The sequence below is a fragment of the Dipodomys merriami genome, unplaced genomic scaffold (assembly GCF_024711535.1).
Source record: "Dipodomys merriami isolate MVZ:Mamm:240054 unplaced genomic scaffold, mDipMer1.0.p SCAF_128, whole genome shotgun sequence".
In the NCBI taxonomy this organism is placed as follows: domain Eukaryota; kingdom Metazoa; phylum Chordata; class Mammalia; order Rodentia; family Heteromyidae; genus Dipodomys; species Dipodomys merriami.
This window is the reverse complement of record NW_027202582.1, coordinates 1,270,862-1,399,142: the sequence shown is the minus strand read 5'-3', so window position 1 is coordinate 1,399,142 and position 128,281 is coordinate 1,270,862. Positions and strand designations below refer to the sequence as shown.

Sequence of the window (128,281 nt, the reverse complement as noted above, 5' to 3'; positions counted from 1 at the left end):
TCCCCAGATCCTCTGAGGCAGCACGGCCTGTCTTCACCCTTCAGATGCACAAGACCCCCGCCCCCCAGGGGCCCCCTTCACTTCCAAAGTCTTCCCTCCCTAGGCACCCCCAACCTCCCACAAGTGCACACCTGCCCAACCCTATCCCCACACATGGGTGCTTATCTGGGTTTTCAGCCTCCTGCCTTAGACCTTTGTATGTGTACATGTGTATTTGCACGCCAGCCTGCACATGCATGCCAACACACCTGTGATGCCTTGGTTTACCCCCTAAGCCTCTCTCCCAAGATCATGCTGTCATTTTACTCTTTTCTCTTCACATGCTTAGGGCATATTCCTCCCTCTCCCTCCCCGCAGGCCCTATCTCCGCCCTCCCCTTCCCCTCCTGACCCTGGACCACAGTCACTCCTACCTAGCCCAGCACTCAGCCTCTACCTGGCTTCCTATTGAACCTTGATGCCCAGCCTAGCACCCACCCTGGAGACACACTGTCCATTCATCCCTAGCTCCTGCCCAGCCCCCGCGGGGACACCCGGTATGTGTGGATGTGTGTCCTCACACACCACCCACCCGAGGCTCCATCTGTTGGTGTGACTCTGCAGTCCCATTCCCTTCCGCACTGACAGGCCTGTGGGCTTGGCGAGACTCATTCAACAGAAAACCCAGTGCATACCTTCTGGCGTGGGCATAGCACCTCATGGTCCTTCCTTACAAAGCTGTTCTTCCGCTCCCACCAACCTTTCATGTGGCGGGTGAAGGCGAGGCCTTCAGTCAGCCTCAGTTTCCTCCTCTGTAAAATGGGCCTTCTCATACCTCCCTCACGGGGATGTTACGGGGACTAGATGAGATGATTAGCATGGCAACAGTAATAGTAGCAATGACTATATTTACTGTGCATCTACTTCGTGCCTGGCACTGGGAACATTATTTCATCCAACGTCTGTCAGGCCCACAGAAGGCCCCCAGTAAGCAGATATTTTTGTCATCATCAAAATCATTCACACACACACACACACACACACACACACACACACACACACACACACACACATACACACACACACACACACACACACACCTGCCATGGATACCTTTAAGGCTCCCAGGTACCTTGGGCTTACTCACAAGGCCGCCCCTGGAAACCATCTGTCCCCTTCCCACTGGGGCATACCTGCAGGTCGGCGTGCCCTGGCTGTGCACGACACAGGGACTCTCTGTGTGCTCATCCCTCCCACTGCCTACCCCCGAGCTTCCACCCACCCGTGCTGCGGCCCCCACACCACCGAGTCATCCCGTCGCACCTCGGTGCCCAGCCCACCCATTCCCTCAGTCCCACACTCTTGGCAGCAGCATCATCACGCACAACTCCAGCTGCCACCCTGGTCCCCCAGCCCCTTTCTGCCTGTCTCCACGCACATGGGGACCTGCTCAGGGGACCTGCATGTACCCTACTGCTCTCAGCCCCTGCTGCATAGGCTCCCTGGTCTTCAAACCTCCCACCACTCCAGGACCAGAAGAGACCCAAACCTGAGTCCTGACTCTGCGTCTCCCAGAGGTGTGACCTGTGGGACCCTACTCCCCTAAGGGCAGCGATGATGGCAGCCCTTTTTACTCCTATCATAAGGCCCTGGTGAGAATCAAGATCTACGCTAGACACATGTAGTTTTGCAAGCTGTAAAAGACAGCGCTGAGTTGTGTTACAAGCCATCATTAGCACAACACACTCTTTCACACTTTTGTCTCTGCTAGGCTCTGCACTAAGTACTTTACCCAGATGAATGCTAATTCTGACAGCACACCTATTATCCCTGGTTTATACATTAAAAAGTGCAGTACAGAGAGACTAAGCAACTTGCCAAAGGCCCCACAGGTGTAGATGGAGGGAGAGCTGGCACTGGGACTGAGCCACAGAGCCAGGTTCTCTGACCATGGTGCTACTTTGTTCAGCCCACTGCTGAGGTTCTGATGGGCTGTGGATGTGCCCAGTCTTCCCTTGTGTCTAGGTCCTCAGGGCTGGGAGAGAGGAGGGAGGTGGAGAAGGAGCTGCTGTCTGCCAGTCCCACTTGGGCAGTTCAGCAGAGGAGAAGGCATCCTTCCCCAGACCATTCTGTGTGTGTATGTTGGACTGGGGCTCAAACTCAGATCCTTGTGCTTGCTTAGCTCTTTTTGTTCAAGACTGACATTCTACCACTTGAGCCACACCTCCCCTGCTGGCTTTTTTGCTGGTTAACTGGAGATAAGTGTCCACCTGGGCTGGCTTCAAACCTTGATCCCCAGATCTTAGTATCCTGAATAACTAGGATTACAGGATTGAGCCACTAGGCCCCTAGCTCCAAAACCATTCTGAACCTGAGGGACAGGTTCAGGGCCGAACAATCCAATGTCTCTATGGTGATTCAAGAGTCCCCCTCCTGGAGGTCTCTGAGCAGCAGTCACCCGCCTCAACTCGCACACCGCTACAGATGGGGAGACACCCCCCCCCCCGCAGTCTGCTCCACTGTTGCATGGTGTAGATTGCCAGCAAGTTTCTCTTTTACTCGAGCCAAAAAACCTCTCCCCACCCCCATAACACGCACTTTTTCCACCTGTCCGTGGCTGCCTTCTGGGGCCAGCAGAATGTGTGTAAACCCGTTCTTCCTCCTCGGTGCTTGGGGAGGCCCCTGCTGTCTCCCTCCCAGCTGGTGTGCGAGGAGAGCCAGAGAAAGGCTGGCATATTCCCACGCTTGGAGGTGTGTGTGGGGGGGTGGGGGGGATGTGAGCCTGGCCAGAGAGGAGGCTGAACCGATGCTAGAGGAGGAGCCCCTGGCCAGGGCCTCTGCCAGGGTGGCCAGTGGTGGAATTTGCATCTATTTGCTTAATTTGCACTGGTGGTGCATGGCTGAGGCCTAGGGCCAGGCTCGAGGGGCCAGGCCTGGAGCAGTGGGTACATTGGGGGGCGTGTTAGAATGGAAGGCTGGTGACCTTGGTGCTAGCCGTGTTCTTCTGTGTGAATTCTGGTTAATCTGTGTTCTTCTCTGGGACTCTGTTTTTATCTTAGTAAAAAAGAAAAGAAAAGAAAAAAACCCAAGAGGGACAAAGTCAGGGGTTTTTGTCTTTAGTTCTCAGGAAGCTCAAAGTCTGAGGCACCTCTAAGGGCAACGTCCCCTGTGAAGGCCAGGCCAGTGGGTGGGCTCTGAGCCGTGGACACTGTCCTGCAGTCTGCGGGCAGGGTAGAGGGACGCCGTGGAGTTTGGGCCAGACACTCCCTGACCTCCCGTGCTAGTGAATGTATCCCTTAGCTCAGTTGCTTTGTCTGGAACACTGCTGCTTAGGATCGGAAGGATAAACAAGATGGCACCTGATGGGCCTGAGGAGGAACAAGGTTCCTGCCCTTGTGCCACCATGGCTCTGGTCTGGCTGTGGGGAGACGAGGCAGCTCTGCAGCTCAGGAGACCCAGGGCGAGTCTTCAGGGGGAGGGAAGAGTGGGAGTGAGCAGAGTGAGGCCCATCGGGCTGCCTGGCCGCCCCACCCCTGCCGATCCTGTGGTACCACTTGCCTGGGCAGGGGGTATGACTGGGCACAGAATCCTGGGATGCCGTGGGAGAGGTCAGCTCCCTGGAGAAGCAATGGCCTGGGGCCAGCAGGGGCTGGCATTGTGTAGCACAGTGATGTCTGTGGGCAGACAGGGTACCCTGGGGGCCACTCTGGATGGTGGCCCTGCTCTGACAGTAGATCCTAGAGAAGAAGAATTGGTCTTGGGGGACAGTGCCTGGACATCCTGGGTGCAAAGCCAGGGAAGAGGGGCCTCTCCTCACACAAATTCCCAGAACACCCTTCGCTTGATGTAGTTGTGCAGTGGCCCTGGGCCCCCAGGGAGTAGCTTTCTGGTCATCAGGCTGCTGCTGAGGCCTGAAGAACATTCTAAGCCAGCAGGAATCCTGGTATGCTGGAACAGAGTGGGTTGGAAGCTAGGCCCTGGGGTGGGGGCAGCTGGGGGGAGCGAAGTAGCCAAGAGCAGCGGGTATCCTGGGCACTTCGGGGTGTTGCAGATGTGAACCCAGCTGTCTGCTTCGCTCACGCTCCTCTGGAGGCTGTTCCTCCTCCTCACACACCTGAAGCCGTCCCCAGGGTCTTTGGGTCTCTAGAGAAAGGACGTGGAGAGGGCTGGTCAGCTTTGCTAAGCCAGGCCAGCCTGTGCTGCAGAGCTGTGGGCTGTGGAGAGAATGAGCAATGAGTTTGGAGGGGCTGCAGGCCCAGACCCTGCCTTCGCCCTTCCCTAGAGGCACCTCATAAGCCAAGCCTCTGCGCCCACAGCTGCCCACACACACGCGCCTGCCTGCGGCATCCCTCCACACCCACACCAGCGGACTCACGCCCTCCTGGACTCCAACCCACTTTGCACTCTGCCTCTCAACTAGGTAACCTGGCTCTGGACCAGGTGCTGCTTTCCCAGCGTCTTGACCACCCTCCGCTCCATTTGTGCTCCTCCAACTTCCTGAGAAGAAGGAGACCCCGTTCTGAGGCTTTCTTACATGTTCCTGAGCGTGGGGTGTGTGAGCATGACCAGGGATTGGGGGGGGCGGGGCAGGAGAAAGTCCCTCCTCCCTCCCCGCAAGCTAGCGGGGTGAGTGGACAGCAGGCAGCACACAATCCTATTCCCTCCACCAGCAGAAATCGATAGCTAATTAATTCCCTCCCCAAAATAGGGTCCAGAGGTTGGGCTGGGGGAGGGGAGAGAGGCGAGGCGAGGCTAGGCCAGACTGAGACTGAGACAGACCAGGCAGAGAAGCAAGGCAGGAGGAAGGGAGGGTGATCACTCTTTGGACAACAGGGCTTGGTGCTGTACTGAGGGGCGGGGGGCTTGCCCTTAATGGAGAAGAGGGGTATTTTTGGTTTTCACTTCACCAAGCTTCAGGGACCCCTCCTCTGCCCTGGGCTGGGGTGTATACATGTGTGTGTTGGGGGGGGGGATAAGGGCGTCAATCAGGCTGGGAGCAGGTGCTGCATTTAATTTGATTGGCTAATTAGCCCGAGCATGTTAATTATCTCCATTACCCAATGAGGAGAGGCAGTGGCAAGCTATATATAACCCAACAGTGTTTGTGGGGAATGGGGGGCTGCAGGCTTGGATTTCCTCACCTCACTTGGGAAGGGGCAGTCCTTGGAGGGGTGCTGGGATAAGGCGCCCACCTACAGGATTGGGAGGGCGGCAATCAGGAGCTGCTGAAGGAGCTGAGAAGGGGCCGATGAGGCTTTGCGGGTCTCTTGGAGTCATTTTAGACACTGCTGATGGTTCTGAACCTTCTCTGTCCTTCTTCCTTGCACATGTGTGTCAGTTGAGCACTCCTGCTCTCCTGTGACTCTGCTTGTCCCTTTTTTTTGGGGGGGGGAGGCTTAATTTCTTTTCCTACCTCAGCTTCCTCCGGTGTAGCTCTTAATTTCTCACTCTACCCTCTGCCTTCCCCCCTTTCCAAGCCAGCCTTCTCCTGTGCTGTTGGTCCCCTTTCTGAGCTGTACCTGGGGCTGTCCTATCCTTTGTCTCCTTTATGGGCATAAAGGTGTTGGGCAGCCTTGGATGTGAGGCCCATGGGCTGTGTGTGCCCTTGGGCAAATCCCCAGACTCTTTGACTTGGGTTTTCCCAAGGCTTAATAGAAATAGAACTTCTCTGAGTGATTAAGTAAAATGACATTTGTAAAAATGTCCAGGATCCAGGGCGTTGACAAATGATGTTTGAATTTGGAATTTAATTTTCTCAATCTTCTATTTCTTTTCTTCCCCATCAAGCCCCTTTTCTCTTCCATTACTCTTCCATCTCGACCACTTTTCATGGACGCCTCCCCCCCTTTCCTCATCTCCTAAACTCGGGCCCCTCCTTCCTTCTCTGCCAGGCTTCTCTCCACCCCCTTCCCTCCCCAAAATAAAATCAATGCAATATTCAGGAGGGTTGTTGGATATAAATAATTACGACTTGGAGTTTAACGAGATGCAAATTCCCCTCCCCGTCGTGGGGTATAAATTGCTCTCTGACAGCCCGTTACAAGGGTAATCATTTCAGAAAGGCAATTTTATGCAAATGAGTCTGACTGCCTCCTGGTAGCTCCCCTAGACCTAGGTAGTGGGCCTGGAGGAACTGAGGGATGAAGAGAACCAGGTCCTGAGGCTGAGGACTGGGAGCTGGACTTGGAGGGTGACACACATAGGACTTGGGCTGGTTAGCAGGTAGAGGCAAGTGTGGTTGGGGACGGAGGAGAAGATCAGAGGCCCGGGAATGGGATGCTGATGTTCTTGCAGGGGTGGGGAGGTCTTCGGATGTGGATACCTGGGTCCTGCTGGCTTTCCTCCCTTGCTCCTTTCCCGGCTTGGTTACCCTGTGATACCATTGACGAATTGGCATTTAATTAATCCCAATGAATTATTTAGCAACTTCATTATCCAGCATCAAGAGCTGATGAGAGAGAGAGAGAGAGAAAGAGAGAGAAAGAGTGTTCAAGGGGGATTTGTGGCTGGAGTTGGGAGCTACTTGCAGATTGGGTGGCTCAGAGAGGAAGGGGCTGAGTCACCAACTGGAAGAGTTCTTAAGCCAGGCCACGCCCCTAGAAGCTGGCCTTGGTCCTGACACCAGGGTTCTTTAAGAGGATTCAGGTGAGGGCAGCTGAGTTGCATTCCCACTGGACTCTAGGTCTCACCTCCCCAACTGTCCATATCTCGAACCAATAATGCCCCTAGTGAGTGCCATCTCTCCCCAGGTGATGGGCCACCAGCACTTCCGTCTGCGATGGTGTCTTCCTTTTTTTGGTGCTTGAACTCAGCTGTCCTTTAGCTTTTTGCTCAAGGCTGGCATTCTACCACTCGAATCACACTTCCACCTCCAGTGTTGTGCTCATTAATTGGAGATTAAGGGTCTCACAGACTTTCCTGCCTGAGCTGGCTTCCAACCACGACCCTCAGGTCTCACTCTTTGAGCAGCTAGGATTATAGGTGTGAGCCACGGGCGCCTAGCATTGAGGGTGTCTTTTCCTTGCGAACCTCTGCAGGTCAGGGTCGGCTCCTGAAAGTCCTAAAGGGAAACAGGTGGTCATCTGCTAGTTTGAGGGGAGAACCTGACCCCATGTCAACCTTTCCTCTCTCTTTCACCCTGCAGGCGTCCCTCCCCAGTCTGCTTCCGAGCCCGCCGCGGGGGAGGGGCTGCTCCGCGCCGCCGCCGCCGCCGCCGCCGCCCGGGGGCACCTGGGCCTGGGCGCGCCCCGTCCTGCGGCCGGGCCCATGGCACTGTGAGCCGGCGAGGGAGCCGCGCTCGGCGCGAGGGGCGCCCGGCCCCCTCCCCGCCTCGCCCCATGCACCCGCGGCTCTGAAGCCCGAGCGGGGCCGGGGGCCGGGCGGCGCCGGGGCCGCCAGAGGCATGGCACCCGGAAGCCGGTGGCGGCCGCCACCCCACCTGCTGCTGCTGCTGCTGCTGGCGCTGGCGGCGGGCGCGCGCGGCCTGGAGTTCGGCGGCGGCCCCGGGCAGTGGGCTCGCTACGCGCGCTGGGCGGGCGCGGCGAGCAGCGGCGAGCTCAGCTTCAGCCTGCGCACCAACGCCACGCGCGCGCTGCTGCTCTACCTGGACGACGGCGGCGACTGCGACTTTCTGGAGCTGCTGCTGGTGGACGGCCGTCTGCGGCTGCGCTTCACGCTCTCGTGCGCCGAGCCGGCCACGCTGCAGCTGGACACGCCGGTGGCCGACGACCGCTGGCACATGGTGCTGCTCACCCGCGACGCGCGCCGCACGGCGCTGGCGGTGGACGGCGAGGCCCGCGCGGCGGAGGTGCGCTCCAAGCGACGCGAGATGCAGGTGGCCAGCGACCTGTTCGTGGGCGGCATCCCGCCCGACGTGCGCCTCTCGGCGCTCACGCTCAGCACCGTCAAGTACGAGCCGCCCTTCCGCGGCCTCCTGGCCAACCTGAAGCTGGGCGAGCGCCCCCCCCGCGCTGCTGGGCAGCCAGGGCCTGCGCGGCGCCGCGGCCGATCCGCTGTGCGCGCCCGCGCGCAACCCCTGCGCCAACGGCGGCCTCTGCACCGTGCTGGCCCCCGGCGAGGTGGGCTGCGACTGCAGCCACACGGGCTTCGGCGGCAAGTTCTGCAGTGAAGGTGAGCCCTGGCTGGGGGAGCCGACGCCCTGCGCCTGGGGCTGGGGGCCCGGAGGGCGGAGGTCCCGGGGTGCGGGACCTGGGCGTGCAAGGATAAATCCCAGGGAGGCGCCCTGGAGCGCGCGAGTCTGAGGGAGAGCACGGTCCCTAAGCAGCCGGCCGGAAGGCGGGCGAGGCACGCAGCCGTGGGCGTGGCCAGTGAGTCCTGGAGTTCAGTGGGTACCGGTCCTGAGGGGCTGGTGGGGGCGGGGCCTGCGGGAGACAGCGTGGGGAGCGGGCGTCGCGGGCGGGGCCATCATTGGCGGGTTCAGAGTGGGCGGGTCTAGAGTGGGCGTGGCCTCCGAGGGACTGGGCGAGGTGCTGCTGCTGAAGGGCCGGTTGAGCACCGCGTTTGAGTTCTGGACGGAGCCCGCATGGGGGTGGGGACGGCAAAAGTGGTCCCATTGGCCACGAGGCCCAGAGGGCCGGAGCTGAGCGTTTGTTTTTCACTACCGAATCACCAGAGAGAGACCTGAGTAGGAGCTGACTAGTTTGGGTGAGGGGCCAAGATGGCAGGTCGTCTCTCTCGGTGAAAGAAGGGAAGTGTCTGTGTCAGAAATCGGAAGCCTTAGGAGCATGGCGTTCTGGCGAGGATCACTGCTCTGGATAAGGGTTGCTAGAACTCTAGAACATGGGATTGAATATGTATTTGGGAGATGAGAGGGAGGTGTTGGAGGCCGTGTCCCATCAGCACCCCAGGTTTTAGGGGGGTGTGTCTGGCCGAGACCAGTGGAGAGCCTTGGGTGAGCTAGGCTTGGTTGTGACTTTTGCTGGGGATGATGGGAGGAGGGACTTTTAGGCGCCTCTTTCAATTTGGTCTGTCTGGGCAGGTAGGGTGAGGCCCTACCTCATCAGTTTGAGACTAGTAGCTTTTCCCCCAGCAGATATGTGTAGTCAGACTTCCCTGATCCCAGTACTCCTAGAAGGTCTGGGTCACTCTGTATGTATGTGTGTGTCTTTGGGGGAGTGTGTATGTGCAAGTGTGTATCTACAGGCCAGGGTGGCTGTGGTGATGGGTGTCCCCATGGTTGCAGGCCCTGAGAGGAGCCTAGTCTGCAGGTGTGGCTCTAGGTATGAGAACTCTGTTGTTTGGATAGTGCTTTGATGAATACCTGGGAGGGATTTGGGATTGTTTTTGTAGGATTGTTTGCACAAGGTTGTGGGCTACATCTTCAGGAAATGTGTGTATTAAGGAATCTGACACCTTCTCTCCTTTTCTCCAAGGAACTCAGGTGCTCCCTAAACTGTGAAACCACGTGTTTTGCAGAGGCCCACGAGTCTGGCAGTGTGTTTAGGTGTGAATGGTAGTTTGAATAGTAGTGCTTGTTGGCAGAGGTCTGGTCTTAGTTTAGTGAGCAGTATGCATGAATTCACATGTGTGCTTAAATGTGTAGGTAGGCACCAAGGTGCATGTGTTTGCATGTGAGTCCTCAGTAAGATACCTGGAATTTGTAAAGAATCTTTTCAGGTCTTTAGCTTTGTTCTCTAATTCCTTTAACCCCTCCCCACTAAGCTTCTTAAGAAAATTTGATGGAGCGGATTGTTGAACTATGGAGAGATTACAGAAACAGGTCTGTGTTGTCACTGTGGCTGAATTGGGCCTAGTCATATGAAAATGCACTCAGAGGCACCCTGGTCATTGTGAAAATACCCATTGGCCAGAGGCTCCAGTAAGCCAGTAAACCAGTAACCACACACTTGTATGGTTGTGTCTTAAGATGTGTTTGAGCCGGGCGCTGGTGGCTCATGCCTGTAATCCTAGCTACTCAGGAGGTTGAGATCTGAGATCACGGTTCAAAGTCAGCCCGGGCAGGAAGGTCCGTGAGACCCTTATCTCCAATAAGAAAACTGGAAGAGGCGCTGTGGCTGAAGTGGTAGAGTGCTCTCCTTGAACTGAGGAGCTCAGGGACAGCGCCCAAGCTGTATTTGAGTTGTTGTGTGTGAGGGGGATGGTTGTGTCTATGAAGGGGATGTGCATCAGGTGAATAGTTTTCAGCTGTGTTGTGACCCATTTTGTGTGTATGTGAATGAGAGAGAGAGATTCGGTGGATGTCAGACAGCTCTCAGGGACATGGGTGTCTGGGTATGGTGTGTGTGTGTGTGTGTGTGTGTGTGTGTGTGTGTGTGTGTGTGTGTGTGTATCTTGGTGTGTGATCTGTTGAGGTGCTGCTTTGTCTATGACAAAAGGGCAGGATGTGTTTTTATTCATCTTTGTATTCTCTCCACCTAATATAGTACCAGGCACTTAGTGGGTGTTTGATAAAGATTTGTGGAATGAATGGAGAGATATTAATAAGCATTTGGGAGAATAAAGGTGAGGCCATATATGTACATGAAAATAGGCATGTGTATATTTTCAGGTATATATTATGGGTGGCTGTGGGGGTGCAGACACTGAGTGTATCTGGAGATGACAGGTCCGCTCCTCCATTCTTATTTCCTAGGCAGCTTTTGTAATACCCTGTGTTCATTCACTTCTAGTACATTCTCTGTGTGTGTGTGTGTGTGTGTGTGTGTGTGTGCGCGCGCGCGTGTGTGCACGCGTGCTGGTCTTGGAGCTTGAACTTGGGGCCCACACGCTGTCCCTGAGCTTTTTTACTTGTCTAGTGCTCTACTGCTTGAGCCACAGTGCTTTTTCTAGGTTTTTTTTTTTTTTTTTTTTTTTGTAGTTAATTGGAGATCAGAGGGCTGGGAAGGTGGCTCAGTGGTAGAAAGCTTGCCTTGCATGCCTGAGGCCCTGGGTTTGATTCCTCAGCACCACATAAGCAAAAAGAAAAAAAAGCCAGAAGTGGCGCCGTGGCTCAAGTGGTAGAGCTGAGGGACAGTGCCCAGGCCCAGAGTTCAGGCCCCATGACTGGACCCAAAAAAAAAAAAAAATTGGAGATCAGAGTCTCACGGCCTTTCTGCCTGGAATGGTTTTGAACTGTGATCCTCAGATCTCCTGCCTAGGCTGGTCTGAATTGCCATCCTCAGGTCTCAGCCTCCTGAATAGCTAGGTTTACAGATAGATGTAAGCCAGTTGTGCCCAGCGTTTAGTAGTACATTCTTATCTAGTCAAGATGGAAGGGCATGGTCTCACTGCTGGTTACTAGGGTGAGGGCAGAATGACTTGGAGGGGAACAGGTTTGGTTTCTGGGGCTAGAGTCCGCAGACTCCTCTGGAAGTTAGAGTCACATTATTTTCTGCTTTGAGTTGTTTCCAACCTTATTTTGAAATTGAGGACATTTTAAAAAGTCAGTAATTCACAGTCTCTCTTCCAAGTAGTAGTTATTCTTTTTATATCTATTTATTGGGGAAAATAAATGACTCAAAGCTCCTATGAATTCAGAAAAGCTTTTAGATGATGTTGATGTTAGGTTCTCTATTGTAGTTGATAAAATATACATTAGAAAAATAGTTTTAGTTTTGTATGCAAGATGTACCCATCTGCCTTCAGATATTTGGTGTGCATATGGATTTGTGGATTTTTTTGGAATCTCCTCTGCCTTCCCAGGGTCTGGGTTTACCCACTGACTGAGAACCTCCATGCCAGGAAATTTGTTTTCTTTCTCTTGGGTGTGTGTGTGTGGGGGGTGGAGATTTGGCCACATGTAACTGTAGACAGATCTCAGTTTAAGTGGTTGCTTCGGTGTGTCTGCCAAAGCTGGGAGAGAGTAGGCTGGGATTCTGCAGCGGGTTGTGTGTCTGCTTCCTCATGTCACCTTGGTATGTGAAGAAGTGGTCAGGGAAGGATGTGCAGGTGTGTGCGAGACCTGGGTTGGATTCATGTGCTACAGGGAGGCAGAACACATGTTTCATGTGCATCTTGGAGGTTTGTTAGTGGCAGTCAGGGTGGACTCTGCTGCAGGACTTCACTGTTTAATTGAGGAAGTAGATAAAAGACAGACCAGTGAATGGTTAAGAAGAAGAAACTGAGTCAGGTGCCAGTGGTTCATGTCTATAATCCTAAATACTCAGGAGGCTGAAATCAGAGGACTGTGTTGTGAAGCCAGCGTAGGCAGACAAATCTAAGAAATTCTCCTGTTGACTGGCAAAAAGCTGGAAATAGAAGCGTGGCTTAAATGGTAGAGTGCCATCCTTGAGCCAAAAGTCAAGCGAGAGGCCTGAGTTCAAGTCCCAGTATTGGCACAAAAAAAGAAAGAAAGAAAAAAGAAAGAAAGAAAGAAAAAAAGAAGGAAAGAGGGATAAAGAAGGAAAGAAAGAAGGAAGGAAAGAGGGATATACTGCATCTGGATGCCAGTGTCTCACACCTGTAATCCTAGCTACTCAGAAGGCTGAGATCTGAGGATTGCGGTTCTAAGCCAGCCTGGGCAGGAAAGTCTGTGAGACTCTTAACTCCAATAAACCACCAGAAAACCGAAAGTGGAGCTGTGGCTCAAGTGGTAGGGCGCTAACCTTGAGCTGAAGAGCTGAGGGACAGCGTCCAGGCCAGAGTTCAAGCCCCATGACTGACAAAAAAAATAAAAGCTCAGGGACAGCTCCCAGGCCCAGACTTCAAGCTACAGGATTGGTGCGCGCGCGCACACACACACACACACACACACACACACACACAAATAGTTTGCCTGGGCAGTGGATTTCAACTTGAGCTTCCTTATTGAAAAAATGTGATAATAATGATACTAATCTCATAGAGTTATTATGAGAATTAACTTAGCTAATTCATGTAAAGTACACTGAACAGTACTGGGCAAATACTGGTTGATCATCTTCAGTCCAAAAATCTGAAATTCAAAATGCTCCAAAATCTGTTTTGTCACAGCTGACACTTGACTATTTGAGCCACACCTTCAGCCTAACATTTTGCTGGCTCATTGGAGATGGAGTCTCTCAGTCTTTTCTACCCAGGCTGGCAGATCTCTGTGTCTCACAGCCTCTTGAGTAGCTAGGATGACAACTGTGAGCCAGTGACACCTAACTGCTATTTTCTGAGGGCTCACATGAGGTTACAAGTGAAAAATTCCACCACTGACGTCATATGAAGTGTTGTGGGTCAAAATGCAGACACAGGGAAGATACTGTATAAAATTACCTTCAGATTGTAAGCATATGGTGCAAATCATGGCTGTAATTCTAGCACATGGGAAGTGGAGGCAGGAGGATTGCAAGTTTGAAGCTGGCCAGGATTACACAGGGAGACGCTATCTAAAGAAAGGGTAGGGGAATGAATATCTTGTTTAGACTTGGGTCTTATTCCCAGAGCTGTCTACCTATCTAAAAAGAGATATTTGCCTGTATCTAAAGATAGATCTAAAGACAGATACATAGAGATATATGCAAATATTCCCAAATCCTCCCCAAATCAGAGACTTTGCTAGTCCTCAGCATTTCAGGTAAAGCTACTCAACCATACTAGCAATAAACAAACAAAATTCACAGTAACAACACAACAGAGTGTGGTATATGCCCTGAGATGTCTTAGGAGATCATGCAGCTTAATGATTAAATTACATGCTCTGTAGCTCAGATCTGGATGAGAGTCTTATCCAAGCCCACCCTCCTATTTACAATTTCTATGTGGATGACCAGTGCTTGCCACTTGCTTACCTTATCAGTTGAGATACAGTGTCATGAACTTTTGCCTGGGATGGCTTTGAACCAAGATCTTCCCGATCTCTGCCTCCTGAGTTAGCCTGAGCCACTAGAATAAATGTTTTTTTTGGTCGGTCATGAACTCTGGGCCTCTTGAACTCTGGGCCTGGGAGCTGTCCCTCAGCTCTTCAGCTCAAGGTGAGCACTCTACCACTTGAGCCACAGTGCCACTTCTGGTTTTCTGAGTGGTTTATTGGAGAGAAGAGTCTCATGGACTTTTCTGCCTGGGCTAGCTTTCAACCATGACCCTCAGATCTCAGCCTCCTGAGTAGCTAGGATTACAGGCGTGAGCCACAGGTGCCCCACTAGATTAATTTTTCTTTATCTGTAAAATGGGGATAAATAAGGATGCTTATTGCATAGGGTTGTTGTGATAACTGAGTGTCTAGGACATAATTAGTGATGATTAAATGATAGTTATTATAAGCTAAGTACTATTGGAGTCTCCAGGAAGGAGGGTTTACAAGCCGAGGGGACTGGTAATGAATGGGTTTATGAAAGGCATGCTATTTAGGACTGTCCTTAAGCACTGACTAGCAAGCGTGGCTTGGGGAGATGACTCCAAGCAGGGGAATCAACAATAGCAGGGTGGGGGGTGGGGGGTGGCAGTAGAGGGAAGAGAATGAGATCTACAGCAGGGCTGCAGGTTGAGGCCAGGTTGTAGCAAATTGTTGAATCAACATTTAGTGAATTCTCATTGGCACAGGCACTGGTATATGCAACCGCAAGAGGTGTGTGTGTGTGTGTGTGTGTGTGTGTGTGTGTGTGTGTGTGTGTGTGTGTGTGTGTGTGTGTGTGTGTGTGTGTGTGTGTGTGTGTGTGTGTGTGTGTGTGTGTGTGTGTGTTTTAAAATCTCCATGCCAGGGCTGGGAAGTGGCTCAGTGGTAGAGTGCTTGCCTTGCATGCCTGACGCCCTGGGTTCGATTCCTCAGCACCACATAAGCAAAAAGCAAAAAGCCGTAAGTGGCACTGTGGCTCAAGTGGTAGAGTGCTAGCCTTGAGCTGAAGAGCTGAGGGACAGCGTCCAGGCCCAGAGTTCAGGCCCCATGACCAGACCCCCCCCAAAAAAAATAAAATAAAATCTCCATGCCAGTCCAGGGGGCTTGAAGACCTGGGCGTTGTCCCAAAGCTTTGTGGCTCAAAGCTAGGACTCCAGCTCTCGATTCATGCCTCCACTTACAGCTTTTTACTGGTTCATTGACAATAAGCATCTCATAGAAATTCCTGCTGGCTTTGAGCTGTGATCCTCAGATCTCACCCTCCTGTGCAGTTCGGATTACAGACGTGTGTCGCTGGTGGCTGGCTCACGAGAGTTTTGATCAGGTGTAAGACAAGGTAGTTAGGAGCTATGTTAGGAAGCTGGGAGTGAGGTATGGAGGGATTTGCAGAGGGCAGACGTAGATGGCATTTAGGAGATCGTTTGGGTAAGAGATTTCTGAGGCCCTAAAGCTTGGTTGGCTTGGAGAGTGGCCAAGAAGGGTAATGGCAGCTGTGGTGCCATCCTGGCAGCTGCAGTGGTGGGGAGCCATTGCTGAGATGGACGCTGCTCGGGAGGGGCTCTGCCTTTTGTCTGTGGGGAGGGAGGGGAGAACGCAGAGAACAGGAGACCTCAGTGTGCCTGCCTAGATGGATGGTGGAGGGGTGAGAGAGAAGGGGGAGGAGGGGTGAGACAGAAGGGGGTGGAGGAGTGAGAGGGAAGGGGCTGAGGAGGGGTGAGAGGGAAGGGGGAAGTCAGGAAGGGGATTAAAGTAGGGATGAGATAGTGCATGTGTCTGACAAAGATGTGGTGGTGGGAACTGTAAGACCAGAGCTTTGAGTTGAAAGTGGGCCTGCGGATGTAGCTCTGGGAACTACATGTGCAGAAAGAAAGTATCTGAAGCTCTGGGGTTGCGTGGAATGGCCAAGGAGAAGATGAGAATTGTGTACAAGATCCCAAAGGAGAGAGAGGCAGGGGAGAGGAACAGCTGCAGAAACAGTAAAAGATCCAGGTACCACGGCTCATTCCTATAATCCTACTTACTTGGGATGTAGAGACTGTAGGATCCTTGCGTGAGGCCAGCCTGACCAAACAAATATTTTCTTTTCTTGTGGTTGCTTGTGGGACTTGAACTTAGGGCCTGGGTGCTGTCCCTGAGCTCTTTTGCTTAAGGCTAGCACTCTGCCATTTTGAGCCACAGCTCCACTTCTGATTTTCTGGTGGTTAGTTGGAGGTAAGAGTCTCAAAGACTTTCCTGTCCAGCCTGACTTTGAACCACGGTCCTCAGATCTCAGCCTCCTAAGTACCTAGGATTACAGGCATGAGCCACTGGCACCTGGCAACAAACCGTTTTTAAGACTCTATCTCAACCAATAGCCAGTGTCACATGCCTGTCATCTCAGCAATGCAGGGAAGCACCAGTGAAGATAGTCACCTGGACTGACCCAGGCACAAAATGGGACCCTATCTCAAAAAAAAAACGGTTGTACTGGGTGCCAGTGGCTCACTCATAATCTTAGGTACTCAGGAGTCTTAGAGCTGGAGGACTGAGGTTCAAGGTGAGCCACAGAAAAAGTGTTGGAGAGATTCTGTATCTAAAAGTAACCAGCAAAAAGCCACACTGGAGGTGTGTCTCAAGTGGTGGAGTGCCAGCAGAACAAGCAAGTGTGAAGCCCTGAGTTCAAACCTGAGTGTCATCAAAAGGTACAAGAAATAGCAAAGGTGGAGTTAGAACCCAGAAAGAACTGGAGAACCGGATGGAGGGTTAAAGGAGGAGCGAAGAGCCTTGTAGCTAGTAACTTTGCTAAGTGCCCTGGGTGTTTTATCTTTAGTCTTCACGATCCCTTCCTGAGGGAGACTCCATTCTACAGATGTTTAGAGGGAGGCTCAGAAATACTGGAGTTGATTTCTGAGCCTAGAGCTCACCCCAGGGCCTTTGCTTCCTACCTGACTTCCTGCTGCCTCCAAAAAACAGTGTGGCCTAGCGCCAATGGCTACTCAGGAGGCAGAGGTCTGAGGGTCGAGTTCATAGCCAGCCTGGTCAGGAAAGTGGATGAGACTTTTATCTGTAATTAAAAAAACAAAACAAACAAAAAGAAGCAGAGCGGTGGCTCAAGTGGTAGAGAGCTAGATTGAACACAAAAGCTCAGAGACACCACCCAGCCCCTGAGTTCAAGCCTCAGGACTGGCACCAAAAGGAAACAACCAAAAAAAAAAAATCAGTTCATCTGTTGAACAGCTGAGTTTGGTTTCGGGGGGATAGTGAGGGGTAGGGTTTCATTAGAAACCAGTTACCACCCTAACTCCCCTGGACCTGCAGGTGTCAGGCCAGAGAGCAGCAGGGGCGCTAGAGCAGGAGAAGCGGAGTCCTCTGTCTTTGGGGAGGAACTCGCTCAGGAGAGCAGGGCTGGAGGGGAGAACATTGTAAAGGGAATCTTTCAAAATATGTCTCACACCTTTCTGCCTCCCTTAAGCACGATACCTGGCGTGTGATTTAACTTCTCCCAGCTACTTGGGGAGGTCAAGTGTCCCCTCAGGTATTATACTAGACTTACCGAGTGCTTGCGTCCTTCACTGAGGGTTTTTCCTGGCTCGAAATGGTGCTTGACTGTTGTGCTTTTTCTTTCTTTTCTTTTTTTCTTTCTTTTTGTTGTTGCAAGACTGGGATTTGAACTCAGTACCTGATGTTTTGCTCATTCATTGCTGGTGCTCTATCAACTGAGACATGCCTTCAAACCCAGCTTTTGAGTTCTGATTTTTTTTATTTTTTATTTATTTATTTTTGCCGGCTGTGGGGCCTGAACTCTGGGCCTGGGTGCTGTCCCTCAGCTCTTCAGCTCAAGGCTAGGGCTCTACCACTTGAGCCACAGTGCCACTTCTGGCTTTTTCTGTTTATGTGGTGCTGAGGAATTGAACCCAGGGCGTTATGTATGTAAGGCAAGCGCTCTACCACTGAACCACCTTCCCAGACCAGCTTTTGAGTTCTTACACCAGCTTTTTCTAATTTTTCCATCTTTGCTTTTAGAAGAGTTATCCTAAGGGCAGTAGCAACTGACTTTTTTTTTTTTCCTACTCCTGGGGCTTGGGCTCAGGGCCTGAACATGGTCCCTGAGCTTCTTTTGCTCAAGGCTAGCGCTCTACCACTTGAGCCATAGCGCCACTTCTGGCTTTTTCTATTTATGAGGTACTGAGGAATCAAACCTAGGGCTTCATGCATGGTAGGCAAGCACTCTACCACTAAGCCACATTCCCAGCCTGACTCTTTTTCTTTCTCTCTCTCTCTCTCTCTGGCTAATTTGAAAATTAGCCTTCCCAAATTAGAATTGTGTGGCACTAGCTAGTTGCCAGTGGCTAATGCCTGTCATCTTAGCTACTCCAAAGGCTGAGATCTGGAGGATCGATGTTTGAGACCAGACTGGGTAGAGAAGTCTGTGAGACTCTCTCTCCAAAGTTACCAGCAAAAAAACTGGGCTGGTGGTCTGTTCAAAGGTTCCATGACAGCTTAGCAAGCAAGGCAAGTGAGCATGAAGCCCTGAGTTCAAACCCTGGAACTTGGCCCCCAACATTATGGTCACAGTAGATGGACCTGATAGAACCGTGTTTTGGCAGCTTGGAACTTGTTCCTTTGCTCTGTCATCATCACTGTACTTGATCATGAGTCTGCTGGGACCCTGAGTTCATTCCAGGTGAGACAAGGCGTCTTGATACCATCTCTGCTGGCAGAGAAACTATGATCCCTGTGTATAAAAGCCGAGTAAATGAAGCCAGGTGCCAGTGGCTCATGCTTGTAATCCTGGCTGCTCAGGAGGCCAACATCTGAGGATAATGGTTCGAAACCAGCCCAGGCAGGAAAGTCTGTGAGACTCATCTCCAGTTAACCACAAAAAGCCAAAAGTGGAGCTGTGGCTGGAGTGGTAGAGTACCAGCCTTGAGCAAAAAAGCTCAGGCCCAGAATTCAAGCCTCAGGAGTGACACCAAAACAGAAACAACAATAACAACAACAAAATCCTAAGTAAATGCGGTCATGTCCCATGGAGTTTCCTGTCAGTGCTGACACAGCACCCGTGGCCCTGACTGCCCGTGTGTGGAAAGGGCTCCAGACAGAATGGGACTTCCTGTGGGCTGTTCCCAGGTGCTTCCAAGGAAAGGTGACAGAACCGTTAAGAGCATGGGCTGCTAGCTTTGAGTCCTGGCTTTGCTACTTACCTGCTCACTGTGTGAACTTGGAAAATATACCAACGCCTGGTGCTCTTCAGTCTCCCTCTGTAAAATGAAAGTAATAATGTATAAGGACTGCAGGACGAGTATGCAGAGTTCCTTTAGCATGTACTGGGCATTATTCTAAGTGCTCAATAAGGACTACTTGGGCTTACTATGTCTAGTGGTCAGGAGAGGCTTGAAGGAGGAGGGTGGGCAAGGCTAGCCTCAAAGGATGACAGAGAGTTTCAGGGGTAGAAAGGGAAAGGCAGGGTTTTCCTGGTAGGAATACAGGGGTGTGTGAGCTGAGTGGTCTACAGGGCTTAGTGAGGAGACCAGGTTGGCTATAAAACTATAGATTAGGCTTCTAAGAAACTTCTAGAAGGCTTGACTTTCTGACCAAGAATGTATCCCACCAGAGGTTTTAAAGTTAGACAGATTTGGATTCAAACTTTGCTTCTCACCATCAGTGTGGCCTTTGACATGTTACTTCTGCTTTTTGAATCTTGGTTTTTTCCTTTTTCCTCCTCCTCTTCCTCCTCCTCCTCTTCCTCCTCCTCCTCTTCCTTCACTTCCTCCTCCTCCTCCTCCTCCTTCTCCTCTTCTTCTTCTTCTTCTTCTTCTTCTTCTTCTTCTTCTTCTTCTTCTTCTTCTTCTTCTTCTTCCTCCTCCTCCTCCTCCTCTCCCCTCTCCCCTCTCTCCTCCTCCTCCTCCTCCTCCTCCTCCTCCTCCTCCTCCTCTTCCTCCTCCTCCTCTTTCTCCTCCTTCTGGTTGGTGTCAGTACTGGGGCTTGAACTCAAGGCCTCAGTGATGTCCCTTAGCTTTTTTTTTTTTTTTTCTTTTCCGTTGGTCGTGGGGCTTGAACTCCAGGCTTGGGCGCTGTCTCTGCCCTCTTCAGTGCTCTACCGCTTGAGCCATAGCTCCACTAGTGGTTTATTGGAGAAAAGAGTCTCAAGGACTTTCCTGCCGGGCTGGCTTTGAATCGTGATCCTCAGATGTCAGCCTCCTGAGTAGCTAGGATTACAGGCATGAGCCATTGGGGCCCAGCTCCCTTATTTTTTTAAGTCTAGTGAGCTCCATTTCCAGCTTTTTGCTTGTTAAAGATAAGAGTCTCACAGACTTTCTGGCCCAGGCTGGCTTTGAACCACAATCCTTATATCTCAGTCTCCTGAGTAGCTGCGATTGCAGGCGTGAACCACAAGCTGGTTTCCTCATCTTAAAGAGTAATTGTAATTTGTATCCATGTATTAGTAACAGTGGGTGGAAGAAACTGCATGTTAAGATAATCCGGGTGCTGGTGGCTCACACCTGTAATCCTAGCTACTCAGGAGGCTGAGATCTGAGGATCACAGTTCAAAGCCAGCCCAGGCAGTTAAGTCCTTGAGACCCTTTTTTTTTTTGGGTCCGGTCATGGGGCCTGACTTCTGGGCCTGGGCGCTGTCCCTCAGTTCTTCAGCTCAAGGCTAGTGCTCCACCACTTGAGCCACAGCGCCACTTCCGGCTTTTTTCTTTTTGCTTATGTGGTGCTGAGGAATCAAACCCAGGGCATCAGGCACGCAAGGCAAGCGCTCTACCACTGAGCCACCTTCCCAGGCCTTCCTTGAGCCTCTTATCTCCAATGAACCACCAGAAAACTGGAAGTGGTGCTGTGGCTCAAGTGGTGGAGCACTCGCCTTGAGCTGAAGAGGTCAGGGACAGTGCCCAGGCCCAGAGTTCAAGCCCCACGATGGACAAAAAAAAAGACCCAGGCATACTTTAGTGATTAATATGTGAAGTATTGTTTTATTTTTCACCTAACAAACATAGGAATGCCATTGTCTTTTTTTTTGGTTGGTTGTGGGGCCTGAACTCTGGGTCTGGGCGCTGTCTCTCAGCTCAAGGCTAGCACTCTACCACTTGAGCCACAGCGCCACTTCCAACTTTTTCTGCTTACATGGTGCTGAGGAATCAAACCCAGGGCCTCATGCATGCAAGGCAAGCACTCTACCACTGAGCCACCTTCCCAGCCCAGGAATGCCATTGTCTTAATCAGAAATTCTGTAAGTAGCTGGAGATAGAGACAAACAAGACATTATTTTTGCTCCTGGATATTTTCATGGTTCAGTCAGGAAGCAGGCATGAAAACACAATTGCAATATAGCTTCAATAAGCACAAAGTAATAGAGCGTACATGTCTACAGCTGACGTGGAAGAGGCTAGCTACTCTTGTGTATGTTCTTGACACCTAGATGTGTATTGTCTTGAATCTTAAAGGAAGCATCAATCTTAGACTGCTGTGTGTGTGTGTCCAAGCCTAGGGAATAGCAGGTGCAGAAACATGGCCTACTAGGGATGCAGCCAGAAACTGGGTGTGGCTGTTGGAGGAAAGAGATGGGAGGGAGGCACTGTCTGATTTCAAAAGGATTTTCTTGAGAAGCCTGGACCTTTCTGGGTAAAACCCAGCGAGAAGTCATGGATCATTACCACCAGGGCGGTGCCACGGTTGCAGCAATTTGGTGGAGTGTGGAGGTCCTCTAAGAAGTTCATTCATGCTCCCAGGAGAAGAGCAGGTGAGGGACAGGCCTGGGGGGGGGGGGGCTTTAGGACCCATAATCCCTAGTAACTGGTCAGAGTACATGAGCCGGGAGGGAGCTTGGGGCAAGCCTCTGAGGCCTGTCTTGGAGCGCGGGTAAGCACGCCTGCTTGGGGCTGCTGGAGGCAGCTAGGTGTATGGGGGGGAGATGAGAAGGGGGGGTGGGGCTGCGAACACACAGCGAGATTTGAGGCACGCTCACTAAACATTTTGGAGCTTTGTGTGTGGATCACATGGGTGTGTCCGGGCAGGGCACCAACCCGCAGGAGGCTGGGAAAACCAAGCATGTAGGGTAAGCTTGTAGTTGTGCTGACCCAGGTTGGCAGTGAAAGGAGAGGTGATGGGACCCCCCTCCCCAGGGCGTGTCTCCCCTACTGTGTGGGAGAGAGAGAGAGAGAGACGAGACCCCACTGAGCTCATTAGAGTGTGATGCGGCTGATGGACGATGCACGTGAGGATCTGCGGGGTGCCTGGCACATGGTTAAGTGGAGCCCCTGGCGCCTGGTAGCGTAGGGCATGTAGTGAAAGCTCAGAGAATATCGGCCGTGGCTTTATGAAACTCAGGGAATGGGCACTTGGTTTCAGGAGCGGGATGTCGAACATGGCCTCAGCGGTAGAGCTGAGGTGTTAGACCTGTCTAGGCAATGACGGAGCAGTCAGGCGGGGATGCAAGACTGTCACTCAGGGAAGAGACCAGAGCTGTAAACACGGGGTTGGGAGTCCCTAAGCCACCAAAGTGAGCTATCACCAAGGAGAGCAGAGAGAAAGAAAACAGAAGTGTGAGGGCAGGGGAGCAAGCCTAGCGGGGCCTGGGATGGCAGGTGAGGGGCGCAGGCCGGGCCAGCAGACCACAAGGAACAGCCAGGAAAAGAGGTCCCTGGGTCTCCCACGTGCTGTCCCTCAGAAGGCAGCAGCTCACCTAGCTTGCTGACTGAGCATCGCACAATGCATGCTCCTGCCAGCTAGGAAGATTTCTTTTGAAGTGTCTGCCGTGTTGGATTATGTGGAAATGTCTGTGACTCCTTGTTTGCACAGGTGCTAGTGAGCAGGTTGTGCTGACGTTGGTCTTAGCACCAAAGAGTCCCAACGCAGCAGTCCTTGGAAAGCCCCCTTAACTAGCCTGGCCTGCCCCTTCCACAATGGGTTATGACTCTGTGCATTTGAGAAAAGCATTGTATAAATAGCTTTGGGGGCTTTAGTTGTCAGATTGAAAAACCACCACAACAAACAACAACTCTGTGTTCACTGTGCACCAGTGCTCACACCTGTAATCCTAGCTACTCTGGAAGGAAAGTCCATGGTGAGACCCTTAGCTTCAATTAAACAGCAAAAAGCTGAAAGTGGAGGTGTGGCTCAAGTGGTAGAGCACTAGCCTTAAGCAATAAAGCTAAGGGAGAGCACCCTGGCCCTGAGTTCAAGCCCTAGTACAAACACAAAATAAGAATAAAAAGCTCTGTGTTGTAAAGGTGTTTGTAATACAAGGAAATGTGTATGTATGCATGATGGAAATGGAGGACAGACAGAAAGGGGAACTTGGCTCATGGCGGGGCGGTGTGTGTGTGTGTATGTCTTCATCTCTCACAGGGACAACGGGATGGGAATGTATCTAATATTATGTATTCGATTGCTATGCAGCTATTGATGTTTGCTTTCAGCCATGTTGTATATGGGGGTGGTATGAGGTATGATAACAGTATTTGTTCTCGCAGTGTAGTTATTCCTCTCCCAGGAGAGATGAACAAATAACACAAAATGGGCCTGTGGGGGGGAGTGTGGGGGAGGCCATGTGCGCTGGCATGGGGAGAGTGCATCCACCTGTGATCTCCGGGCCTGCACACATGTAAGAGCCTTTCCCCATGGGTGGGATATTTGTTATTTCTCTCTTCTGCCTTTTCCTTCATCTGCTAGCTCCCAGTAGGCGGGGATGTGACGTGTTGGGAGCCAGACACCTTGGTCCTCTTATAAAGCAGGCTGGGATGCAGCCTACTTGAGGAGTTGTAGCTTAGTTGCAGAAGTGGCTCCCATCCTCCTTCCCTCCTACCTTCTCTCTTTACCCATTTGGTGCTCCCCAAGGCCAGGCTCAGAAAGCCCTAATAGCTAAGGCTGACGCCAGGGGGTGTGGCATGGTTCCTTTTACAGCTGAAGTGGCCATCCAGCCCCAGGACCCTTTGCCTCACTTGGTGGTTAAGAATCAGAATCCTAATCATAGAAGCAGAGCCCAGAGTGGCTTCAGAAACTATCTCCCACCCTCTCAGCTTTGGGGAAGGGATTCAGAGACATTAAGTGACTTGGATGGGCATCATACAGCAGTTTGGGGCAGTGTGTTTTCTTGCTTTTTTTCTTTTCTTTTCTTTTCTTTTTTTTGTTGGTCATGGGGCTTGAACTCCCCGGGTCTGGGTGCTGTCACTCAGCTCTTCAGCTCAAGGCGAGTGCTCTACCGCTTGAGCCACAGTGCCACTTCTGGTTTTCTGGTGGTTTATTGGAGATAAAAGTCTTAAGGACTTTCCGCCCAGGCTGGCTTTGAACCGTGATCCTCGGATCTCAGCTTCTGAGTAGTTAGGATTACAGGCGTGAGCCACCAGTGCCCAGCTGCCTTTTTCTTTTATTTGGCACTGGTAGCGGGACTTGAATTCAGGGACAGGACACTCTCCCTTAGCTCTCTTTGTTCAAGGCTGGCACTCTGTCATGTGAGCCACACCTCCACTTCTGGCTTTTTACTGGTTAATTGGAGATAAGAGTCTCGGAGACTTTTCTGCCCAGGCTGCCTTCAAACCTCAATCCTCAGATCTTCACCTTCTGAGTAACTAGAATTACAGGCAGGAGCCATTGGTGCCCAGCGTTTTCTTTTTCTGTGGTGTTGAGGTGGGATCTCAAAGCTTTGCCTGTGCTAGAGATCTGTGTGTGTGTGGAGCCCTTTCTCTCCTGGTGGGTGTGGCAAGTTGGATCCTGGTGTGCCCAGGCTTCCAGGGCGAATTGTGTGAGAACGGCACGAATCACTGATTGCTCAACGCCTATGTGTGTCAGTGTGTCACTGAGCGTGAGTGTGTCTCAGGAGATGGTTTGTGGTGTGAGTGTGTCCCCATCTGTCTCTGAGATGCCGCTGTGGAATGCAAGGGGGAAGGAGCCTCCTCTGGGGACTCCGGGAGCCTGGCTGCGGCTCCTGAGCCCTCCTCTGTTGTCTGCTTGATTTTGTCTGGTCACTTCCCTTGCCCTGAGAGGCGAGGGGTGACATGTATGGAGGGGATGACCATGTGTGGTGCCCCCATCCCGGGGAGCAGCAGTGTCACCTCTCTGTCCCCAGCAGAGCTGTTCCCACCAGGGCCTGGGTGGGCTCGGGGCCCCTCCCTCTCTTTGGAGCACTTATTGGTGAGGCGCTTGCTAACAGCCTTCCTTTTCTTTTTCTCTCCTTACCTCTCCTTTCTCTGAACCTCGCTGGCTATAGAGGAGCACCCCATAGAAGGTGAGTGGAGCTTCTGTGGCACTGGGGTGGTGCACTTGTCACCATGGGGGGGGGGTCCATGAGTGGGGGTATCATCCACCGCCCAACAGCAACTCCCTTGCTCATGTTTGGGGCCCCGCAGGGGAAGGCTTTCTGGGGTCCTCCCAGCTTCCTCTTGGTTGGCTTGGTGGGGGGAGCTGCCCCCAGGGGGCATGCCCTTCCCCTTGCCCACACTCCTCTCCCCAGCCCTCTGCCCTTGCCTTTTCCTTGCTGGGAAGGTCATAGCTGACAACTCGGAAGTGTCCCAGAGTGAGTGGGTAGACACCATTTTGCCCAGCCCGGCTTAGGAAGGAGAGAAGGGCCACGTTGCTGGGGGTGGGGTTGGCAGGGCTGACTGCTGTCCTGAAAGCCATGCTTCTGCGGTGGGGCTGAGGTGGGCCAAGGCGGGGCACAGAGCGCGGGCAGTGTGGAGCCCTGGACAGGGCAGGCGGGTGGGCGGGGTGGGGGCAGCTCCTCTGCTCTGCCAGCGCTGCCCATGGCTGGGAGGGCACAGCAGGCAGCTTCTTCCTTCGGCCCAGCCCCAGAGCAAGGGTGGGCGCCTGCCTTTCTCCGGGGTCTATGTTCATTCTCTCCCCACCTGCTCTGGTTGCCCTCTCTCTCTGGTGTTTGTCCTCCCCTCTCTCCCTTCAGGGCTCTTTCCCTGGACCTCTCTCTCTAGGTCTGCGGGCTCTTGACATTCTCTCTGCCTTTCCTTCTAGCTTTAGGTTTTCCCTCTGTTGCTTTTCCTTCTCTGCAGTAGTCTAACATCAGGGGCGGGAAGCCTGCGTGAGTTCTTACAGGAAGGCTGGGCTGCAGGGATCTCACAGAGAAAGGAGCAGAGTGGGCGTGACGTGAGCCCACCAACCAGTCACCATCTGGCCCAACCTGGGAGGGCAGGACTTGTGGGATGCTCAGCTCCCTGGGCCCAGCCCTGCCCCAAGGGGCAGAGGGGAGTCCTACAGTCACAGGGAAGGGCAGAGGGGAGCCCCACGGTCACAGAGAGGGGCAGAGGGGAGCCCCATGGCCCCAGGAGAAGCCAGCGTTCTTTGCTTGTGTGGTAGTGGAACTCATTTTTTCCCCGAAGTGCCAATGGCTTGTCTTGTTTCTCCCCCTAGAGGTGTCATCTTCTTGGGGTTCCTTAAGTCTCCTGATCCCAGCAGGCAGTTGTGTATGTATGTGTGTGCGTGCGTGTGCACATGCCCGTGTATTTGTGTAAGCACATGTTCATGCCTCTCTGCTGATCTGATGTAGCTCTGGGTGCCACACACATTTGTGGCTCAACACCTGTGTGTACATAGCATGGCTTTGTATCTGTGTGTGTGTTGCACATTCACGTATTGTGTCTTCTGTGGTGTGCCTCTAGGAGCTGCTGAGCCTTCATGTGTCCACATCTATGTTTGCATCTCTGTGTCAGTGTTTGTGTGTGTGTGTGTGTGTGTGTGTGTGTGTGTGTGAGAGAGAGAGAGAGAGAGAGAGAGAGAGAGAGAGAGAGAGAGAGAGAGACTCTGTCTGGCTGGACGCAGCCTTCTGAGGGCTGGCGATAAGATTTAGTGCTGATGTGACTTTTACTTGCTCTTGATGTCATGTCTCCTTGGAACAAAGAAGAGGTGGAGGGAGGAAGAGGGAGAGAGAAAGAGGGGGGAGCAGAGTGGCTGAGGAGGAAGGAAGGAGCAGAGAGCCGGGAGAGGGGTAAAGGGCTAAGTGAAGAGGTGGGGCCAGAAGGACTGGAGAGGGAGAGGCAGACCGCAAAAGCTCAGGGAGGGTATGGCCGGGGCAAGACAGGAGAAAAAGGCAGGAGGGCTTCAGAGGAAGGGAGTATAGACAGGGACTAGAAGGGAGGCTGGGTTTTGGGGACAATAGGCCTGAGACCTTATGGGTGACACCTACCATTTCTTTGGGGGGCATCTTGCTGATCTAGTTTAGATGGGCACTGCCTGGAGCTGCATGTCCGTGGCTGGGCAGGGTGTATTTGGAAGGCTCTGTGTGTGTGTGTGTGTGTGTGTGTGTGTGTGTGTGTGTGTGTGTGTGTGTGTGTGTGTGTGTGTGTGTGTGTGTTCAGATCTGTGCTCCCTCTGTTTGTCTCTGTGCCATGTCTGTGTGTCTGCACATATAAGTCCTAATCTTGGCCCGTAGCGGTCTTTCTCCTTCCCATGGCCTTCTCTCTAGGGCTCGGTAGGAGAGTCAGGGGTAAGACTAGAAGTGGAGAAGTGGGCTTGGTGGTGGTTTCCCAGGATGCCCTCCTTCCTGGCACCGCAGTCCCCCCTCCAATCTCTCAGGTCCATCCCTCTATGCCAGAGACACTGGGTTACTGTGCCTGAGGCCTAGCTTCTCTGGGAACTTGGGCATCCTACTTGGCACCCCCTGCCTGCCAGGCGCCTCCTCCCCCGCTCCCCCCCACCCCCCGTCTCTTGCAGCAAGGAGAGGAGACCCAGAAGCAGCCAGATAGAGTGCCCTAGGAAGGACCCTTGGCAGCGCCATCCATCACTGCCAGCCTCTTGGGCGGTGGGAGGAGGGGCCGATGCCACAGGTGGATGAGGGTTGCGAGCACCCCAGTGGGGCTGAGACCGGGAGAAGGCACAGACTATAGATGGGGTGAGGTGGGGGGAACAGGCTTTAGGGAGGGGCCCTCTGCCAGCTGGGGCTGAGCCAGGGGTAGACAGGAAGGGAACTGGCCTCCCCTCACCAAGATGGCTGGCGCTGTCATGCCTGAGGGAGCTGAGCAGCTGGTTGCCGTGGTGACAGAGGGAGAGCGCGGCATGCTAATGAGGCTGGCGGGGAGCTGGGCAGTGGAAGGGTCTTGGAGGGGAGAGATGCCACTCCCCCCAACAGTAGTCAGACTTGAGGGGGGACAGCCGGTGGGTTGGAGGGGCCTCTGGCTGCTAGGCTAGGGCAGCAGAAACCTGGATTTCCAAGACCTTGCTTCCAGGGCAAGGCTGCGGCTGACAGGGGGAGGAGGGTCAGAGCTGCACCTGGGTTTTTTGTTTAGGGTTTTGTTAGAAGGTGCTGGTAGCTTTCTTGGGAAGAGTCTGAGGTAGGGTGGGGGCCATTCAAAGCAAGGAGTCAGAAAGTAGTCCAGATTCAGGTGGCCCCACCTGTGCTGTGAGTGTAATCCCTCCCAGGAGCTCTTCTGTCTTGAGGCAGCCCCCAGCAGCTGTGGCCTCCTCCCCTCCTCTTCCTTTTCTTCCTCCTCTTCCTCCTCGGGACATATATATAGGTGGGGAAGAATGAATGCCATCTCAGAGAGATGAGGAGAAGAGGCGCCAGGATTCCGGAGTAGCTGTTTGCTCTTTGTCCTCCCACCCTGACCCTTCTCAATTCCTTGCTGTTTCTCTCCTTGGTCCCAGGCATCCTGGCTCTTGCTGTGCCCCAGAGACCCTTGTAGGTCTTTAGCCTTGCTTCCTTTCTGGCCCCGGGGCCCACATCTCATCACCACAGTGGCTGGGATGGTTTCCTAGCACAACAGAGGCCTGGTAGGGCTGTTCCTACTTAACTAGACCCCACAGCAGGGAGGCAGGGCTGGTCATCTCAGGGAGCCCAGGGGGCTCAGCCCAGCTGTGTGCCTGGCACCAGCAGCCTCTCTGGGGATTGGGACTCTGGTCCAGTGAGCTGGGCTCTCCCCACTCAGGTCTGGGAGGGATGGGTCAGGTCTGGGAGGGGTGGGTCAGGTCTGGGAGGGATGGGTTAGGTCTGGGAGGGCTGGGTCAGGTCTGGGAGGGGTGGGTCAGGTCTGGGAGGGGTGGGTCAGGTCTGGGAGGGATGGGTCAGGTCTGGGAGGGCTGGGTCAGGTCTGGGAGGGGTGGGTCAGGTCTGGGAGGGATGGGTCAGGTCTGGGAGGGAAGGGTTAGGTCTGGGAGAGGTGGGTTAGGTTAGGGCTGTCTAGGCAATCCTGGTGGGAGAGCCAAACAGATTTTGCTGTCGTCTATTTTCCATTTTCCAAATTCAGTTTTTGGATCCTCTCAGAGAGGTCCTGGCCAGAGAAAGGGGATCTGCAGGGCAACTCAGGATTGAGAGCAGAGCCTCCTGCCCTGGAGTCTTGGATGCTGTCTTTGGACCTTGCTGTCCATGACCTGTGCCCTTGCGCTCTCCCAGACCTCCTTGGGGAAGAATCCATGACTTAATTTTGCTCCAGACTTTCCCTCCACTCACTGTCCCCCTCCCTGCTTCCTCTCCAACTGTCCTTAGGAGCTCCAGTTTCCTTTTATAACCTAGGGGTACAGAGGTACAGGCTCGCCACATAGAGGGGCTTAGGAAAGGGTAGCTGGAAAGATAAGGACAATTTTGTGCAAGTTTCCTTTTAGGCCTAGGTCCCTCATATCCACTTCCCACCTTTCCTGGGGGCTGACGGGGGGGGGGGAAGTGGGGGTGTGTGTACGTGAGTGGGATTGGAGGTCCCTTTGCCCACTCAATCCCACGCTAACAGGACACTCTCTCTCTCTCCAGGTGGCTTTGATTTTTTTTGTGTCGTGTTTTATTTTCTCCTCCATCCGAATCGTTTTTCTCGTTGACCGTTTTTTTTTCTCTCCGCCTCCCGGAAGAAAAAAAAAAAAAGAAAAAAAGAAAAAGGAAAAAGCAACTCTCCTAGCCTCATGCTTCTCCTCCTTTTCCTTTTTTTTTTCCGGCAAGAAGAAAAAAAAAGAAACCAAAATTTCCTCTCCCCTTTTGCAGTGACTTCCTGTCCCATCTTCCTCTGGTCTCCCCCCTGCCCCACACCCCTTTATCTCTCTCTCTCTCTCTCTCTCTCTCTCTCTCTCTCTCTCTCTCTCTCTCTCTCTCTCTCTCTCTCTCTCTCTCTCTCTGTTCCCTTTTCCTGCCCTCTACCCTCTGTTTCTGCATCGGGCCCCTTCCCTCAGCTTTTAGGCTGGGGGCTCTCCCCCGATGTCTGTCACAAGTTAAAAAGGGTTTTTAAATTGTGGCAGCAAAAGCTTTTTTTTTTTTTCCTTCCTTCTCTCTGGCTGATTTTGATGACTCGTGTTTTCTTTGTTTCTTTCCCCTTCCTTTCTTTTTTTTTCTTCTTTTTTTTTTCTTTCTTCCTTTCTCTCCTTCCCTTTTCCAAGGTCCGGCTCACCTGACGTTAAACAGCGAAGGTATGGTTTGAAGTTTTGGTTTGGTTTGGATTGGATTGGATTGCTCCCAGCCTGCACCTGGATTTTCTGTTCTTTTCCCTCCCCTCTCCCTCTTCCACCTGTCCAGCTTCCTTCCTTCCTTTCCTCCCTCCTTCCTCTGCCATTTCTTTATTTTATTGAGGGGTGCCGGGTGGGGGTGGGGGGTTGGTCCTTGTCTGTGCGCTCCCTCCCCACCCACCCGATTCACTCCATCCACCCTCATCTCACCTTGGTTTCTGACATCAAGAGATGTTTGAACTCCTGCCGTTGTCTCCAGTCATTTTTTTTTTTTTTTTTGCGTTTTCCTGGTAGTGTATTTATTTCACTTGTTTTCTTTCTCACGGTGGTGTTTTATTTCCTTCCACTCATTCTCACCATTCTTTCCTTTCTATAAAACCAAGTAAAAAAGAGAAGGGCCTAGGCTGGAGAAGGGATTTCAGGCAGCCGTACCCCACCTCCCCTCCTGATGTTGGGAGACCCCTGTCCCCAGAATGGAGTGAAGAGGGAAAAAAGTGTGTGTGGGGGGGTTGGAGGTGTAGGACTTCTGCCTTTTCACAGTGTCCCACCATGTGTGTTCACCCTGTATTTTTTTTTAAATCAGTACTGGAGGTTTTGAACTCAGGACCTTGTGCTTGCTTGGCTTTGCTTGCTTGGCTGGCACTCTGCCCCTTGAGCCACACCCCAACCCTGCATTTTGCTGTTTATTTTAAAATATGATTTGTATTTTACTGATCTTTAAAAGTGTAGCCCTGGATTTTGATTTCACTCCAAGCCCAGTGTCTATTCTCTATGATTCTGTATTAAGGATCAGGAAGGAGGTCCTCCACTCTCCTGACGCTGGTGTCTCTGGGGTTGGAATAAGCAGCCCTCACTTAAGCAGGAGAAACATGTTTCTCCAAAGGACCCATCTGCTTGACTCAGAATATGATGAAACAGGCTTTTCTTTTTGTGTATGTGTGTGTGTGCCAGTATTGGAGCTTGAACTCAGGGCCTTGTCTTCATGCTTGGCTTTCCCCCTCAAAGATGGCACTCTACTACTTGAGCCATGCCTCTACTTCCAGCTTTCTGCTGGTTAGTTGGAGATGAGTGTCTTGCATTTGTCTGTTGAGGCTGGCTTTGAACTATGATGCTCAGATCTCAACCTCATGAGTCGCTAGGATGACAGGTGTGAGCTACCCGTGCCCAGCTCACTTTGTATCTTTTGAATGACTCTTATCCCTGCCTGACAGATGACAATGTTGAAAACCAGAGAGAAGTGACTTGCTAGTGATTGCCCAGGCCTAATAGATGGTATGATTAGGACTAGTCATTCTAATTTGAGCCTTCCTTTGGCCAAGTCCTCACCACCTTCAAAGCCCCGGGGCTTTGGCTCAGTGATAGAGTGTTTGCCTAAGAGTGCATGATGCCGACCTCAATTCTCAGCACTGAGGGGCAGCAAACCCAGAGGCAGAACCCAGGAGTCCTGACTGATCCCCTCCAGCTCTGCCCTCCACACTTTCCCTGTCCTCCATCTTGATGACCTTCCTGACTCTTGGGCGCTGCTGTGTCTGCCAGGTGTGGCCCTCAGCCAGGGTCGGTCCACAAAGGCACTGGTTGAGGTCCTTGACTGTAGGCAAGGAAACACAGAGGACCAAAGCAGGGCTGCAGAGAGTCTCAGAGATGTCTGAAATTTGGGATGGCATTAGATCTGGGGATGTAAGGGCCTGGGATTCTTGCAGGGATGTGAAATTACATTGAGAAGTGTAGGGAAGGAGGAAGCCCCAGGTAGCTCAGTCACCATAGACATCTATGAGGACCCCTGACTGGAGGATCCAGAAATCCTTCCCTTCCTCTTAAAAAAACTTCTGCAGCTCAGATGTTACTCTAGTGGTAGTTCTGGGGATCTGGGAATGGAGTTGGAGTAAGAGCCCACGTAGGAACTTTCCCCCTCATCCCTGAGTTCCCTTTGTCCTAAAGCCATCCTGTGGCTCTGGCAACAAGACACTTGTCTGAGGGAGTCCAGGCGCCAAGAGCACATGCTCCCTGGCAGGGTGAGTGAGGCTCAAACCAGCCTAGGACCTGGACGTGATAACTTGCACCTGTGGGGCTTGGCGCAGGGGCCTGGGTGATGACAAACAGGGTGAAGGCTTTCCCACAGCCCTGGTGAGCTCTACCCAGCTGGTATGTCTCTCGATGGGCGCAGGCCTTTCTGTGGGCACAGTGGAACCACAGAACCCCACAGTGAGGGACTGGAGCAGGTGCAGGGTAAGCAGAGGGAGGAGAGGCACAGAGCAGACGAGGGATCCTCTGCTGGGCAACTCCAAGGTGACTTCTGGAGTCAGGCTTTTTGAACAAGTTGATGAATGTGAATCCTGAGCCAGGGGAAGGTGTGAGCGAAGTGGGAGAGCCCAAGTCTCGGGGAGGCAGGGGCCAGGAGAGCATGCGGGAGTCTCCGGCGGCCCAGGGCTGGCCTGGATGCTGGCCCTTCTGTTCTTCCACCATCTCCCCCCAACTGTGGGCAAAAGGTGGGAGTTGGTGGTCAGGAATCTGATGGGGGTCTGTGGGTCCCTGAAGGCAAACGAGTCCCCAGGGCAGCCCCTCCCCGCGCCTGTGTCTGCAAGCAGCACTTGTGGCCTGGAGAGGGCCCTCCATCACCTCAAGGCTGGGATGGGACTGGCTGGGAAGCCCCTGTGCCTGACTCCCCAATTCTGCTTCTCCAGTAGGGTCCTTACTGTTCTCCGAGGGGGGGGCCGGGAGAGGAGGAGCCGGCGATGTGCACCAGCCAACCAAAGGTCAGTGACCCCACGGTCCCCAGAGAGCCCAGCCCTTTACCCTGCTGCAGGCTAACTGCACTGCACTATTTCTTGGGGGAAGCTGAGTGGACACAGGTGTCTCCAGTGTCGTCGTCCCCCCCCCCCCCCCCCGCCATCCAGTGCCACTTTCCTGCTGTAGTGTGAAGAGTCACAACTTCCATTTCTTTCTTGAAGCCTGGCCAGGCTGATGATGCCCTTCTAGCACACAGTTGTCAAGCCTGTCCCTAGAAAGTGTGTGTTTCTCGGTGGAGTGAATGGGTAGTGGGAAGTTCCCCATTTGACCTTTTGATTCTGGAAGGCTACTAGTGCACTATTCAGGGCATCTACGACCCACATGGAGTTTTTCCCACTCTTGTTAGTAGGGAATCATTGCTTTTCATTTTTCGGATGAGGAGACCCAATACTGGCCACAGTCCCCAAGGCTGTGTCTCAGGGTTCCTGAATTTCAGTTCCTTTTTCCACATCAAGACTGCCTTTCTGGGCTGGGAAGTTGGCTCAGTGGTAGAGCGCTGGCCTTGTATGCTTAACGCCCTGGGTTCGATTCCTCAGCACCACATAAACAGAAAAAAAGAAGCCGGAAGTGGCGCTGTGGCTCAAGTGGTAGAGTGCTAGCCTTGAGCTGAAGAGCTGAGGGACAGCGCCCAGGCCAAGAGTTCAGGCCCCACGACCGGACCCCCCCCAAAAAAAAAAAAAAAGACTGCCTTTCTTAGCAGAATCTCTGTAAAGAAGTTCACAGAAAGCCCAGTGCCAGTGGCTTACACCTGTAATCCTAGCTACTCAGGAAGCTGAGATCTGAGGATCGTGGTTCAAAGCCAGCACAGGCAGGAAAATCCATGAGACTCTTATCTCCAATTAACCACCAGAAAACTGGGAAGTGGCGCTGTGGCTCAAGTGGTAGAGTGCTAGCCTTGAGCTGAAGAGCTGAGAGACAGCGCCCAGGCCCAGAGTTCAGGCCGCACAGCTGACCAAAAAAAAGTTCACAGGCCAGTTTGGGAACCTCCAGAAACTGCATCTGGAGTCCCCATCTCCATCCTTTGGCCTTCTGAATTCCTGGGTGCTACTGCTGCCCCTGTTCTTCCAGTTCCTCTCCTTGCTGCCTCTTTCAGCCAGCTCTTGAAAAAGCAGCCAGGCTATCCACACTGGTGCTCCCTGAGCTCCCCAGGCCAGCCTGGCACTTCCCAGAGTTCCCTTTGTCTACACCTCCAGTAGAGTCAGCCACACTACACCCTGTCACTTTACCTGTCTGCCACTCCGCTACACTGAGCTCCCTGAGGACAGGGATTAGGTATTTTTATTTGTATCTCCCAGTGCTCTGCACAGCTCCTGCACATACGTAGGTGTGAGCTCAGCACATTCACTTTAAATGAGTGAATGGTGTCTGACCTAGAAGGATCATTGGCATTCCACACCTAACTACACTGAATTGTGGTCCATGCAAACTGTATGCAAACTGCAGACTTCGTTCAGAGGAGTTAATTGCACTCACTGAAGGAGAGAAGGGGGTGGGGGAGAGAAAGAGAGACAGGCTGAGATCAGAGGATTGCAGTTCAAAGCTAGCCTGGGCAGGAAAGCCCATGAGCCTTTTTATCTCCAATAAACTACCCCCCAAAAAACCAGAAGTAGAGCTCTGGCTCAAGTTGTAGAACACTAGCCTTGAGCAAAAGAGCTGAGGACTGGCACCAAAAAGTAAATAAAGAGTCATATCCCAGTGGAAGAGTAGTTTATGTGGAGACTGGTTTGTCCCTGGAAGCTGCCCCTGTCTGAGCTTTCTGGAGACGCAGAGCGACCTGTAAGGTAGGCTGAGGATGAGCTGCTTTTTCCAGGAAAGAGTTGGGTTTAGAGCTGTTGTGTCTCAGCCAAGGTCACAAAGCTGGTGGTGAGCCAGCCCTAGTGCCCAGGTCTTCTTTCTCACATCACACTTCCTCCCTGGGGAGCAGTACAAGATGTTACTAGGCAGTAAGTGCCAAATGCGCAGAGCAGACAGCTGTAGTGCTGGAAAGCAGGGAGGGGCGGAGGGGGCTGGAGACCTTCCCAGAGGAGGCCTTTGAGCTGGGCCTGGGAAGGAGGCAGATGCTGTGTCCCCTTCCTTTCATGGCCTTCAGAAACCCAGGACCACAACAACTCATCTCTGGTTACATTCAGCTTCACTTGGGAACACTTGTAGGGCCACAGAGAGAGCCCTAACTGAGAGAGACAAACAAGTATCTGCTATTACTTTTTCTTGCACCCGGAGCTCTCAGGATGTAATGATTCAGGGGCTGCTGGGAGATGTAGTTTCTGGTCTGGGCTGTGCGGGAGACAGAGCAGAGCGCCCCCTGGTGCTTTCCTCTGGATCCTAGATATGGTTTGTGCTCTGCTGAGCTCCGGCCACCATCCTGCTTCTTGACCCCAATAGTGAGCCTTCTTCCCTTCTCTCTATCCTCTAGTTTTCTTTTCTGCAGTTGTTCACCTCTCTTCAGAGGCTTTCAGGCTGCTCTGTGTCCCTTCCCATTTCTGGTGTTCCCTACCTGTTTTCTGGCGGCCAAAGAGATGAGAGCTCAGTAGGCATCGGCTGCGGTGCAGCTGACATTGCCCCTTCTCCCGAGAGACTGAGGTTGGGCTGCGGAATTGAGGTGTGAGGTTTCTTTGCCTTGTCTTGGCAGGTATGGTCCAGCCCCAAATCAACCTCTCTCCCTTTTTTTTTTTTTTTTTACTGGCTTCTTTTGTTCTGGCTCAGTCACTTTTTTTTTTTAAAACATGGCTGCCTTAGTCTTCCCTTCCGTCTGACTCTATGATGGTTTTTTTCTTTGCTGTAGTCGAGGTTTTGGTAGTAGGAGGCGAGGCCTGGCTTCTGGGTGGGACTAGCAGAACGGGTGGCAAACCCAAGGTCAAACACATTCCCTTTTTCACTTCCTTGAGCCCCCCTGGCTCTGCCAGTGTCTGAGCAGCAGGCCTGGTTGCTATGGCAACAATAAGGCCCTAGAAAGCCTTGGCTTTCTTTCCCTAGAGGTCCCTGTCCCCTTTCCTTGCTGGCCCTTTTCCCATCTTCCTTACCTGTCCCCTCTGGGCTTTCTCCTTTATCCTTATAGCTTCACATGACCTCTCTGTCCCTCACAGCCCAGTGCTGGCTCTGTTTTCTTCAGCCCTTTCAATGGTCCATTTTTCTCTTGATTGTACATTGCTCTTTTTTACCTCACCTGCTTCTCCCTTTTCCTTCTTGTCTGCTAGATTCCTCACCTTTACCTCTGGTCCCCTAAGTAGGCAGAGGGAGGGATGCAGATTGTCCTGATGTGGCCCACGCTCCCCCCCCCCCCCCAGCTCATTGCCCTGTGGCCTTGGGACACCAGGCCTTGCCAGCTGCAGTGAGGGTTGTGCCAAGGGCTGGGGCAGCAGCTGGTGCCTTGGCATCCGGAGGCAGTGAGGGCAGAATCTGTGGGCAGCCTGCCCAGATGGGGAGAGGCAGGCTGTGTGCATAGAAGGTTCTGCAGAATCCACACCCAGAGACACCCCCCCCCGTGTCCACATGTGGCATTGTTGCTGAGCCCTGCCCCCTCCCCCTGGCCTCCCCTCCCCTATGGGGAGAGCAAGTGCCTCTTGGTGGCTAGATGTGTCTCTCAGGTGTGGTGCTTGCTTCTTCTTGGGCCTTGGAAGCATCTCCTGGTAACTCATGCACTTGGGAGCTCAGTGGAGCCCCTCGTCACTCGGCCCTGTTTGCCCTTGTCCACCTGGCGAGATAGGTAGGACCAGCTGTAATGTCACTACCTTCTGGTGTGGAGACAGGAGCCATTGCCTGAGGCCAGGCCTCTGCTCTCTTTTGAGTCTGCATCTGGTTCTCTTCCCTCTACTTGTGCTCTAGGGTATGAAGTTGGACTTCTTGGTACCAGAGTCACCATTCTCTTACTTGTCACCCACAAGTAGAACTTTAGCAAATGGTAAGGCCCTGGTAGGAGTTGTTGCTTCTGCTTAAAAACTGTCAATGGAAGGGATCTTAGGCTGGGTGCTATGTCCATATAAACATGCATGTGCGTGCGCACACATACACACCCGCACACACACAAGCCAGGCCTACCCCTATGGTGTTCACTTTGCCACTACCTGTTACACATAGGTCTATACAGGTTCGAGTAGAAAGCTGGGGGTGGGGTGAGCCCTGGCACAGTATCTACCCATGTATGCGCATGTCCATGCCACCTGCATTGCCTTCCTGGGCATCTTCTCCCTAACTCTTCCCCACCCACTGCTTCCCGTCCCCTCATCTGCTCAGTGCTACACAACAGGCCTACTGGCCCCATCCAAGATGGTAAAGCCTGAACTTGTCCTCAGCCACTGAGTATAGCTGCCACCAAAGAAGAGGTGTGGGGGGGGGACAGGTGGAAGGCTCTCCCTCCCCCCCACCCCCAATCCTAGGGAGGAGCTCACAGGGAGAAGCCAGGTAGAGCCTCTTGTTTCTCTCCTACATCCTTTTGTGGAGGAGTGGCCGATGGGGAGGGTCGGTGGGGAGGAAATGGTGAGGTCCATCCATCCACTTTGCCTGGGCCTGTGGCAGCTTAATTGTCAGCTGTCAGTGTGAAAGCCACTTAGCAGCCTCCTGCTTTGGAAATGGACCTGGGGGACGCTGACTTTTGACTGCAAAGACAGCAGGATCCTGCGGGCTGGGCTGGCTGGTGGAGGGAGGGAAGGAGGCCTAAAGCTTGGGGTTGGGGCTGCAGGACTCCTGGTGCCCAGGACTGGCGCTTGGGTTGCTGGAAGCGGAAAAGGAGGCAAGGGTGTCCCCTGTTCTACTCAGCCTTCTCCCATTTTCCCAAACCACGGCGTCCAGGCAAGGAGGAGTTTGTGGCCACCTTCAAAGGCAATGAATTCTTCTGCTACGACCTGTCACACAACCCGATCCAGAGCAGCACCGACGAGATCACCCTGGCCTTCCGCACCCTGCAGCGCAACGGGCTGATGCTGCACACGGGCAAGTCGGCCGACTACGTCAACCTCTCCCTCAAGTCCGGCGCCGTCTGGCTGGTCATCAACCTAGGCTCAGGTGCCTTCGAGGCCCTCGTGGAACCGGTCAATGGCAAGTTCAACGACAACGCCTGGCACGACGTCCGGGTTACCCGAAACCTGCGCCAGGTAGGGGGAGCAGGAAGGTCAGGGGTCAGCTGCATCTGGGGCAGAACGCAGGTGGAGAGAGGGCCACCTGGGCTAGGGCTTGAGGCATGGTTCTGGAGAGGAACAGGACATGGGTGTGTGTGTGTGTGTGGCGGGGGCTGGGGGGGACACGTGGCCCCCTTCCCTGAAACTCGGCCACGCTTCAGAGGCCTCAGCACTGTGGAAGCTGAGCTCGGAGAAGTCGCCAGGGCTGCCTCAGGGCTGGGAGCCCCCGGCCAAGGGAAGGGCTGGGCTCAGATGGGTGAAGAAGCTGGGGTTCAAAGGCTGAGGCTCAGCGATCAGCTGATGGGAAGAAGTGGGCTGGAGCCCCTAAGGGCCTGGGATGCTGAGAGATAAAGAAATGTCCTCCATGCTGGGTAAGCTCAGGCTTGGGAGAGCAGGGAGAGTTCAGACAGTAGGGCAGCAAAGATGCTGAGGAGTGCCTGAGGCAGCATGTGGGCTGCCCTCAGCCGGGCATTTCCAGGGCAGAGGCAGTGAGGAGTTGGAGTTGAGAGGGAGGCGCAGGCAGCAGGTTGGGCGGGGGGGAGCTGGGCCGTGCTGTTCCCCTGGGCAGTGCTTGCCCTTCCAAGGATCCAGCCTCTCCCAGCCATCCACGCTTGCCTTCTGCCCCTGGCTCTGAGATCAGCTGTGCAGTTGCTCCTAGGATCCCCTTGGGAGTCAGCCCTGGATGCAGTAGGACACTTTTCTCCCCAGTCCCCCCTCGGCTTCTGTTCCCACACTCTCTCACTGCTTAGAGGGTCACTTCATCTTTTCCAAGATCCCCAGTGGCTTTTGCTGACCAGACTTTGTTTGACCAGAATCCATCAGATTTCTACCTCTTTCTTCCCAAGCAAGAGAAGGGTCCCAGCGGGTCTCCTGTCTCTACCTTCCTTCTGGCTCCTTCTCCAGCGTACTTGCTTCCTGAATGTGAGTCCTCATGCAGTCTCCTGGGTCTCATAGCTGGTGGCGACGATGCTCTTCCAGTCCCATCTCTGGGGCCACCAGGAAAAACCAACAGCCCTGCACACAGAACCCCCACCCTGCTGCTTCTCTTGCTAGTTCTCTTCTCTGGGCTTACTGATTCGAGTTGGGGTGGCCTCTCTTCTCTTCATCATCTTTATCATCCTCCTCTTCCTGGCTTCCTTCTCCGGAAAGGCCCATCCCTCTCCTCTCACCTGTGCTTAGAGAACACCGGGAGTGAGTGATGATCCGGTGGGGATTCCTCATGGAGCGCCACTCCCCCTCGCTGTGACAATGCTGTGACTAATCCCGCTGCTCTTTCTCGGAGCCTGAGCCTGCTACCTGTTGCAGTCCATCTCCTACGGAGACACCTATTCTTAGAGGCCCCACATTCTGAAGACTGACAGGTCTGATGGTGTCCCTCCTGATGCTACCACCTGCCCCCTTGGGTCCTATCACCCCATTTCCACATCTGAGCACTGGCTTGGGTTACCCCCTCATCTGAGGGGGTGTCACATGACCTGTATTTTTGGGTGCCACTTATTTTATTAGAGGCGGCAGGAAAACTGCCTTTGGTGCCTTTGGTTTGCATGCTTCCTCTTTCTTTTTTCTTTTGTTCCAGTATTAGGGCTCACTGGATACTCTCTCTGAACTTTTTGCTCAAGATTAGTGCTCTACCACTTGAGCCACATACAGCTCCACTTTGGGCTTTTTTGGGTAGTTAACTGGAGATAAGAATCTCACAGATTTTTTTTTTTTTTTTTTTTTTTTTTGCCTGGGCTGGCTTTAAACCACAATCCTCAGATCTCACTCTCCTGAGTAGCTAGGATTATGCATGTGAGCTACTGATACTCCCCATGCTCCCATTTTTTTTTTTGGTCGGTTGTGGAGCTTGAACTCTGAGCCTGGGTGCCACCCCTCAGCTCTTCAGCTCAAGGCTAGCGCTCTACTACTTGAGCCACAGCACCATTTCCAGTTTTCTAGTGGTTTATTGGAGATAAGAGTCTCATGGACGTTCCTGCCTGGGCTGGCTTTGAACCACGATCCTCAAATCTCAGCCTCCTGAGTAGCTAGGATTACATGCGTGAGCCATGGGCGCCCAGCCAGGCCTCCTCTTTTTAAGAGCTTTTACTACCACTTAGCTCTGCACTTGGCAACACACTGCAATCCCACAGTCCTCATCCATGCATCATTTAGCCAGAAAATATAGCACCTCACGCTGGGTATAGAAGGAAAAAGGACATTGTACCTGCCCTCCCAGTGTTGGGGTTCTTGAGGAGACAGGACAGGATCATTAAAAGTGAACAGAACTTGGGTGCTAGTGGTTCACGCCTGTAGTCCTAGCTACTCAGGAGGCTGAGATCTGAGGATCGAGGTTTAAAGCCAGCCCAGGCAGGAAAGTCTGTGACGCTCTTATCTCCAATTAATCACCAGAAAACTGGAAATAGAACTGTGGCTCAAAGAGCTAGAGTGCTTGCCTTGAGCATAAAAGCTCAGGGACAGCTCCCAGGCCCCAAGTTCAAGCCCCACAACTGAAAAGTAAAAAGAACAAGGCTATGCAAGTACCCAGTGGGCAGCAGAAGAGACACCTAAGAGAAACAAGAGATCTGTGCAAGGTGGAAATGCCATCAAGAACAGGACACATGGTTTCAGCATGCTGAGTGTAGACTGTGACTCGTGACCGCCTCTTCTTGGGGTATGTAGCATTGTGGGTTCAAGCTAGTAATTGATAGAGATTCCTTCTCCCTAGATTGTTCTACAAGGTGGCTCAGAGACTAGGCAAGCCATGTCAACTCCAAAGAAGGGCCTTTGGATCATAGAGAGTATTTGTTTAAAGACCTTGATTGAGAGCCCTCTTTAAGAAGGGGCTCTGGAGATTTCTTTCATTGTCGAGTCTAGTCTATGTCCACGAGTGACAGGTGCAGGTGGCTCACCCCCAGGACCATGCTCTGAAGTCACTGTCCTCATTCAACAACTCCACTGCCCAATGAACCCTCGCCAGGCCTGACACCTGCCTGGCTTTCAGGACTTTTAAGAGTAATTTCTTGAGTCCTCTTCCTACAGTACTCTCAATCAGTCAATCACACTGGACATTCACCAATAGCTGGAGACCTTTTAAAGTATTGTCATAGCTCAAGAGGTGTTACCAGCATCTTGTAGGTAAAGGCCAAGACTCTGCCCCATCACACAGTCCGAAGGACAGCCATCAACAAGGAATCAGTTGACCCCAAAAGTCAGTAGGGCTCCTGGAGAGAACTTTGTTCATGCAAGCTTGTCCAGTGTCCAGACCGTGTTCTGGGAGTGGAAAATTCCTCTGTGATCCAAGGGTCTTGTGGGATGGGTGTTTTTTATTGGCTAGGACTGCAGGGGTTAATGTAAAAAAATGACATCAGGGATGGAGGTATAGCTTGGTGGTTGCATGCTCAAGGTCCTGAGTTTAATCCCTGTCATCTGCCGCTGGCCCAGGGGCCAGGATCTGAGAACACTGTGGCTTCCACACACTTTCCCCTGGAGAGACCGTCTTCTGGGAGGGCCTGTCCCAGAAGCTGCATCTAAGGCTCTCCTTTCCTTTTGCTTCTAGAACTTGGGAATAGGTCAAAGGCCAGTTCCAAAGACTGGAAGGAGGCCGGATTTCCTCTCACATATGCTTGGATTAAGTTACCCGTGCAATCATCTAGATAGACTGAACAGTTAGGACCAAAAGAGGCCTGACTGAAACAACACCTCCCTCCCTTCTTCCTCCCCTTTCAGACTCCGCTCCTGAAGCCACTGTAACAGGCAGTTAGTTCTCTTGGGGGGATCTTGGCGAGATGATTACTGCTGAGAATTTCTTGAGGCCTATTTTTAACCCTGGGCCCAATCTCCTCTCCTACCCAGTGCACCTCCCAACTGCCTCCAACCACCACGTAAGCAGAATGTGCAAACCCATTTTATCATTAACCAGGACCAAACTTGGAAGGCAAGGTGACTACCAAACCTTATGTGGTGCTTTTCCTGGCTCACCTCAAATGGTGTCCCTTCTCACTACTGACACTTTCAGAAACTCCGCTGGATGCCCCGGATGGAGAAGGATGGGACCACCAAGAATAGAGTCCCCAGGGATGGGATTCTCAGGGATGGATTCAGTCCCTGGGGAGGGCAGTGCTCCATGGTGGAGCCCAGCTGGCCTGAGGGATTCCTCTTCGCTGCCATGGCACACAACCCATCTGGAGGCCCAACTTTGCTGCTCCTCACACGGGTCTGTACAGGCTTTCCTAGCTCTTCCTTCCACAGCTCTCCCATTCACCCTTCTGCCAGATGAAATCTCAGAACTGACATTTCAGACAGACAGACAGACAGATAGGGCTTAAGGCCCAATTGTTTGCCTAGGCAAGGTACAAAGCCCCTCGGAGTTTTGGTTCCTCATAGGCAAAGTGGGAGGGAAGAGTTTCATGACAGAGTGCTTCAAGCACTCATGCCTGCCATGAGGAGCACTGAGGGACTGATTGTTGCCATGATCGTTAGCTGTGGGGTTTTTTCCCCCAGTCCTTCAGGCCCAGCTTAAATACTTCCTCCTCCTCCTCCTCCTCTTCCTCCTCCTCTTTTTTTTTTTTTTATTGGTTGTGGGGCTTGAACTCTGGGCCTGGCCACTCTCCCTCAGTTCTTCAGCTCAAGGCTAGCATTCTTCCAATTGAGCTACACTACCACTTCCGGTTTTCTGGTGGTTTATTGGAGATAAGAGTCTCAGGGACTTTTCTGCCTGGGCTGGCTTTGAACTGTGATCCTCAGATCTCAGCCTCCTGAGTAGCTAGGATGATAGGCATGAGCCATTGGTGCCCGGCAAATGCCATCTTCTTTATAAGCCTTTTGCTATGCTGGGCGCTGGTGGCTCACGCCTGTCATCCTAGCTACTCAGGAAGCTGAGCTCTGAGGATTACGTTTCAAAGCCAGCTCTGGCAGAAAAGTCCGTGAGACACTGATTTCCAATAAACTGCTAGAAAATTGGACGTGGCACTGTGGCTCAAGAGGTAGTGCACTCGCCTTGAGCTGAAGAGTGCAGGGATGGTGCCCAGGCCCAGAGTTCAAGCCCTACGACTGCCAACAGCAACAACAAAAAGCCTTTTGCGCTCCATCCCCAACCAACTTCCTTCGTTGCTATGTTCTTTGAGCCCTTGGAAATTTGTATTCTAGGCCTCTTGTTACATTCTGCCTGTGTGTCAATATTTGTGCTCACTCTTATCTCTACTTCTAGGTGGTAGGCAAATTGAGGGTTTAATATCAGCAACTATGTTTTAAAAATTATCTTTAAGTAGTTGTACCAAAGGGTTTCAATTCCACATGTCAGTTTATGAGTACAGTGCATCCCGATCAGTATCATCCATCTTCCTCTTCCTCCCCACCTCCCCCCCGTTTCAGCCCTACCCTCATTATGTAGTTCAGTTTTTACATAACGTACATCAAATAATGACTGTACTTATTCACCCTTTCTTCCTCCTTTTGTATGCCCCCCTTAAAACATGTTTACACTTCATCTACTTTCTGGTATTCATCTTGGTAAACAGTTCATTGGTTCAGAGGAGTTACACCATTGGACTCTTCCCCTAACTATACCATCCTTTAGTCAGCTTATCTGTGGGCTTATGCATAAAACCCTAAATACAGTAGATCTAGCTTCCATATAGGAGAGGGAAAAAATACATCATTTGTCTCTCAGAGCCTGACTTCACATAATTTTTCCTAGGTCCATCCTTTTCCCTGCAGATGACATATTATTCTTTCTAATAGATGAATAAAATTCCATTGTGTGGGTGTGTGTATACCCCCATTGTCTTGACAGATGGGTATAATGTCCAAAGCCCCTTGGCCGTGGTAAGCTCACTTGATATAATGACTGTCTTCTCCCTTCTGCGACCACGATGCCGTTTCACTCATCAGACATCCAAGTTCTTGTGCTCCCAGCCGCTACAAGTAGATAGGTCTGTACTGCTCGTTCTCTGGTCTAAAACTTGGCTCCCCAGAGCCCGGCTGCGGTGTCCTCCTCCCCCATGTGTGTTGCGAATCACTGAGAAGCTCCGTTCTAGTGTTTGACCACATTTGTCCCGAAAGCATTATCGCCACGGACAGTGCTCTGGGTCTTTATTCTCTGGATCTACAGGGTCTTTATTCTCTGGATCTATCTTGTCCACACCAGCCCTGCTGTTTTTGGGAGCCTGATCTCCTGACCAATTTGTGGAAGGCCTAGGCTTTGAACTCGTGTCTCCCCTCTCAGGCTTGGTTTTAATCTATTGTTTTGATTGTTAATGCTGCAACTTCTGTCAGGCGCCATTGGTTCGAGCCTGTAATTGTAGCTACTCAGGAAGCTGAGATCTGAAGATTCAGATTCTAAGTCAGTAGGGCACACAAATCTCTTGAGAGGCTCTTAACTTTCAATAAATTAGAAAAAAGCCAGAAGTGCAAGCATGGCTGAAGTGCTAGAGCGCCAACCTTGAGTAAAAAAGCTAAAGAGTGAGAGGCCCCGAGTTCATCCCCAAACAAAAAAGACAAAACTGGAACTTCATACATGCTGAAAAATGTTCTTCCCCCTGCCATTGTATTCTCCACAACCAATTCTAATTTAAAAGGAACAATACTTAGGTTTTTACCTTTAACACCCCTCCTCTTCCTCTTGGTCAACTGGTATAGTGATGTCAGACAACTTATTATTATTTTTAACCTTTTGGGCCACAATTGATTTAACTGCCCAAAGCTAATCACTCCATGTTCTGACTAGCTGGCCTCTTCATTTCCTGACAATCCTACTAGCCGGCAGAGCTAATCTTATCTAACATTGCACCTGCAATTAGATTCTTCTCTTGCTATGTAAACGGCTTCTGCATTGGTTATTCAGCACTTCTTCTAGCTGCTAATATTGAATTCTGTTATTTTTAATTATATGAGGCCCTTATTAATTGTCTTACTAAATTAGTTTTGTGCCCACTGGTTATAAAACCGTCTTAACGAATGACTTTGTCCCTAGAACTCCACACCTTCTCCCAAGCACAGTCTGGGACCCTGAGTAAGTGTCTCCCTCCATCTCTGCTACTTTTAAGTAAAGCTGCCTCAGTGCCTTTGACCTCTCTTCTCCAAAGTCTCGGGTAGTTTTGAAGGTGGATGGTGCTGTGGTCCTTGACAGAGGGAAGAGAAAATAAACTTAGTAGTATGTGGAGATCAGAATTGAGAGGCCAGGGTAGAAGATGAGGCTCAGTACAGGGAAGAGTAAGGGCTTTCAGAGGTAGCTGGGTACCTGTGTTCTTCATGAGTTCAAGGAGAGTGAATTTCTGGCACTGGCCATGGGAAAAGGAGGTTCAGGGGTTTGGGGGTATACATGACTGCTGGGAAAGCCTCATCAGTTCTTAGGGACTTTCAGGGGTGCTTCTAGGGTACTTAATTCAGGAGGGGGGGTGATGATTGCACAAAGGACAAGAGAATTGGAGGTTGGGAATGTGTCATTGAAGAACCCAGAGGACTCTGGGAAATGTGGGCTCGGGACAAATCAAGGTGGGCAGCAGGAGGACCCAGCTGTGGGTGGGAGAGGGGAGGAGCGGGAGGAGGGTTTGGGATGGTGGGGGGCACTGTGAGCCCTCTGCCAGCCCTCCTCCTTCCGATTGTGATGGCGACTCACTCTCTCCTCAGCTCCCAAAGAGAAGCAAAGATTAAAAAAAAAAAAAAAAGGAGAGTGAGAGAGAGGAGCTGCCCTTCTCCCCCAGTGACTGCAATCATTTGCCTCCCCTCCGCCCCCCAGAAAAGCAGATGCCCACGCCCCTTCTGGGTGGGGGCCGCTTCCTTGGCTTCCAATGAAAGCGGTCTCATTTTTGCCAGTCCTGCAATTCTCCACGGGCGTTGCCCACTTGTCTCCCAGCCTGACAGCCAGCTGGCCCATCAGCAACCAGTTAACCCATTAACCCAACACGGCCACCGGTCAGCCAGTTGGCCAATAGCATCTCACTCCTTAGCCAGTTCTCTAGAAAGCCATCTGGTTGACCAGTCAGCCAACAGAGCCATCCGTCCATCCCCCCAAGGCAGCAGCCCACCCCGTCTCACACCCTTGTTCCCCTCCCTCCATCCCCTCCCCTCAACTCCCTAACATTTCAACTGGATAGGACCTACTAATACTGCATAACTGGGTCTGCTTCTTAACCCTTACCTTCCCTCTCTCACCTTCTGTTGGAAAACCCCGTTACTGACTCCGTGTGTGTTACTAACACGCTTATAACCCTGGGGACCAAGGGACGGGCAGGGACAGGTGGGGCAAGGTATGAGTGAAAAACCGAACTAACCTTTCTGTGTCATCTGCGGAATGTCAGCCATCTTTAAGTCTTTGCTTTCTTGGTCCAGTTCTTTTGTTGTTGTTTTTTTTTTTTTTTTCCTTTTTTTCCCCCCACCTCTACTAACCAAGGTCTCTAACTGTTCCCCTTCTCTGCAGAATGGGGTTCTTGCGGGGGGAGGGGAATGAAGACTGGGGAGAGGAATCCTGAAGAGGGGTGGGAAGGGGATTGGGAGAAGAAGGGATTTAATCTGTGTGTGTGTTTTATTTCTCCCTCTCATTATAATTTAGTTTTTCTTTTAAATACTGCTGTTGAGCCCGAGGTGGGAGGGTCTGAACAACCAACCAAATATATATGCATATATATTTTTCCTCCTTCCTTGAGTTTCACAGTTGGTCATTTTATTTTTCTTTTCTTTTCGTTCTGGTCTTTTGTTGTTGTCTTTGTTGTTGTCCTTTTTGTTTTTTTGTTTTTTCTGACACCCCCTTCCCCTCCCCCATCTCCGGTGAAGCACGCAGGGATTGGACACGCTATGGTAAACAAACTGCATTATCTGGTAGATATCACTCTAATTGTCTTACCGTTTGGTTTGCCGTGGGTTTTTTTAACTGTTCGATTATCCCACTTTTGTTTCCTCTCCTCGTTTGGTTTTGGTTGTTTTGCTCTTCCAATTATTATTATTATTACTATTATTATTTTTTGCGTCCTGGACAATCTAGATTTTTGATTCTCTTTAATTTTCTTCTTTCCCTTTTCGTTCTTCTTCTTCCTTTTTTTGGTCCAAACTCAAATCCAAAAGACAAATGGCAATCAAAGAATTTGGCCTGGTCCTGCCCTGTCATCCCTGCCTTCCGAATGAAGTCAGAGCCCTGGCCTGAGTGGCCTTGGGCAGGCCTCCGTTCACAGCTCCCGTCAGGCCAGCCCCGATGCCAATCTACAAGCTTATTTCTATCGCTTTCTTTTGTTCTTTTTTTTTTTTTCCTTCCCTTCCCTATTTTTGTTTTTCTCTTGGTTTGATTTCTTTCTTGGTCTCCTGAAAATCCATGGAAAACGCCATCCCATGACATGCTACGCTCTGCTCACCGTTGGCTCCGGACGGGGCTCCTCAAGCTGAGGGTTCGGGGCTGGGGTGTGGCCTCCCCTGGTGGACAGCGGGGCAGGTTCCACAGAGGGGTGTGGAGGGATGGCTTTAGGAGATGCAGAGTGGCCTGGGACCAATCCCGCCCTCCTTCAGATCACCAGTTCATACCAGTTTGGTGGGCTGCCCCTTGCTGACTTACCAGGGGAAAGGTGGCACCCCTCCCCACCTCTCAGCCTTGAGGATTTCCAGTTCTGTCTCCCCTACATTTTGCATGGCATGAATGGTCTTTTCTCCCAACCAGGGATAGTGTCCAGTTCCCCCAAGCTCCGCTGCTCTGACTAACACTGTGTTTCACACTGTCTTCCTGCCCCTTGAGCCCCTCCCCTGCCTCCCCACTCCCCTGTCCCTGCCTCTCCTGCATGGCCTCTGACAGGGCCGGGCTTCCTTCCCTGTTGAGAGTGGCCAGAGGAGCAGGCCGTGCAGGGGTGGAGCAGGGCAGCCTTGTCTTGTCCTTGTCCTTGCCAGGCTTCTTGTGTTTGGGTTGGGCTCGATCCCTGCGAATGCTGGCGTGGGTGTGGGTGTCGGTGGAAAGGCAGCTGGTGTGTGTTGGCATGTGGGTGTGACTGTGTGTAAATGTTGGTGTGACTTTTAGGGGTGTGAGTGGGAAGCCATGCTGTGTGTTTGGGAGACTGCTGGTGTTCCTCTGGGTATAACCGAGGGGGGTGGGGACTGTAGCCCTGGCTGGTTTGGAGGGGGCTGAGGGATTCTGTATGGAGGTAGGCCGTGGAGGCCGGCCCTTCGGTGTAGATGCCTTGATGCGCAGAGACAGGGCAGGGGCTGGGTGGCGGGCGCTGCGGGAGCGTGTGCCCGCGGGCTGCGCGGAGCCATCCCCTGGGATTCCCTCCTGCCTGCCCAGTTCCGGCGCAGCGGCAGCAGCTGGTTAGTCATCGCCTATTAATAATGCAGAGTGATTGAACACCAGGCGGGGGCCCTGTAGATGGACTTGTCTGCCCCTGTCTGAGGTGGGAACTGCTTGGGGCAGTTGTCTGACCTTCTCAGCCTCCTGGATCTGTCTATGGTAGTGGAGCTGGAGTTCCCAGCCTCAGAGGCTTTCCGGCCTCCCAGGAGGCCGCATCTCTGAGGCCATGTCTGGTCTTTCTGATGTCTTCACAGGTGTATGTTTTCTTTTTTTGTGCTGCTCCTGGGACTTGAACTCAGGGCCTGGATACTGTCCCTGAGTTTTTGGTTTGTTTTTTTCACTCAAGGCTGGTACTCTATCACTTGAGTCACACCTCCACTTATAGTTTTTTGTTTTTTATGGAGATAAGAGGCTCACAGACTTTCCTGCCTGGGCTGGTTTTGAACCGAAGTCCTCAGCTCTCCGCCTCCTGAGTAGCTAGGATGACAGGTGTGAGCCGCTGGCGTGTGGCCATGTATGCTTTCTTGAATTCACACAAACTAGCGTTCAGCCAGCACCACCCCAGCCTTCCCTGGTCTAAGACCTGGTGTGTGGCTACTGCCACAAACAGAGATGTACAGATCGACCTGTGCCAGCCCTCTCTAGCCTCTTCTTCCTGCTGCTGCTTCTAGAGGTTAGCTTCTGTCTACCCTGCTGGGGCTAGGCCCTTGGGTACCTGTCAGAAGCTGGCCATTTAGAGCTTCCTTGACTGAGCTTCAGGGCACAGACAACCTGTGACTTTGAGGACAGAGGGAGGGAGGTATGATCAACCCACGAGGGACTTCCTGGGTGACTCGGGGTACCATCCTAGAATTAGGACTGGGCCTTCTAGTCTCAATAAGGCTAAAAAAGCTTAGTGCTTTCATCCACCAGTGGGCTGACAGTGTATCTGAACTGCTCTGGCATGGATCAGTGTGAAGGTCAAGTGTATGTGCGAGGCGTGTGGAAGCCTTTGGACTGCATAAGGGAATGATAATTTTATTAAGCTTTATAAAGCATTAGCTGCTTATCGCTGAGTGTCTGGGGCTGAGCTGTTGTACAAAGAAGCTATTCCCTTCCCATAAGAGTCCCGGGGGAACTGAGAGGCTCTGGCCCCACTGGAGATCTTGTTATCCTCCCTTATTAGGAATCAAGATGCCTCAGGAGTTGGGAGGAAGCCTGAAGATGAATGACATAGTTTAGTTAGTTAAGAAGCCAACAACTTTGTCTGGTTTCAGTCCTGGCAAAGGAAGTATTTGGCAAATGCTGTGTCCAAAGTCCATGCTTCCCTGAATAAGCAACAGCTGATGGATGAACAGATTCTGTTGTTTCGCAAACCTTCATTAACCTGCCCCTAGGGGCCAAGACCACTCAGAGAATGGACACCAGCTTTTTGTTTTTTGCTTTTGCTTTTGTCGGTGGTGGAGCTTGAACTGAGATTTTTTTTGCTCTGCTCTACTACTTTGAGCCACAGTGCCACTTCCAGTTTTCTGGTGGTTAATTGGAGGTAAGAGTCTCATGGACTTTCCTGCCTCGTCTGGCTTTGAACCGCGATCCTCAGATTTCAACCTCCTAAGTTAGCTAGGATTACAGGCTTGAGTCACTATCATCCAGGCTCATATTGTATTGTATTTATGTTTTACTAACTCATTCATATGGACTCATGTCACATACATATATGTGTATATGTATCTGCATATAGATAGATAGATAGATAGATAGATAGATAGATAGATAGATAGATAGATAGATAGATAGATAGATAGATTTTTTTTGCCAGTTGTGGGGCTTGAACTCAGGGTTTAGGCACTGTTCCTGAGCTTCTTTTGCTCAAGGCTAGCACTCTACCACTTGAGCCACAGTGCCACTTCCGGCTTTTTCTGTGTATGTGGTACTGAGGAATTGAACCCAGGGCTTCATGCATGCTAGACAAGCACTCTACCACTAAGCCACAATCCCAAACCCTCATGTCTAATATTATTTGAGCATTTCTCCTTAGGAGAGTGGATGGACAGACCAAAAAAGCTTACCTCGTGAGCCAGATGGGCTAAGTGTGGTAAGGCTGATGAACATTTGCTTATAAAAACAATCATGGTTCTTTGTTAGGTCTTTAAGCAGCATTCACATTTTGGATGTCATTTAAACTTGATGATGCCTGCATTATAGGCAGGAGGCAGAGCGAGTTCTTAGTCGGCAGGTGAGGGTGCTGGGTCCCAGGAAAAGCACCTTGCCTGCTTACAGAGTTAAGCACTTTGACTTGTTCTTATTTGTTGCTCACAGGGAGCCTGGAAGAAACAGGGGTGGAGGAGTATTAAATTCCTTTTGCAGGCTATAGCCAGAGAGTCAACGTGAGATTGTTCTAGAATAATAGTAAAGGCTAAATGAGAGCCTGGGATTTCAACAGGCTTCAGGATTTGCAGAGGGCTGTCAACTCTGTGCCTCAAGTTCAGCTCCCCGTTTGTCTGGTGACGGAACTTCCTGCTGCGCAGGGCTGCGGTTCCTCATGTAGTGGGAAACTGGGAGCTGCTTATAGGGCTTCCTCCTCCAGCCCTTCCCTGTCCTACTCCACTCCAGCCAGGAACTTTCCTGTGGACTGGTGTTTGTTTGTTTGTTTTTGCTTGTTTGGGGCTTGAACTCTGGGCCTGGGCACTGTCCCTCAGCTCTTCAGCTCAAAGCGAGTGCTCCACCACTTGAACCACAGCATCACTTCTGGTTTTCTGGTGGTTCATTGGAGATGAGTCTCACGAACTTTCCTGCCCAAGGTGGCTGTGAACTGTGATCCTCAGATCTCAGCCTCCTGAGTAGCTAGGATGACAGGCGTCAGTTCCCAGCTCCCAGCTCCCAGCTTCAACTGTGTTGTTTTTTGTTTTGCCTGTACTGGGGCTTGAACTCAGGGCCTGGCCACTGTGCCTTAACTTTTTTGCTCAAGACTGGCATTCTACCACTTGAGCCACAGCTCCACTTCTTTTTATTTTTATTAGTGGTTAATTGGTGATAAGAGTCTCACAGACATTTCCTGCCCAGACTGTTTTGAACTGTGATCCTCAGATCTCAGGCTCCTGAGTAGCTTGGATTACAGGTGTGAGCCACCGGTGCCTGGCTTGCACTGTTGATCTGAACCACATTAGGCTTGTGGATCCCTTTGAAGATTTAATGACAGCAGTGAACTCCCATAGGAGACAAACCCCCGTCCATAGAGTTTTGTATACGCTGTCAGGGGGCTTTGGGCAAGCCCACTGAGTAACTCACACTTGCACTCCATTGTATTCTCCAAATAGGAGTTCAGCCTGAGATCGTGGCAGGTGACAGGAAATGACTGGACAGTGTCAGAAGTTGCCTTCTATCTGAGGTTTTCTTCTGGTGGCATGTGGGGCTGGATACCCCCCCCCCCCATGAGGGTTATTTGTGGCTAGTATTTGGTTTTTATTCTGCCTAGCCTACTGAGCAAATGGGGGTGGTCAGGGCAGAGATGGGGGGCAGGGCCAGCAGGAGGGGCTCAGAGCCCTGCTAGGTCACAGGCTGTCCCCTGGGCCGCTGCTAGCTAGTCTAGTTTCTAGGCTGAACAGCACAGAGGCTATGGTCATTTCCTCTGGTCTCCAGGACCTACTGCGCTGGTTGGCTGTGGAATGGCTCAGCGTTGGTTGGGTATAGACCTTTGGCAGGGTTTTGGGGTCCACGCTGTGGTCTTGATGCTGCTGCTGCTTAGAGACCTCCTACCTCAGCTTTTGGTAGGATGGTGTGTGTGTGTGTGTGTGTGTGTGTGTGTGTGTGTGTGTGTGTGTGTGTGTGTGTGTGTGTGTGTGTGTGTGCGTGCGTGCGCGCGCGCGCGCGCATGTGTGCTGTGTGTGTGCACGCATGCATGCAGATGTGTCTGGCGTTGTGATTGGTGGCAGTGGGATGTGTGGGGCTCACTGGTGAGCCCTTCTTTACTGTTCTCATGAGAGTCTCTGTCCTATGGGTTGCTCCTCTGTCCTTCTCAGTAGAAGGAGGCTTCTCCTCCCTGTACCCTGCAGCTCTTTCGCCTCCATCTCCACTCCTCCAATCACCCCTGCCCGGCATGCCTTCTCACCTGCTGCCGCCTTTCTGGCCTGTCCTGCTGGGCCTGGCCCCCACCCCGCCCCTCTAACCCGCATGGGTCCCAGCTGCAGCGGCTGCTCTGTGTCCCGCAAGGCCCTGGCTTCCTCCCCTCCTCCCCCACTGGCCCCACCCCTTCCAGAAAGCTGCGTGGGAGGGGTTGGGGGGCAGGGGCATCAAGAGCCCCTGGGGTGGAGGGGGACAGGGGAATGATTCCCCTGTTTCCTGCTTTTACTAACGAACCTGCCATTTTTGTGTCTGGACTTTGATTTGTCTGAGGGAACAGTCGGGTTTTACTAATCTAAGTCATCTCCTCCCTGCCTTCCCCAGACACCTTCCTCCATTCCCTCCGCCCTCTGCTTCCTCTCCACCCACTGCTGTCTCTCCTTCCTCCCTCCCCTGCTGATCTCCTTCCCCAGTGTACCTCCTGGTGGTTCCCTGCCTCCTGCCACCTTCTCCCCACACCCCGTTCCCCAGAGTGGGGCTTAAGGCAGCCCTTTCTCCCCAAGCCGCTGAGGCGCAGTGGGATTTGCTCCCAGCCCAGAAGCAGATTTAGGAGGGTGATCCCGGGCCCCTGTGCCCAGCCCTGAGTTAGGCGCTTCTCACTCAGAGACGCAAGGAGGATGGCCTTGACCTTGGCAATGGAGAAGGATGAGGAGAGCTCAGAGCCCGGGGGAGGGGGGTGTGATGGCCTGAGACAGGGAGGGAGAAGAGGAGCTCAGAGAAGACTTCTGGAGGCCAGAGAGACTTCCGAGAGATCTGGGGGCCAGGAGAACATTCTTCCTAGGACCCCTAGGACCCCTGAGGCTGCCACCATAGTCACAGGCTCAGGGAGCATTAGGTCTGTAGATGGAGATAGGGACAATACCGTACCTTGATGTCCACCACCCCGCTGGACAGGTGGGGTCACAGGGACGTGTCAGATGGGGTGCCACCCTTCAGGGGCCAGCCTGCAGGGGGTGATCCTTAGATTCTAGAAGCAGTCAGCAGTCCAGATCTGGCTCTTGCATATCAGGAGGCGTGAGAGTGAGGTAGCGCCACGTTTTCCCTAGAGAGGTCCTGTCCTCCTGTCTTCTCCCTCCCTCCCCAGTCCTGCTCCTCCCCTCCTCCTGCCCCCCTTCCAGTTCTCCCCCTTCCCTTTCTCTAGCCTCTCCTGCCAGGTCTAATCTTGTTTGCATGTGTTTGTGACTAATACTTACTCTGCCCTTGCCCTTTTCCACCCAGACCCTATCCTCCTGTCCCCCAACCCCCCCATTCCAGCCTCAAGGCGAGGTGGAGGAAAGAAGAAATAAATAATGACCAGTTCTCCCCTCAAAACATGACTCAAAAGCTTCAGACTGTCCCCCCCCTCCGCCACCGCCACCTGTTCTCTTCTGTCCTTGAACCTTGGCCCCCAGCACAAGGTTTGATGGTTCCCCAGGGCGTTCCTTCAGCCCTCACTCTGCCAGCCCTCCCACTCCACGAGAGGCTCCAACCAACACGAGGGACACTCCTGCGGCCTGGGGAAGTTGGGGCGCTCCTTCTATAGGGTTCTCCCCTGTCCCTTAAGAGTCCCTGAGACAGCGGAACCCTGGAGGCTGGACGAAAGCTAGTAGCAGTGCACGTGGACTGGGTGTGATTGGAAAGCCCCAGTCTCCATCCTTTGCCTGAAAAAAGGGGGTTCTAGAGCATATTTGGGGAGCAGATGGTATAGTGAAACACAAAGTTGGGATGACAGAGAACCAGCTCTCTGGGGGCCCCAGGGGGGCTACCTCTGTCCGCATTGACCCTCCTAAGTTCCCAGAGAGGGGCTCATCATCCCTTGGTTCCTCCCTACAAACTTTACTGGGGGGCTGGAGCCTTGTGGCTGCTCAGGTGCCTGGACTCTGCAGGGTCCTGGGGAGCCTTTGCCTGGGGGGGGCAGTGGCCACCCCCAAAGTCCATGCTGAAAGGCTCAGAATATCAGCCACTCCCACTCCTGTCCTCCAGTTTTCCACCCTGGGGAAGATTATTCTGGAGATCAGCCCTGCCCTACTCCGTTCCCTAAGGGTAGAGCAGTGGATGTCTATGGAGAGCACACTAGATGTGAAGAAAACCAGGACTAGCTAGGAGCAGGTGCAAAGCTGCCTTCTTTGGAGGAATAACAGGTATCTGAGGAAGGAAAAGACAGACAAGCTGGGCACCGGTGGCTCAGGCCTGTAATCTAGCTACTCGGGAGGCTGAGATGGTTAGAATCACAGTTCAAGGCCAGTCAGGGAAGAGAAAACTTTGCAAGACCCCTGTCTCAACAAAGCTGCATGTGGTGGCATATGCCTGCTGCATAGCTACTAGGAAGCCGGGCTCCTGGGCAGGAAGTGACACTCTATCTCAAAAGTGAACAAAAATCAGGGTTAGAATTATTGTTCAATAATGAGTGCCTTCCTAGCCAGCAAGAGGCCATGAATTCAAACCCCAGTACCACCAACACTTCCCCCCGCCCCCCTCCCCAGAAAAGACTATTAGTAACCCACAAAAGTTGGGTATCAAGAAGTAGGGAATCATTCCCGGGATTGCTCAGACAGATGTGTGTCTGTCTTCACTGCCATCTTCATCTCCCTCCTGGACTGAGGCTGAAAGAACCTGGTGCCCCGAGCAGAGGTGCAGGTGAGTCTCAGCCACCCAGGGCCAGAGTTGACTGCGGAGTTGTTTGAGGAAGCTTTGAACCCGCGTGTGTCCAGAGAGCACTGTCCAGTGAAGAGTAAGGGCACCACTTGGCTTTCCTCCTCTTCCCATAACAGGACCCTGTCCCGGAGTCCCACCCTCCGTCCCCAGCGCCTTCTAGGAGCTGCCTCTGGCGCCCGTGTTGGCATTGTGGTGAGCCTCTTCCTGGGCCTGCCGAGCTGGGGCTGTAGGCGTGTAGGGCAGACCCTGAAACCATCAAATCTTGTGCTGCCTCCTCTTCCTCCTTCCTTCTCCACCCCCACTGTTCCTCCTCCAAGACAAGCAGACATAAAAATGGGGGTCCCCCTCCCCCACGACCCCCGGCCCTTCCCTTCCCCAGCCCTGGCTCTTCCCAGGGAGTTGATGCCGGTTGTCTCCTGTCTCTCCCCCTCCCTGGGCTGGGCAGGTGACCATCTCGGTGGACGGGATCCTGACCACCACAGGCTACACGCAGGAGGATTACACCATGCTGGGCTCGGACGACTTCTTCTACATTGGGGGCAGCCCCAACACCGCTGACCTGCCGGGCTCGCCCGTCAGCAACAACTTCATGGGCTGCCTCAAGGACGTGAGTAAGACCAGGAGGGGCTGGGGTTGGCCCCAGAGCCCTTTGGCCCCGCCCCATCTGCCATGTGGTTTCTTCTGACATGGCTAGATGGTGAGACACATCCTCTCTTCAAAACCCATGGCCAAGCCGGGCGCTGGTGGCTCACGCCTGTAATCCTAGCTACTCAGGAGGCTGAGATCTGAGGATCGTGGTTCAAAGCCAGCCCGGGCAGGAGAGACCGTGAGACTCCTATCTCCAATAAACCACCAGAAAACCGGAAGTGGCGCTGTAGCTCAAGTGGTAGAGCGCTCGCCTTGAGCTGAAGAGCTGAAGGACAGCGCCCAGGCCCAGAGTTCAAGCCCCACGACCAACAACAACAACAACAAAAAACAAAACCCATGGCCATTAAGTGGGTCAAGAGGCCTCTCCCCTCTCACTTGCTTGCGCTTTAGAGGGCACTGCCTCCTCCCTGCTCCTTTCAGAGGCTCTTTGGGAGCAGCCCCTGGTACAGGGGAAAGGCTGAAGCTCCGCCTTTCAGCCTCATACCTTCTACTCACTGGCTGGGTGACCTGAGTTTCTTTACATGAGGATGGGTAGTTGGGACCCAGTTCTTCCGATTGTTTTGAGGAACAGAGACAAGTGTTAGTGAAAAGATTCTGTCTGTAGAAACAAACAACAACGAAACCCAGCAAGCCAGGCCTGGTGGCTCATCCCTATAATCCTACCTACTCTGGAGGCTGAGAGCTGAAGATCAGAGTTCAAAGCCACCCCCAGGCAGGAAAGTCTTTGAGACGCTTATCTCCAATTAACCACCAGAAAACCATTGTGGCACTCTGGCTCAAAAGTGGTAAGAGTGCTAGCCTTGAGCAACATAGCTCAGGGACAGCGCCCAGGCCCTGTGTTCAAGCCCCAGGACTGACAAAAAAGAAGAAAAAGAAAAGGTAGTCACCCACTAGTGGCAGTTGCCTCTGTTTTTACCATGATCCAGTGGCACCTGGCCAGGGCAGAGGAAGTAAGCGGCCAAGGAAGGAACTCAGGCACAGCCACTGAGTATGAGGTTCCAAAGCAGAGGCCCGAGCCAGGTTATCTAGTGGCACTGGGCCGGGGCCACCGGGGATGGGTAATGGGGTCCTTGCAATTGCTGGCCGTGGCAGGGCAGGTCTGCCCTGGCCCTTTCCTGACCCTTTCCTCCCTGCAGGTGGTGTATAAGAACAATGACTTCAAGCTGGAACTCTCCCGCCTGGCAAAGGAAGGGGACCCGAAGATGAAGTTGCAGGGGGATCTGTCCTTCCGCTGTGAGGATGTGGCTGCTCTGGACCCGGTGACCTTTGAGAGCCCCGAAGCCTTCGTTGCCCTGCCCCGCTGGAGTGCCAAGCGCACCAGCTCCATCTCCCTGGACTTCCGCACCACCGAGCCCAACGGGTTGCTGCTGTTCAGCCAGGGCCGGCGGGCTGGGGCCGGGGCAGGCAGCCATAGCGCTGCCCAGCGGGCTGACTACTTTGCCATGGAGCTGTTGGACGGCTACCTCTATCTTCTTCTGGACATGGGCTCTGGGGGCATCAAGCTTCGGGCGTCCAGCCGCAAGGTCAACGACGGTGAATGGTGCCATGTGGACTTCCAGAGGGACGGGCGCAAAGGTCAGGAGGCGTCTGGATCACCCCCTGCCCTGGCTACTCCTCTCCTTGTGTCTCCACTTCCTCCTTATCTGTCATCAGCTGGTCTTTGTTCTTTTTTCTTTGTTGGTCGTGGGGCTTGAACTCTGGGCCTGGGCGCTGTCTCTCAGCTCTTCAGCTCAAGGCTAGTGTTCTACCTCTTGAGCCACTGCGCCACTTCCGGTTTTCTGAGTGGTTTATTGGAGATAAGAGTCTGGCTTTGAACTGCGATCCTCAGGTCTTGGCCTCCTGAGTAGCTAGGATTACAGGCGTGAGCCACCAGCATCTGGCTAGTCTTTGTTCTTCATCATCTCTTGCTCTGCTCCCCTACCACGTCTCCTCCAGTCTTGCCTTTGTTCTTCCCATCCCGCACACCGCAGAGAGAGCCCAGCTTTCAATGCCAGCCAGACCTGGCTCCCACAGACAGCATGTGGGACTCTGTGTGCTTATTAGCGAAAGGAACTTCCATGAGGACCCTGAAGAGGAGAGAGTGGCAGCATATCTGGGCACATCTGGGGAAGCATCAGCTCAGCCCCTAGCAGAACAGAGCACCCCATCCCATCCCTCCATGAAGACAGCTGTCTAACTGTGCCTCTCCTCAACCCAGAACCATTGAACCTTCTTTTATTGTCTCAACCAATGGGTGCAGTTTCTGGTTGGGGGACTTGGTTCCAGGATACCCCACAGCCACCAAAACCCGATATAGTGTTTTATAATTTTTTCTTTTCTTTTTTTGGTTATGGCACTTGGACTCAAGGCCTGAGTTCTATCCCTAAACACGTTTGCCCAAAGGCTAGTACTCTACCACTTGGAGCCACAGTGCCACTTCTGGTTTTCTCGTGGTTATTTGGAAATGAGAGTCTCATGGATTTTCCTACCCCAGTTGGCTTCAAACTCAGCCTCCTGAATAGCTAGGATTACAGTGAGCCACTAGCCTGGCTCCTGAATCCTTTAATCATAGATATCTGACAATACCTAATAGAATGTAAATGCTATATATAATAGTTCCATTGTATTGTTTGAGGAATAATGATAGGAAAGAAAAGCTTGCACATGTTTAGTACAGACACAGTCCGTTCCCCTCCTCCTCCCACCCCCCATATTTCCATCCGTGTTTGGCTGAACTGAATGCAGAAACCAAGGCTGACTGGGTTTACTGAGCCATTTACTTCTTGTGAGCTAGGCGCTGTCCAAGGTGCTGGAGCTATGGACAGCACAAATAGATGATCCACCATGTCTGGCCAGGAAAGACACGGTAAACAGCCTGGGAATGATGGAGCCGCAGGGTAGGGAGTGCCTGGTCAGCAGGTGTGAGTGCTTAGGCCTTCCATCCCTTCCAGCCACTCTATTCCACCTTTCCTTTTCAGCCTTCCTTCCCAGCCTCTTGTTTTCTGCTCGCTAATTCGCTCCTCTGTGTTGTTGGACACAGAATTATTCAAGAAAGAGAATTGATATAAATGAGACCCGACACATCATCCAATTTAAGTGCTTATCAATGTCAGCTAAATTTTTCTGCTCCTCGGGCTGTCACCACCAGGGCCTTGGGATCTGCGTGGAGTGACCTTTCCTCTGCGTGTGGGGAGGAGGGGGCCGCCAGCGCTCCTGCAAACCTCGGCTTCTCCCGGGCTTGCTGTCCCTCTTCCTTCCTCAGAGGACTTGATGGGAAATGGCTTCTCTCCGGGCTGTGTCTCCTGTTGGCACCAGTGGGGTCTTCGTGGACACCTCCCACTGTGTCTGTGCAGGCTGTCAGTGTCTCTCAGCCTTGCAGAACCTGCCAGACCTCCTGCTCCTCTGAGCACTTAGGCTGGGGTCCTGTTCCCTCACACTGACCCCCACAGTCCAGGCACCATGTCTGGTTGGGTTTTGTGAGGATCACAGTCTTGCCCACTTCTAGATTTTTCTGATGCCTCTTGTTCACAAACACAGACCTGGGGCAGCCATTCTAATAGTGCCCTCTCAGATCTATCTGACATTTTTTTTTGGGGGGTGTTAGTCATGGGGCTTGACCTCAGGGCCTGACTACTGTCCCTGAGCTTTTCTGCTCAAGGCTAATGCTCTACCACTTTGAGCCACAGCTTCATGTCTGGTTTTCTTGTGGTTGATTGGAGATGAGAGTCTCATTTCTGTCTGGGCTAGCTTTGAATTATGATCCCTACATCTCAGCCTCCTGAGTAGCTGGGATTACAGGAGTGAGTTACCAGCTCCCAGCTTTCCATGATATTTTGCAAAATTGCTTTACTTTAAAAACTGTCGTAAATTGTACTTAACTTTAAATTTACCATCTTAGTCATTTTGAGTGCACAGTTAGAGAGTATGAAGTATATTCATATTGTTGTACAACTGTTACTACCATCGATCTCCAGAACATCCTTATCTTCCCAAACTAATCTCTATCTCCATTAAACACATACTTCCCTGCGTCTCTCCTACCCTTGACACTACTTTCCATCTCTGTGAAATCTGGTGATTCTAAAGACCTCACACAATTGAAATCATTGATATTTTCCCTCCAATTTTTTGTGGGGGTCAGTCATGGGCTTGAACTCAGGGCTTGTGCACTATCCCTGAGCTTTCTGCTCAAGACTAGTGCTCTACCACTTTGAGCCACAGCTCCACTTTTGGTTTTCTAGTGGTTAATTGGACATAAGAATCTCATGGGTGTTCCTGCTAGGACTGGCTTTGAATGGCGATCCTCAGATTTCAGCCTCCTTAGTAGCTAGGGTTACAGATGTGACCTATCAGTGCCTGGCAACACACTTCTTTGAAAGGTTTTTCCAAACTTGAAAAAGGAGGAAATAAAACATATAGAATAAAAAAACTATAAAAAGAATAAAGTTTCTACTGTATAGATTTCTATAGCTTAAGGTCTTAGTAAAGGCTTTGGTGCTCTCTTCTGATCCCAAAGCTTTTTCCAAAGGTGATCACTTGTCTTAGTCTATTTTTTGTTTCTGTTACAAAACACTTGAGGTTAGGATATTAATAAAGGAAAGTTTATTTGGCTCATAATTCTGGAGGCTGGAAAAGACAAGGATAGGGTGGCAGCTTTTGGTGTGTGTGTGTGTGTGTGTGTGTGTGTGTGTGTGTGTGTGTGTGTGTGTGTGTGTGTGTGTGTGTGTGTGTGTGTGTGTGTGTGTGTGTGTGTGTGTGTGTGTGTGTGTGTGTGTGTGTGTGTGTTTCTGAACTGGGACTGGCATGAACTCAGCACCTGGGTGGTGTTCCTTAGTTTTTTTTTGCTCAAGACTGGCACTTTACCACTTGAGTCACAGTTCCACTTTGGGCTTTTTGGTAGTTAATTGGAGATAAAGAGTCTCATGGGCTTTTTTTGCCTACGCTGACTTTGAGCTGTGCCTCAGATCTCAGCCACCTGAGTAGTTAGGATTCCAGGTGTGAACCACCAGAGCCTGGTGGATTGGTGTGAACTTCTGTACTGTATTACACAAGGCGAAAAGGCTGACCAGCACATAAGGAGACAGACACTGAGAGGTAGCCTTGCTTTACAACCTGCTCTCCTGAGAACAAACGTACCCTGAGCCCACTCTGAGAAAGGCATTAATCCATGGCCCAATCATCTCTTAAAGGCTCCACTCAATACCACCACAATGACAACCAAATTTCACCGTGAGCTTTGGAGACCAATTATGTATAACCATAGCAACTCTCTCTTGGTACAAAAAACTCTTCTCACTCAGAATCTCCACGTCTGGCCTCCTTTCTCCTGGCTGCCGGCCTGCTTCACAGTTCCCAGGAACTGATCTGCCTGCCTGTCTTGTCTGCCAGCCATAGGATGGGGCTCCAGGCCAGGGCAGGGAGGCTGAAGGGTGGAGCTGCAGATTCTGGGATCTTGGTCTTTGCTTCTCCACTGCTGTGGCACTCAGGCAGCCCCTTGGCCCCCGTCCCCAAGTCCCTGTAAGCTCTCCCTGCCGCTTCAAACTAGGAACCTTGGATTCAACTTTGTGCCTCTTATCACGGTTCTTCACCTGGTTCTAGGTCCAAGGGACTGGCCAGCATGGACAACCCAGAGAATGAGCTGGTCTTTTTAGGACACAATCTTTTTGGGTGTGTCCTTTGAGATCTGGCTCAGGTAGCAGGGAAGGTTCTAGGCAGAGGCCCAGAGCAGCTGGGTCACAGGAGCTCCTGAGCTTCAGAAACTTTAAGGCAGTTTGGGCAACGTGGCGAGTGAAGCCAGATCTCCAGGCCAGAATGTTGCTCATCCTCTTGAGCCTACTGCTGGGTGCAGGGGGGTGGTGCCCAGCTGGGACTGGGGGCTTCCTGGGTAGAGTCGCGACACCCCCTTCTGGTACGTGGCTTCTCCCCACTGAGGCTGGCTTTCTCTCGGTCCTCAGGCTCCATCTCAGTGAACAGCCGGAGCACTCCGTTCTTAGCCACCGGAGAGAGTGAGATCTTAGATCTGGAGAGTGAGCTGTACCTGGGTGGCCTCCCTGAGGGGGGCCGAGTGGACCTGCCGCTGCCCCCGGAGGTGTGGACAGCAGCTCTCCGGGCTGGCTACGTGGGCTGTGTGCGAGACCTGTTCATAGATGGACGTAGCCGAGACCTGCGAGGCCTGGCTGAGGCTCAGGGGGCTGTGGGTGTTGCCCCTTTCTGCTCCCGCGAGACGCTGAAGCAGTGCGCCTCTGCCCCTTGTCGCAACGGGGGCATCTGCAGGGAAGGCTGGAACCGCTTTGTCTGTGACTGCATCGGGACCGGCTTTCTAGGGCGGGTCTGTGAGAGAGGTGAGCTGCCTTGATCCCAGTCCTCCCCATGCCTCACCCCTGCCGCCCTGCTCAGGTGACCTGCACCACCCACCCCTGCGCCCCTTCCTCTTGAGGGAGGCTTGTGGTCTTGTAACGATGCTCTGCTCTCCTTTCTCTCTCCACTCCCCTTTGTCCCTCTGTCCCCCTCCCTGCGTTCTTCCCACTCCTGGGGCAGAGGCCACGGTCCTGAGCTATGACGGCTCCATGTACATGAAGATCATGCTGCCCAATGCCATGCACACCGAGGCCGAGGATGTGTCCCTGCGCTTCATGTCCCAGCGGGCCTATGGACTCATGATGGCCACCACCTCCAGGGAGTCTGCCGACACCCTGCGCCTTGAGCTGGACGGGGGGCAGATGAAGCTCACGGTCAACCTCGGTAACCACCCCGCCCCAGGCCTCCCAGCCCCTCCCGGCCTGCCTCTCATCCCTACCTCCCTCTGTCTGGAGAAGCTGGTGGCGGCACCAGCGAGAGGTGCCCTCAGCAGGATTTGAAGATGGGAGGTGACACCCCAGCTCTGAGCCCCAGGGAGCTCTGGCCATTTGCAGGGGTTTGCAGCTGAGAGCTGTGCCTCAGGGGCGGAGACCCAGAGCGTGGCCACGCCCCTCCCCGCGTGTCGCAGTCACCCAGCTCATTCTCACTTCCGGTCCATCTACGAATTTCATTCGTTGGTTCATTCATTTGGGCAGTGCTCACTGATGCTCGCTGGCGCTCATGGCAGATGAGGGGTGACGAAAGGCTGGTCCCCGCATGCAGCCGCCCTCAGCCTCTGTGCTGGCTTGAGAGCTGTTTGCCTGTGCGCACACTGGGCACACGGGGACACACCATCTCATCTCGCATGCGCGTTTCCATGCCTCAGTCCCGTAGCCGCCCGGGAGGATTGCAGATCGCCAGGCAGACATCGCCGTCGCTGTTCTACAGATCATAAAACTCACGTGGACATGTCCAACATCCTCCAGCTAATGGGGGATGGGGCGGGGAAGAGGGAGGAACCCATCTCAAACCCAGGTCATGGGGTGTGGGGCGCTGGGCTGCTGGCCTTTGCCATCAGACCACTCACACTGTCTCCACCCATGCGCATGGGGCCCGGCCAGCGCTGTCTATCACATCAGGCTGGGGTCTCGTCTGTCCATTTCGGACTGACCTGAAGCAGGGGACTGTGCGGCCCTGAGCACGTGCCATGGAGAAGCAGAACTCTCAGCAGATTTGAGTCTCATTCCCGCTCCCTGCCCTCCAGAAAGAATGCAGTGCTTGGAGCATTTAAATATTTATCCAAAATTTCATTTTTACCTGGCCCCCCAAAGGACAGGTGTGGCCTTCAGGGGCCCATTACCCTGTTAATAGAATTAGATTGTGTCTCTTTCTCTTTTGGTTCCATGGCCTTTGTACTCCAATGTCAAGGACTTGCAGAGAGAGGCCAGGGCTGGAGGTGGGGAGCTGGGCAGGGGGCCAAGGCCTCTGGTTGGCTGGAGGAGTCACTGGCCCCGCCCTCACTGCTGTCTCAGCCCTTAGGGCAGGTGGCACTTGGAAGCTGTATAGGGGAATGTGGGGGGCAACATACCTTCTGATCAAGGCTTCCCAGGTCAGCACAGCCCCAACCCCCGGCCCATGACACTGTCCTAAATGGACAGCCCAGCAACCCCCCCCTCCTCCCCGCGACACACCCCGAATGTGACCCTGTGTGTCTCAGACTGCATTAGACTGGGTACACAGCACAAGATCCCCCTTTTTGCTGGCTGCATGTGCTCACTCTCTGTGGCAAAACCCTCGGCTCTGTGCTTGGTGGGACCCAGCAGAGGAAATCTGGAGCATTCCATAGGCAGGAAAGACAGGCACTTCTCGTTTACTTGGCCTGCCCTAGGTCCTCTAGGAAGAAACTCCAGTTTCTTGAGACTAGACAGGATGCAGCATCTTGGGTCAGGAGAATGTAGCTTGATCCTTGGGGCCATGGGAAGGGCTAGACAATCATTTTGGAACTCCTTCCATAGGTCAAGCTGTCAGGGTCCTTGGGACCTTTCCATGGTGGGGTCTATCTACTCTGTCTTTCCTGTGGGCCTGCTTTTCTGTTCATACCACATTCTCAGAAGTTGAAGAACAAGATGGCCGTCCTGGGAGATTCCCCCTCCACCCCAGTGTTAAGAATGGGCTTCCTAGACTGACAACCAGCAGGATGGGCCTCATGCCCACCCCTTCCCCATCCACGGAGACATCCCTGCTGAGATGCCCTCATTAGTATAGCTGACAACAAAGCTGTGACCAAAACACTTGGTGCAGACACATCTGTCTGCTGGAACCACCAGATGTGAGGGCACAGGGTTGTGTGGCCAGTGTCCAGGCAGAACTGGCCCCCAGCCACCTATCCCGCCTCAGGCTGGGATGGGAAGTGCTCTGCGACCGGGGCCAGAAGACCTGGGTTCTAGACCTGGTTTCTTTCTTTATTGGGTAAGTCATTTCCCCATTCTGATCCTGCTTTCATCTCTGTAAAATTGAGATGAGAATCCTCTCCCTGCTTGTTTTCTGGGTGGTTTTGAAACTCAAACAGGAGAATAGGAGTGGAGATATTCTCTAAAGCAACAGACACACGCACACGCGGGCACACACATACATGCACACACATGTAGGTGCCACCAAGAGCAAACCTCTCTGGCAGAGAATCCATGCTTAGAGTTGGGCATGTGGGTCCTTCTACATAACATCACCCCTTCCACTTAGCAGCAGTACCCAGACCGGGGTCCCAGGCTGGACTTTCTCTGGGGATTCTGGGGAGGTCTGATCTCCATCTTCGTGGAGGGCACCAATGGCTCAGGAAGTGGCCACACATCTCAGCAGGCGATCCTGCCAGAAAAGACACTTGGCACTGGGTCTGAAAAGGGAGCAGAGGTTGCCAGGGACCACGAGGTAGTATTGCCGAGAGGGGCATTTTGGTGTCAACCTCCCGAGGTAGGGAACTTGCTAGATAAGAGAAAGCCTGAAAGGCTCTGCTGGCTCCTTCCAGATAGACCACAGATAGGGGGGATTGTACCCCCTCCCAGCTACCTGTGGTCTCTGAGCAGGGTGGCTGGCCTTTGTCCCTAGGGGATGACCGTCCTTTGGATACTTTGCCCCATTCCAGTGTGGCATTCTACCTTGGGTCTGGCCTTTGGGGCCAGTGAGGGCCTCATCAGTCCCCTGCTTCCTTTTCTTCCAATCTACCTGCAAGGCCTCTGCCCCGCCCACAGGAGGCCACGCCCACTGGAGACGGCCTGCCTTCAGGAAGCGCTGTGTTAGCAGCAGCTGGCTGCTGGCTGGCCATTCCACTCCCTGAGCTGTCCTTCCCTCAGAAACGTCCCCCATGGGAGCCGGTGAATACTCAGCTCCCCCAGTGGTCGAGCCACCGCCCCTGAGTGAGGGCACCCCCAGGTCTGTGCTGCACCCTCTGGGAGGGGCTGCGGCTCTGGGGAGCTGTGGCCTGCGGCCGGCCTCCCCCCCCCCCATCCCCTGCATGGGGATGGCTGCCCCCCCCCCCCCCCCGCTGTCGGTTGCATGCTCTGGGTCCAGCTGGGGCCTTGGCGTGTCCTGTCCATTTCCTGCTCTTGAGGCATAAACCACAAGTTGACACGTTGCTAGTGACCACACCTGGGCTCTGTGTATGTGTGTGTGTGTGTGTGTGTCCCACTCTCCAGCTCGCTCTCCTGTGGGAGGGGCCTGGCCCCCCTGGGTGTCCATCTTCCAGGTGGGTTCCAGGAGCACCCAGGGGAAAGCTGCTGTGGGGTTAGGCTGGAGCGTTCACCTCTTTTCTGGACAGACAGAGCCCCCCCCCCCCCCGTTCCTGGTGTTTGCTTCCTGGGGAAGGGAAAGTCAAACTCCTGGCCGACCTGTTCCCCGGCAGGAGATCGGCCTACCCTTCTAGCCCCCCTTTTTTCTTTTTTGGACCCTTCATGGGTGAAAGACTGCTGGCTCAGAGAGAGAGCCCCAAGACCTGACTCCAGGGCCTGGCACCCTTCCACCTCATTCTGACACCCCACTGTCCCCCTCTGTCTAGCCTTTCCTCTCTGGGATCCTGATCCTGTTTCTCACCCTCCCTGTCTTCCCCCTTTCCTCCCTTTGCCCTCCTCTGCCCTCCCCTGGTGCCAGGCTGTGGCTTAGGGTCCCGGCTGCTCCCCCACTCTTCTGCTGCGGTTGACAACGCGTGTGGAGCTCAGCTGTACTGCCCAAGGCGCCCATGACCCCCACAGCCACAGGGGCCTCCGTGCACCTCCGCTCCAGGAACCTTCAGAGGCCCAAGGGTGCCAGGCGTGCCCTGGGCCAAGGGGGGGGGCGGGGACATGGGCAGAGGCTGCGGACAGAAGAGTCACAGGAAGTCGGGATGTTGCTCATTGAAGGCTGGAGCCCAGCCTCTCTGAAAGGCACCCCTGCTGCCCGCTCAGGACCTCCCCTTTCTCCAGCCTCAGAGAGGTGTCCCCAAGGCCGCGCTGGGAGTTAGTGTAGGGCCGAAGAGGCTCCAGCCTCGTGGCCCCTCCAGGCAGCCCGTATCCTTGGACCAATCATCCGGGGTCTTGTGAAGCGGTCCAAGCATGGGAAGGGCCTGAGACCCGGATGTCACGGCACTGGGGCGATGGCTGATGGCTGATGGGTCCAGCTGGAAAGATGGCCAGAGATCCTGCGGCCCTGGGCTGTCGGCCTTCCAGCCTTGAAGCTGGAGGAAGGGCCAGGGAAGGAAACGGGGCTGGCCTCTGCTTTGCTTTATGTCCTAGGAGGAGTCACAGGCTGGGGACTCACTATGGCTCTCTGAAATCCTCCTTTCTTAGGAAAAGAGAAGAAATAGTATTTCTTCCACGTGAAGGAGAACTCCCAGTCCCCCGGGCGCCTGGGGTCTCCGAATAGGGCGGGGTAGAAGGAAGGTTCCTGTCGGAGTGGTACAGCCCCTGGGGCTTCGAGGGGTGCATGGCCTCGGGCGGGGGCCCTGGGGCAGACCCCCCCATTGAGCACAGAGCTCAAGGAGTGATGTGTTACACTTGGGCTCTGAGCAGGGAGTCGTTCCAGAGCTGGGGGTGCAGGGACCCTGGCCCTCCCCGGCTATCTCCCTCCCAGGCGCTGAGGAGATAGGGGGTTGGCCAAGCCCTCAGCCCCCCATGGTCCCCTGTACGACTGGGATCCCAAGGTGCCCATCTCCCTCGGACACAGGCCTGGGCCCCTCCAGAAAGGGGGACCCCCGCTGCCCTGCCTCCTGGCTCTGGGGAGGGTTGGAGCCCTCTTGGGGGCAGGAGAGACAGGGGCGCAACTGAGGAAGGGGAGAGGGCACCTGGGCACGCGTGGTCCCCAGAAAGTGGCCCTGGGGGAACCCCCGCCCGCAGATACCCCTCCCTGTGAAGGATGTAAAAAAAAAAAAAAACTTGTTCTACCTTTTTGTCTTCCCTCCCCCTCTGCCCGCCCCACACGGCCCCCCCAGACTGCCTGCGCGTCGGCTGCGCACCCAGTAAGTGGCTTCCCTCTTCTTCTGCAGGCCCAAGGGTCTGGGGCGCTGGACGCTGGGGTTTGGGGAGGGGTGGGGAGAAGAAGCTGTCACTGCTGGCTGGCAAAGCCAATGGGGGTGGGGACAAGCATGGGTGTATGGGGTGGGGGGGAGGTTGGGAGCAGTAAGGGCTGAATGGATTGAAGCACAACTAGGCGAGTTGGTGGAGCGACCGTGGTCGGGATGCTCACTAGGTTCTGGAAAAGAGGATACCAAGGCCAGGACAGCTTGTCAGCAGAAGGGGTGGGGAGGAGTTGTCCTGCCCCTGCCAACCTGTGGTCAGGACCTGGCAGAGTACCTGGGGCTCTGCGGCACAGCTCCAGCAGTGGCCACCAGGGGGCAGGCGAGGCCCATGGAAAGAAGATGCCGGCCTCCTGAGTTCTGCAGGCTCTCCACTACTGCTATATCTGCTAGGGGACAAATGCCAAATGAGAGTTATTTGGGGGGGGGGTACCAGTGAGATCCAGCAGCAAGGTGTCAGAAGAATAGAAGAATAGCTCTTGGGGACAAGGCTTCCTTGTGTGTCTGGCTAGGGAGAGGGTGTTCCCATCGGTGTGCCTTGGGGCTCATCACCTCAGGGGGCATGGGTACATGGAAGGCACAGGTAGACCTCTGGGGGGGGGGAGATGCCTGCTTTATGTGTATGTGGCATGGTATGTGTACGCACTGGAGGCACCCCCTCCCCAGAGCCAGGACCCCCAGTCCCAGGCAGAGAGAGCCACAGGGGGCGCCAGCCAGCTCAGGGATGGCCTGGTTAGGCTGCAAAGCTCAGCAGCATTTGAAAGAGAAGTATATTTGCTTTCAGACTTCGGGTGTGGAAGAGAAGGCCACAGTTCCCAAGAGATAGAACACTGTCCCCTGGCCATGCCCAGGATTTCAGTATGTAGGTTAACCGGGTCACGTGGGGTCCCCTGCCGATGGAGGAGCCCGAGTGTGTGGGTGGAGGATGAATCTGTGGAGCACATGGTCACGGGTGTGGAGCCAGGCTGTGCAGTGTGTGTGTGTGTGTGTGTGTGTGTGTGTGTGCGTATGTGTGTGTGTGTGCATGCACACGTGCTGGGCCTGGGGCTTGAACTCAGAGCCTGGTCACTGTCCCTGAGCATTTTTGCTCAAGGTTGGCGCTCTGCCACTTGGGCCACAGCTCCACTTCCAGCATTTTTTTTTCTTTTGTGATTAATTGGAGATAAGAGTCTCACAAACTTTCCTGTCCAGGCTGGCTTTGAACTGGGATCCGCAGATCTCAGCCTCCTAAGTAGGATTACAGATATGCGCCTGGTTTGTGCTTTTTTTTTTTTTAAACCAAAACATTAGGCCTGGGAACTTAGCTGCTTGGCATCATGCATTGCTGATCCTAAGGTGGTAGGTGTGAGTGTGGGCAGGACCTACCTCAGGGTACAACTCCAGGGCACTAGGCATTTTCCAGGCTATAGGAACAGCACCCTTGCAGATCACACAAAGCGGCCGAGCAAGTGGGTTTTTCAGTGGGTAGCGGGGCAGATGCGGAGCGCGTGAAAGTTGTCCATGCATACACACTGGGTAGGAGGTGGACCATGAGGTGCGCGTACTTGTGTGCTCATGGGTGCAGTACAGCGTCCATGCTGTAGGTGACGTGTACACGCGTGTGCCTGGAACTGCACGCAGAGCCGTGTGAACGTGTGCGGGCACTCTGCTCACCCCCCCCTTGGTGCTGCAGGTAAAGGCCCCGAGACGCTCTTTGCGGGCCACAAGCTCAACGACAATGAGTGGCACACGGTGAGGGTGGTGCGACGAGGCAAGAGCCTGCAGCTGTCTGTGGACAACGTGACTGTGGAGGGTAGGTGGCCTGGGCCTGGCGCGTGCACGCGTCTCTACGGCTTTGTGGGCTATTTTTGGTTATGGGTCTTGAACTCTGGGCCTGGGTGCTGTCCCTCAGCTCTCCAGCTCTAGGGGAGCGCTCCACCCCTTGAGCCACAGCACCACTTCAGGTTTTCTGGTGGTTCATTGGAGATAAGAGTCTCATGGGCTTTCCTTCCCAGGCTGGCTTTGAACCACGATCCTCAGATCTCAGCCTCCTGAGTAGCTAGGATGATAGGCGTGAGCCACGGGTGTCCAGCTGGCCTTGTGTTTCTTTTAGGGACCTTTGCCTGGGCTGCTGTTGTAGGGAAGTATTTTGGGGATCCATTTTCTTCCCTGTCCCTAGGGTATGGTGCATCATGGGAGTCTGGGCATCAGGAGCCATGTTAGCGCCCCCCCCCCCCCCAGCAACAGCATTAACCCGATGCCCGGCAGCCCTCCACTCCCCCCTCCGAAGCTACTTTGCTTAGGACTAATTGAAGGTCTCCTGCTAGTCAGTCTCATGTGGAGGAAGTTTGTCCCTGGGGCACCTGAGGCCCAGCCCCAGAAATGATTCTTTGGGCTGTGATCCAAAGCTGTCCCGTCATCTTCCTCTCCCGTCCCGAGCAGGACAGATGGCAGGCGCCCACACGCGGCTGGAGTTCCACAACATTGAGACGGGCATCATGACCGAGCGCCGCTTCATCTCCGTGGTGCCCTCCAACTTCATAGGGCACCTGAGCGGGCTGGTGTTCAACGGGCAGCCGTACATGGACCAGTGCAAAGATGGCGACATCACCTACTGCGAGCTCAATGCCCGCTTCGGCCTGCGCGCCATCGTGGCCGATCCTGTCACTTTCAAGAGTCGCAGTAGCTACCTGGCGCTCGCCACCCTTCAGGCCTACGCCTCTATGCACCTCTTCTTCCAGTTCAAGACCACGGCCCCCGACGGGCTGCTGCTGTTCAACTCGGGCAATGGCAACGACTTCATCGTCATCGAGCTGGTCAAGGGGTGAGGGGCTGGCTATGGTAGGGCTGTCAAGAAGGGGCCCCTGACCCCTGACACACCCAGACCCCACCCCTAGCCACCAGGGGGTGTCCATCATCCCCAAACCACAGATCAAGGTCAGTCCCCCAGTGAGATGGAGAAGCACCCCAACTTCCAGGCTGCTGACTCCCCAGCTACTTGCTTAGCAGGGATCTCCATTCTGCTCTTTCTCCATTGTGTTCTTGATGGCAGAAGTCAGCCTGGCCCCTCTCTTGCCTTGGAAGAGCCCACCTAGAGCAGAGCAGATCCTACTTCTGGGTTGGGGCCCTCCTGCCCCCCCACAACTCCTCAGCGGTGTTGCAGGAGCCACCTCTTTGATGGCCTACTACCATTTCCCGTGACAATACTTCACACCTTAGCTTCTTGCCCTTGGTTTGGTCTCCTCCGATGGGGTCTCCTCCTCTGTTCTTCCTTCCCAGGCCCCCTGGGCCCCTGCCAGCCATAGCTCCCAGCCTCACCCAGGCTGACCCAGTGTCTCCTCCCTACTGCGGGGCAGGTACATCCACTACGTGTTTGACCTGGGGAATGGCCCGTCCTTGATGAAGGGGAACTCCGACAAACCGGTCAATGACAACCAGTGGCACAACGTGGTGGTGTCCAGAGACCCGGGCAACGTGCACACACTCAAGATTGACTCCCGCACGGTCACACAGCACTCCAATGGCGCCCGAAACCTCGATCTCAAAGGTGGGGTGGGGCCTCTGGAGAAGGCCAGCCCTACGCCTAGTTCCCCTTCACCCCAGCAAGATCACCCTTCACCCCCTCCTTGAAGGCTCCCTTTCCCATCCTCCACTCTGTCCAGCTGACATGCCCCATTTGAGACCACCTCTTACTGGTGACAGGAAGGGTCACAAAAGTGGTCAGTGGCCTGATTGTAGAGGTCTGGGTGGGCGGCCGAGGCCTTTCAGGGACCCCAACATTGAGGTGTCTGTCTTGGCATCTTGGAGGGCTGGAGAGAGGCCAGGGAGCTTCCTGTTGGCCAGTGCTCTGTGTGTGTGTGTGTGTGTGTGTGTGGTTGTGTGTGTGTGTTAGAATATAAGGGAGCAGCAGCACCTGGGATCCCCAAGTTCTGTATCTTGGGCACTGGCTGGGCAGGCTCTGGGCCCCATCTTCTCCAGGGCCTCCGCTCTAGTCATCGAGACAGGCATTGCAGAAGGGTGGGTTGAGAGCAGGCAGAGGAGAGAGGAGGCCGACGCTGCCACAGAGCCTGTCCCCCCAGTAGGAGCTGCCTCCCTGTCCGTGACCCCACACGAGGCCCTCTCGGTGTCTGTGTGACCCAAACTGTCCCATCTCAGGGAGGCTCCTCAGAGATGGGTGGGTTTCAGCAGATCTGAGCTCTGCCATCTCCAGGCACAGTGCTGCAGATTTGCCTTGCTTCCAGGAGAGGGCGGTATGTCACAGAGAATAGAAGACGCAAGCAAACCTAGGGGTCGCTGTGACCAGTGAGGATGGCTTTAGCCCCCTGGACTGGGCAGCAGGTTGGCCAGTGCCAGCCAAAGCTCGCTTTACCTTACACCAGGCTTCCAGAGAGTTCCGGCCCATGTGGGGAACCGGGAGTCCCCAAGAAGGACTTCTAGTCATTGGGGGGAAGGGGGTTCAGAATGTCCCAGGAGAGAACTCAAGAGTTGGGAGAGGCCTGACGGGGAAGCAGAGACTTCTCTGGGAAGAAGGGAACGAGGGTGGAGGGGCTGGGGCTGCACATCTATGAAAGGCCCTGATTACAGGCCGGAACTAGAATCCAGCGTGTGGGAGCAAGCGGGGAGCGGGCTCCTCCAGCTGTCCCCCAACCCCCACACCCCCAGGCATCTGGGCTGCTCTGGGAGGGGAGTAGACAGATGGTTCTGTGGCAAAGGAAGGAGGAAGGGGTGTGTGTGTGTGTGTGTGTGTGTGTGTGTGTGTGCGTGCGTGCGTGCATGCAGGGGAATCTGCAGGTCACTATATCCTGGTTTGGAACATCATGAGCCTCCCAGAGGGCTGGTGGGAGAGAAGGGGGGGGACAGGGACCCAGACATCTAGCAGGGAGCTGACACCCATCCCTTTGCAGGGGAGTTGTACATTGGTGGCCTGAGCAAGAATATGTTCAGCAACCTGCCCAAGCTGGTGGCCTCCCGAGATGGCTTTCAGGGCTGCCTGGCCTCGGTGGACCTCAACGGGCGCCTCCCAGATCTCATCGCTGACGCCCTGCACCGCATCGGGCAGGTGGAGAGGGGCTGTGACGGTGAGTAGCAGACCAGAGGACAGCGTGGTCAGGCGTGACCCTGAGGGGCGATGGAAGGGCCAGCTGCAGATACTGACCAGGGCAGGCAGCCAGGGTGGCGAAGGGGGCCTTCCTCCTCACGCCTTGCTGGACCCTGACCCCAGAGCTTTGTGGCAGAGGTTCAGGGGAGTACAGGGCTGCTCATTCCCGGCCCCCCTTGCCTCGCGCCTTGGCCACGATCACAGCCCCAAAGCCCAGCCTAGCAGTCTTGAAACCTCCCATTCTCTCCCCATCTCTCTGCTCGACATTTGGCTCTTAGGGCCTGTGAGAGCAACCTCTGGGTCCGACCGGGCACCCGGAGCTTCTATGCCCTCGGAGGAGGGAGGAGATTTGACTAAGCTGGAGGTGTTCCTTCCTCCTCTCCCTCTCCAGGCCCCAGCACCACCTGCACCGAAGAATCCTGCGCCAACCAGGGCGTCTGCCTGCAGCAGTGGGACGGCTTCACCTGCGACTGCACTATGACCTCTTACGGAGGCCCTGTCTGCAATGACCGTGAGTGTCTAGAGATTGGGTGGGGGGAACGGACACACCCCGCTCTTCATACTCATTCCCAGCTACAGGGAGAGCAGGAGGGTCTCTCAGAGCCCGGTGCTGCCTGTTTCCTTCTTATTCATTGCTGTGGCACTCAAGGGAGCTACCAGCTGCTGTCCCCTGTCCCTTCCCAGAGCTTCTCAGGTTATGGCCTGAGTCTCTGGAGCTAGCTGGTAGAAGAGATGATGTTCCTGGACCTGGGGCCCTGCTCTTCCCCTCCATCTCCCTCAGGAACCCCAACTGCAGGTTGTCCCCTGGAGGCCCAAGGACATTCCCTAGTCTCCTCGCTTGATTCTTCTCTCTGCCAACTTGGCATATTTGCCGCCTGTGCCCACTGAAGGGAGCTTCCGCAGCACTTTCTAGTCCCCAGGGATTAGTGACCAGCAGCTGGCCAGAGCCTGGGAGAGGGAGGCCAGGGGGGCTAGACTTGGGGGAGGGGAGGAGAGCAACCTTGGACTTTGGGGGAACGTTTTGGGGTCTCCCTCTGATGGGGGTGCAGTGAGCAGCTTTCTTCAGCCCTGCAGAGAAATGAGCAGAAAATGCGCGTGCGCGCGCACGCACACACACGTGCACACACATTACCTCTTACACACTTGAGGACGAAGCTTCCCTCCTTGGAGAACAGAAGAGAGGCACCTCTCTGGAGCTAGTTCATAGCAGGTCTGGGTCAGAGCGTGGCTGGATCGGGCGTTTGTCTCTGCACCACACCTCCAGCCTTTCATCTCCCGGCGGACCCGTGCTGGTCCCGCAGGCTGGGGCTCTTGGTTGGCCGCTGGTTTGTTCTTTTCCTTTGAAAAATGTCCAACCCATGGTGCTCAGCGCTTTCCTGCATTCTCAGGCACGGCCGGCCCTGAGTCTTCCTATCTCCCCTGCTTTGCCCCCACTCCCGGGATCTTCCCCGTCTTCCCTGCGGGGGCCCTCTACCTGCCCCCCCTCCCGGTCAGCTCAGGGCACTCAGCCCTCACTGGGTGCGGTGGCAGCCTGCCGCCCGTGTGCTCAGCCTGGCACACATCTGGAGACCATGGTAATCGTATGGCTTAATATTAGCATTTGCTGTGGCTGCGAGTGGGGTGGGGGCGAGGTAGGGACCGCCCTTCTCATCTACCTGAGGAGGAAACCAAGCCTGCAGTGCCAGGCAGTTGGCGGCAGAGCTCCACTCGAAACCGCGCCCCGACCACCGCCATGCCCATGGTTGCCCTGCCCTTATTGAACTTCAGTATGGCAGCGGGACCCAGGGGGAGCATTTCTTGCCCAGGTGGAGAGAATCTGGATCAAGCGGCACTGCTATCATCTATAGTACTTCACTTCCACCCGTTAGAAGCTTCTGGAAAAGGGCATTAGAGATGGATGGGATGGGAATTATTGGGGGAGAGCAATTGCTCTGGGTTCCAGGTTGGTGGGAGGTAGTCGGACCTGGGGCTGGCTTTGGTCCAGAGGCCTGTGCGCGTCTGGTGGGATGGCCTTGAGCAAACGCTAAGGACAAGGTGGGTACGACCTGGGAGCCACACTGGGAGCCACACGGGGCGTCGCGCTCTGGTACCTCGAGATCTCTCAGCCTCAAGGGAAAGGGGGAGATGGAGAGGCGAGGGTGGGCTTTTCAAGCCGTACCCCCTTTTCTCCTGGGGGCACTGATGTCTGTTTTTTTGGGACCTGCCCACCTCTGGTCTTCCTGTCCCTCCCCCTCTCCTCCCCCCTTGCATACAAGGTCAAGCAGAGCCCAGTGAAGAGGGACATTCAATGAGGCAGGGGGGAGGGGGGCCTGGAGAGAGAGGGGAGGAGGCATGGCCAAGGTGGGAGGGCAGAGCCCGCCCTCTGGGGAGGGGGAGGGGGAAGCTGTCTGCAAGGGAGGGGGCCAAGGAGGAAATGACACTTGACTTTCAGGACAGCCTCTCCCTTCTGGCTGCCTCAGTTTCTCCATCTGTGACATGGGGCCTCCCTTTGGGGATAAAGGGAGCTCTATAAGGAAATGGAGAGAAAAGATCAGAGGGAGGCAAACGGAGAGACCAGAACAGAGAAGATGAAATGGGGGGGGGTGTTTGTGGCGGGACACTTCCTTGTAGCCCCTGGGCCTGTGCTGTCTCACAAGCCGTCTCCTGCCTCTCCCAGGAGCCAGTTCCTCACCCTTTGCCTCCCTGTCTCTGCTCCCCTCTGCAGCCTCTATTGATCTCTTGTACACCTCTGTCTCTCTCCTCTTTTTTACCCTCTAGGCCTCCCCCCTCCCTCGCATCACACCCCCTCCAGCTCCCACTCACTGATATTGATTGGCCTCCAGGCGGTTTCCCTTCCTCTCCTCTTGCCACCGGCTCCTCCCTCCTTCCCTCTGGGGCCCTTCGCTTTCTGCCTGCTCAGAGCTGTGTCAGTCTACTCCACAGCCGGGGGTACAAGGATGGGACTCGATGAGAGGATGGGCAGCCCCAGCCTCCTGTCTGTCCACCCTCCTGGGGCCATGTACCATCCTGAAGACTCTTGGATGCCTTGAAGGACTACTCTTCACTTTTGAAGGGTTGGAGGTCGTGTAGGGCATCTAGCAAAGTTGGAGGGGTGGCAGCAGCAATGGGGGAATCCGTCTGGGGTCCTGACTGCCTGCAGGGGCTGGGCCAGCATGCAATGGTCACTGTGATAATATTGCTCCAAACTGGAATTTATGATCAATAAGCAGGAGCCGCCTCTCCTGCCCCTTCTCTCCTCCCCTCTCCCAGCCTCTCCTCTACTGGTTTCATTTGCCCCTTCTTTTTGCCCTTTCTCTCCACCTGCCCTTACTCTGCCACACCATTCCCTCATCTTCCTCCCAGGGTCTCCTCTCCGCTCCTCTTTGGATCTGCCCGGCCAGCATTAACCTCTCCAGGTGGGGCAGGTGGAGGAGGGTGTGGTGGATCTGCCCGGCCAGCATTAACCTCTCCAGGTGGGGCAGGTGGAGGAGGGTGTGGTGGTGGGTTCGGAGGCTGGGGAAGGAGTCTACTCACACTGACCTCTCTCTGGAGGCGTCACAGATGCTTCCCAGAGGCCCCTACAAGTCTTGAGGTGCAGATTATAGTGTAGAGGACCATCTGAGAGAAGACGTGTTTTCCTCTGCTGGGCATCAAAACCCCAGGAAGATTTTGTCCTAAGTGGGGCACCCAGTGGACAGATGTCCTAGAGACCTTAGGGGAGGTGTGAGTAGATGCAAAGGCTCGAAGAGGCAGGATCCGAAGGGTCCTGGAGGGATCCTGGGGCAGGGGGAGGCGGGCATCCCTTCTGGGCAGACAGGGGACACCGGTGTCTTCCTTTTGAGTGCCTTTAGGGTTCTGGGTGACACTGTTCCCGAGGGCGCGGAGGACCCTGTTTTGGAGGGGTGTTGGCTGGCCATTCAATGTCTGTGCGCAGGTGTGCCCCTGCCAGCGTGTACACAGGGCAGGCTGGGTGAGCGTGACTCGGTGTGCCGGGGTGTGTGTGTGTGAGCCCAGGCACGCACCTGGGTGTGAGCCGTGTGCCCACCCGTACACTGGTTGGTACCTGTGTGGGCGCGTGGGTGTCTCCAGGCCCAGGCCAGGCCTCAACCCGGCACGCGCACGTGCGCTCCGAGGGGCGCGTGGAGAGGCGGGCGCGGGCGCACCCCCGCGCCGGACCGCCGGGCACTTACCGGGGCTGGTCCAGGTGGGGGGGGGAGGAGGGGAGGGGGAAGGGGGAGGAGAGAGCGAGCAGCGGCAGCCTCTCTCGCGAGCCTCAGTCCTGTTCAATTATTCAGCAGGGCTCCTTCTCCCGGAGCGGGGTGGGGGGGTGCGGGGGGTGCGGGGTGGAGAGCGCGCTCCCGGGCGCGGGGGAGGGAGGGGCGCGTGCGCGCGCGCGCAGCGGAGAGGCGAGGCGAGCGGGCTAGCCAGGTGCCGCGCCGCGGAGCTGCCCAGCGCCGCCCGCAGCTCGGGAGCCGCGCGCGCGCGCGGGGGGCCCCTCCGCCCGGCCCCCCTCCTTCCGCGCTCCCCCTCCCCCTCCCCGCCCCCCCCCGCCCCTCCAGCCCTTTCTGCCTCTGCAGCAACACTCCGCTGCCTCCATCTCTCCGCCGGAATCTCGCAGGCTTGCGCCTTCCCTCCGCTCCCCTCCGCTCGGCTCCCCGCACCCCACCCCTCCTCACCCGGATTTGCTTCCCTTCCCCCCCCCGTCCCTGCTCCCGCCCCCCTCCCCCGGCCGCTCCCTCCTCCCCGGCCTCGGTCGGGCGGGCGGCAGCGGCGCGGCCGGTAGCCTCGGTGGCTCTCGCGTTTTCGGGGAGCCGGGCCGCGGTCCCCCATCTCTCCTCTCTCTCTCCTCTCCTCTCGTCCCCCCCCCGCGCCCCGCTCGGTTTTTCCGCAGGATTCCCCCCGCCGTCCCCGCCCCGCGCGGCCTGCCCTCCCCGCCCCGCGCCATGCCCCCTCCCCCGGGGCTCTGACGGCGACCCCCGCCGGCCCGCGGTGGGGGGGGACCCCGCGCCTCCCGCCATGGACCCCGGCGTCCTGCACCTCGGCGTCGCCGCCCCGCGGACCCCGGATTCTCCGGCGGCCTCCAGTTGATTTCCCGCGGGCTCCGGGCCGAGGCTGGGGCTCCGGTTTTTTCCTTCTCCGCACCCCCCGTCCCACCTCCCCCGCCGCCCCGTCCTCCCGGAGCGCGGAGCCGGAGGGGGGGCTTCGCGGGGCCGCGCGTCCCCGCCCCCCGGCCATGGGGCTGTGAGGCGGCCGCCCCCGGGCCGAGATGCCCCCCGGGGGGAGCGGGCCGGGGGGGACCCCGCGCCGGCCCCCCGCCCTGGCCGGGCCCCGGCCGCCGCCGCCGCCGCCGCCGCCGCCGCTCCCGCTGCTCCCGCCGCCGCCGCCGCCGCTGCCGCTGCTGCTGCTGCTGCTGCTGCTGCTGCTGGGGGCGGCCGAGGGGGCCCGGGTCTCGTCCAGCCTCAGCACCACCCACCACGTCCACCACTTCCACAGCAAGCACGGCACCGTGCCCATCGCCATCAACCGCATGCCCTTCCTCACCCGCGGCGGGCACGGTAAGTGGCCCCGGGGCCTCGGGGTACCCGCGGGGCCGCACCCCAGCCGGCCCCTCACCTCCCCGTCCCGCCGGGCCCCGCCCTCACCTCCATGTCTGCCTTCCTCCCCCCCCCCCCCACTCCCCGAGCCTCCGCGGCTCACCTTCACCGTGGCTGCTTTGTTACCACCTTCCTGCCCTCCCATCCTCGCTCCCTTCCTTTCCCTCCCCACCCCGGTTCCTTCACCCCCGGCCTCGGCCTCACCCTCGGGGGGCTCCCCCCTCCCATCTGTCCCCTCGGCCCCTCTCACTGCTTGTCTGGTTCACCTCTGCCCATCCAGCCGCGGACTTTCCTTCCCCCCACCCTCCTCAGTCCTCTCATTTGCCCATTCCTATTTCCCCCATCTCTGATTCTCCCTCCTCTGCTTTTCACCCCTGTAGTCCCAGCATCTCTACGTTCCCAGACTCCCTGTGATCTCCTTGTCAGCCCTGGGTCACCGCTGTCAGCTCGCTTCCCTTCCTTCCCAGACAGCCCCAGCACTGCCCGCCGCCCTCCTGCCCTCCCAGCCCAGGCCCCTCACTACTCCTGGGCTTCTGGGGGTTCTTGGTAAATCTCTGAACCTGTCACCTCCCACCTCTGTGTTCCATACTCCAGGCACCCATCACCGGCCCCCCCACAAGTTTGCATGCTGTGTGTCCCCCATTTCCTGCACATCTTCCTCTCCACATTGTTTCATTCCACACCAGCCTTCATGGCTTTCCATCTCAGTCTCTCCTCCACGGTCTATCCCAGAGCTTCTGTTGCCTCTCATCCCAGGGAACCTCATCACCTCTCATTTTAGTCTCTTCATCATTTCCCTTCTCTGTTCTCCCCCCCCCCATCTCTGTACCTTGTCCTGCTATGTTACCCCACCACCTCCGTCTCTGTCCCTCTTACCTCCTGCAGGGTACCCCTCCCCCTCCCCCCCAGTCCTCCATTGCCTCCCTTTTCTGTACCTCCAGCTCATCCCATGCCTGTCCTTCCGTCTCTAGTGTCTGTCACCTCTGTCACCTCCCTCTGGCATTCTGACCCCTCGAGGTCCCTATCACCTCTGATCTTGTCATCGCGCCTTCATCCGTTTTCACTCAGTCCCAGGGTGGCCTCCAGTTTCTGAACTTCTGTCTCTTCCTACTCCCTGGACCCTCGTTGATGCTGTGTCTGCCCATCACCTCTCACTTTGACTCCATTCTTGTTGCTCCATCATCTTGTTCACTTGCACCTTCATCTCTTTGCACCCCCGTCCCTCACCACCTCTGTCTTGGCCCAGTCTCTTGTCTTCCTACTATTGTCCTCCATATCATCTTCCTGGCTTCCTAGTATTAGTTCCTGTCTCCCCCCCCTTCTTTTCCTCCCCTTTCTCTTGCTTCTTTATCTCCCTTTCCATGCCTCTACTTTTGTTCCATCCAGTTCCCCCAGAGCACCCCTTCAGACACGCTTCCTTACTCCTTTCTTCTCTCTTCCTCGCTATAGTCTCCTTCATGTAATCTCTGGCTCAGCTGGGCTTGCCCCACATGGTACTCCCAGCTTCTCACCCCATACCTTGCTTGGAATCTGAACTCCCTCTCTCTCCCCGGGATCTCTCTGGTCCTCTTTAGCTCTCTTCCCCTCCCTGTCCTTGTTTGGTTCCCCTGAGGTCCAGTGTGCTGGCAAAGGTGCCCGGAGAGGCCATGGTCTTTCTGGGCAGCAAAGTGAGGCATGAAGGAGTGAGATAGGAAAGGAGGGGGGGTCAGGTGTCCTGGAGGAGGTGAAAGAGGAGCCATAGGAGAGAGGTGCTGGTGTAGGAATGATGGGCAGGTTGGAAGGAGGCCCCAGGAGCTGGCGTGTCCAAGGCGCAGACAAAGAGCAGGAGATGGGCAGAGGGAACCAGCATGGACCCAGGCGGTTTCATCCTCGCGCCATTCTAGATCTTCCAGAAGGTTTTTGTTATGGCTTCTGATACTTCAGGGACATGGGCAGAAAGAGCTTGGGTGGGAATAGAGGAGATCTATGGAATGTTGGCCTTGGGATTGGTTCAGAGATAGCTGTCCTCTGGCTGGGCAGAGGAAAAAGGTGGCCAATGGCCACCCAGGGCCATGAAGAACTAAAGGAGGAGCTGGAGGCTGTGGAACACAGGGGTGGATGTGGTTGGAGGTAGATGGTCCCGTCTGGAAGGTGAAGTGACTGAGAGGAAGGCAGATAGGGCCCAGAAAAGATGGAAGAGAAGAGAGGAGGCCATCTGTTATCTTGAACCCCTCCTCTGGCTCACCTTAACTACCTGGAGAGGTGAGAACTGACTTCTCTGGGGACTCCATGCTGGGTTGAAGGCCATCCCAGGCCAGGCTTCACCTACTGCTCCATTTCCCTTCTTGGAGTCTTGGGTTTCTACTTGCCTCCTCCTCACCTCTTCCCCATTCCCCACCCATCCCCCAACCCCTGTTATATAAAGTCCCTGCCCACCTGCCAGACACCAGTGACACTCTTGATGGCACACTGGGGCATGGCAAGGCCAGCACATTTGGGTCCTAAAAATGGATTGAGGAGGTGCCACCCTCCTGCTTCCCAATTTCTGGTTTCAGAGTTCTTGAGGAGCTGTGAGCCTTCATTTCTGGTGCTCTTAGGAAGCCTGGGAAGGAAGGGTCCTTCCCAGCTCAGCTCTGAGTCATTAGCTTCCAGGGCTTCTGGATTTATCCCTTGAGCTTATAAAAGAGCCAGCATATATTTTAATTCTGGGTATGGGTGTGTTTGCTTGGTAGAGTTCAGAACACATGGTTTATGACCAAGCATGGGTTTAAGAGTGGTGAAGACAAGTTCCAGGATTCTAGATCAAGAGAGAACTGGAGCTCAGGGACCTGGGCCAGTGCAGATCTCCCTGCTCTGAACTGTGGAGGGTCTTACAGAAGGATCTGGTGTTACTTGTAGGCACCTAGGATAGTTTTTTTTTTCTGGATTTTGCGGGAGCTTTATCCTCCCTCAATTTTAGATCTCTCAGAAGACTTTTGTCATGGCTTTTGAGACTGCAGGGACACAAGTAGATAGTCTGCACTGCGTGGGTCATTCTAGCTGGCAGGGGATGCGATTATGTTGTGAGTCTGGTCAGCTAGCTTTTTTTTTTGTAGGGCTTGAACTCTGGGCATGGGCGCTGTCCCCCAGCTCTTCAGCTCAAGACTAACACTACCACTTGAGTCATAGTGCCAGTTCTGGTTTTCTGGTGGTTCACTGGAAATAAGAGTCTCACAGATGTCCCTGTCAGAGCTGGCTTGGAACTGAGATCCTCAGATCTCAGCTTCCAGCATGGCTTGGATGACATGTGTGAGCCACCGGTGCCCGGCTTTTGCTGGCTATTATTAATGGTTGTTTTTTTTTCTTTTTGTTGTTGTTTTTCTTTCTACAATGCGGGTGTGTGGGGAGTGTGAACAATTCTTGATGGTCTCCAGTGTTTTACTGGTCCAGTTGATTTTTTTTTTTCTGGGTGTGGGAGGCTTGGAGCAGACTATTTTGGGTGTGGGCAGAAGGTGCCAGCCCTGGCCTCTCTGGCTTCTTGTGTCTGGCCAGGAAACACTCTTGCTGAGGGCTTTAGGTGTGTACTACTCCCGGAAATGCATGTACAATCCTGCTCGCTAGCGACTTCCTAGGGAACATCGGGTGTGCACCACTCTTGGGCAGCATGGGGGGGGGCTTGGTTCAGGCCCCGCCTCCTCCGGAGCCCCCCGTGGGGGCTGTCAGAGGTTCTAGATGCGGGGTGGTGGCTCCGTGTCTGCTGGAAGGCAGCCTTGCCTTCTTTGGGGGAACCAGGCGGGGCGGGCGGAGAACAGCCGGCCCCGGGTCGGCGGTGGGCGGAGCTCCTGGTCACGTGACGGGGCAGGGCCTCCGGAGGCCCCGCCTCCTCCGTCCAACAACCCCCCCCTTCCTGATCTCGCCGCGGGCTGCAGCCCGGGCGCCGGGGAGAGAAATGTGTCCCCAGGGCAATTGCCGCCGCCCGGGTCCAGTAAAGCATTCATCCTTCACCTCCTCGGCCCAGGAAGCCTCTCCACCCGGTCCCCCTCCGTGTGATAAACGCCCTTCGGCTTCCACGGGCTCGCGCGCGCGCCCAGCGTAATAAACCGGGCTGCAGTGTGGGAACAGCTGGGTAGTAAATCCCGGGGGAGGGCTGGGGAGGGGGCCGCGGCGGGCCGGGGCTCGCCCTGCCCTGGCCGCCCGCGATCGCCGTCTTTGTGCGCCGCCGCCGCCGCCGCCGCCATCGCCATCCTCCGCCACCCTCGCGGCGGCCCGCGAGCCTCCCGTCGGGGCCGCCCGTCCTGCCCCGGCTTTGTGTGCGGCCGGGTGCGTGGGTGTGCGGCCTGGGTGTGCGTCACTGCGCGGGCACGTGTCTGCTGCGGGGTGGGGGGGGGCGCGCGCCCCGGATCCCTGCCGCCTGGCCGCCCCCCCCCCACAGGCCATCAGCCTGTCCCCACCCCACCCCCTTCCCGCTGAGGTGGGGAGGAGGAAGCGCTTCTCCCCCGCCTCGCCCCCAACCACACCTGAGCGCCTTGGGTATCTCAGACTCCAGGTAGATGGGGGTGCCTCCCCTGCTGTGCAGGGACCAAGAAAGCCAATAAACCTCTCCCCGGGGGCCGTGGAACCCAGGGCCGAAGAGGCTGCCAGCCTCTGGTTTGGAAGCCTCTGTGGAGGAAGGTCAGCCACTGAGCTCCCCCCCTCCCAGCCCCCAAATTGGACGTGCAGCTTGTGAGTGGAGGGAGGACCCTGGGTATTACAGTTGCCATGGAAACAGCCGATTTGCCGGAGTGCTGCAGTGTTGGGAGTGGAGAGACCGTACAGGCTGAGGCCTAGCCTGTGCAGGGAGCTCTGGCCTCCAGGTTCCCCCCCTGTCTCCTCCAGGCCCAGTGACCCGCAGGAGTGCACCCCACCCCCAGCCAGCTCTCCACACTAAACTTCAAGTCCAACCTGAGGGGTCCTGAGGAAGGACACTGGAGCCTTGGCTGGGCAGAGCTGGGCTTCCTGTGTGCTGGGTGTGTTTTCCCCACCACAGCTGGGGTGCGCTGTCAGTCATTAGACATCTAGGTGATCCTTCCCCGTCTGCCCTGCCCCTGGGGGTCGCCTCTCACTCTCTCCTTTATATGAATCTCATCTGCTCCATTTATAACCTACAGGGCAGTGTGGCAGGGCCAGGGGACAGCGGGGCGGGGGAGGGGGGGATTTGTGGCTCCTGCTTCCCCAGTACTAACTCAGGCCTCTTGGGGACCCAGGCAGCAAGCTCCCCTTCTTTCCTCAGCTCCTAGTCACCAAGCAGAGAATGCCTCCCTTCCAGGCACTCAAAAGCCCCTCTCTTGTGGCGGCCGTGGTGCTCCCTGGCACATACTCTCTTCCACCTGATTGCCTGAACTACAAGGAGCACCTGCGGAGAGAGACCTGAGGCACCTGTGTTCTCCCAGCATGCTCCAGGGTTTCTGCCCTTCGCTCTTGTCTGCTTCTCTTTTTCTCTCAGGTCTAGGCTTTCCTTGAACCCTTTTCACCCCAAGTAGTGGTTTGAGAAGAGTGGTTAATGGCTAATTATTTAATTAAGCATTTTATGAATCTCATTTGCTCCATTTATATCTTAAAGAACAAAGACGGTTCCCTTTCCTTCCCTTCCCTGCAGGCTCCAGAGCCCTAGTACTCCAGACAAGGCTCCCTTCTCAGAAACTGGGTGACCAGGCCCCCATCCCCACCCCACCCCCAGGGAGCTCAGTCAGCCGCAGGAGGGAACATGGCGACTAATGGGGTTTATTTTGGGGCTGAGATCGTTAGGGACCTCACACCCGCCCCCGGCAGCCGGATGGCGAAGAGGAGAGGGAGAAGGGGAGAGAGGGTGGGGTGGGGGAAGGCTGGGAGAGGGAACCTACATCTTGGGCTCCCACTCTCCTGCTTCTCACCTACATCCCTCTCCGTCCTTCTCTGTCCATCTGTCTCTCTGCCTCCTTCCTCCTCTGGCTGTCAGCCTCCCCCCCCCCCCATGTCTGTCTCTTCCTTTCTGGGCAGGGCTCCAGAACTCCCTGCTTTGGGACCCAGCACCCCTACCCGAAGGTGGAAGCAATGGGTTTGAGATGAACTTGGAGGATTCTCAGGGCGTTGGGAGGGGCCTGAGGCAGGGGGATGGACAGACACTGGCAGCGAGCCAGAGACAGGCCCGTGAGTCAGAGCTGCCCACAGCCCTGCTCATCCTCCCGCCCTCACCTGGCCCTGTTACTGCTTAACTCTGGCCCCCAAGAAACCCACATCTTGGATCTGTCATCTCTGTTAGCAGAAACTGAGCTGTGTGTCCCCCTCCCACCCCATCCTTCCTGCCCAGGTACACTTGTCTGGTTCGCTTGCAGCTCCTCTCTGGGCATGCTCTGGGTGTCAGGGTATTACCTCTTTTGTTTTGCTGTATTTAAAGCTAGGATTCTTGATGAGGCAGCTACATCTGCCCGAGTGTGTGCCCAGGCTGTCTTATCACCCAGGTACCTGCCTTCCAAGTGTGCCTAAGGCCGAGGGGCTGGTGGTGGCTGCTGAGGGCATCAGGGCTGAACGTCCGTCCGCACCCTGGGCTCATGGAGGCCTCATGCTGTGGCCACAACCCAAAGACCTGCTGAGTTTGTCCCTCTGACCCAGCGCTTCCTCTCTCTCCCTTCTCTCCGCAGCTGGGACCACATACATCTTTGGGAAGGGGGGCGCTCTCATCACCTACACATGGCCCCCCAATGATCGGCCCAGCACGAGGATGGACCGCCTGGCCGTGGGCTTTAGCACCCATCAGCGGAGTGCCGTGCTGGTGCGAGTGGACAGCGCCTCCGGCCTCGGGGACTATCTGCAGCTGCACATTGTAAGGACCGGGGCTCAGCCCTTCCACTCCACCTTCCCCAACTCCAAATCCCTCCAGACCTTCAGCACCTCCCCTCGCACCCTCGGGTCCTCCACCCCTGGTCCCAGGGGCTTTCCTCAGTAGTTCTGTTGCTGAGCCTCGGCCCTCTCCTGGTCATCCACCACATCTCCAGAACCACCCATCTGGTTCATAGAGCTCCTGAGTCCCAAACTTACTATAAACCTAGTCAAAGGCTTCCTTGAGCCTTCCAGGTCATTCTTCTGTAGCCTTCTGAAATGTCCCCCACATTTTTTTTTTTTTTGCCAGTCGTGGGGTCTGCACTCTGGGCCTGGGCGCTGTCTCTCAGCTCTTCAGCTCAAGGCTAGCGCTCTACCATTTGAGCCACAGTGCTACCTCTGGCTTTTTCTGCTTATGTGATGCTGAGGAATCGAACCCAGGGTCTCATGTATGCAAGGCAAGCACTCTACCCCTGAGCCACCTTCCCAGCCCTATCCCCCACATTTGTGACACCCGTCTGCTCACTCCTAGACCACCTAAAGCAGTCCACTAGGGTGTCCTGCATCCATTCTTGCTCCTCTTTTTTTTTTTTTTTTTGGTCGATCGTGGGGCTTGAACTCTGGGCCTGGGCGCTGTCCCTCAGCTCTTCAGCTCAAGGCGAGCGCTCTACCATTTGAGCTACAGCGCCACTTCTGGTTTTCTGGTGGTTTATTGGAGATGGGAGTCTCACGGTCTCTCTTGCCTGGGCTGGCTTTGAACCGCAATCCTCAGATCTCAGCCTCCTGAGTAGCTAGGATTACAGGCGTGAGCCACCAGCGCTTGGCCTTTCCCCTCTTTTAGACCTGGTCCCAAGTAGCAGCCACTGTGGTTCTCCAGATCCTGCCCTGGCTTCTGCCCTGCTCTTGACCTCTGAGACCTGAGCCCTCCCAGCAGGCCCCTCACCAGACTCTGGCCAAGCTCAAGCCTCACTGACCTTTTGGCCCAGCCCACATCCTGGCCCAGACCTCTGCCCCTTCCCTGTGTATTGAGCTCCCCTCCCCCCACCCCCATCCTCTTCTGCTCCTTGACCTCTGTTCCTTCTCAGTGCTTCCTTCTGTGTCTCCCCCCACCCCCACCCCCCAGTCTTCCCAGGGAAGACTGGAGTCAGCCTGCCTCCTACCCCTCCCCATAGTCTTAAGTTCTGGGCCTTTGACCTCAGTCTCCATCTTCACATGTGGACCCCTTTTCTGCCAGTTTTCCCTGCCTGGCCAGGCCCCTGAGCTGTGAGGCGGCCAGGCTGTGGGTCAGAAAGGTGTGGGCTGGGAAGGAAGCCTAGAGGCCAGAGGAGAAGGCGCTGACCTTCCCCGTCGGTTGGAGGCTAGGGATGCACAGTTCCCAAGTTGGCACCCTCCCGCCCAACACCAGGGTGTGAAGGAAGGAGGCAGGGGGGAGGCGGCCTGTGGGCAGAGTGTGGCTGCTGTGGCAGTGGCAGCTGACGAATGACACCCACTAGGGAGGGGGCACAGAGGAAAGATGAGCAAGGGAGAGAGTTGGGTCTGGGAGAGAGACCTGTGCCTGTGAGCGAATGAGACAGACGGTGTCTCCGTGAGTGGAGCCTGTTGGCAGAGATGGTGTGGCTGTGAATGGCAGTGTGGCGCTGGGTGCACGATGGCTGCGGCCAAGAGAGCTTGCACCCCATGTTGCTCTGCTTGTACATTCCCCGCGAAGCAGTGTTTGCTGGGATTTCAGTCATCTGTCTGTGTGGCAGGGTCCACTGCGGGCCAGGCTGCTGTTCCTCTCACTTCCCCCACGCCCTTTGGTGTTTGCTGGTACTGGGGCTTGAACTCGGGGTCTCCAATTTCTGCTTAGCTTGCTTGCTTGCTTGCTTGCTTGCTTGATTTATTTATTTATATTTTGTCAGTCATGGGGCTTGAACCCTATGCCTGAGCACTGTCCCTTAGCTCTTCAGCTCAAGGTTATGAGCCATAGCACACTTCCGGTTTTCTGGTGGTTTATTGGAGATAAGAGGTTTCACAGCTTTTCCTGCCCAGGCTGGCTTTCAACCGCCATCCTCAGATCTCAGCCTCCTGAGTAGCTAGGATTACAAGCATGAGCCACCGGCACCCGGCTTCTGCTTAGCTTTTAAACTGGAGGCTGGTGCTCTACCACTTAAGCCGCACTTCCACTCCTGGCTTTTTGCTGACTGATTGGAAATAAGAGTCTTACTTTTCTGCCTGGGCGGGCTATCAAATTGGGATTCTCGGATCTGACCCTCCTGAGGAGCTAGGGTGACAGTTGTGAGCCCCCAGCTCCTAGCTCTTCCTCTCATCTTTGCCTCTTCTGAGTGAGGTCATTTGTAGCTGTGGAGAAGATGGTCTGGGTTCACATCTCAGCTCTGCTCTTTTCTTGTTCTGTCTCTGTTCAAATCACTGCAGCTCTCTGAGCATGCTTCCCTGGGTGGAGCAAAGATAAGAGGGCAGAGAGATGCCATGCCAGTGGCTTAAATGAGTGTGTAATGCACGCAGAGTACTGCTCTGTTGGCACGGAGTGCTCAGGGAACTGATCACCTGGGTCTGGCCACCTGGGCTGTGTGTGTGTGTGTGTATGTGTGTGTGTGTGTGTGTGTGTCTGACCTGCAGGTGTAAGGGATGGTACTTCTTCTCAGGGCTGTGAGCAAGGTATCTTCTCTCCTTTCCACAATCCTCTGTGTGTGCTTGGTGCCTGGGTGGGGAGCCTGGCAAGGGTGAGGGCCACTAGAGAGGCCAGCACTGTAGGGAAAGTTGCGCCCCAGACAGATTAAAGCCCCCTGTGGGCAGCCCCCAAACGCCACCCTCCTGCGGTGACACATCAGCTCCCACCACAGCGTCGTTAGCAGCTCTCAGAGAGTGGGGAGGCGGCAGCAAAATAAGAGAAAAGCAATTTGACGTTTCTAATAAAGCGTCGCTCCACTTTGCCAAATTAATTTTGACTCCCATAATTATTTGCTGTAGGAGCGGCCGCGTTCTCCCCACCGCCGCCTAATGAGGTAATTGGGGAATTAGGAATTAATGACTTTAACAGAAGTGACAACTGACTTCACATCGGGAACGGCTCTGGGGAGCTGCCTCTCCCCCGGAGTGCACAGCTCCCAGCTCCGCTGCCTTCTAGGCAGCCCAGGTGTCCTGCCTTCCAGCGCCCAGGTTGCACGCACTCTTGTGCCATCTCTGCCCAGGCGGAGTCTCGTAGGGAGAAAGCCTGCAGGCATGCAAGAGGCTGGCACTATTCTGGGTGATATTATTACTAACAATAGTAAGGAGCAGGCTGGAGGGTGAGGAGCAGATGACGAGCCCATCTCCCTGGGGATGTTGTCAAGGCTGTGGGTGGCACCTGGGTGGGGCTCGCTAATACTCTTGGTTAGACAAGGCTGGCCTCAGTTTCCCTGCTTTGCTGCATCTGGAGTGTGCGTGTGAACGTGTGCATGCAGGCGTGTGTGGCTTGTTTAGGTTCTGGGATAGGAAAGGATCTCCAAAGTGACAATAGCTGTGCATCCTGCCTCCACCCCCAGGACCACCAGGGAAGTGATAGTCCAGTGGTTCCTCTTGCCCAGGCTGGAGTCTTTGGGGAAGACGCCAGGAATATAGTGTGTTTTTGTGCAAGGCTGGTCCGCCTCCAGTCTGCCCTGTGTGGGGAAGGGCAGGGCTGGCTTAGGAACCATGCTCCATGTCTGGAAGGGGCAGGTGAATGGCACAGGGGCCTAGGCAGAGGACCTAAGCCAATGGGCCGTCCAGTTCTGATGGCTTCCAGCCCATCCTCAGCCCCAGCTCTTTGAGTTGTCTCCCCAGACTTGTTGGCACAGGGGTAAGAGCACTGGCTTTGGAGTCAGGCCAGCTGGGGTTCAGACCTGGGGCTCTCCTCTTTTGTTTGTGGGTGGTTTGTTTTGTTTGGTCATGGAGCCTGAACTCTGGGCCAGGGCACTGTTGCTCAGCTCTTCAGCTCAAGGCTAGTACTCTACCACTTGAGTCACAGCCACTTCCAGCTTTTTCTGCTTACGTGGTGCTGAAGAATTGAATCCAGGGCCTCCTGCATGCAAGGCAAGCGCTCTACCACTGAGCCACCTTCCATTCATTAACCTCCCTAGCCCTCAGTTTCTTCCTGGATACAGCAGGGGCGCTGTGAACTTTCTTAGAGCACCCCCTACTGGAGGGATGACAGATCACTTGCACATGGTTCCCACAGGGCCTGGCACCTTTGGGATCTGGCCTACATATCAGATGGCCCCTTCAGGGTCCCCCCTTGGGCTTGTGTCCCCAAATTGTTCCCCTTCAGCCGGTCTCAGTCCTTGTCTATCCTCTGCCTGCTCTTCCCCAACTCCCAGTGCCATCCCTTACCCTACACCCTTCCCTGAATAAGGCTGGGAGAGTCCCACACCGTGACTGCAGAGGGGCTGCCTGTCCACCAGGCAGGCTGGAGACCTGGGGGGGGAGGGGTAGCTCTGCTGCCACCTAGGGCAGGGCATTCAGAGGGGTAGGGGGTGGGGGTGGGGATGGGGACGGCGTAAAGCTCCTCTAAGGCATCTGTCGACTTCCTTGCCTTAGGGAAGCTTCTACTCTGAGAGCCAGGCTGGTCCCCAGCTGGATCCCCATCGACCTTGTCTGGGTTCAGTGGCCCTTGCATTGTGTAGGTGCTTTGTAAACATTTGTGAATATTTTCAATGAACTCAAAAGCAAAAGATGGAGGGGCTGGGAAGTTGGCTCAGTGGTAGAGCGCTTGCCTTGCATGCCTGAGGCCCTGGGTTCGATTCCTCAGCACCACATAAGCAAAAAGAAAAAAGCGAGACTCTTATTTCCAATGAACCACCAGAAAACCAAAAGTGGCACTGTGGCTCAAGTGGTAGAGCGCTCGCCTTGAGCTGAAGAACTCAGGGACAGTGCTCAGGCCAGAGTTCAAGCCCCACAACCGACAAAAAAAAACCAACAACACCCAACCCTCCCCCCTAAACCGCAAAAGATGGGTGATGAACAGAAGGGGCTCCTGGTCCTGGCTGCCCCCAACCTCTGAGCCTGGCTTTATTCTTCCACCTGCACATGGGTTGGGAGACAAGCCCCCAGCATCCCTACCTCCTTGGGTGGTTGAGACCAGGAAAGGGACATTATATATCTGTAAAAGGCTGCTGGCCTATAGCGGCCACAGGTGGAGTTCTACAAGGAGAGACCAATTGCTCCTTCCAGGTCTCTCTCTGATCTTTAACCTCCCTGTCCTCAGGACCAGGGCACCGTGGGGGTGATTTTTAATGTGGGCACGGACGACATTACTATTGATGAGCCCAACGCCATCGTGAGCGACGGCAAATACCATGTGGTGCGCTTTACTCGAAGCGGTGGAAACGCCACTCTGCAGGTGGACAGCTGGCCGGTCAACGAACGGTACCCAGCAGGTAGGCGACCAGGCCCACAGCGGTGGTGCAGTGTGGATGGGGTTGGAAGCTGGTGGCCTCTGATTGGAGGGTTGTCCTCTGTGGGGCGTGGCTAGGCAGAGGCTTCCCACTGACGGGGCGGTGGCTATGGAAAATAAAGGGGTGGGACCAGGGTGGGCATGGTTAAGAAAATGGGGATTTGCAGGTGAGGCTTTTGTTGGTAATGGTGCGAGTATGACAATCTGGAGGAGGGTACAGGCTAGGGTCCAGTTTGTAGAGAGGGAGAGAAAAGGGAGGGTAAAGGTAGAGAGAGTGAAAAGGATGTTCAGAAAGGAGGGGCAGAAGAAAAAGTGAGACAGATGTAAAAATCTAGGAGAGAGGCTCCAGAAGTAACATAAAAGTCATCTTGGCAGAAGGCAGAGCTGTTCCCAAAAATAGAGCTAGAGAAAGAAACAAAGTCTTTAAAAGAGCAAGCCAACAACCTGTAGGAGAAGTACGTAAATGAAGAGAAGTAGCTGCAGACACCCACAGAAAAGGAACCCCAGACTCTTAGGTAGTAAGGGACAAGTGAAAAAGAGGGAGACACAAAGGACACGAAAAGTAGAAAGGAGGGCCAAGTGTGTTCAGCTACCTCCATGCACAGACTCGTAGGTATGGAGGCCAATGCTTGGCCCCTGGGGACACAGAGCTGCAAGAGACATAGGATGCTTTAGGAATGCACACAGACCCAAGCGAACAGGGTGATAGCTGTGGTGCTCAATGACAAACCAAGGTCTAGGGAGCACTTGGGAGGGGTGGGGATGAGAACACGAAAGAAAGGGAGTCAGAGACCCCGTGTAAGATAGGGAGGGGGCCTTTGGGTGAGAGGAAACCAGAGGGGTGGGGGGTGATGGGGGAGATCTGGAAATAGTCACTGAGACGTTTGCAGAGACGGAGGCAGCTCCAGGGGAGATGCTGACACACCAGCTCAGCCAGGGAGAGAAGAGGTGGACAGAGCTGAGCGAAGGAGGGAGGGAGTGGAGAAGAGCTCAGCTCTAGAGACAGAGAGGGAGGGACTTAGAGGCACTGCAGGGACACAGAGACGCTGAGATCCAGGCTGGATGATCTGCGGTCACACAGGACCCAACTGAGGAGCAGAGCGAGCGACTCTGACCCCAGTGCTGCATGAGAGGGGCGTGGGTAGACTGTGGCCAAGCATTCAAGGCTCACCCATGCTGGAACAGAGAAGCCAGTACACAGCCCCGACTCCCAGTCATGAAGCCTTGCACCCAGACTTTTGGGGGCAGCCCCTGAGATTATGCCCACGCAGCTCCTATTAAACACAGAGGCTGACACATTGGGTGTTGGCTGCCCTGCACACATTTGTGAGGTCAGACAGACACACGAGAAAGCAGCTCCACAGAGCATGGCCTGGCATCTCGAAGCCTATGCCACCGGTCCACTTCTGGCTTTTTGGTGGTTAATTGAAGATAGAGTCTCAACAACTTTCTTACCCTTGCTGGCTTTGGACAGCAATTCTTGGATCTCAGCCTCCAGAGTATCTAGGATTACAGGGGTGAGCCGCCAGGCCCTGGCTCAGGCTAGTCTTTACTGCAGTGATGACTCTGGCCTGGCCCAGACCGGGCTAGACTCAGGGGCAGGAAATCAACCCATATCTAGCCATGACTTATGGTTAGAGCTTCACTCTTTAGAGTTGAGCAGGCCAGAGGCCAGGCCAGAGGGCTTTTGCCTGCTCTGCTCTGTCAAGAATCCTGGCTAGGAGTAAGGGAAAGCCTGCCTGATGTCCCATGCCTGCACATTGTGTAACCCAAGGACCTAGTTGCTACCTGTGTGCACAGCAAGGGCAGATCCTTAGCACCCTGGCAGGTCAGGTCTGAGGTGCCGAGGGTCCAGAGAGTGAGCTCCCTCACCCCCACCCCCTGTCTTGCAGCGAGCACAGAGACACTGGGTTCCATTCTGCAGAACCTGAGTTTTAACCCTGAATCTTACTGACAAAGCCGTGTGACGTGGGCACCATCTCACCTCTCTGAACCTCTGAATTGTGGGGATAGTACCTGACTCACAGCCATCCTGCGACTCCCACGGGAAAATCCAAGGAAGGTGCTAGAACAGCATGGCCTAGAGGAGATGATCCACAAACAGAGCTTTGGTTAGAATCTACATATACTCAATCTCTTTCCAAATGAGGCAGAAGTGTGTTCTTGCAGCCAACACACACACACACACACACACACAGAGAGTATCAAATTATTCATCTTTAAGAGTGTCCTGAATCCTCGGTGCCTCTCAAGCACCCGAGGCGCTGTCATCCTCATCCTCGTACGGGGACACAGGTGTCAGTGGGAGCTGTGCACAGCAGGACCATGGTCAGGTCTGTCTAGGCAGCTGAGTGCAGTTGCAAGTGCAGGTGGGAGCGAAAGCCTCCTGCCCCTCTCAGGCCCTGAATGGCGTGTGAGGGAATTTAAGTAAGGGGTCAGATTCCCAAAGGAAGTTGTATTTCTTTCCACTATGCAGATAGAAATCACCCACGGCCCATGACTGAACACACAGATTCCCATAAACACACTGTCATACCACACACACACACACACACACACATACACACAACACACACACACACACACACACACACACACACACTGGTGGACTGGGGCTTGAGAGTGGAGAGAATTGATAGGCCGCCAAGGATGGGGTTTGAATTGAGGAAGGAACCGGAAGGGGAAAAGCCAGGGGGCCGGCAGGGTATGTGGCTAAGGGAGAGGAGAGGACTAGGGCCAGGCTGGGTCCTAAGGGATGAAGGTACAGAACCTGGCTCTGAACAGAGAGGGAGCTGGGCGGCTGGAAGTGGGGCTGGGATGGGGAAGAGCCAGGCAGAGCAGGCAGCAGAGGAGAGCTAGGGTGGCTGCAGCGGGGAGAAGGGAGCTGCGGAGACTCCAGTTTCCCGGAGGTCAGCCGCAGTGGCCACCAGGTACCAGCATGAGGGAGAAGAGTCTCTCAGGGAGAGCAGAGATTGGGACACACAGGGGGTGGGAATTAAGGGGTGTGTGTGTGGTGGGATGGGAAAGGAGGGGTGGGTGGGAGTTGAGCACAGAAAGAACAGGGAGTTGCAAAGGCTTCGAGAAGTGGTTAAATCTCACTGTTAAATGTGTGTGCTGGGTGACCCCCTTAAATGCCGCATAAACCCCCGCTTAACCCATCCCCTCACTTCTAAACCACCCTCTAAATGCAGTAACCAGCTGGGCCCCAAGCCTTCTGCCCCCCCCCAACTTAAACCTGCTAAATGTCCCGCCCCAGCCCTGCCACCCCACTTTGGGATGGTAAAGGAAGCGGATGTCAACCTCAATGCCTGAGCAGATAAATCTGTTTAACCTCTGACCTTTGACCTTCCAGCTGCCTTTTCTTTACACGTCCACTTCCCTTTTTCCTTTTTCTCCTTTTCCCCCCTTTCTTTGGGTTGCCCCCCCCAGGGTGGGGCTGGCTCTGGATGGGAGCCTAGGGAGGTGGGCAGGGCAGAAGAGGGACCCAGCTATTCTCTTCCTGCTCCCTCCCTCCTTCCGGTGGATGTTGCTGCTCACTCTGGGTCTCCTGAGAAATGCATAACTACTTTTCTAACTCCTTTGGACTTCGCTGCCTGAGAAACCTACTGTCTTTCTAAACTTTTCCAAGGAAACTTTGATAACGAGCGCCTGGCGATTGCTAGACAGAGAATCCCCTACCGGCTTGGTCGAGTAGTAGATGAGTGGCTGCTCGACAAAGGTAATTAACCAGAATTAATTAATTAATTAACTAACTTTAAAAACACTATCTTAAAGGTGCAGAGCTCTCTCTTCCCTCCCCCCCTCCCCCTGCCTTCGCCCTGCCCAGCCCTGAGCGAAGGAATGACTGTTGGGCCAGGAGGCCCCCTTTCTCTTTGCAGTGAGGGTGGATAGAGCCAGGACCATGGTTTGAGGCAGGATGGGAGGGTTTGTTTTCTTTAGAGGAGGAAAGCTAGGATCGGCCTAGGACCATCCCTGAGGCCCCTGAGGATAAAAGCTCCCCATTTTCTGAGGTGCTGAGCCCGGACATGACAGGTGGGCGGGCGTGAGGTTCACAGGTGGTTCCCCTGCCCAAGTTCACTGCCAAGATTTGGACAAGGGCCTCGGGTGCTTTGGAGGCCCAAAGGCTTTGGGAAGTGGGAATGGCCGATCCCGAGACTCAGAGGAGGGTTAGGAAGGCTTCACTCACCAAGACAGAGGAGAGAACTGACAAGCTGGGTTTCCGATCCTTCTAGAAAGACCCTCCCCGCCAAGGAGAGCAGCGGTGGAATAGACAGGAATGGACTTCCTCCCTTGTCTAGAAGCCTCTTAGAAGTAGTGGAGGCTGAGGAGAGCGTGGCTGAGTAGGGGTTCCTTCCAGCTGGGCTGATGAGGAAGACAGGGGGCTCCCTAAGAGGCCCCATGTGGCAGTGAGGTGCTGCCGGGGGAGAGGAAGAAGGCCTCTTGTCACGGGGTGGCTGGGGGCCAAAGGCAAAACCGTCTCCTTCCCACTGGAGGAGGGGCGAGCTCTGTACCTCTAAGGCTAAACTCTAGCGGGGAGCAGAACTGTTAAACTCCCACTTAACCAGCTGATAACTTGTGCTTTAAATGTCCATGGGGCCTTCCCCGATAAACCCCCAAACGCCACATCCAGCCCTGCACCAGTGGGCCTAAACATGCCGATAAACCAGATGTGATAAATCTATAACATGACAACAAAAAAAAGTTAAAGGGACTGTAACAGATGTGCTAAAACCTCCAGCCCCCAGCCACACTGGGCTGCTGTCTCCAGCGGGGCGAACTTTAACCCTTTGAGGTGTTTGTGGTAGGTGGGCCAGGGTCTGGAGCCACAGAGACCAAGTTGACTAAATGATGTGGCTTCCTCTCCATCACCCACCTCCCTTTCTCTACCAGAATCAGAGGCCAAGGAGCAGCCTGGCTGAGGCTGGAACAGCTTGTGATGCCAAGAAGGGAGAGTTGGACAGGTCCAGGGGGAGAGGCTGGGATTTGGGGGCTGTCCTTCACCAGTAGCTTGTCTGTATCTTCTCTTCAGGTCTGGAAAGACAATTCCTTCCTAAAAGAAAAACTTACTTTTAATGTAGCCTGGGCCTTGTACTTCTGTCTGTGCCTGGTGCTCTCCTTAGAAAGACAGTGACCATAGTTTTGGCTCAGTCCACGTCACGGGCAGGGTCCTGAGGATGACATAAAACAAAAGAGGTAGCCGGGTGCTGGTGGCTCACACCTGTAATCCTAGCTACTCAGGAGGCTGAGTTCTGAGGATCTCGGTTCAAAGCTAGCCCGGGCAGGAAAGTCCATGAGACTATTATCTCCAATAAACCACTCGAAAACAGGAAGTGGCGCTGTGGCTCAAGCGGTAGAGCGCTCGCCTTGAGCTGAAGAATACAGGGACAGCACCCAAGCCCAGAGTTCAAGCCTCACGACCAACAAAAACAAAGCAAAACAAAAAAAGAGGAGCAAAAAAAAATAATAATAAGGGAAAAAGGGCAGGCATTCAAGGAGGGAATATTCTATTGTCAGCACCTGGCATATGGTAGGTGCTCAATAAATATTTATAGAATGAATCTATTTTCTAGTTCCAAAGCATGTTTCCTGAGAGGCTGCACAATGAAGAGATCTGTGGTAAAAATAAGCCTGAAATGCTAGGTCCTGCTTAGCATTACCTGATACACAGGTATATAGAGAAATCCTTTGAGAAAGAAATCCTGTATGGTTGTGACCTGTTTGTTTCCCAAACTCATGATCACTGGCGACCCTTCTTTCCTTTGTTTTGTTTGCAATTCTTCTGCCTGGAAATCAAGTTGGGACACCTGGCTCTTAGGGGCCTAGGCCCAAACTGCCACCTGTCCTCTAGCTCTTCAGACTCTATGAGTTTCCTTCCTGCCCCCTGCTCCCCATTGGTAGGGAGGCATCGGTTCCAAGGGCCAGCCTTGTCTCAAGTAGGCCAGGGGAAAGTACTGAGGGAGAAAGAGAAGCCGGGCAGGAAGAACTGGAAGTCATTCCAGAGGTATCCTGTGTTTCCAAGCAGGGCATGGGTCTCACAAGCTGGACTGGCCTCACCCCGGGCTTTTGGGGGTACAGCTCACAGATACCTAACTCTAAACCAGATCTTTAACGAGGCACTAACCAGAGGCTAACAAGGGCTAAGCCAGATCTTAAACCGCCCCCCCAGCGCCAGCAGCTAAAGGTCCAGGGGAACAAGGGGCAAAGCAGCGGCCCGTCGGCCCTTTCCCCACCAAATAAGCCACACCAAAAACCAAAGTTAAATCTAAACTTAAATATAATAAACGTCTTTTCTAAAAAACTAAAACTACAAACTCAGAGGGTTAAACCGACCCCCAGATCCACTCAAAAACCAAAGCAAGCAGCCTGAGCCCACACAGGTGGGGATTTTGAGGTGCGAACCACCTTGGAGCTGGAGCGGTTATTTTGGCTGTCAGCAAGCGAAGCAAGGTCCCTTTAACATTTTCACCTCTCTGCTTGCACGGCCAGACTGGGAGGAAGGGCTGTGCTCACCAGGGCCTGGGTTCAGCCAGCGGCTGGGTGGCCGTGGGCAAGAGGAGAGCCTGGCTGGCAGAAGGGTCGCTTGGGGGTGAGAGTCCAGCCCAGAGCAGGCTGGGCAGCGGCTGTGCCCACTGCGCCCCTCTTCTCCCTCTGGCTTTGTTCACACGCACTAACTCCACCACAGCCTGGCAGTGCCCCCTCTACCTCTGCCTTGGTCGCCACTGTGCGCTGCTTCCGGGAGGAGACCTGTAGCGTGGGGCTGGACGCTTGGGTGGGGGGTTTGGGAAAGCAGAAAGAGAAGATGGGGTTGCACCGAAGTAAAGAGGGAAATGATCCCGTGGTAGGGCGGCAGGGGGACTTGGCAGAGGGGGAGAGGCATGTGCTCACTGGGAAAGGGGGTGACCGGGCTCCCTTTCCCAGCCCCTGTGTGTCCTGGGACCCCTTGCTGGGGTGCTGCCTGGCTGGGCTAGGGGCTCTCTGGCTGATGGGGCCTTTCTCTTTGGTTGTCTGTCCTTCCTCATTTCTCCCCCCACCCACTTGCTGGCTTCTTCCTGGATTCCTCTCTTCCCTTTGGTTTCCTCCATTCTCTCCATCCCTTCCTGCCTCTGCCCCCCACCCCCTCCCACTTCCTGCCTCTCCTCTGTACTCCCCCCTCCCTTACCCCCCCCAGGACGCCAGCTGACCATCTTCAACAGCCAGGCTGCCATCAAGATCGGGGGCCGGGATCAGGGCCGCCCCTTCCAGGGCCAGGTGTCGGGCCTCTACTACAATGGGCTCAAGGTGCTGGCGCTGGCCGCAGAGAGTGACCCCAATGTGCGGACCGAGGGCCACCTGCGCCTGGTGGGGGAGGGGCCGTCCGTGCTACTCAGCGCGGAGACCACCGCCACCACCCTGCTGGCCGACATGGCCACCACCATCATGGAGACCACTACCACCATGGCCACCACTACCACGCGCCGGGGCCGCTCCCCCACGCTGAGGGACAGCACCACCCAGGTGAGCCCCGCCCCCCCCACACACCAAGGACTACCTTTCGGGAAGTAGCCTGCGGGTGGCGGTAGCAAGGGATGTGTCAGGTGTGGGGGTGACCACACCTGTTTTTCGAAGGTCCATTCTCAAGAGTGGAGGGGAGCAGAACAGGGAAGTCTGCCCACTCCTCTTAAGACAGAGGAAGTCTGGGAAAGGAGGGGGGGTCAATGGTAGGGCAATGCATTTCACCTCCTGGCTCTGGCCAGTGCCCCCTGGGCAGCGAGTACCTGGAGAATAGCTCCTTCTAGCCTCTCCGGCAGTGGGTAGCTCCTCTCCTGGTTGGTTGGAGTCCCTGCAATGGGAGGGGCGTGGCCGCCACTCATCATCCCCACGTGACCTTGAGCAGGCCGGGCGGCTTAGCGGGATTCCGTTCCCCCTCTCTGGCTGTGGTCTGCACAGGGTGAAGGTGCTCCCTAGTAACTCCCCCCACCCCTCCTTCCCCAGTGCTCCCTGGGCCAGGTCTGAGTTTCCTAGGTGTAGCTGCCAGTGCCGATGGTTGGTCATGGAGGGCTTGCACCTGGCACCTGGAGCTTAGTGGCTGTCTCCCCATCCCCCATGCAGCACGGGGGCCTGGCCATGAGGGCATGGCCTGACCTCCACCAGCAGCTGTGTCTGGTTTCTCTCTAACTGAGGGGTGGGTCCTAAGGGGCTCCAGGCCCCTCTCCCCTGTGAGGCTGTGCTGTGGGGAGCCTGGGACGGGGCTGGCTGGAGTGAGGCAGGTGGAAGTCACAAGCCTGTACCCCTCCCTGTCTGCTGTCACTGCCCAGCTGGCTGAGGAGCTATCCAGATACCCTGTAGGGGGCAGGAACCCTGGGCCAGGGCTGGGCCTAGCATCCATGCCCTCCAGATCATAGAAGGACTGTCCAGTCTCAGGGGGGAGGGCAGACCAGCCAGGGGGAAGAGAAGGTGGGATCCCCCAGATTAATGCTGTGGTGGAAAAGTGAGGGCACGAGTCCGAGAACATCCTCAGGTGAGGGCTGCGCTAGCTGACGAAGGGACCTAGGAGCAGGCAGGGTAGGAGCCTCTGTACCAGGAGCCTCGCCCGGCCCTGCCTCCTGTCCTGAAGCCTCTCAGCCTCTCGTCTTACCTGGACTTTGGGCTTCCCTCCTTGGGTCTCTTTCCGAACACCCAAGTTCCTTCTCCCCCCCACCACCCTCGCTCATTCATCTCAGGGATTCTCTTTCTTTGCAATCAGGAGGAAAGAAAATGCTGACAAAGTCGACTCCTGTTGTCATGGCAACCACAGCCCTAATTATTGTGTGCAGCCCAGTTCTTTCCCCGAAGGGGGATGGGAGCCAGATGAGGGGTGATGAGGTGGTGAGAGTGGAGCTAAGAAACCCCTCCAGGTCCTGTCCCCAGTGCCTGTGCAGGCCTCTGGGGGCCCCTGCCACGCCCCCCCAGCCCCCGGCTCCCGCCCTCCCACCCAGGTCTGAGAGCCATCTCCCGCTTCCAGAAATAAAAGGCACAACATATGCTGCTTGATCCACTTGGCATGGCTGCCGCTTCGTGTCCATTTGCATGGGGAAGCTAGACAGCCAGAGTCACCCACAAAGTGACGAGAGGGCTAGGTCTCGGCCCAGGCGTATCCCCCGTGCTGTCCCACACCTCAAGAGTCAGTTGTAGGGTCCACTCACCAGCCTGGAACCCTTTCTTTTCCTACCCTTCCTCTCCGGCCCTACAGAACACAGATGACCTCTTGGTGGCCTCGGCCGAGTGTCCTAGTGATGATGAGGACCTGGAGGAGTGTGAGCCCAGTACTGGTGAGTGCCTTTCCCCCCTCCCCTGCCCCGGGCCCCTGCGACACGACGCTGATGGGAGGGGGGCGACTGTCCCAGCCACCTGGTCCCAGCCCAGGGCCTGCTATAGGCTTCAGCTTCCTCTGGTAGACCCCTCCCATGCTCAGAGCCCCCAGTTCCCTCACATGCCCTCTGGTGGTGCCCTTTGGTGGCCCCAGCCCTTGGAGGTAGTCAGGTCCTTAGCACAGGGCCCTGGGGTGGAGAGCTGGGGCAGAAGAGGGAGATGTTCCTTTAGAAAGACAGCTAAATGCACGTCCAGGGTGGAGGGTGGGGAACTGCAACCCCCATCAGCTCTGAGGTGCAGAACTACAATTCCCATCAGCCCTGAGGTACAGACCTGCAACTCTCATTAGCTCTGAGGTACAGAACTACAACTCCCATCGTCAGCTGTGGGTTCTGGTGTTCTCTTGGTCACTCATAGAGAAGGTCTCTGCTAGATCCTAAGCCCCCTCATGCCCAGCCTCAGGAACAAATCTGGTGCTCTAATCTGAAGGATCCCCAGGGTAGAGCCTGCCAGGAAGCCAGGCCAAGGTAGGCATTGCTGCATTGCAGTTCTACGCTTGGCAGCATGCTGGGGATGAGGTATTCCTAAACCAGACATGAGATCTCCTGGGGGGAGCCCAGTGGTGGAGCTGCTATAGGAGGGCAGGGTTTGGAAGGAGGATTGCCAGTGTTTAGGGGTATTGTGGGGCTCTGTCTGATGGTGTCAGCTGGAGCTGCAGAGAACATCTGTGAGTGGGAGCAGGGTGGCTTGGTGGGTGCCTGGCTGCTCATCTGAGCTGGTGGCAGGCGCTTGGGAGTCATAGTGGGAATGGAAGAAGACCTCTGGCAGGCTGGAAGTTGGGGCAGGTATGCGCAGGGCCGAGGGAGGGATGCGGTCAGGAGGTAGGCAGTCTACCCTGGTACGGTCTGGCTTGTGGGAGAGGGCCTGGGGGTGAAGTAGCACCTGAAGAGACGTCGGTAGAGCAAAGAAGGGAACAGAAGGTCCAAATATGGACTGTGGAGACTTGGGGCCAAGGCTGAAGTTCAGAGACCAAGGGTAGAGGCTCCTACACCTAGGGGTTGAATCCCATTGTCCTTTGTATCTCCTGAGTAGCCATGGTGCTGGGCCCAGGGTACTCATAGGGGTTGCCAGCTGCTGGGCTGGGAAGGCCTGGTGTCTGGCCTCCCAGCTCAGGGCCTGGGCTTCCTGGAACAGAGGCCCTCGGCTGGGAGCCACCCCACCATCGCCCCGACCCTGTCTTTGCTTTGGGAGGTTACGGGCTGTAACAGCATCTCCCCCAGCCCTGTCTCTGAGCTCCAGGAACAGACTGAGGGCTGTCATAGCCTCTCTTTCCCAAGCTTGCTGTCAATGGCGGTAGAGGCCGTGGGACGGAGCTCTGGGACTGGGTGGGGCCTGAGAACAGGGCTCTGCTTGTCCTCATGCTCAGGGAGCTTCCAGCCACGGGAAGCTTCTGTGCTCACCCCGGACTTTGCAGAGGCCATCTGGGGCCAGATGGTCACCATGCCGGCAAGAGCAGCATGTGCTGACGCTCCATCCTAGCCTCCCAGCTCAGTGTAGCCAGAGGCCGGCGTGTGACCCACAGCGTGTGCTCTGGTGGCCTGAGCTTTCAGGCTTTGTGGGACGAGAGGGTCACTTGAAGAAGACAGGCCAACCGTCCCCTAGTCATGGCTTTTGGAGGCCACTAGGAAGACAGCCACAGATGTGAGGGTAGGATGGGGAGGGGGGGTAGAAGAAGACCGGAAGCTGGGGTTGGAGGGACTGGTGGCCAGCCTATCATCAGCTTTAAAAATAAGGCTTGGAGAGAAACAGAGGCCTCACTGGAGCCCCCCGAGAAAACCACAAGGGCTATTGGCTCCCCCCTCCCATCCCTCTGTCCCCCCCTCCCCCCGCAGCCATGGGTCTGCCGTGGGTCTGCAGATCCACATGCAAAATGCTTAAACTTGGCCATCAGCATCCCAACAGGAGGCCAGGCAAGAACCAAGATGACTTTAGGGACCCTGGGCTGGTGTAGACCATGTCTTCCCCCATCTGGCTGACATTTTCCAGCAAGAGCTTCTTTGGGATGCCAGGAAGGGCGGCTTTCTGGAGCAGAGGCTCAGACCCCTTGGCACCAATGTTCATGGTGGAGACAGCCTGTCTGGGGACACTGACTGCCCAGGGTGCCGGCGCTTTCCTGCCTTTCCAGAGCCTCATCCCTGGATACAAGGTGTAGGCCCCAGGATCGTCCCTGCTTGGTCTGCTCACTTTTCCACCCTCTCCCCTAACTCAGCCCCCGACCCAGACCTCAGGCCTTGTGCCACCTCCCTGGTCAGTGAGCCAGGCCTGGAACAGTGTATTCTACCTGAAAATGGCAGCCAGAGATGATCGTTAACATTCTTTCGAATGGGGACATGCACCTGCAGTTGGTAGTGTGAGCTATCTATCTCCCATTCTCTCACGTGGTCTGGCCCCTGTAGATTTGGATATAAGACAGGCATATGCCCACACACATTCTGCTTTGCCTGGAGACAGGTATGCACACATCCAACACCCCTTTGTAGACTGTCAGCAAGCTCACACGATCTTCTACACACCTATGGCCAATCGTAGAGCCTGTGCCACACACACCCAGATCGACAGTGGGCACGCACATGCTTTCACTGAGAGTCCCTTGCATGCTTGGGTGCCCAGGCCAGAACCAGAAAAGTGCAAACTTGGGCACGTGTGAACAGACTCGTGAAGGTGTGTGATTCCTCACAGTGTCCTATGTGTGAGCTCAGAGCTCCCAGATGCCCAGAGATGCTCAGACACAGCTGCTTGCTTGCTCAGCCCTGGAGGCTTGTGTGTGTGTTCAGCTACACAAGGGTAACACACCACACACCCATGTCCTGATGTGAGCTCAGAGCTACATGGCTGTGCACACCCAAACCCCCAGAGGGGCATATGCGGTACATGCAGACCACACGTCCAGAACCACACACATGCCCAGAGCTGCAGAAGCACTCCTGACATGCGTGTGTTTAGATCTCAGGGTGTGCTCACATCATCCAGATACACACCTGTGACACACCCTTAGTCTCACAGATTCCACATGTGTGTTCAGCTTACAAAGCCACCTCCATCTATGTGGACAGATCTGTATTACACACTCACATGTGTCTGAACCAGAAGTTCCCACCAATGTGTTCAGACTTACAGACAATCCCATGTTTCAGAACCCCAGAGATTCCGTGTGCATGTACAAAGAGTGGCCAGACTCTTGGAAGTGTGCACACACATATGCATATGCTAGGACACATCTGTGCATGCGTGTCAGCCCTCTCTAGGTATACTGGCCAGGATGCACACCCAACCACCAAATGCGTGCTTGCTCACAGAAGGCACCTGCACTAGTGTGCATGCATGTCCTAAAACCAGGGTGCAGGGGCGTGTTCTCAGGGGAAGGTGATGCGTGCCCAGCTGCAGGGGCCGTGCCTCTGTACACACTTGTTCAGTCTCCCGACTTGCATTTGTCCCACACTGCTCTCATGAGAGGGGCCCTCTGAGGCCTCCTTCACTCACCCTTTGGGGCTCATGCATACATGTACACACCTGTGCTCAGATACCAGAGGGTGTGCATGCATGTGCCCAGCTCCATGGTGGTGTGCACACATACACACCACAGAGACAAGCAAGGTTTATACCGAAGCACACGCACACAGGCAAAGCACATCCACTGGTACACACACACTCGGGCCTTCACTGACCTGCACAGGTGTTCACAACCATAGTTATACTCGTGTGTCTGGCATTACCCATGCAGCGTCATGCAGAAGGGCACACATGCTATCTTCACAGGCATGCGCACATGCTCAGATCTACGTGGAATGTAGTATCTGCCTGTACGTCCTCTGTCACCCTCCGTACACACAGCCGTTCAGATGCACAAGTGCACACTCACATCTCAGATTGCTCAAATTCCATGTGTGCATGCAAGTGCACATATGCTTGGGGACATAGAAACGCAGCCTTCAGATGGCCACAGGCCACGCATGCTCAGATGCTCAGGAGAAGCTTCATGCATCTTCCTTGAGGCGTCAGAGCAGCGCTTCATTCCACAGGATCGCACACATTTACTGCCCAAATGGCTCCAGCATGTTTGTGTTGCTCTTAAGGTTACACTGCACAAGCTCTGTAGCTCAGCACATGACACTGTATGTCTTTCACCTAAGTTCCAAACTGTGCTCCTGGTTGGTCCAGGTGGTGATGCAGAGGCCTGGTCTTCTGCCCTCTTCTGGCTGCACCATCTTTAACAGGAGCCTAGAGCTCCCAAGGCTTCTACAGGCCAGGCTTGGGCAGTGCACGTTGCTCCTGCCACATTCCACCGTCTACAGCTTAGTCTTGGGGGGTCACAACCGAGCTTTCGGGAAAGCTGTGAGCTGTACCCCAGAAATGTAAACAAATCTGGGGAGCAGCGATTGAATTATTTGTCCCAGTCTGGCCTCCAAGGTCACCGGTGATCTGTTTGGCCTTTCCCCTCCCCTCCAGCAACACGCCCACCCCTCCTCAAAGGAGACAAAGTAAAGTCCTAGCCAGCAAGGACATCCATCTCAACGCAAGGGAGCCTGGGAGAGTTTGGACCTTCCCTCCAGCCCAGACCTGCCCCCTCTGCTAGAATGCCCGCTGGACTGTGGAGAACCATGAACTGAAGGATGGTTTATCTCACAGCTCCTAGAGCTCGACACACACCAAGACATACAGTAGTTGCCAACACCCAGGGTCATGAGTTCTAGGCTAGCCTGGGCTACAGAGAGAGAAAGAAGGGCTGGAGGTATGGTTCAAGTGGTAGAGCACCTGCTTAGAAAGCACAAAGTCTGAATGCAAGTTCCCATCCCTCAAAGAAATAAGTGAATAAATGAATGAATGGGCCATTTTCAGGTCTCAGGGTTGGAGTAAGACGAAGATGCACACCAGCCACTGGGCAGTGTTCCCATCCGTGCCCCTGTGGCACTCTTGGAAGTGGGAGAGAAATGTCTTCTTGGCACATGATGCGTTTGACGGCCACTGTGGGTTATGCACAGAGGTGACTGCAAGGCCTGGTCACAGCAAGCCGACCAGAGCTCTGGCCTAGGCACTGTCCTCAAGCCCAGGGCTGCCCTCGCTTCTCTGTGCCTCCATTTCCCTTTGTAACACCAAGGCTGTCTTAGGAGCTGGCAATGATAGGTGCACAGGCCACGTCGTCCATCTGATCTTTTATTTGTGCATGTGTGTGCCAGTGCTTGAACTCAGAGCCTGATCGCTGGTTAATTGGAGATAAAAGTCTCATGGGCTTTTCCTGCCTGGGCTGGCTTTGAACCATGACCCTCTCAGATTTCAGCCTTCTAAGTAGCTATGATGACAGGCAGGTGCCACAGGCTCTCAGCGCCATCTGATCTCTGAGCCTGGCTGCAGCCCTTATTCAGATGAGTTTTTCTCACCTGTCCCTCCATTCCTTTTCAGCCTTTCTCTTTCTGTCTGGGGTCTGGAAGCCATGGCTTCTCTGACCTGATAGCACTCACATCTCCAGCTGTTGCCATTCCCTTCATTCCTGCCAGCAAAGCAGCCAGCTCTTGCTCAGGTGTGTCTCCTCATGACACTGCTAAAGGCTGAAAGTAAGAGCTGGCGTCGTCCCTCCGCCTGTCCAGCGCTTCCTCCCAGCAGGTCCCTGTCCCTGGCCATCACAAGTAAAGGTTTGTCCTAAATGGCTGACCATTGTGCTAGGTGGATCTTGATCTTCCCAGCCTCCCTGTCGCTTTTCGTATATTTGTCACCTGAGTACCACAGGGTTTTGTTACTGTGACACCCATTATAGGTTAATTAAGGCCTGTATTAGATAAAGTAACATTACTTTCTGTTGAATCTCAGTAGTTAGCCAAGAAGTTTCTCACTCAGGTGCCCCCTACCTGGGCTCCGACCCAAGGATGCTTTAGGAATCCACACTCTCCTCCCATCTGCGGCACCTCCATTTTCAACCTGTGGTTTCCAAGGTCACCGAAGGAGAGGGGTGTGGAAGATGGCACACTTGGGGTTATTAGAAGCCAACTGCTCAGTCATGTGACCACATGCAATCGGAAGGAATGCTGGGAAATGTAGTCTAGCTGTCCAGGAGAAGGAGGAAACGAGCTTGATGGAGGCCTACTTCACTGGGGGTGTCCATACATGGTGATGCACTCATGTGTTCTGAAGGGCACAGTTACCCTGTCATGCACACGGGAGCCCAGAGACCAGCAGGCACACGCTAGGGCCAGAGATCCACTCACATGTCCACATGTCTTTTCAGACTCATACACATTCATGTCTCTGATCGCTGAGGTTTACCTACCCACATCGGTGTTTAGGAACGTACGCCCAGAGACCCAGGAACCCTCACTGAGTGTGCGTGTGTATGTACATGAATGTGCTTATCTCATCATGCAGCTCACCTTCTCTGACCCTGGCGCCACCCCGGCCTCTGTCCTTGTCACACTGGCTTTTCAGAGTGGGCAGGGGACCATTGTTCTGGCCTAGTTCTCACAGTGGCCTAGTTCTCTGCTCCAACAGGTGAGTAGGGACTGAAATGGAGGCAGTGTTCTTCTTGCCCAGCAGTGTGGCTTGAGCCCTGGGCCAGCGCCTCGTCCATCTGGAGGATGCTCTTTTCTGTATGGCACCAACGTGCAGCAGTCTACAGCCAGCAGATGGCTTAGTCTGGAATACTTTTTTTTTTGTCAGTTGTAAAGCTTGAACTCGGCCTAGGAACCTTCCCTGAGCCCTTTTGCTCAAGGTTAGCCCTCTACCACTTCGAGCCACCGCTGCACTTCTTTTTTGTTGTTGTTGTTTTAGTCATGGGGCTTGAACTGTTGGCCTGGGCGCTGTCCCTGAGCTCTTCAGCTCAAGGCTAGTGCTCTACTTGAGTCACAACACCACTTCCAGTTTTCTGAGTGGTTTATTGGAGTTAAGAGTCTCCTGTCAGGGATGGCTTTGAACTATGATCCTCAGATCTCAGCCTCCTGAGTAGCTAGGATTACAGGTATGAGCTTCCAGCACCGGCCCTCCACTTCTGTTTTTTGCATGGTTAATTGGAGGTAAGAGTCTCATGGAGACTTTGCTCCCCTGGCTAGCTTCGAACCAAGATCCTCAGATGTCAGCCTCCTGAGTAGCAAGGATTACAGGTATGAGCCATTGGTGCCCAGTGCTTTTGTTTGTTTGTTTGTTTTTTTGTGCCTGTACTGGGGCTTGAACTCAGGACTCTGCACTGTTGTTTGGCTTTGCTACTCAAGGCTAGTGCTCAACCACTTGAGCTATATACTTTCACTTCCAGCTTTTTGTGGGTTAATTGGAAATAGGATTTTCACAGACTTTGTGCCTGACCTGGCTTTGAACCACCATCCTCAGATCTCAGCCTCCTGAGTAGCTAGAATTACAGGCATGAGCCAGCAGAGCCTGGGTTTGGAACACTCTTAACCCTAGTTCTGGCCCCTTCTGTGGGGCTGAGCATATCTTGACTGGGGTGAGGGGAGGAGAGAAATAAGAGTTGTGGGTATATTTCTTCTGTGCTCTAAAGACTAAAAGGCCCTACTTGCTGGGCACATGTCCTCAGAGAGAGGAGGGTTGAGGAAGAAGGGGCACTTAGGAATGGCTGCTTGTGTCCTGGCCATAATGGAATTCTTTTTTTTTGGTTATGGGGCTTGAACTCTGGGCCTGGGCACTGTCCTTGAGCTCTTCAGCTCAAGACAAGCGCTCTACCACTTGTGCCACAGCGCCACTTCCCATTTTCTGGTGGTTAACTGGAGATAAGAGTCTCAAGGACTTAACTGCCCGGGCTGGCTTTGAACTGTGATCCTCAGATCTCAGCCTCCTTAGTAGCTAGGATTACAGGTGTGTGAGCCACCGGCGCCCGACCAGAATGGAATTCTCTAGCAAGTGGACCTGACATGCACTGAAATTCCTTTCCTTAGGATGCTGAGGAACACCTGTGGGTGGGTAGCACCTGTGACTCGCATGCACCTGTGAGTATTTTCCAATTGTTGAAGCCGTCTGAACTGAGGGAAGCTGGAGGCAGCCTGCCTGGGGTCCCCTGGCTGACTCTGGTGGCTCCAGGGGCTGTACCTTCCAGCATGCACCCTGGCAGCACCATGAGTCGTCCTGAATCTGTCCATCTCCCCGCAAAGCCCGGTGGCATGGGCTATGCAGAGCCCTGTTGGCTCCTCTCCAGGGCAGACTCACTTCATCTCGGGAAAGCCCCATGCTGCATGTGTCTGGATGCCCAGAGCCCAGGATGGGTTGTGACTGGGGGGGGGGGGGGGGATGGGTGGAAGGGGAAGCAAGCTGTGAGGGTTTGGGGGCTCCTTCTGGAATGGTGTGTAAGACACAGGGCTGAAGGAGTGTAGGAGACAGAGACTGCCCTGCCAAAGGGGCACTGAGGAGGAATCGCAGTGGTGTGGGGATTTGGGGTGGGCAGGACCAAAGGGCCAGGAGAGCCTCAGGGAAGCTAGAATGTCAGAGACAGATTGAGGCCTCCATCTAGAGCCTGGAAGGGCTCTGGGGGTTTGTGAGAAGGAAAAGCTAGCAAGCCTGGGTGTCCCAAGGATCAGTAAGCCGGGGTAAATGGTTGTGTGGTGCTCAGGCTGGACAGGCTTTGTCTGTGGTCCAAGGCCTGAATCACCTCCTCCCTTCTGGGGAAAGGGCGGTGGAGAACCCAGGCATGCCCTGAGCAGCAGGATGAGCGCTCTAGGGTAGGGCGTGTCCCCAGCAAGGCTTCTAGGTTTGATCCTATTGCCTGGGCCTGGCAATTTGCTAGAGCCCCAGCTATGCCACATGCCAGGTTGATAGTCTTAAGTCTGTGTAGGGCAAGTCTTGACCCTGGAGTTCACAGCAGTAATGGTGGCCTGGTCTAAGGCAGAAGGCGGGGCCAGCAGAGGTTGGGATCTGGGCCTGTCAGGTTGAGCTCTCAGTGGGCTCTGCTCCCCAAGATGGTAGAGAAGGAGGCTTGCAGAAGTCGGTTCTGCTATGAGAGAAACTCTCATCTGCTCCCCCAGTGTCGGGGAGTCTGACTCAACCCAGGGGAAATGTCCAAGGGCCATCGTTTCCCTGGAAAAGTCTAGCGACCCGAGCTCTGTACCCGAACTGCTGCTGTGTATGAGGGAAGTGGACACATGGAACTTTGAGGCCTCTCCTGGCAGCGAGGCCAAACCTGGGTCTCCAGGGCTGCACAGGGACTGAGGCACCAGAGGCAGGGAGCATGGTGTGGGGTCCACTGAGATATTGGCAGAGGGTATGTGCTGAAAAGAACACAAGGCAAAGCTCAGGGAGATGGCAGGTGGTGAGCCCCAGATGGGCTCTGGGCATGACGGGGCCCAGGGTGACAGCTGCGTTTCCCCTCATCCAGGGGCCTGAGTGCTGGGCTGTTGTTTGGTGGGTCTGGGGCTCAGGGAAGGTTGGAGATCACACATGTTCACCCATATGCTGCAGGGCCCACAGAGCCAGCCCCTGGCCCAGGCTTGGAGTCCAGTACCTTTGTTCTATAGACAGAGGAAACCTGAAGCCTAGTGGTTGGAAGAAACGCACCTACAGTCGCACAGGAATTCAGAGACAGGACTGGTATAGCAGCCTACCAGGTGTGCTTCTAAGCCAGAAGTACAACAGCTTCGGGCAGGCACAAAGATGGTTCCCTGGCTCCTCAGGAGACCTGACCCATCCCTGGCCTCTGGGAGTCGCAGAGAGGACTAGACAGTCCATTCCTTCACTTCACTGGCACTTGGTGGCCTTGGGAAGTCCTGCTTACCTCTGCCCTCAGCATCCTCCAGTGGAGGCTGGAGTTGAGGGTTGAGGATGTAGCTCAGTGGTGGAGTTCTTGCTTGGCACTCAGGAGATCCTGAGTTCTATTCTCAGCACAGCGAACGAATGAAAACACCCAACTAGAGTTGGGCGGCTGCAGCCACACAAGACACGTTTCTCTGTTCTTAGTTCAGCTTCTGATTGTTGCCAAACCCATAAGACAGGGATTCCAGGGCTTCAAAAATGGCGGTGCAAGGGAGCACTTAGTGAGGGATTGGAACCTTCTGGGTAGAGCAACCTACCTGGGGAGCTTGGCAAAGGTTCCAGTTTAATGCAAGGCTTTGGTCTGGTTCTGGTGGGGCCAAAGACACTCTGCCAGAGGGCTGGATTGGTGGGAACCACAGAGTTAGCCAGGGGGATGAGGGTAGGGGGAGCAAGAGAAGAGAGCTACCTAGATGTAGGCAGGGGCTACAGTGGGGCCGGACTTGGCGGTGGAGGCCCCAGAGGTTTACCTTGGCAGGGTGGAGGACTGAAGGGATGGTGTCTGTACATCACATAGAGCAGAGACCAGGGATGGTGGTTTAGGCTGCGCTGAAAGAGAGAGGAAACCAGGCCCAGAGGCATCCTCTCCAAGACCAGCCAAGGACCAGCCAGTGAACATCCCCTTCAGCTACCCAGAGCTTGGCTCCAGCTTCCTTCTATCCAAGGCCAGTGGGTTGCCTTCCTTTGGCCTAGAGGCTTATGGGAGTTGTAGTCATTGATCCAGGGACTAATGGCAATTGTGGTCCATACCCCTCCAAGGGCTAATGGGAATTGTAGTTTTCACCCTTTAGGGCCTGATGGGAATTGCAGCTTTCTGCCCAGGGGACTCTAGTTATTCTAGAAAGACACCCCAGCCACAGGTCCTCCCCACTAGTCCCCGCCCCTCCCCCCGGGCCCTATTTTAGCAAGTGCATCCCTCCCAGATGGCTGTGTATGTATTTTCTTTTCTTTTTTTGCTTTCTTCTTCTTTCCGTTGTTTCATTATCGTTTTAACAGTAATAAAAGGGCCAGAGGCTGTCAAGCCCTGGGCCAGATTCTGGCGAACCATCGGGGGTTCTGGGGAGGGGGAGGGGGGAAGTCAGTGGGGGTCAGAGGTGGAGGGTGAAGCAAGAGAAAGTTGAGTTAGGCTGAGTTCAGGAATCCCATGGCCACTCCCCTCACTCTCTTCCTGGGGGTCCCTGTCTCCCTGGGCTTCTCACCACGCCTTCCAGAGGGGGCCCTTGCTCCTACACATCTGACTCCTTGCCAAGCCTTCCCCCCTTAAGTGTCCTCTTCCCCTCCCCTCCCCCCTCCCCCAGCCAGCTTGCCATTCACCTTCAAGGCCCCTCCCACGGCCAGCCCCTCCCCACCCCCTCCCCTTGGTAGTGGTTCCTGCCTGGTGGCCCACCCTGTCCCACCGGGTCCCTGCCCATCTTCCACCCGCCCTCCCCACCCCTGCGCCTGGGAGTGTGGGTGACAGGGGCTCAGCCCCGGCCTGCACTGCGCACGCGTGAGCCCCGGGGTCGAGCCAGGGGGGAGCGGGCCGGAGAGCCAGCGCAGGAGGCAGCCGGAGGTCCAGGGAGAGAAGCGCGAGGGAGGGAGAGACCCCACAGATAGACAGAAAAAGTGGTTCGGAAAAGTTTGTTTTTTCTTATTTTTTTTCCGGGAGAACCCGCTTACACAGCTCTGTTTGTAATTTTTTTCTTCATGCTAAAATCACACGGCCTATTTGTTGATGTAAGTTGCCTGAATTCCGTGGTATGCTATCTTCTTTTTTAAAAAAAACAAAAAAAAAAGCAAAAACAAAAAAAAACTAACTAAAAAGCAAATAATGTCGTTAGGTTTGTGTAAATACTACTGTTGTATCTGTTTTTAAAGCCTTAAGCCGGTAGAGCTTTTTTTTCCGTTTCTTTTCGATTTCCTTTTCCTTTCTGTTCCTTTTGGTTTCTTAAGACCAACAAAAGATCAAAAATAAAGAAAAAAATGGAAATAAATACAAATAATACAAGCCCAGGGAGTCACAGAGCCCGCGCGTGGGGCGCCGCCGCCCGCGTAAGAGCGCGCCGGGGCGCGGGGCTGCGGCTGGCGGCCGGGCCCGGCCCGCGAGTGTCCGCCAAGCCCGGGGGAAGCGATGCAAGTGGGTGTGGTCAGGCTGTTGATTCTCTTCTCTGCGCCGGCCCGCGCGCGCCCCGGGCCCGCGCTGACGCCCCCTCTTTTCTCTTCTCGTTCTTCTTCTAGGAGGAGAGTTAATTTTGCCCATTATCACGGAGGACTCCTTAGACCCCCCTCCCGTGGCCACCCGCTCCCCATTCGTGCCCCCGCCCCCCACCTTCTACCCCTTCCTCACCGGCCTGGGTGCCACCCAAGACACCCTGCCCCCGCCCGCCGCGCGCCGCCCGGCCCCCGGGGGCCCGTGCCAGGCCGAGCGCGAGGACAGCGACTGCGAGGAGCCCATCGAGGCCTCGGGCTTCGCCTCCGGGGAGGTCTTTGACTCCAGCCTCCCCCCGACGGACGACGAGGACTTTTACACCACCTTCCCCCTGGTCACGGACCGCACCACGCTCCGGGCCCCCCGCAAACCCGCCCCCCGGCCCAACCTCAGGACAGACGGGGCCACGGGCGCCCCCGGGGTGCTGCTCGCCCCCTCCGCCCCGGCCCCCAACCTGCCCGCGGGCAAAATGAACCACCGAGACCCGCTGCAGCCCCTGCTGGAGAACCCGCCCCCCGCGGGCCCCGGGGCGCCCACGGCCTTCGAGCCCCGCCGGCCGCCGCCGCGCCCCGGCGCCAGCTCAGCGCCCGGCTTCCCCCATCTGCCCACAGCCAGCCCCACGGGGCCCGGGGAGCGGGGCCCGCCGGGCGCCGTGGAGGTGATCCGGGAGTCCAGCAGCACCACGGGCATGGTGGTGGGCATCGTGGCGGCCGCGGCGCTCTGCATCCTCATCCTCCTCTACGCCATGTACAAGTACCGCAACCGCGACGAGGGCTCCTACCAGGTGGACCAGAGCCGGAACTACATCAGTAACTCGGCCCAGAGCAATGGGGCGGTGGTGAAGGAGAAGGCCCCGGCCGCCCCCAAGACGCCCAGCAAGGCCAAGAAGAACAAGGACAAGGAGTATTACGTCTGAGCGTCCCCCCCTCCCTCCCTCCCACCCCGCACCGCCCCACTGCCAGCCGCCCCTCCCGGGAGGGCCCGGAGCAGGGCGCGGCCCCGCCGGAGGTGGGGGGACGCCGGGGGCCGCAACCCCGCGGCCTCGGCCTCTCTCACCAGGAGGAAACAAACGCAAAAAAAACAAAAAACGAAAGAAGAGAAGGAATCAGAACCCCGTGCTCGTCCCCTTCCTCCCGCCGCGCGCCGGCCCGCGTCCACCTGTCCGGCCGGCTTCGCGCGCCAGGCAGGGCCCGCGCTGGCAGCCCTGGTTGATTTATTTTTTTAAGGGGGGGTTAGTTTTATTTTGGTGGGGTTGTTGGGCGGGAAGGAAGGCTGGGGTTTTGTAAAGTGTCCACCACGTGTCCCCCTGCGTCCCCCCTCAAGATTTCTTCCCCCCTCTGTTCCTTCCGCCTTCCTTCTCCTCCCAAGCCCCCATCCCAGGCTTGCTGTGTCTCTCCACACCCCCCTTCCCCGCTTCTTTTTCTTAATTTCCTCCCCTTCCTTCCTTCCTTCCTTCCTTCCTTCCTTCCTTCCTTCCTTCCTTCCTTCCTTCCTTCCTTCCTTCCTCTGCCTTCCTTTTCCTCCTCCTCCCCTTCCTCTTCTTTCTTCTTTTTCTTCTTTTTTATGTATCTGGTTTCTCCTTTTCCTCCCTTTGGCTTTCCAGAGTTGGTGGAACAAGGGTGGGAGGGTGGCCCCGACGTGGCCAGCGGGCAGAGGCAGCGCTGGGGTTGCCCCTCAGTGCCCCCCAACTTCCTCTGGGGCTGCCTCGGGAGGGGGCCTGGGCCTGGCTGAAGGCCTGTTCTGTGTGCTGCCGGGCAACGTGCATTGGGAAGCTGCTGGCGGAGCAGGGTGGGGGGGCGGTGGGGGGGAAGGCAAATGCAGATATATATTAAAGACAAATAATCTAGATACCGCGAGCAACCGCCTGTGGCAGCCGCCAAGTTGGGCACGGGCAAAGGAGGGAGCGAGCCGGTGTCTGTGGACTGTTGGGGTCACCTCTCGGCCCATAGGCTCCCTGCTCCCCCAGTTTTTTTTCTCTCTCTTTCTTTGTTAACAAACGTGTCTAAGTCTTGGAAAACACCCCCAACCTTGGAAATGTGTGGGAAAAAGAAAACAAAAACTTTCCAAATTCCAACAGTCCTGTGCAGTTTGTTCAGGGTGGGTCCTAGCTTTGGGCTGGGTTCTGGGCCCAAAGTAGAGGCCCATGAGAACTGGTAAGTACCCCTCAAACTTCTGAGCTGAACAAAGCTTTGGGCTTCTAGTACCCCTGGTGTCTTGTGTCCTGCAGTTGGGGGGTGGGGGTGTGGGTAGGACATGCTGCAGCTGGTGAGGGAGGCGGTCTCTGACCAAGGTCATGACCTCAGCTACTCAGGATGTGTCTGATAAGGGCCTTGTGCGCGCACTGGTCTGATGCAGGACAGATGTTGTCCAGCCCTGGGAGGGAGGCGACCCCCTGCTGGGTTCATAGATCCAGGGCCTCCAGGTGTGTCAGTGGCTGAGCCCACGATGCCCACAGCCCCACCCACACCCCCGTTCTCTGCTCTAGTTCTGGGCCAACAGGAGCTTGAATCTGGGGACATCTTGGCCCCCAAGTCCTCTGGCAGCTCCTGATGCTGAAGGGGAGAGGCAGAGCCCAGCAGCCTGGCCATCGGTGGAATCTGCTCCTTCCCGGTGGCCTGACAGGGTTGAGGGTGGGTCTGTCCTCTGTGCTTCTCGGCAGTAGGCTTCAAATGTCCAGGAGGACCCACATGTGGGGGCCTGGGGTTTCAGAGGGTGGGTCAGGGTCCCAGGAGAGGTGGAGAGGGTGGTCATGACGCTGGACACCAGGATATGTCACGAGGGCCCCTCCCTCAACCCTGTGGCTCTCCCCTTCCCCCTCTTGCCTCTGCCTGTTAGGCTCTGGGCACAACGTCACCCTTCCTAGCCTGACTCACGTGTGGAGCCCTGGGGACATGGGCTTTCTTTGCCCACCTGAGCCAGCCACGCCCGGAGGCACTTTCCAGCCCTGCTTATCCCCTAACTGCACAGTCTTGGAGCCTGAGCACTAAAGCTGGTGGGAGTCTAGAGGCCCTGTCCTGAGCCAGTGTTGCTAGGGTGTCTCGTACTGTGAGCCTCACGCCTGGATCCTCTGTCACTGCCCTCCACCCAGGGACAAGACTCACCTCAGCTTCTCCCCCATGGTCACTAGTCAGGCGGCCAGGAGTTCTTGGTGACAGGAGGAGGGCACATGTTTGCTCCAGCAGGCTTTAGGATGACCTCAGAGAGTTGGAAGTCTGGCTGTGACCCTGCTGGTTGCTTGTGATTAGAAGGTTGAGACTTCCTGTCCCTAAAGGGCTTTGCTGGAAGATTTCTAGACTTGGCCATTGACTTAGATTACTTTTCCCTTAGAGATGGTCATTTCAGTCTGTCTCTGTGTCTGTTTCTTTGTTGGTACGGGGGCCTGAACTCAGGGCCTCACACTCTTGCTTGGCTTTTTTTTGGGGGGGGGAGTTGGTCATGGGGCTTGAACTCTAGGCCTGGGCTCTGTCCCTCAGCTCTTCAGCTCAAGGTGAGCACTCTACCACTTGAGCCATAGTGCTACTTCCAGTTTTCTGGTGGTTAATTGGAGATAAGAGTCTCAGGGACTTTCTAGCCCAAGCTGGCTTTGAACCTTGATCCAAAGATCTCAGCCTCCTGAGTAGCTAGGATTTCAGGTGTGAGCCACTGGTGCCCAGCTTTTTTCCCACTCAAGGCTGGCACTCTACCTCTTGTGCTAAACCTCCACTTCTAGCTTCTCGCTGGTTAATTGGAGATGTTTCTTGCTCTTAAAACTCGTGGACTTTCCTGCCCTGATTGGCTTCTGTGATTCTCAGATCTCAGCCTCCTGAGTAGCTAGCTAAGATTACAGGTGTGAGCCACCAGCGCTTGACTACAGCCCAGTCATTGCCCCCTGCATCAGTGCGGTCGATACCTGGCTCACCTGGCCGCAACCCCAGGATTGGCCCAAATAGCCTGTGGAAGTGGCAGAAATTCTAGGTCTGGGCTATTTGAATGGTGCTTGGAGATGATGATCAGGAAATCCCATTTTAGGGGCAACAATGCCAAGGGTTTGAGAAGTTCATCATGGAGTCTGGCTGATGCCTCTTTTCCCTGAAGACCGACCCAGCCACAGAGGGCAAGCCAGCCCAGTCAGTGCCAAGGTCTCCTGAGAGGAAGTCCCTCCTCCAGATGTGGGAGTGGAGTCACAGCGCCTTCTGCTGCTCCTGCACCGGTCATCCAGGGCCAGCAGTGGTCTGGTTGAGAGCCCGGGACTGCCGGGCGCCCATGGCTCCCCTTTCCCACACTGTGTAGTTGGTCTTTCTACCGTGAGAGCTCTGTAGCCTCTCGGGTCATGGCAGTAAGAATAGGAGCCTCCCCATGGAGGCTGCTATCCGGGTGCCCAGCATCTCTGAGGGGAGGCCTTTGGGCTCCTGATGTCACTCCCTAGAGGAGTAGGGAGTGGCAGGAACTAGACCTGTCACGTTAGTGCGTTAGAAAAGGGGCGACTTGTGTTGGAGCTGAAGGACCGGCTCCTAGGAGGCCGGGACCAGGAGGCAAGGCCAGGAGAGAGGCCACTCCGAATGTGGGTAGAGGGGCAGCCCTTGACTGCTCAGTGAGGAGAGGAGGAGTATCTCCCCTGGGGTCTGCTTTCTGGAAGTTTCTAGATACTCTAAAGTCCCCCATATGATGAGTGAGCTTTACTAAGGCAGCTGGGTTTTGGCTGGGCAGAGGCAGATAGAAGACAGAGCCAGGGCAGGCCCCATGGCCCAGGCACAAGCATCTGTACAAACGCAATCTCCGCCTCGGCCCTTTTGCCTTGGGGCAGGGGGCTGCTCAGAGAGCAGTGATCTGAGCAGGGTCATAGGCAGAGGGCCAAAGGTTAAAGGTCCCAGAGGCCCAGAAGTTGCCAGAACAGGCCAGTGGACCCCTTCTCCTGGGGGGTGGGAGCTGCTTTCTGTTCTCCCACCAAGTGTTCTGCGTCGATGTACAAGTGAGTGCACATAGCTGGCGTGTGTGCATGCGCGCACGTGTGTGTGTGTGTGTGTGTGTGTGTGTGTGTGTGTGTGTGTGTTTCAGCCTCCACTGAGGTGCCTGGCAGTGGCCACATGGATGAATGCCAGAACTGGCTGTCAACCATCACTGGGCGGCACACAGCTTCTGTCTGGAGCCTGGTCTCTGGGGAGCACTGCACCACCCTTCCTGTGAGCTGTGCCAGGGAGCCCCAAAGGCTCTTGGCTGATTCTGAGAGGGATGAGGAGGCCCTGATGAGTGTGTCAGATGCTCGGATCGGGAGGTTAGGAGCAGGCCCAGTTAAGCTCTGGAGACCTACAGAGTCTCCTCCTAGCTGTGTGCCTGAAGTTTCTCATCTGTCAAACAGGGGCAGTGCATACCTTACAGGGTTTGGGATGAAAGAGGAAAGGGGTCAGTGCTCCGAGGAGCCCAGCCCAGCCCCTGGCCCATCGCTGCTCACTGGAGTCAATAGGGGACATCATTCATTTATTCTCGGCTCTTTGTTCACACCGATGTCTCTCCAGCCCGCTCTGTACGAGCTGGGTCACGGAGCAATGGGGCCACCTGGCCCTCTACTGCTGTGGACAAGATAGGCGTGTGGCCTTCGCCGTGGGCCAGGGTGAAGTCTGGTTCTGCACCAGGGAGGTAGGGCCCCTGTCCTGGGTCTGGGAGACCAAGAGGCATGGTGGAGGGGAGACAGTGGCGGGCAGAGGATGCAGCTGAGCATGTGGCTGGGGTTTCCTGAGGGGTGGGAGGGGTCAGATGGCCAAAGGCCTCCACAGCGCATGCCCAGCCAGGGAGGTGAGAGCCGGCCTGCACCAGGTGGCCCGGTGGGGCGCCCAGCAGTGGGGGCATGTACCCTGGCCTTGGCCTTTCCCCTCTCTGCAGTCACAGGGGCAAGTCAGGGCGACGCGCTGCCTGCAGCCTCTTGCCAATCACGCCGTCCTTTGTCCCTTCTGAGCTAGACGGAGCTGCCAAAGAGACAGCCTCTGCCATCTTCAGGGGAGAAAAGAAGCTACCTCCTCCTCCTCCTCCTCCTCCTCCTCCTCCTCCTCCTCCTCCTCCTCCTCCTCCTCCTCCTTTCCCTCTTCTCATCCTTTGTGGGCTTGCAGAAAGCTAGAACTGCGTGGACTTGAGCACGGAGGGTGCCGCCGGCGTGGGGCGCGCCGGCTTCTTCACGGCCCTGCTCAGGAAAGACACAAGAGGAAAGGAGAGTGTTGTGGGGATGTTGAATGACCCTTGACCCTTGACCTGAAAGCATCCTGAGGGCTCCAGAGAACCTGCTGGTGGCCCTGCCAGCCATCTGAGGGCTCTGGAGTAGGGTTTGGGGCCTGTGAATCCCCCCTAGAAATGCCCACTGGGCAAAGGACTAACGTTCTTTCCCACTTGGCCTCTCTCAAGGTGGTCCTGAGGAATGGCAGGGCCGTTTGGGCCAAGGAGGGAGATAGGGAGAGAGGAGGGGACAGGAAGGGGAGGGGGAGGCCGCCCTGCAGGACTAGCCACTCACTGTTTCTGCACGTCCTGCATGGTGTCAGGCAGCGGCAAGTTCTTGGTCTCGGGCAGCAGCAGGGTGGCCAGACCGCCCAGCACTGTCACGCTCCCGTAGATGAACAGGGGGATGGAGGGGCTGTGGGTGCTCAGCATCCGGGTCAGAGGCCCCAGGAAGGCCCCCATTCGGGCCTCCATCTGGCAGAGGCCCACTGCTCTCATCCTGTCCGTGCAGATGTCCCTGTGAGCCCTCCCCCCCCCAGCCTGGACCTTCTGCCCTGACCCAGCCCCCCTTTCAGTCCAAGGAAGCTCAGGTGAGGCTGGGCCAGGGCAGCCAAGCAGCAACCAGGCCACATGGAAGGGAGACCCAGGGCATGACCACTGGGGTCTTAGGGGAGGTCCTTTGCCCTCCCCCCCTCCCATCTCACGGGCCCGCCTCTCCTTGGGCTCAGGACAGTCTTACCTTAGCACCGTGGGGAAGAGCTCGCCACTGAAGATGCTGATGCAGGCGAAGGTGCTCCCCAGAGACCCCAGCCCCAGCAGAGCCAGAGCCGAGCGCAGTGCCCCCATCTCTGTGGACAAGAGACAGGGTTGGGGTTAGCAGAGTGGGTGGTCACGGCTGGGGTGGGGGTCTGAGGGGGGCGCCCTTCATCCTCGGAATGTCACCACGAACTCTACGCCCATCTTTCCAAATGCCTGCGAATGGTCTCCCACATCACACTGTACCCCCAATCTGTTTTTGTTTGTTTTTAACTGTATTTTTTTTTTGTCTTTTCTTTTTTAGTACTGGGGTCAAACCCAGGATGTTGCACTTGCTAGGCAAGCGCTTTGCCACTGAGCTACATCTTAGCCCTGTACTCCCAATCTGTTTCCCACCAGACTCCCAGAGTCAGAATCTTCTCTGAGCCCTCATTCCCCTTGTTGAAACACATCTATGTGTGTATATACATATATACTATACATCTATGCACGTACATACACACACATATATAATTTTATTTATTGTGTCAGTCCTAGGGCTTGAAAAGCTGGTGCTCTACTACTTGAGCCACAACTCCAGTTCAGCCTTATTTTCATAGTTAATTGGAGAGAAGAGTCTCACAGACTTTCTTTCCCAGGCTGGCTTTGAATCTTAATCCTCAGATCTCAGCCTCCTGAGTAACTAGGATTACAGATATTCGCCACTAGTGCCCAACTGCTGCTGAAATATTTTTTTTTATCACTACAGTGTTTCTCCCCACTGCCTCAATTCTATCGCTGTCCCTGGGCTTCAGCACAGCCTCAGTATCCTGGCAATCCCAACACCCTCCTTCCTAACAGGCTACTGCAGTGGTCCTGCGCCCTGTGAGGAGGGACCCAAAGTTCTCTGTTCCCAGCTCCATAGTGTGGCACAGCAGTACAGCTCACCTTGAGGCACCTGAGTGTTGGCCAGGACGCACAGCCCAGCCAGCACCAGGGAGCTGGCCTGAATTGAGCGGCGGCCCAGATAGTTCATCAGGAGCAGGGTGAAGATCTTGCTCAGGAAGTCCATGGCCCCAATGAGCACTTGGAGCAGGAACATGTTGCTGCCCAGGGACTGCAGGTCCAGGGCCACACCATAGAAGCAGAAGCCAAAGGCAAACCTGGGAGCAGGGAGGGTGGGGCAGGGCAGGGCAGGGCTGCTCTTTTGTCTGCTCTCAGACTGCATTTCCTGAGCCTGCTGACCATAGTGGCTTCTGACTGGTACCACTATGCTCATCTTATTGGTTGAGATGGGGTAGCACTTTTTGCCCTGGCTGGCCTTGAACTGCCATCCTCCAGCTCTCTGCCTCTGCAGTAACTGGGGTTCATCACATCTCCCCTCCTCTGTGGGCTTGGGGCTTTGCTGAGTGACCTGGACTCCTGGATCACTTCTTGTCCTGTCCGGCTCTGCAGCCTTCGTGTCTTTGTCACGAGGCTCCATTATTCAAACTCTGCTTTCTACTTCATGCTCACCCCTGCCAGGGTGCTCATCTGTCCTGACTGGTCCCTCTGGGACCCTGATATACACAGAGGTGACAGTGCTGCAGGCCCGTCCCGGGCGTATCTCTGGCTGGTGGCCCACAGGAGACCCAGCAGGGCCCACCATGTTACCCTGAGCACCTAGTCCTGACTCAGGTCCTCTGCAGCTGGCAGCCAGAGGTGGAGGAGGCTGCACCCAAGGCATGGGATTGAGAGGCGATTACCAGCAAAGCATGGAGACACAGATCCGGAGACGCAGTACAGGTGTGGAGAGCAGGGTGCTCAGCTTGATGGGAGCCTGGTCCCCACCCAGCTCCTCCCGCATGGCTGACAGCAAGGCCTGTGGAGACAGGGGCTGTTGGCACTGGGCACCAATAGGTCCTCCTCCCCTACACACTTGTCCTGGGAGGCGGGGCCTTCGGCTGGCCTCCATGAGGACCCTATGCGGGGTGAGGAAGAGGATCTGAGAGGTGGGCCTGAGGGAGGACCCGGCCCACTTCACCTCCATCGTCAGTGTGTCCTGCACAGTCTTTTTTCCATTGATAATGGCTACCCTCTGCAGTTCCCGCAGGCCCCTATCCAGCTTGCCTGTGATGATGAGCCACCGTGCCGATTCCGGCAGCCACCTGGAGTGGAGGGGACATGGGAGGGGGTCATCCGGGTCATCCCTGCAGATTCCAAGGCTAGCCTGTGCCTGCAGGGTTCACTGAGGGTAGTTTGGAGCAGGCTCCTGGAGACCCAGGCTGCATCCTTGGTACCTGAACACTAGGCCAGAACGTCTAATTCCTGCGGCTCTGCCCCTCTGTCCAGTCCCTGCTCTCCTGCCCTGGCCACGCCCTCCCACATTGGCCCCGCCTTCCTGCCTTGGCTCCTCCCTCCTATTTGGCCCCGCCCTCCTTTATCTCGCTCCACCGTCCTTACCCTGGCTCCACCCTGCGGCCCTGGCTCCGCCCTCCAGCCCTAGCTCCGCCCTCCTATAAGGCTCCACCCTCCAGCCCTGGCCCCGCCCTTCTGCCGTGGCCCCGCCCCCTGGCTCCTGCCCTCTGAAGCGGGGGGGGGGGGGGCGGGGGGGGGAATGAGAATCTCTCACACCAGAGACCCTAAGAGTGGGCAGGAAATGGGGTGCGGCACACTCACCATGAGTAGAGGAAGCAGATGAAGAAGGGGACAGAGATCGCCAGCTGTAGCAGTGGCCACCTGCGCACCCCGTAAGCCACGGCGCCCGTCAGCATCTGGCCAAAGCTGAAACCCATAAAGTTGAAGATCATCGTGACGGTTCGGGATTTCGCGGACGTCCACTCCATCACTAGGAAGACAAGAGAGTGAGCCGCAAGGCCAGCACCGCGCCTGCGCACAACCTCCCCGCCGTGGCCTGGCGCCTGCGCACAGCCTCCCCGCCGTGGCCTGGCGCCTGCGCACTGCCTCCCCGCCACGACCCAGAGCCGGGACCTACGCAGAGTGGTTGTGTTCATCATAATGCCTGCCACGCCGAAGGCCACCAGGAACCGGAAGAGGCAGTAGAGGGAGAAGGTGGGGACAAAGGCGGCCACCGTGCCTGACACGGCCACCTGAAGGTAGTTCCACGTCAGCACCTTCCTGCGCCCGAACCTGTGGCACACAGGGACACGCCGTGTCACTGGGGCCACTGCATGTGGTAGAGCAGGGTAGGTTTTTGTTGCTGCTGCTGTTATTTGTTGGTGTTGGTCATGGAGCTTGAACTCAGGGCCTGGGTGCTGACCCTGAGCTTCATTTTGGTCGAGGCTAGAGCTCTACCGTTGAGCCAGCGCCCCACTTCCTGCTTCTTGGTGATTAATCGCACAGACTTCACTGCCAGGACTGGCTTTGAACCCAGATCCTCAGCTCTCAGCCTCCTGAGTGGCTAGAATTACAGACGTGAGCCACCTGTGCCTGGCTTTGAGCAGGTTTTACGAATGACCGTCTTGATGAGAAAGAAGGACCCTCAGCAAGCCGGGAGAAAACTGAGGAACTGTGGCTGGGAAAAGATGCAGGCTCTCTGATACCCCAGAAGAAGAGGCCTGCTCAGGCAGATGGGGGTCTTACCGATCCGAGATGTGGCCATACACTGCAGCTCCAGCCATAACCCCAGACAAGAAGATGGACTGGGCCATGGGCTTCATGGCCTGAAAGTCGCACACCAGGTCCCACTGGAGGGAGAGGAGGGGAGAGCTCAGCATAGGAGGTCATAGAGTCCACATGAGAGAGGCCAGAGTAGTTCAGGAGATGGCCCTGGGGAGCAAGGGCACCCACAGGCACAGCATGGTCTCCTCTGTATCCCATCACCCTTTGCTTCAGCGCTTCCAGGACTCCTTATTACCCAGTGGGTCATAGGTCATGTCTGTGCTTATGCCCTTCCCCCACCTTGCCTGGCCACCTTAGCTTCTACCTCTCCACATGCCCTGAAGCCACTTCCCTCTTTTCTTTTTCTCTTTCTTTCTTTCCTTCTTTCTTTTTTTGCCTGTCCTAGAACTTGAACTCAGGGCCTGGGTGCTGTCCCTGAGCTTTGAGGCTCAAGGCTAGCACTCTACCACTGGAGTCCCAGCTTCACTTCCAGTTTTTCTGATGCTTAATTACAGATAAGGGTCTCATGGACTCTCTTGCCCAGGCTGGGTTTGAAAGATGATCCCCAGATCTCAGCCTCCTGAGTTAGGATTACAGATGTGAGGGCCCCCCCACCCCTGGCTAGTTTTCTCTTTCTTTAGGCGGCTTCTTGCTCACCTACTGGGACAGCTGCCCCTCCCCACTGGCCTGGTTCTGCCTGGTGCCCATGTGGGGTACCTAGGCATCCTGGGCTGTGTGTGCCCAGCCTCAGAGAATCTGCAGGTGAACACACACCCCCCACTTTTTTGTTGTTGTTTGGTCAGTTGTGGGGCTTGAACTTTGCCTGGGCGCTGTCCCTGAGCTTTTCAGCTCAAGGAGAATGCTCTACCACTTTGAGCCACAGCGCCACTTCTGGTTTTCTAGTGTTTCATTGGAGATAAGAGTCTCATGGACTTTCCTGCCCAGGCTGGCTTTGAACCATGATCCTCAGATCTCAGCCTGCTGAGTAGCTGGGATTACAGGCGTGAGCCGCCAGTGCCCAGCTCACCCCCACTATTGAGTTGCCTGGAGTCACAGTGTCAGACTGGGTGTGCAGATGTGAATGTGCAGAGGTGCTTACATCACCCAGTGTTTTTAGGACCAAGTGACTGATGAAGGACCCAGTGCCTTCTAGAGGGAGAGACAGACAGAGAGAAAGGGGGAGAAAAGAGGAGGAAGGGGGAGAAAGAGAGGAAGAGAGACGGGGAGAGGGAGGTCTAGGGAGGTGACTCCCTCTCAAGATTGGATGATGTGTGTGCATGCGTGTGTGCATGCGTGTGCGCTGGTCCTGAGACTTGAACTTGGGACCCTGAGCTTTTTTTCCCTCCTAACTAGTGTGCCAGCCCTTGAACTACAGCTGTACTTTTTGGGCATTAAGAGTCTCATCCCTGACTGGCTTCAAACCTTGATCTTAACCTCTAGCGAACCTAGGATTACAGGCTTCAACCACTGGAACCAAATCATTTGAATCCGGCCAAGTGAAAGCATGCCTTTGACCACCCCGGTGGTGGCGGCAGTGGCCGCGGCGGTGACAGGACATGTAGTCGATATGGGGGCCTTACCGTGGTCACGATGGTGGAGGTGAAGGTGTTGTAATCGTAGACCCAGCCGTCCAAACATGGCTCCGTGGCAGCCTCACTCCCGTTGGTGGCCGTGTTGTTGGGGTCCAGGAGCTGCCACTGGGGGTGTTGGAAGCGGCGGCAGCGATGGGGCTGCTGGTCAGGGCCAAGGGGGATGGACACGGCCAGGAGGGCCTCGGGGCCCGGGGCCCCGGGGAGGCTGGCCTGGGCAGTGCCGTTGTCCAGGAGGGGCACCCAGCAGCGGTGTCTGGGCACGGCGGCCGAGAAGTTCTCTATCATGTTCTGACTGGTGAGCAAAATGATGGGGACCAGTAGGGCCACATTCTGTAGCAGCTGGAACTTGCCCAGGTCCCCTACTTTGTCCAGGAGGTCAGGAAAAGCCATGGTGCGTACGTGGAGGCGCGGTGAGCACCCCGGTCACGAGGCCGGGCCGGGACCCCGGGACAGAGCGAGCCAGACACTCCCCTCACAGCGGCGCCCACGCCCGCCTGCCCAGGCGCCCAGCCAGGGCTGCGCCGGCATCTGCCCGCCGGCTGGCCCCCGGGGTGGCTCTCCCTGAGATCCCGTCCTGGGCTGAGGCCAGGAGGCTGTCGGCTTCCCCCCCGAGATGAGGAAAAGTCAGATTTGGGAGGGGAGCCCGGGAGACTGAAGCCACCCAGATTGGAATTAAAGTGTGACCAGGGCTCACTTCGCAGATGTGGGTAATTATTTCCCCTGACAAACTTTAACCTGGTTTGGAGGGCAGGGGAGGCAACCCAAGCAGAAGAAATACAGCCGCGGCTCCTGCCCACCCCAGCCTGGCCTCAGATGCCTCTTGGAGAGGCCCCAGGCTCTGGCGCTGGCACAGGGGGTGCTGAGTCCGCTGCCTTGCTCCTCCCGGCGCCCCGCCTGCCTCTCGTGGCAGCGGTGGCGGTGGGTGGACCCACAAGGAGGAGCTGGGGGAACGTCTCCTGTCTGGAGGCCGGCAGGAGCCTTGGGTGGCAGACCTGGCGGAGCGCGTGCGTGCTGGGCCTTCCAGCCCGCAGGCGACACCTCTGTGATGTCACCACATTCCTCAGGCTGAGTGCCCCAAGCCGTGCTCTGCCCAGGTCTACTGTCCCCACTGCACGTCCTCCATTTTGCAACCAGCATCATAGTCGCCACTCATAATTTTTCTGGATGGGTAGTCCCAGCGGGTCCTCCCCCCCCCGCCCCCAGCCTCGCCCTGGGCTGCCCTCCCCTGCTCCTGCCCCTCTGGGCTGACCCCACACTCTGAGCCCTCACAGTGGGGCGGGTGGGGGGGGTGGGGGGCGTGGATGGACTCCAGGTCAGTGACAGCTGGAGACTCTTGCTTCCCAGCGGGGACAGACCGCAGTGCCCGTGGGTCTCTGTGTTCAGGGAGGTGCAGCCTCAAGATCTCTGCAGTAGTGAATTGTCCAGGCCAGAGGATCAGAGAACAGAAAGCTGCAAATCTGTGCATCCGTGTGCACACAGGGGCCTGCACGTGTGCATGCTCACGTGTCCATGTGTGTCCACATGTGTGTAATGTGCAGCTGGGCCAGGTATTCTATGTTTCTGGGAATAACTCCTCTATTACCTACCTGTGTGTGTGTGTGTGTGTGTGTGTGTGTGTGTGTGTCTGTGTCTGTGTCTGTGTCTGTGTCTGTGTGTATGTGCGAGTAGGCTTGAACTCTGAGTCTGAGTGCTCAGGGCTGTGCTCTCCCGCTTGAGACATAGCTCCACTTCTGGCTTTTTGGTGGTTAGTGGGAGGTAAGAGTCTCCTGGACTTCCCTGCCCTGGCTGGCTTTGAACTGTGATCCTCAGGTGAGCTGGGTGCCCTTGCTGTGCCTGTCCCGAGGGCCCTCTCTGGGCTCCCCCCGGAGGCACGGGTGCTCCTCTGGGGGGCTCTCCTAGGCTTGTTCCTTCCCCATGGGGCCTGGTGGCACCCCGTCTTCACCCCATCTTCCTCTCTCCAGTCATGGGCCCTTTTTTCAAGTCTCTTCAGATTTTAGTACTGATTTGAAAAGCAAATGAAGACTCTGGAAAGAGTCTTCATACCTATGAAGGTATGAGTTATTTTTTAAAAACAAGTTGTTTTTTTCCCCCTAATTGAGATATTCATGTACACCTTTCCCAAGAAATTCAGAAAACATTGAAAGTTTTAACAAAAATAAATATTACCCCTAAATCCACAAGCCATTATTCCCCACTGCTTATGTTTTGAAGTCATTATATCCAGGTACATTCAGCTTGACCAGCCTGAGCTATCAAACAGCCTTAACATCTCCTTTGGTAAAATCCCAAAGAAAGCCTCTGACTTTTAATTAGCGATTTTAACCTGTTCACATTTATTGTGATGGCCGATACGTTGGATTTACGGTATGTTTTCTTCTGCACTGTATTTTCTTTTTAAATCATGCTTTTCTTGTTCCGATTTCCCCCTGACTTTTCTTGTTCTATTTTTCTCTGTCTCAGTGTAGCAGTTATACATTTTCATTTCTGTTCTCCTTACATTTGAACGCACAAACGAGGAGCTATTTTGTGCTGTCCCTTCTCTCCAAACCTCCCACCTCCTCCTCCACCCTCACCCTCAACAGAAGGCCTTGCTTATTCCACTAAGAAAATAGAAGCCACCCGTCTAGTTTTTGTCAGCAGCCTCGCCTTCTCGGCACCCCCACTTGGGAACATCCACCCTCCCATCTTTGGCATTTGTTCTTTTCTTTCCGTGTGATTCTAATTTTCCAGCATCTTCCTTTCTTTGGCTCCTTCCTCCCTCTTCAACTACTGTTCCTTCTCTGCTTTCACCTACAATACAATGGGGTGGGGGGAGAGAATGCACCTTGATCCAGGGGCTTGAACTCAGGGCCTGTGCGCTGTCCCTGAGCTTTTTCACTCAAGGCTAGCTGAGCCACAGCGCCACTTCCAGCTTTCTGATGGTTTAGTGGAGATAAGAATCTCGTGGCTTTTCCTGCCCCAGCTGGCTTTGAACCGCGATCCTCAGACCTCAGCCTCCTGAGTAGCTAGGCGCCCGTAGTACCTTTTGAGCATAGGATTGACACTCATCCCCAGTCCCTCTTCCTGTTCTTTCTCTGATCCATTCTGGTCAAGTCTTGACCCGTCGCTGGGGCCCGTGGCATCTCCTGTCTGCATCTCCTTTTGCCCCCGCAGCCTCCGATCGTCTCCTCCTGAGACACTTTCTTCCCTGGCTTCCCGCGTCCTCCGGGGGCTTCCTCAGGCTCCTTGGGGCTCCTCTTCTCCCCACAGGCTTGCCCTGACGAGAGAGGGGGACCCGGGGCTCCATTCTCGGTGTCTTTTCCCTCTGTCTTCTCCCTCGTCCGTCAGTTCTCATCCCAGCCTCGACCTCTTCCTGCAGTGGCCGACATCTCATCCCGCTGTCTGAGTTAGGTCCTTTGCGAGCACCTCCCACATAGCGTGGCCACAGCTGGACTCTCCCAGATGTGCTTCTTGGATGTCTGTCCCCACCCCCCACCCCCCACCCTTCACCTCCACTTGGAATCTGGATCCTTCCAGCTGTTCAGCAGGATTCCCAGGAGCAGATGGGAGAATCCATGGCGGCACCTGGAAGTACATACTTCTTACCCACTCCACATCTGGCCTAAGCCCCGAGCCATACTGTTCTTCAGTCAGCCCCTGCCCACGCTGGGCTCATTCCCAGTAACGGCACGGCCCTGGCGAGGAGGCCGCAGCCTCCATTGCCTCTTGAAGCTGCCTCCTCCTGCCCTGCGCTCCGCACCCAGCCCCTGGCCTCCTGGCCATCCCGTGAATGAACCCGCTGGGGCTTTCTGCCGCAGGATCTTTGCACTTGCGGTTCCACCCAGAGATTCCCCAAGGCCCCACTTCCTTCCCGCCTTTGCTAGAAGTCTCCTCAGTGAGGGCTTTTCCTACCGCTTTATCTAAATTTTCACTGCCCCCGGCTCTTGGCACCCCAACTTAGACTTCTTGTTTCTCTGGCTATCACCTTCACAGGTCATCATTTACTCATTTATTGAGCTTCGAGGAGCCTCTCACCCCTGGAATGTAACCTCCTCGAAGGCAGCAGGTGACGGTGGCTGTTTTGTTTCTTGCTGGCCCCAGCCCTGGAGCTGGTTGGCACGTGGTAAACCCATGGGTGACCGGTGACCGTGGATGGCAGGCGGAGGGCGGGAGGGAGCCAGGCATGAGTTTGATGACACCAGCACGCTCAGAACCCCAGAATCCGCATCCTCTGCGCGGCCCTGCCCACGGCCATCTTGCCAATTGTTCTTTACCCAGATTCCTTCTGCTCTTTAGTCCTTCTCTAAAATTTCTGTTTTAAAATATGCAGCCCTTGACTTTGGAATTGATCATAATTTTCATTTGAAAACCATACCTTGCTTCTTCCTATTCTGATTCTGCCTGTTCTTGTTTCATGGGGGGGGGTCCCTCATTTCTTTGTCTCTTAGGGGACACTGGATGTGTTGTGTTCCTCCCCCCCCCACTTCTTTCCCCCTCCCTCTTTTTCTTGCTGTTTACTCACTCAGATTTGTGGTGGAGCTAGGGTGTGCATGCAGGCCTTAGAGCTGGCCAGCAGGTTCTCTGCT

At 55.1% G+C, this 128,281-nt stretch overlaps 2 protein-coding genes across 2 annotated transcripts; one reads left to right on the top strand and one right to left on the bottom strand.

Annotated features, from left to right (window-relative positions):
- The first annotated feature begins 7,380 nt into the window (after nucleotides 1-7,380).
- On the top strand, nucleotides 7,381-113,127 carry LOC138824271 (neurexin-2-like). Its single transcript, XM_070018009.1, is given in 23 exon segments — nucleotides 7,381-7,938; nucleotides 7,940-8,108; nucleotides 24,926-24,943; nucleotides 30,016-30,045; nucleotides 32,763-32,834; nucleotides 37,654-37,955; nucleotides 46,728-46,751; nucleotides 55,394-55,555; nucleotides 56,733-57,171; nucleotides 61,530-61,916; nucleotides 62,113-62,316; nucleotides 67,367-67,393; nucleotides 69,123-69,242; nucleotides 69,872-70,253; nucleotides 70,786-70,976; nucleotides 72,334-72,507; nucleotides 72,919-73,038; nucleotides 84,715-84,896; nucleotides 90,114-90,285; nucleotides 93,931-94,020; nucleotides 97,471-97,796; nucleotides 99,511-99,589; nucleotides 111,639-113,127. Coding segments are annotated over 23 exon segments (5,115 nt in total). The 3' UTR covers nucleotides 112,526-113,127.
- A 4,515-nt stretch (nucleotides 113,128-117,642) lies between these two features.
- Nucleotides 117,643-124,436, bottom strand: LOC138824270 (solute carrier family 22 member 12-like). Its single transcript, XM_070018008.1, has 10 exons — nucleotides 123,705-124,436; nucleotides 122,107-122,210; nucleotides 121,499-121,653; nucleotides 121,183-121,351; nucleotides 120,548-120,671; nucleotides 120,270-120,385; nucleotides 119,473-119,687; nucleotides 118,529-118,637; nucleotides 118,085-118,288; nucleotides 117,643-117,760 (listed from the first exon to the last, which is right to left on the bottom strand). Exons 1-10 carry the CDS (start codon nucleotides 124,104-124,106, stop codon nucleotides 117,694-117,696), a joined length of 1,665 nt encoding a protein of 554 aa, XP_069874109.1. The 5' UTR covers nucleotides 124,107-124,436; the 3' UTR covers nucleotides 117,643-117,693.
- Nucleotides 124,437-128,281: the final 3,845 nt, after the last annotated feature.

Bases quoted from the DNA above. Each gene is read 5' to 3' on its own strand.
- LOC138824270 (XM_070018008.1), bottom strand. From the start codon at position 124,106: ATGGCTTTTCCTGACCTCCTGGACAAAGTAGGGGACCTGGGCAAGTTC. The intron at 121,654-122,106 runs GTAAGACCCCCA...TGTGTGCCACAG, and splicing joins TATGGCCACATCTCGGATCG to GTTCGGGCGCAGGAAGGTGC. The intron at 118,289-118,528 runs GTAAGACTGTCC...CTGCACGGACAG, and splicing joins CTCTTCCCCACGGTGCTAAG to GATGAGAGCAGTGGGCCTCT.